This window comes from Mercenaria mercenaria, chromosome 12, assembly GCF_021730395.1.
Source record: "Mercenaria mercenaria strain notata chromosome 12, MADL_Memer_1, whole genome shotgun sequence".
Taxonomy (NCBI): Eukaryota; Metazoa; Mollusca; class Bivalvia; order Venerida; family Veneridae; genus Mercenaria; species Mercenaria mercenaria.
The window spans coordinates 39367508-39511686 of NC_069372.1; the positions used below are offsets into that span (position 1 = coordinate 39367508).

The 144179-nt window shown below is 34.4% G+C and overlaps 1 protein-coding gene across 1 annotated transcript; it reads left to right on the top strand.

Moving 5' to 3' along the window:
• The first annotated feature begins 34634 nt into the window (after window positions 1-34634).
• Window positions 34635-112796, top strand: LOC123533726 (nitric oxide synthase, brain-like). Its single transcript, XM_045315531.2, has 27 exons — window positions 34635-35275; window positions 70603-71977; window positions 80861-80997; window positions 84861-85023; window positions 86176-86267; window positions 87083-87224; window positions 87742-87881; window positions 88262-88436; window positions 89953-90054; window positions 92442-92636; window positions 93184-93284; window positions 93513-93657; window positions 93913-94017; window positions 94529-94578; window positions 94826-94978; window positions 101404-101578; window positions 102225-102369; window positions 102977-103055; window positions 103584-103780; window positions 103956-104125; window positions 105475-105685; window positions 105865-105952; window positions 106790-106923; window positions 107323-107480; window positions 109106-109297; window positions 109717-109881; window positions 110199-112796. Exons 2-27 carry the CDS (start codon window positions 70727-70729, stop codon window positions 110268-110270), a joined length of 4737 nt encoding a protein of 1578 aa, XP_045171466.2. The 5' UTR covers window positions 34635-35275; window positions 70603-70726; the 3' UTR covers window positions 110271-112796.
• Window positions 112797-144179: the final 31383 nt, after the last annotated feature.

Here is a 144179-nt window from a genome sequence, read left to right on the forward strand (position 1 = left end):
TCAATTCGAATAAAAATCCCAAGATAAACATGCATTTAACTCTGTCTGTCTTCAGCTAGTTATTAACAAATAAGAAAAATCAACAACAACACGTGTAGCGTTTGTTCATAGATAATTATTAACTTCCAACGTTTCGGCGTTAAGCCTTCCTCAGCTAGGTCACAAGAAACTTATACAACGTCAACATATACAACATTGACAATGTTTAACTCGAATAATATACTTCGTATATTAATTAAAGCTTAGTTTATTTATTTTTTTTCGATTATTCAAAAGCAAAGCAAGGAAATAATGACCCGAATGAAATGGTATAAAAAGTAATTCTTAGTACCCAAATTACGTATTTTCGTCTTCACTTTCATCTGGTTAGCCATATCGCTTTCAACAAAATGGTCTGAAGGGTTTCAAAACTTTAATCCAATCAAGCCACTACGCAGTAATGCGAAATATCTAGGCTATAAGCGCTAAAGTGAGTACAAAATAGGCATTACATGCAATTTCGAGAAACTACGTGTTTGTTCACAGGAGATAATTCCTGAAGCTATTCAAATTTTGTATAATTATGTCCCTTTACTTCTCAAAACATAGATAATCAGAGCCAAGAAAGGTCGGTCAGAGTATAAAAGTGAAATAATTTTAAAAAAAGATTATCTAGTCGGTAGCCATACAACGTTACAACCAAATTGCTGAAAATTTGTTACTTCAATTTATATGCATACATCTGCAAAGTATCATTTAAGCCATATAGTACATGTACTTTGGTATGATTTCAAACGGACAGAACGACGAGAAAGTAGAAAGGAGGATCACACATTCTGTTATATACAATAGTAATTAGTACACGTTGTAAAATGCTTTGTACAAATTTAGACCAATCAGAAATCATTTCTATAATTAGCACCAATCAGGGCGCAATTCTGATAGGGTATAAATAGGTAGATGGATGACAGTGCCGAGGGAGAGAGCGGATCTACGGATCGCGGTGTCGTGAGTTCGAGCCCTTGGCGAGGCGTATGTTCTCCGTGACGGTTTGATGAAAGACATTGTGTCTAAAATCATTTGTCTTCCACCTCTGATTTACGTAGGGAAATTGACATTTACTTGCGGAGAACAGGTTTGTACTATACAGAATCCGTGACCACTGGTTAGGTTAACTGCCCGCAGTTACATAACTGAAATACTGAACGGCGTTAACCACCCCCTTCCCCCACAGAGCGATTGATGTAAACACATCGACGATTCATCTAATAATATCCCAGTACCTTGATGAGAAAGTTATTGCAACTACGCTGTCAGGGCGGATAAATTCACCTTCAAAGGCTAAAGAAGAGTTGCAAAATTGTTGCAGAGCTATAGGGCCAGCGCGTAGGAATTTTAGCTTAATGGTAGTTGAATGTCATAGAGGGTAGCAAATATAGACTGAACATCGGAAAGCACAGACTGGTAATCTACTGAGACTTATTGGAGAGTTCCAGCTTATAGGAGAGGTCCAGGACAGCCAATGCATCGGAGGTATACCTGTATGATAGTTGAATGCTATATGTGATAGCATCCAGGAGTCAGGACAATCATATTGAGTTGCAGCTTCAATACAAGGCTGGACATCTATGCGATAGGACTCGTATGTTGTTGATTCAAATACATCGTCTGACGGGAACTTCCATCAAAGTACTAATCAAGTATAGTATCTCCAGCCTATAAGAGTTTGAGGTGATCATTAGCTGAAGTCATTGAGCGAGTCGCCTGATCCCCGAAATTATCTAACTCATAATTGAAATCATTTACGAATCATTGGTACACGGATCATTTAGGCGAGATAGCCATAGAAAATTTTTATATATGAGATTATGGTCTCATCAGTTGTACATTTTAACAAAGGACATTCTGCATAGTTTGTCATCTGGTCGGAGACATAGTCACCTTTGCGATTGGACCCATTTCATTGCTCAAGATACTAAAGGCGTAGGCACTTCCCTGGGTCATATAACTCGTATCCTGACACCAGTACGGGCTTACAGACATCAGAAATATGGTTCAAGTTTATTTACAAGCAACACGCAAAATTATCCGGCTGTATGCCAGACTTTGTACTGTTGTGTGAAGAGAGACCATTGACGTCGGCTGACATTGCTTAAACATTGAAAGGTGACACTAACGATGATTTTAAAAGATAACTTTTACTACTTTGAGTTCCCGAAGTCTGTCATAACGGAACAATTATAGGTTTCTACAAAAAAGAACTAATATAATTTGTTTTTATTTACGCGCTGGACGAAAAATGTTGCTTTGTCTGGAGCTATAACTTGCACTCTATCTGGCCGAAGATGTTTGCGCACTTGGGTTAAATGTTTGTTCAGAATTTATAGCTTTTCCCGCAGGCTATTGTATTTGCAGCGCGTTCTTAAACCATCTGTTACTTGCTTTTATGTTATGTCGTTTGATTGTTCTAGCAATTTTTTATGACTTTATTATATTTTTCCGTAATTGGTTTTATTTCATCTGTCCCGTTATCTATATTCTGCTGTGAAATTTAACCCGTATGCTGCTTTTCTGTATAGATTTTTTAATGAAACCTTTCTTGTTGCACCTTTCACACGCTGTCATTCAAACTGTACCATCTTGACAAAAATTGCAAGGCGGTCGAATTTTTATTGTTATTTTCGATAGCAAAACAGTTGCGTAAAACGATACTGAAGACAGAATGTATACAGTCTGTAATTTTTTTCTATGATTTGCATTCCGCATGACATTCCAAAACATCGACTTACAATGTGTTGCTCGGAATTCGCATCGAGTGCAATTATTTCATACTGGATCGACGAGGTATATCAGGACATATTAAAAGTATCAAAATGATCAAAAGAATAATTGTATGCAGGATTTCATTAATTGTGAGAAGATGTACAAAGTCAAAGCTAGTGATTTCTTGAATCCACCATTCTAGAGACTCCGATGTTAACTTGAGCTTTACAGAATGTTTCATTCATTTATTATAATCTTCGTGCTGGAAGCATAAAGTAAGGTATGTTAAAATCGTTTAAAATAGTGCTTTACAGAATGTTTCACTCATTTATTATAGTCTTCGTGCTGGAAGTATAAAGTAAGGTATGTTAAAATCGTTTAAAATAGTTAATTAAATCAGTAAAAAGGCATACATTTTCCAAGAATTATCTGTGAATTCACGCTCAGTTTTGTCGATAGTAAATGTATCAAAAACATGACGTTTTGTGAAATAAGCTGTTACAATCATTACATCTTTTACATCATGATTTTAAGTAACAAAACCAAAAAAAAAAAAAAAAAAAAAAGAAAGTAAAAGGGTTTTTTTTTTTTTTTTTTTTTTGGAAGCCCGTGAAAGTGTATATTGTTGCTTTTAAATGCCGTCCTTGGTCTGATATAGCAATTGTTAGTTGAATTTCCAGTTGACATAATTCATTTTACGGGCATTTCGAATACTAGAAATTTCCTATGATTGACATTCATGGTTTATAATTGGAAATGTCTGTCAATGACCTTAAAATCAAATTGAGGGTCTAAATCGGCCCAACTATCGTATGACATGTACCAGGTACACATCATGATGATGACTCGACCCATAGTTTATTACCTGTACGAAATTTTACAGCTGTATAAGACCTGTATTTTTGTTCAAAATAACAGTCATGCTTATTCCAAATTTACACCTGTAGACTTTATATAATAACATTGATTTTACAGCTGTAGATTTCAATTTACAGCTGTCAAACGACTGTAAAACAGTTCGAAATATGCAAATGAGCTACACCTGTAAAAAAGTTACAGCGGTAAAAATGAAAAAAGTTACAGCTGTAAAAATGCCCAAAAGTTACAGCTGTAGAAATATTATAGGTGTTGAAAAAGAGGGCATTATTTTAAGGGACGGAAGTAGAGGTGCAAAATGTTTTAGGATGAATTGCAATTCTCTAGATAAGGTAGCAATTACTATGAAAATGGCAAAATAAATGATCTAGTACGTAAAGTATATATGGTATGATTACAGTATAGCAACAGCAGAATTCAGTATCAGGATACAAAGTAGAACATGTGCAGATCTTGTTTATAAAACTTTCTTTGTCAGTCATGAAAACATATGACAATCTTGTAATTATTTCTTTTAAACTTATCGGCTTCCAGTATAGAGTAAATAGTTAATGTATGTACTAATACATGTCCTTTTACAACTATAATACATAATTTAATATCTGTACTTACTCTATACCGCTTTAAATTCCAGAATTTTACAATATGTTATGTATGTGTGAATTTCAATTATATCCCGCCAAAATGCATTAAAGATGGCTGACAATACTCATGTTTCCCCCAAAAAAATGTTACAGCTGTAATTTTGAGACATGGCCATTTTACAGCTGTAACTTTCAACAGTATAATTTTTACAGCTGTAAATTGAGACCTTCATATTTTACACCTGAAAATTGTAACTGTATTTCTGATCAGTTTTCAACTTACAAGTCTTTTACACCTGTACGAAAAAAGGACCTGTTTTACAGCTGTAAAACGTCTGTAAAAGACCTGTATTTTGAAATTACAACTGTAAAAGACTTGTAAGTTGAAAACTGATCAGAAATACAGTTACAATTTTCAGGTGTAAAATATGAAGGTCTCAATTTACAGCTGTAAAAATGATACTGTTGAAAGTTACAGCTGTAAAATGGTCATGTCTCAAAATTACAGCTGTAACATTTTTTTGGGGGAAACATGAGTATTGTCAGCCATCTTTAATGCATTTTGGCGGGATATAATTGAAATTCACACATAATAAATAGACAATACTAAAATTAATACAAAACCATTCTAAAATTTGAATTACAGGAGACTACATGCAAGTTTTCTAGTTTAATTCAAAATTACCTTTAAATGAAACTATAATAGCTAAAGATTCTTAGATGCAATGTGAAAATAGTATGAAAAATGACATAGCCTAAGCGCGCTTAGATGAATGCCCTCTCGATGCTAAAGCGCGTGCTAAAAGTGCCCCTTTCCTAGGAAGCACCATACCCCTTTCAGAGTCTGCAGGAAACACTACATGTATGACCGTTTATCTGCAAAATATAACACTGTTTGTAACCACACAACGACTGCCTTAGAAATATCTATGATAATTAACGAAAAATAGTATCTATGTAACAGAAGTTATACGTTAAATGTCATGTCAATGTTACTTATATCGGACGACTGGGATAATTAGAAGTACCTAATATCTTTCTTAACCTGTCTTTGCGACCAGTGCAGATCATGATCAGCCTGCATATTCACGCAGTCTGATCATGATCTGCACTGTTCGCCATTCAGTCAGTAACCTTTTGGTAAGCACCCCAGTTTAACAGTTAATGGTACTGTTCAAATTGAAAGATGGACAAGTTCATTATAGAAATTTAGCAGGGTAAGGGTTAAAACGCCACTGAGGAACAGAATTCTACACAAATCGGTAGTCATCACATCTGAATTTGACAAAACACTTCAGCACAGTTACAGTTTCCTCATTTCAATAGTTTTGTAAATTGAAATATGAAGTATTTTTGACATAGCTCGCGGTAAACCAGATATATGATACTTTACACCTGACATGCTAAACAACCAAGCAAACATCTGGTATTGGAACGTTTTCTGTTTGTTATACTATCTTTCCACTAACGTTACTATAAAAGTCTTTTGGAGAAATCGGCCATATGGGTTACCATAAGCTTATCAACAAAACAAATGAATTTCATTTTAACATTGTCACGGTATTTGAGAAGGAACTTGGATCTACAGACATATGAGTGCATTGGAATGACTTCGATAAATGCACAACTATCAGACATATGTTCTCCGTGACTATTTGATAAACGACATTGTGTCTGAAATCATTAGTCCTCCACCTCTGATTCATGTGGGGAAGTTGGCAGTTACTTGCGGAGAACAGGTTTGTACTGGTACAGAATCCAGGAACACTGGTTAGGTTAACTGCCCGCCGTTACATGACTGAAATACTGTTGAAAAACGGCGTTAAACCCAAAACAAACAAACAAACAAAATCAACATTTAGAGAGAAGCATAGTTCAATCATATCTCGATAGTTTGCCAAGTGGCGTTTAATAAATGATACCTCTTATCAGAGTTTACAGTCGATGATACAAACATAACAGAATAACCTATGTCATGATACTTGTCTCATTTGTAAATGTCTCTTTCAAAATCTGTTAGAATATCAGCGAATAACTGATCTGGGTGATATCACTATTATATCAAACATTTTTTCCATTAATTTAAAGAAGATCAAAGTAAACATTGATCCACGATGACCCCGTAGTCAACACACCTTCAGCGATTAATTGAAATTCTTGCTATCTTGTCACAAAAATAAGACAGTTGTTGAAGGATTAGGTTTAATAGTTCCATTTTCTATACCCTATTTACAGAACATTAAAGCCTGTAAAGCCTCCTTTCCATACACGTACATTTCTCCTTTCCCTTTTGTTTTGAATATTTTTATGCAAGTGATTATGAATGAAAAAAAAATATGTTTATATATAATTTCATCGAGTTTGCGAGCAAAATCGCTGATAATTAAAAAGTAAACACTACAGTACATAGTAAAGACATTCTAATGTTCCGTGCTCTATTTATTTTTGAGCAGCCTACCCATTATCATAGGTGACAGCTCGATTTTACCCTCCTCTACCGACCTGGACATTGTTTATAGCAAAGAATAGCCGGTGCCGACACAAAGAAACCGCCGATATAGCAGACTTCGCAGAGTCCGCCGATATGGATATTCATCGTTGTCAGTATACTGGTTATATGACCCAGGGAAGTGCCTACGCCTTTAGTATCTTAAACAATGGCTTGGCTCCAATCGCTAAGGTGACTATGTCTTAGACTAGCTGACACACGATGTAGAATGTCTTTTGTTAAAACGTAGAGCTTGTGAGACCAAATATCTCATATATAGAATTTTCCTCTGGCTACCTTGCCTAAATGATTCGTGTACCAATGATTCGTAAATGATTTGTTATTATGAGCTAGACAATTTCAGGGATCAGGCAAATCACTAAATGTTTCAAACTAACAATCTTTAATTAAAAATGATTAGCTCAAACTCCTATTGGCTGGAGACTCTATACTTGACTTGTCATTTTGTTGAAGTTCCCGTCAGACAATGTCTTTGAATCAACAACATACGAGTCCTATCGCATAGATGCTCGGCCTCTGTCCTCTCAAACTCTATATGATTGCCCTGACTCCTGGATGCTCAGCGCCTATATGCTATCATATGTAGCATTCAACTGCAGCATTACACATATAGGTATATCCCCGATGCCTTGGCTGTACTTCGCCAGTAATGCTGAACCGTCTATAAGCTGGAACTCTCTTACTATCTCAGTAGATTACCAAACTCTGGGTCTCTGTCTCAGCTTCCCGATGCTCAGCCTATATATGTTATCGTATATAGCATTCAACTACCCTTAAGGTAAAACTTCTATGCGCTGGCCCTATAGCTCGAAACCTGGTTGAAATTCTGCAACTCTTCTTTAGTCTACGAACTTCCAAATTCTTCTTTTCAATAATTTATCCGCCCTGACAGAGTAACTGCAATAGTCTCCTTTACTGGGATAAATTATTAGTTGAATCCTCGATGTGTCTTCTTCGACCGCTGGATACCGAATAAGCTCTCTGTCATCCATCTACCTATTTATACCCCAGCAGACGTGCTATTTTTAGAACTTGTTTCTGATTGGTCCAAATATAAACATAACGTTTTACAACAAGTAAATCTGGTTCCCTTTAACTTTTGTATATGACATAATGCGCGAAGCTGGGACCCAGCCATCCACATAATGAACCCAAATCAGCCACAAATGACCCAAATTCTATTATTAACAGCAATTCAAGAATAATTATAGCAATGACAAGCTGAAAAGGGAGTCAAGCACTATCTGTGCTTATGTGTTACGTTATCAATATATCAAACATACAAATTATTTTGACAATCGTGACCCTGATATGTGCATGATCATGGATATTTGTAAATAAGCATACTTTGTGATCAAATAACAGACATTAGATATTTCACCAGTGAAATATAAGCCCTCTTGAAACGTTTTGTCAGATATGAAGCATTCAAAGATGTTTACCCTATTAAATTGACAGTTACTGTAACAACCTGCACCAGAATTCAAACAAAAGATTACTAAATACAAATGTTGTGCATGATATTACGGAAAATGAATGATCCTATTAAACTGTTGTCAAAGTATATTACGGTAAATAATTGCGCTTTTCTTTCTGGATCTAGGGTCATACGAGCCTACGTTGCCGTGTCATTTGAAAGGATTTATAAATGTGTCCTAATTATAAAAAAGAGATAATCATATTCAGTTTTAGATTATCTTTCATATAATTCAAAAAGTTTGAATTCAAAAGTTTGAAAGACCGACACCAATGGTAGAATATTCTTATAACTTAAATGATAATTTTTCGACATATATTGACATATTGGCAATGTAAGTTTGGCTGCTGTTTTTAGAATGGTAGCTCAATAATAGTCTTATACTCTCTATATTGTACATAATTTTACCACTATTTTATACGAAATCACACAAGATTCGCTATTATGTTTCTATGATACAATTTATCTCCTAGATAACAAATTCACAGAAACTGCCCCTTTAAGGTATTAGGCCCATAATAGGGTACCTTCTTTTTGAAGAGTATTCAATTCCTACCATAAACCTACTTTGACTGCAATTTTTAGGGGTGGGGGGGGGGGGGCGTAGGTTCAAACCCCACTGGGACCAAACTTTTTCCCCCTTATTTTCCATTTTTCTTGTAAGTATTCACTTCTTTCAAGACTTGTTAATGACTTATTGCATAAAAATGAGAAAAAAAAATCATTTGATAAGCGATTTCTTGCTGTTCAAAGTGAATTTACCTCTGCAACAGAAGGGGTAGAGTTAGACATCTTTAAAAATACTGCGTTACATACGGTAAAAGTTCTTTATTTTGCCTTCAATCTTTAGATTACATATTGTGGAAGAAATGTAGGTAGGTTTTACTTCTGCCCCAAGGTTATTTTTGAATGAAGCGAGCAAAATTCAAAACAGACTCACAGCATTCGACCTTAATTTTTCAATGTTGGAGTTAGAGTTCTGTCACATTAAACCTGTTTACTTGAGGCACCCTAAAAAGATGATATTGACAGTTTTATTTTAAGTTTTATATATGTTTACCAATAGTTTGATGTTTCTTTCATAAAAAATAATGGTAAAATGAATTCTCTGTAAACGTTTTAGATAAAGGCCATCAGTTTGAAATTTGTCCCCACTTGAGTTGGAGGAAATACCATTAATTATACAAAATTTATAAAAAGACGGCACGGTAAAAGTTTTTAAAAATTTGCAACGCAGTGCGAAGCACGGTCAACTGTAAGAATATACCAAGCAAATGCCATTTCTTGAACATTACTATTAGAGGTCTAATACCTCATCCATTCGATTTATAAGCAAGTTAAGTCGAACAAGATGCACTGTACGTTTTACTATTTTCCGTTTCTGTGTTCAAAATATTGCATTCTTTAAAACCATCTCACCATTCACATTTTATCCTAGATTTTGGTTTTAATTCGAAAACTGATGACACACCAGTGCGTACATTCGTATGCCTAATTACGACCATGATCTAAACGAACAATTTTAAGGTGATATTTTTTTTCACTGTCCACCTTGGTCAAAAAAGAATTACAGGGAAGATTTACTGAGAGCTTGCTCTGATTCTAATTGACAGTCTTGGAAAAAAACAGTACTTATTTGTTTTCACTGTCCGCCTTGGTCAAAAAAGAATTACAGGGAAGATTTACTGAGAGCTTGCTTTGATTCTAATTGACAGTCTTGAAAAAAAAAACAGTACTTGTGTCATATGAGAAATCAGTAAGGAACACTTGTGTATGCTCACTACTTCCCATTGATGTTCTCAAATGACTTTTTCCTGGTTATATTTCCAGTGAACGATTATCTCATCAATTATCTACTTATGTTGTGATATTAGGTATTTATCATTGCAATTAATAAACAAATAGGTCACGTAATCAAAAGCAATTATGCATACACTAATTTTCAGCCGTTTGGGCGTAGTGTAGCAATTACGCGTGCAGTTTACTGAATAATGCAGCTACAAGTACGTCGCCAGTATGATGCACATTCTTTTATTTTTTACTGAAATTGACTTCGTTTAGGTGATAAAGCAGAGAAAACAAATATGAAAATAAAGAACTAAATTTCTATATACTGATTTTTATACCATTACATTTATTGACATTAGACAAGTAATTTTGAAATATAAACTAAGCCACATTTTACTGCAAAAGTTGAAAATTGATCCTTGATACTCACTATATCTTGATTGCGAAACCAAAAATGAAAAATAAAAAATAAAAAAATAAAGAAAAAAAGTTAATTATCTTCGCTGCAACAAAATGTCTTTGTTCAGATTATTGAACTACACGTCAAAAAGGAATGTTTCTTAAACACAAATGTCTACATGGTTTTACATATGCATTTGAAGAAGCATATTTTTCTAGTTTTTCTAGATTCATGTCATCTGTAACTAAAATGAATACCTAGGTGTTAAGTGAGGTCCATTTATTTATGATAAATCATTAATGTCTCCTAAATGCTATCTGTTGTGTTAGTACTGATGCAGAAACATTATTAGCTGCATTAGTATCACGACAGAAACGCTATATTCTGCATTAGACCAGCTATTGAAACTTTTCTTGATGCATTAGCCCTGCAGTAGCGCTATTTGCTGTTTTTGTTCCACGGCAGAAACGTTATTTGCTGCATTTTCCCGCTAGAGAAACGTTATCAGCTGCATTAGTACCGCTGCAGAAACGTAATTTGCTGCATCTGTCCCCGGCAAGAGAAACGCCATCAGCTGCATTAGTACCGCAACAGAAACGCAAATTGCTGCACTGTCCCTCTACAGAGACGCTATTTGTTGCATTGTCCCTCTACAAAGACGCTATATGTTGCATGAGCGCTCCCAGTTGCTTCACTAGTCTAGCATTGAAAACTTAAAGTGTTTTGCTGTAAGCTAAATATTCCCAGAACATACAATAAATTTTAAAATAAAACTAGATACATAAGTCACACATTAGTGAAGCTTAGTGTTTTCTCGTGATCAATCAACTCAATAAGATGACGTTTCTATTTGTTACTGTTGATTTTGCGACCTATCTTTTGGACAAAATAATTTCCTTTGACTGACTACATTTCATTGTTAATACTATTACATTTAACCATTTATTAGATGCTCGAGATTTTAACAAAACTTTATGAATCAGCTGAAGTCAATAATAAATTACTGTCCAGTCATAATATTCCAGTTCACTGCCTGATCTAGATATTAACTTACTGTCACAACTATTTCATTCTAAAAATAACAATTTCAAAGTAACAACTTGTTATTTATAGGCTTTTTTTTTTTGCCATTTAGCCATACTAAATATTCACTTAAATTGCAGTTTATTACCAATCTATTTTCATTTGAATGAACAAATTGTATATCTGGGTGATGATAGTTAAATATCAAAACAAATTTTGGGAGGCCTTGGCTTATTTAGAAGCTTTACGTGAATTTTATTATCTCTACATAGTGACTCTGTGTTTACTCGGTACTTAAATAATTCACCAGTATCTGGGCTTACATGCATATTTATGGATTTACGACAGTTATGAGTGGTTAATTATTTATAGAATAATTTATTCCTTTGTTATCTGTATAGCTGAAGTTTGGATTTGATTGTTCAAGTCTATGTAAGTATGCTCGAATTATTACGTAATAGATATATAGATCTATACTCATTTTGTTTGCTTGCAATAAGAATATGCTCCTCTACTAGTGTTCTAAACGTTTATATTCTTCCGTTTTAAATATCACTCATTTGAAGACGTAACAGAAACAATGTCCCTTTTTAGCTCACCTAAACTTTGTTCATAGTGAGCTGTTAGTAATGGCGGATGGTCCGACAACCTGCATCCACATTTCTGCTAGACCATTTTATCTGAAAGCATTGATGGGAATTTGGCTTGAATGTTCCATGGATGGTCCTGTGCCACAGTTGTTCTTTGAATTATGTTCCATGCAGAATATATGCAATCATAAGGACAAAATAAAAAATCTTCTTCTCTAAAGCCACAAGGCACATGTCTTAGATATTTGGTGCATGTCCTTGACAATTTTTTTTTTTAAATTTACCATTAGGTCATAATTGGCTTCGCCCAGAGATTCACATAATTTACATAGACTTAAGGAACAAAATAAAAATAAATAGTCTTGTCTTAATTAAACATCAAGGCCTTAAGCATAGTTATTTGGCATGTAGCATTGTGTAGTGAGCCTCCATCAAATTTGTTTAAATCCTACAACTTGAGTCAAAATTGACCCCACGATAGGGTTCACTTATTTTTCATGGACACATAAAAAGACATATTTTTGTCTAAAACTTTAATCCCTTGAGGTAAGCTACTAAGCGTGTATCATTGTGTATTTGTCCTCTGTCAATTTGTCCAAATCGTGCCTTATTGACTCGAAACTTGAATTTTCAACTTAATCGAAAGTTTGACCTATTAATATATTATTTTCAAACTTTATATGATTCTAAATCATTGAAGTTGTTAACTTGCTTTTTGTAAGATTACAAAGTGTTTTATTGAAAGAGAAGATGACCCGGCTATTTTTAGACACACTGCATATTTGATCTCCATCCTTTTTACAGTTGGACGTTGCGCTTTTCCATTTGTTTTTGTCTAATGGCAAAAGCTGGTTGGCAGTTCTAAAATCTCAAACGGATTGAGCTGCTTTGATATTTGTATTCTGGTCTGTTTGTCGGCTATTAATGGTGTTTCTTTTGTTGCCATGTTGTCTACAAAGGCATTGAGTACATGCATGCTTGGTTCTTTGAGTTTTCTTTTTAAAAATATTTTTCACGAACATTTTTGTATTTTACATCTGGAATATTGTTCAGATTAATACTGAGGATTTGCGCTCAATTAACTGGCGGTGTTCTTGCAACTAATTGGTCCAAGGGTGTACCCAACTGTATATATTTCTCGACGTCGTCACAATGTTATACGATATCAATATAAAAAATATTAGATAGGTGTTCCAATGACAAAAAAAAATGAGTTGATTTTTACGTTGCAAATGATATTGACTAAAAATAGTTCACGTGGTCTCGTCAAACATTGATTCCTAGATCGCATCCCGTCAGGTGTACTTTCGGTGTCATTCTAAATGACGTATTACGAAATTACTGGATGGCGTTTGGTTTTGTCGCATTAAAGCATTTGATAAACACCTGATTTTACTCAGTAGACGGTTAATTAAAAAAAGTCTGGACGAAACTGTTGTTCATAAATTTCTTGAACATGTATTAACATTGATTTTTTTGCAAATGTATATGCATATCTAAAATTTCGTGTGATATGAATTACAACACGAATTTCACGATTCGCAAAATAAACAACCATATTTGACCAGACTAAATGATTATAAACATATCAAAGTATTTGGACACAAGTAGCAAGAATGAAATAATTTTGTTATATGTATGTATCGTTTTTAAAGTTATCATGTGTACTCCATAAATGTAATAAACTATGATACTTCAAAATGCCTGAAATCGTTTGGTCAAAACATAATTATTTATTTTGCACTTATATTTGACAATCTTTATCTTTAAATGACCGCTAATTTTAATTTGCCACGGACAATATTCGACAAAAACGCCTAGTACTTCTACAAAGTCTTTGAACTTACACATGATACTGAATGATAGCCCATACCTACCACATACCAACCAACAACTTTCACTATTCTAGTCTTATTATTTTAGTAGATATTGCTATTCTGATATTAGGGGAACGGAGTTTTCCCATGGAAAACATTTGGGAATCTTTTCACATGGGAATTTCCCATCAGAAATACTTAATATTCTATTTTCATTTAAAATATCAGAAAACATCATAGCAGTCTTATGAAAAATACTTTCATGGTATAATTTGGATTATTTAGTTCTCCCATGGGAAAGAATTCGTTTGGGAATCCCATTGGAAATTGTTCCTTAGGGAAAAGTTTCCCATGGGTATACGTCCCTGTAGGAAAGATTTCCTGTAGGAAATTGTTCCCTAGGGAAAAGTTTCCCATGGGAATGCATTCCTATAAGAAAGGTTTCTTGTAGGATATTTTACCTAGGAAAGAATTGTCCTGTACAATTTTATGTTAAAAGTTTAAGGACAACATGAAAAATGCTGAATGTCGTTTTTTAGCAGCCCGCCTGCTTAGCTCAAAAGGGAGAGCGCAGATCTACGGATCGCGGGGTTGTGAGTTCGATCCTCGGGCGAGTCGCAATCTGAACTATGTTCTCCATGACGATTTCATTAAAGACATTGTGTCTGAAATCATTTTCTCTCCACCTCTGATTCATACATGTGGGGAAGTTGACAGACTTGCGGAGAACAGGTTTGTACTGGACACTTGTTACGTTAACTACGCGCCGTTAATAACTAAATAACTGTTAAGATAGACATGCTACTATATGACACAATCATTGTGAAAACCAGGGTAGCGCGTTCATATTGACGTCGTTACAATGTTAAAAGGTAATAAATTAAATATAAATTGTATTAGCAAGTTGTTCCAATGACAAAAAAATGAGTTGATTTTTACGTTGCAAATGATGTTGACTAAAAAATCGTTCACGTGGTATCGTCAAACATTGAACCCTAGATCGCAGCCTGCCAGGTGTTTTAAAAATAATTATGTGTACTTCATAAATATATGATACTTCAAAATGCCTAAAATCGTTTGGTCAAAACATAATTGAGCCGTGCCATGGGAAAACCAACATAGTGGGTGTGCGACCAGAATGGATCCAGACCAGCCTGCGCATCCGCGCAGTCTGGTCAGGTTCCATGCTGTTCGCTTTTAAAGCCTATTGGAATTGGAGAAACTGTTAACGAACAGCATGGAGCCTGGCCAGACTGCGCGGATGCGCAGGCTGGTCTGGATCCATGCTGGTCGCAAACCCACTATGTTGGTTTTCTCATGGCGCGGCTCAATTATTTATTTTGCACTTATGTTTGACAATCTTTATCTTTGTTGGGCAACCAGGTTAGAAAATTCAGAATATAAAACTACTTCCTCTTGATATCAATTCGGGAATTTCATATAAAACAAATCCGTGACACTTAAATTCACAACTGTGTAAAATTAATAAACAGAGCCTTGATATTACCTTGCTAAATTTCTAAAACATTCAATTTGGTCAAAACCATTTATCATTCGAAGGGGAGTTCGCTGAAAAGTTACTGAATAGGGCATGCTGATCTTGGTCTGGCAGAATCACTTGCCGCCAACAGGCTAGAGGTTAATGTTTTTCTAGCAACATCTTTAACATGGCTAACACGTATTTTTACTTTGAATAAAAGATCAGTTAAATACTTTTTAATGTCCCCCTAAACTTGTATCTTGTGTGCAACTGTTCATCGGGACAGACAAGAAATGCATATTTACATCAGTATCTTATATCGATTTTTTAACACCCAAGCTCATATTTTAATTAGTATATTTGCCCGGCCTTACCGCAAAATAAGTGCCAACAACTATTCAGTTTAATTTATTTTGTAATGACAGGTTAAACAAACACTACATATATTTTGCCAGCAGTCTACAGTGTATGAACATCGGTAAAACCTTTTTTTATGGACACTTTGATAATTGTACAAAAAATTCAAGTGACAAACATTTAAGCAGTCAAACAAACCGACATTGTAAATATGTACCATTACACCATATTTCAATCATATCTCATCTTTGATAAAAAAAATACATACTTCTTAAAACTTTTATTAACTAGTGACGCGTGCTTTACAGAATCATTTATGTTACTATGTCAAATTGTCTAATCATTAATGTCTCCAAAGCGATCATTAAGAAATACCGACAGAAATCATCTGGGCGATATCTCTATTAAATTAACAATTGATCATCAAAGTAAACACTGATCCGTTGATAAGCCCGCTTTTACAAATTAATGTAATTTGTGTCATACAAATAGGATACCGTTACATTCCTTAAACAGTTAAGATTTTAGTTTTATATGGTTTTCATACCTCACTTTAAAGATAAAATCACTTTCTTTCCCTAAACTTACAGTTTGAGTTTTTCCCTTAATTTTCAAGTATTCACCACAGCACTATTACTATTGGTGTAATGTAATTTGTGTCATACAAATAGGATGCCGTTACATTCCTTAAAAAGTTAAGATTTTAGTTTATATGGTTTTCATTCCTCACTTTAAAGATAAAATCTCTTTCTTTCCCTAAACTTACAGTTTGAGTTTTTCCCTTAATTTTCAAGTATTCACAACATCACTATTACTATTGGTGGTTTTCACATAATACTGATTATCTAGCCTGGTCAGCATTTTCAGGATTGATAATTCCTGATACAATAAAAACAAGGATTTTTCGCAATGCTTCGAAATTCTTTTTCCTGATAAAATTTTATTTTTGTTTTAGCTTCATAATTATGTTATCTAAACATGAGTGAAGGAATATATGACATTGTCTTTATACCTTTACTTTTGATTTTTGCGGATTTTTCTAAAAGATATTAGATTTCTAGAATTTTGACCCCAAATTGCTGCTTCGTTTTCTTAAAGGAGATATATATTGTTAAAAGTAGTAGGAATTGCCTATTGTAATAGATACTATGACACTGTTACATTCTTTAAAAAGAGTTAAGATTTTAGTTTTTCAGGTTTTTCATACCCAAACCACTTTCTTTATCTATACGTAAAGTTCTAGTATCTAAATTCTGAATACTTTCAATTACTTGATTTTACTATATTTAGAAGTATTGTCTACTTCCGATAGCGCCACAACACTATTGCTATAGATGTTTTTTCACATAGTACATATTATCTGCCCTGGTCAATATTTTTAAGATTGATCATTCATGATACAAATAAGAAAATAAAACCTGTGACCATGCTGAGAAATTTCGTTTATTGATAAAAATCTGTTCTTTTTTACTTCATATGAGTGAAGGAGTATGGCATGCGTCCTTATACCTCCACTATTATTTTTGTTGATATTTTCTTTAATAGATTTCTATGAATTTGACTCCAAAATCGCAACCAGTTTTTTTTTCTTCTAGGGATCCGATATATACATTGCAAATATAAGGAACTATTATTAGTCAGAGAAACTAGTTGTTTATTTCAGTTGGATTATCGCCATATTTCACATTTTTCATGCAGCACAAATTATCGCTCCCACCCCGCTCCCACTTTATCACCATTTTCAGGCTCATTCGTGACATAAAGTCTGCTTCAAATGAAAATTGCTTCGGTTGAATCATCGCATAAGAATATACTACAAGCTGTACAAAATTGTGCTGACTTTGTAAATATTGTGCAAGAAAATACTATTGCATTCATAATGATTGTAAATAATAGTCTTAAATGCTTGGAGTTTATCCCTTTAGATGTTTCTTAATTTAGAAATTCATGTTTTTATAACTAATTTTATTTTGAAATATTTGTTTATGCGCATATTGTGTTCTTACATACTTAGTATTTAAGCCGGTGACCGGGGGCGTGAGTGGTATTGCACATTTCATTACCTCTGTGAACAGACTCGGTCAAACCATGCCTGCTGTTATTTTGCTTGGTGGTGATTTATCTTCTGTTAGAGTTTATTACTTTTTTTTGCAATATTCATTATAGCAAACCAAACAAATATATTATATTTATTTCAAACATAGATCAAACGGCTTCATTCCTTTAAACTTTATACGTTTGTTCCTTTGTCGTGTGAGATTATTTACGAGTATATTTGAACCAATATTGCACTGCATTTCACTGTTCGTATTTCATTTTAGGTATCATTTTGATGTGTACATATATCGTATTTGGCAATTGACAACAGGTTGCATTAGCTTATGTAACTAATCATTTTGAGTATTTCAAGGTTTTACATATCGATATTGTTGTCATTTTGATACACATTTTTATTTGCAGATTTTTAGAAAATAGAAAATCAGTATTTTGAACATGTGCGTATTTTTGCAACTAGTTAATTTCCATTCATTTTGTTTGCAGCAGGATTACAATATACAATAATAGTTCGCGTTAAATGTTATGTAATATTTTCTCATCGTCTCGTGCACATGACAACCTACTGAATCAGTTGATATTATATTTATTTGAAGTTTCATTATCTTTATAATGCTGTCATTTAAATTAAGTTTGAATGTTTGTTTGCTTTAATATTAATTGATATTTATTGAATTGAGTATAGTTGAGTCATGTTTGTTATTCTTAAATATTTTATGTTTTTGTTATTTTATAATCGTTTCTATTGAAAGTGAAGTTATATTGAGTCTTTTCTGTCTTAATGTGAAAGCAAAAATAGGATTCATTTTGTCAAGACTTTAATGCTGTAAGACTGGAACAACGTTTTATTAATATATCATAATTATTTCCACATGGAACTGTGAGCTAAGCGGGCGGGATCATTGAAACTCTTTCTTCTTTCTTATATTTGTTCATGACTGTTAGTAAAATGGATTCCAAAATGAAGCAGTAACTGATATGCCAAACAGTTGCGTCACCTGATATAGAAAGATTTTAGTTGTACTTCATATTATACTCATAAAATATCAGCCTATTACTAGAAAACATGAATGATAGCAACCAGTACCAGTACAGTATTCCTTATGAAAATAAGGATATAGGTAAGAGTACTTGCACGCCGACTTAGCTCCGGTGCCCGCATACATAAATGCAGTAACAGACAGCCGTGCATTAGGGAACGGTCAGTTGCAAAACAAGCACTGGGGAGATTAAAACCTTCTCCAGTCACCACAATGAAATTATACTAGGCAGTGTGAATGAATTACTCAAAGTCAATAGCAATAACCACAGGAACACATTGTAAAACCCGAAGGTACTAATGTGTCCGTGTGTACATAATGACTTTCCAGAAGCCAGATCACCAAAAGAAATGTCATTAATGACACTAGGAAGCAGGACAAGAGACATTTGTCCAACCAGTCCGCCCCATGTGGGATTTTAAAGCTCAGTGCGTCCTCATCCTGTTCCGTTATTGCTCAAGCAAAACATTGCGGTCGTTAGACTTTAGAGCTAATTGTCTTTAGGTTAAGAGGTAATTGCGCCCTCCGTTGGTTCTATTATATTGGACATGCAAAGATATTAAGGTCGTAGTATTTTAGAGCTAATTGTGTCCTTTACCTGTTCCGTTATTGCATGAGCAACTTAAGATATTACGATCGTAAAATTTTAGAGCTAATTGCCTAGGGTTAAGTGCTAATTGTGTCCTCCATTGGTTCTGTTATTGCACACGCAAAAACATCAAGATCGTAGGAATTTAGAGCTAATTGCGTCCTTTACTTGCCCCTCACACATGTAGGTTCGAGTCTCACTCGGGGCGTTGAGGAAGTACGGGGGATCGGTGATTCTACCTTGGTGTCCGCCCGTGATGAAATAATCACGTCTTCCCCCCACCATCAAAGCTGGAATGTCGCCGTATGACCTATATTGTGTCTGTGCAACGAAAACAAAATTCACATATTCCGTTATTGCAAAGGGAATATGGTCGTGACCTTTTGATAGTATAGACAAATTTACGATCATAAGTATCTAGGCTGTATGGCCGAGAAACTTACAAAGTTTTAAATTACAGTTTACTGATTTATGTTATCATATGGACGTTTCTCAATGCTAATGTACTCTAGAAGTATGCCATTTGAAAGCATATTCCCTTTCAGAAATACGTTTCCTTGACCAACACTATATTTAGTATATGAACACTGTTGGATTATCTAATGTTTTAATTTAATTTCTATGAAGCTTTTCTTAACAGTAAGGTTGAAATATTTAAAAGACGTGTATTTTAGATGTGTTTAAATCGTTATCTTTGGTCAATTTCAGTCTCGTCAAAATGTTTCGTTTTGCTGTCTGATCAAGTTGTTAATTTACTTCACAACTGTTTCCTATGGTATTCGATATTTTCATATGGAGATATAGCTATATACTTTCGTATGTTCATATTTTCTTTGCCATTTTGTGATACTAAATTTTACAATTTATTACCAATTTATTTACATTCCAATGAGTAAAAAATGCATTTAGATGGTGGATCAATTCCATAATAAAACTATGGGAGTTTTTATTTAGAAGCTTGACATAAACTATATTATCTCTAAATTGTGAGTTTGTGTTTATTTGTGAACAAAATAATTTCAAAGGTACCAGTATATGGATTTACATGTTTTCGGCACGTATGAGACACCTTTGTTATCTCGATTGCCAAAGATCTGGATGTGATTTTGCTAGCAGAGTATGTAAGTATTTTACTTAACCCTAAGCCTGCTGGCGGCAAGTGATTCTGCCTTTGCGACCAGTGCAGACCAAGATCAGCCTGCACATCAGTTAATGGTACTGTCCAAATTGAAAGATGGACAAGTCCATTGAAGAAATTTAGCAGGGTAAGGGTTAAAACTAGACTGGATTATCCAGGAATCCTGCCATGCCTGAAACCATACGCATTTGGCGGTTTTCCTCTACCATGGAAAGCCGGAAAAGTTGCTGTTCGCCTTAAATAGTATTGGTAAGAATATGATCCTACCAAAAACAAACCTAATTGTTTTGTGGGTTTGACATTTAAGTAGACTATTCTTGCGTCGAAAACATATGTGTCATATGTAACATATGTTTTCGTTTCCAACAGTTCTTGTTTGATGACTGACGGGAACAAAAATGTCTCATATAATTTTAGTTACTTTCATTTATTTTTTCGTATTGTTAATTTTATGTCTGAATGCATACATTTAAGCTATGTAAACATAAGTTTTTTCAGGGGGAAGGGGAGGGGGTCAGGGGCGTGCCAAAATTGAGAACAATTAACATATAAATCGTAAATATTACAATAAGAGAAAAACATTTGACCTCTCGCTTTTTGAAGGGTAATTTTCATGTTTCTGTATATATGCACACAGCCATGTAGTGTTAAATTTATCTTTGTAAACTTGTACACAGTATTATTGTGTAAGTGTTGTTAAAATAATATTGAGCGAACGCCGGAACACTAAGTTGTACAATTTACGTGGGATTAATTCTACCATGCTATGTAAATAGGGGAAGTTCATAACTTAACTTTGGAATGTTCATAAGTCATCATGTCACTGACAATGAATGAATGTGGTCGCGTAGTGAATAAACCACTTTGTAATTTACAGGCTTTGAAAGCAATTTCTATTTGTCCAGCTACATTTTTCGGTAATATTAATTTTTAGACAGCTCATATAATGGACGTTTCATGTCATTAAATTATGTTTGAAGTTGGGTATGGCGGACAATGACCTTTATATCGAAATAAGGATGTGGTTGAAGTTATCTTGTCTATGAGTCAGTGCATTGCTCCAATAATACCTTTTGATAACAAATCACAATTGTTTGTTATTAGGACAGTTATGAAAGGGTAGCAGCTACCATTTATTTTATAAGATATTGCTTATATCAATGAACCATAATGATTAAAGATCGGTTATTGAAAGTTTGTCTTTAAAACAGAAGCGCTCATGTATCAAAGGAGTATGATATGTAAGAAAAAGGTATATCCTTTCTAAAACATCATTCAGGAAAACAGTTTTATATAAATCAGTAGCTTATCACTTTTTAAAATTGACAAACACTAGAGAAGAGTTATGGTTTCCGCATTTGAATGGTTTTGTCATGTGACATGTGAAGTATTTTGACATAGCTTGAGGTAGGTCAGACAGCTGATAAACCCTAAATAGTAGGGGTATTCTATTCTGTTCTGTTATCAGATAAAATATTGAATTTTCGTTTATAACAGGTTTATTTTTTTAACACTTTTTCCTAATATTAATAACTTATCACAAATGCAATAGAGTTTTAAGTGTTTAGTAGATTTTGATAATAGATTGTGTGTTTTTACAGACCTCTTATATGTTATATGTGTAGATTTCTTTACATTTTACCATGTTCATCCAACCACCCACATTTTATGTTGTCTTTTGAATTAAGTTTGTTTATTTAGTTCAGGATTCCTCCGATCTCATTTGAAATAACAAACTCGTCAGTTAATGGCAAGTGTTGGAATAATAAACGTTTTAACGTCGCGTCACAACATGTGGCTCTGTTTACATGTAAATGTTTTCTACCACGTTTCTTATGTCAAAATTCATACTTACTTGAGCGTTTTGACTTAGCTAAATATACGTTAAACTTTTGATAACATAATTATTCATGTCTTGTCTCTTGTGTCATGTGTTAATCTCTCTTTACCCATCATTTAAAATCGTAAGCAAATATTGAACTGGGCTATATCACCATTATACTGAACGTTTTAACATTATTGATACGAAGATCAAGAAAACCTTAATCCATGATAAACCCGCTTGATAAATCAAGATTGAGGAAAATCGCAATATAGATAGGACAAGATAGCAATATTTAAAAAGGGTTAAGAACATGCTTAATAGTTTGTTTTCAAATACAAGTTTAATAAAAAAAGTTGAAAACCCCTATCTATTTCTTCGAAATACGGTTCATTTTGAGTATTTACATTCTTCTGATATGTCACAATGATATAACGCCTCTTGGCGAAGATCTTAAAAACGTCGGAGATATTTGAATAGATACTGTCAAGTCTCAATGAACACTTTCAGTGATCAGCATTCCTAACAATGTATACTTTTCACACAGCAGTATGCACACATGCCATGGTTGGCGTTCGCTACAGTTTCTGTATATGAGATGGGCGAAATATTACCAATAACAGAATTTCTTCAAACTTTTGATATTGAAGGACAATTATTTAAGATACAAAGATATACAATCAAAGTCATAGATCACCAGTATTGAAAAAGAGTCATCTGCCCTTGAAAACAGCATTTCCCCCAATACTGGTGACCTATGACTTTGATTGCATATCTTTGTTTCTTAGATGTAAATATTTCGCCCATGTCATATACAGAATCTGTAGCGAACGCCTTTAATACCGACAAAGCCATAATTTCTATGCACCCAAAGGACAAAACATACACTGAATTCAAATAGAATTCTTTTTACAGCTACCTCACGGGGCTTCAAGACTGATGTTGTGACTGTTACATTTGGTAACCAATGTTTATGCACTATTATAACCTTTACATCAATGAATTATTAGGAATAAATTTATCTCCCGAACCTTTCCACTTGTATCGTCTTGTTTAGTTGGTCACATATATATTTTTCTGACATCAAATCTCACCAGAAGGTAACGATACAACCTGCTTGGAAGGATATCCCACGTGGCGTATAATTCTTGAAAAATACACTAAATAATTTCTGTCTATGAATAGGACGTATAGAATCTTTTTTCTGGATTCAATAGGCCTACTGATTTAGTAACGCGAGCGTGTCTTTCTGTTAGATTTTCTTGGGCATGTCTATCTATGAAAAAAATACAAGTCTCGATTATTTCCTTTTACCTTTTGCCTATTGATCTAATAAATGGCTCGTAACTTTCAGTCCCTCAAAATCTTAAACAAAAGTTTCTAAACAAATCTCATACCACCCTGAAGTGTTGTTGCTTCATTATTTCAACTGTTCCATTGGTACAGTTTCTTAGAAGGCTGTCCTGACTCTATAAAAGTAAAAGAATAAACATAATGGGAAAATGTCAGGTTAGATTACACCGAAAATATCTCCAAATAATGTTATTATCATTAATCGAGTATACTAATGTTTCGTGCAAGAAACATAAAACTAGAAAGGGAAGACAGGGAATAGTCATAGATACAGTTTTCATGATATTTACAGAATACTTCGTAAGAGAATGTAAAACCATCTATAGACTAATTTTATATTAACGTCAACAAATGTCACCATTTGGTGACAGCCTTTCTGGTAGGTACAGTTTACACAATATCATTGATTTCTTAACATTGCACATGAGAACATTACTTAACTTTATCATTCTTACCAGCAGCCTTAGGTACGTCTAGATTTACAATAACACCAACAACTCTATATGCATTTCATGTTAAATTTTATACCTTGCATTGGCCTGAATGTTTCTTAGGCATTGTTAAGAAAGTGGTAAATATTTCATGCTAGACTTGCTCCAGAAGTAGAATTAACATTTTCATAGTTTTGTTACGCACCTTTTAATAAGAACTGCCTATTGTTTCTTAACACTTGCTTTGCTCTCTCATTTGTGTATATGGAATTGAAAACTTAAATGGTAACTGTTATCATCTTGATGTCTTGATGATCATATGTAAACGTTGATGGATTGATCACTTAATGAAATGTACTGTAGATAAGTTTTAAGCAGACTGATCCGCATCTGTGAATACTGCACATCTGGCCAAGTTAATTAGCAATTTTGCAGATTAAATCTTTGTAAGAAAAAAGATCGTTCATACAACATCAAGGCGACAAAGTAAAATAACACAACAATACAGACAAAGATGTAAGGTTTCCCTAATATGGAATAAAAATATGTTGATTATAGTTTACAATCGTTTTGGTTTACGTTGTTTGAATGTTATATAGAAAAAACATTAATTGTGAGTTCTGCACATTTTTAGATATAATAAGAACAAGGATGAATATCCAACAGGGAAAGCCACGTTCTGAAAACACACACACACAGGCGCACACGCACACGCACACACACACACAAACAAACACTCAAGGACAAAACAAACAGGACAGTGTAAATAACAGTTATCTCCGCCAGGTGAAACCCTAACATGAATATCACATGTCTTTGAGTCTCTTCGGTTTATCTTACCTTTCTCGGGCTGACCATGTTTGCTATCAGACTTAAATTCATGTGATATTCATACAATGCTTCTTTTGTTTTACTAAAAGTTTATCTTTGATATCTCAAAAGGCGTCATCTGTTTTCAATGAGTTGAAATTGTTATCTGTGGTCAAGTACTGTCTGTTTATAATCTTCCAGTTAGCTATCGGCCACATATAAACAAGTTTTTCATACGATCTTCTTATAGAATTAACTATCACAAAATCAGTGCGGCTTTAAAAAGTCTTCCCGCACTTTGATTCATTGTTGTTATATTTTCTGGTCCTTTGGGGAGTTCATTTAATAGTCATGTTACACAGTTTCGCTTAAGGGCCTGTGCTAGGTGGGGGTGTGGGGTGGGGGCGGTAAGGGTGAGCGATTTTGCACTTTCCGTAATCTCTCGCGAACAGACTTAGTCAAGCCAAGTCAGCCATTACTTTGCTTGGTAACATTCTATGCTTCTAAAAGATCTTTTTATTTATAAGCAGTATATTTTCATTTGAACAGAGAGACCTTATTGAGAAGGCTTACATGAATTTAATTATCTCTAAACAGTGATTGGTTGTTTACTCTGTACTTAAATGATTTGCTAGTACCTGGGTTTGTATGCATATTTATGGATTTATGATACTTACGAGTAATCAAATGATTAATATAAACAATTTTATTCCTTGGTTACCTGGGTAACCGAAGTTTTGTATGTGATTATGTTAGCAGACTATGAAAGTATGGAAAAAATATTCTATAAAACTCTTACTCGTTTATTGGCTCACATATTTTATTAACTGTCTAAACAGCAGTCTTCGAGTGTCGTGTAACAGCCGTTTAATTCTCTCCGTAATGTTATATTTCTGGTCCTTTGGCATCATTTTCTGCGCTCAAGCTGGTGTGGCGGTGGTGTAAGGGTCATTATTTCTCAAAATGGACTTAATCTATTCGAGAGAGCTATCATTTTACCTGCTAGAATTTTTATGCTCCCGAAAGGTCTTCTGAGAGATTTCATCACTTATTCATTTTATGCACACTTTATTATACATAAATAGGCAGCTAAGCTATGTAAACAGGTATTGCTTTTTACTTGAAACATTTTGGATTTAATAATGCTATAATGGTATTTTTCTGAAAACACTGAAAAAAAAGCAAATTGGTTATCAGTATGATATAATGAGGTGATAATAAGGTGATACCAGTTTTTGACTGCTCGGTGGACACAGTTCCGAACTTCTTCATTATAAATCATGAACTACGTGTGGGTTTTATTTAATGGTTTCAAGTTTATTAGCAATCGGCAAAACATTTGCCTTTGGCCATTTACAATAGTGATAACTTATGGCAAAGACAACAAATATATACACAAGACAATTTACAAACAGCAAAAGCACATAAACGCACAAATACAATTAACGATCAGTAGACATATCAAAATCAGTTTTCAAGGGTATTTTTACGTAAGCATAGCGCTTCTATCACAAATCTTGCAATATTTAGCAACCGTGTTCTATTTTGTGTTGACATTAATGCATTGAATTTTTTGTATGCTAGCCAGGAACATCGACCTAGATACTTTAATCTGACACAATGATACAGAGGCAGCATAAGATAAAGTGGTATTCAGATTCTATCATATTTTGTGAACATAATTTGCACAATCTGTTTTGTCTGTCAACATTATGTATCTACCTATTTCAATTTCTAAAGAGTGTGAAGATATCGTATACATGTTAATTGTTTTCTTAATTTATCGTTTGCTATAACACGAGATATTTTCGAAACAAAAATCATTCTATATTTACAATAATAATCTAATTTTGGCATAGAATTAATACATTCCCTCCAGTCTTGGACAAATTGATCTCTTATCCTTAATTTAAACAAGTTGTCATAGTTCATACTTCTGTCAAAATTGAGTCTAACATTTGCAAAACCAGGTGATCAACAATTGAATTTAATCTACTTGCCCAGCAAACAGTAGTAACGTTATTACAAAATCATTATACATTGAATACACAGGTGTGTTATTATTTTTCATCATCTTTATCCAAATTTAATAGCCCTTTCCTTACAAATAACAGACAAAGGAAATCTACCAAGTTCGCCTAACACAGCATAGTTTTGGAGTTTGTATTTTACACCAAGAATGTATTTACAAAAACGTATATGTAATTTATCAACATCTTTGTAATTATAAATACCCCATACTTCACAGCCATATGTAAAATAGGAACGATCATTGAATCAAAAAGTGATAGCTTAGTTTTAATATCAAGTTGTAATTTATTAAATACACACAACAGATTATTGTACGCCCTAAGGGCTTGATCGTGTAATGCTCTAACCGCATTTGCCATTTTTCCAGTGTACGTAAATTTAACACCAAGATATACAAAATTATCAACAATATCAACTTTTTCATTATTTATGTAAAATTCTGGATAAACATTTTGTTTTCGTTTTTCAAAAACACAAATCTTAGTTTTATTCACATTGATTTTAAGTCCCCATTTATTTAATAATGTTGTGTATAGCTCACTGAATTGCCCTTTTTCCAATTTTGTATTTACTCTGTGACTGATGAAAACTATTCTTTTTAAAATTTCCATATACATCACGTCACTATTACTCTTTAAGCATATCTTCTGTAAATATGTGTATAAACATTTGCAAAACAGGTCTGGTGGATGTTACATTTTTTAAATATGCTACTTAAGAATGTCTTTTTCTCTCGTTTTAAGTAAAGTCTTTTCAAATATTTGTTAATTATGTTTACTAAAACATTATAGTTTAAAACATTATAGTTTCAGTGATGCTGACACTGCAGCAAAGAAATCCCTTTTATTATCACAATCTAATTTGAAATTACCATATACCGATTTTAGGCCAAAATTAAACAATTATCTAAATGGCAGTCGTCATTGAACAATGCTTCATTCAATAAACTTCATGATATTAAACCTACTCTAGGGAACACATCTGTTCGCAGGGAGGAAGATGTTCTTTCTCGTTGTCGAATAGGTCATACCCGTTTGACTCATTCTTATCTTTTGAATAAAGAAGATCAACCTGACTGAGTACCATGTCAAACACCGCTAACTATTAAACATATTTTAATCGACTGTGTGGACTTTGCTCCACAACGCAATATTTTATCTTTTTTAAAGCAGATAGGAATTTATCAAAAAATCTGAACATTTCATGTAATTATTCACATCTCTTGCAATATTATTATGTTTGCAGCTGATATTTTAACACTTACGTATATACAATTTTGCATAAATGATCTTAGATATGCTTTACATTTTTACATAAATTATTTAAGGTATGGTTTACAATTGGCGTTTTCAATAAAACTTCTTCTCTGCGATATATGACCATTTTGTGTCGATTCGCCGTAAAACCCAACTAACTCACTCACTCACACAATTTCTAACAACACGAAACAGCCAGTCAAAAATATGGTAAGAGAGAAACATGATTTTGTCAAAACTGTATGCAAGGCTGTCTATGTCTTTTATGTGCAATTACGTTTATAGTCCTTGGTATGCATATTATGCATATATTATGACGTCATTTTAACATCATCTCGAGCCGGTGTGCTGTAAGAAATGTTCCATTATATGGTACCAAAATTTCAAAAAACTTTTTAAAGCAAAGACTAACACGACAGGGGTCTTGAGCTTTTTGTGGATACTTATTAAAGTCGAACATATATAGACTTTCATTAAACAAGTTCAGCTCATGAATTTCAGAATTTGCATCGTATGAAAAACAAAAATCATTGTCGAATAAAAGGCTCATTCTTACAACTTCAACAAATAATAGATAAGTTTATAATGTCTTGATATCACTTGAATATTTAAAAGCTTTAGCTGATTTTATGTTTCTCCAGGTAATTTCGTTGCCATGTTTTTGCATTACTAAAAGGACTACAATAACAGTTTGACTTTCAGAACATGCATTATCAAGAGGACAAGAGGAAAAGACAGGTTATTTTGATCGGCTGATTATCGTAGGTTAACTTTCCAAACTCATCCCATCAAGTGTTAGATTCTACATAGTGTCAAAGAAGCTGTATTCAATAGTTCATTAACTCATGCTTTTGTGTTCGATAAATTAACACGTTAATGACTTGATTATCTACATATAAATATCAACCTTTCCTATTAAGTTTTACAATGTAATCTAGGGGATTCTCGTCTTTAAAACAATTTATTCATATTCAATTTCCATTTGATTTTAGAATATGATCAAGATAACAACCTTCTATTATAGAAGTTTTGCTTGCTCTCTAATATGTTTAAGTAGCAAGCTTGGTGCTTACTTGGTATTTAAGTATTGTAACAACATCAAGGCTTACGTAAATATTTATGGATTTATTGTCATAATACCAGTAAGTATTTAAATATTTGTATGATATATATGGATATATCTGGATAACAGAGTTTGTGTACTAGTAAGTTTGTAAACTCATTTTGGTTTGACGTACACGCAATGATAAATATCTACACTTGTGTCTTATTAAATATTGTCTTCTGTCAAGTGAAAGGTTATTTTCTTAAACAAATGCATTTTAATGGTAGCGGCCTATCATATATACAATATCATGTCCACTATACTGTTATGTTTACAGATATCATTGAACAACAAAAACAAGTTGCATACGAAAGACTAAGCAATGAAAAAATTTCTAAAAAAATATTCTGATATTTGTAAATTTAAATCATTTTCCAGCTACAGTTTATTCAGACCAAATCATGTTGAACTACATCAGCAGAATCGTATATGTATTTAATTTGTAAAATATAAGTTTACATAATGTTCCAATAATACGTAGGGTGTTTGAAATGAAATACACTTTGTTGGAGTCCTCAAGTAAACATCAAAACGACTGTTCCATTCCCTTTGTGAGTAATGCATATTTTAGCCTTCTAAATGCATTTAACTTCTCGAACTAGTCTGTGTTCTTCTAGACTGGTAATCATTTAAAGGAATTACTTTGAGGTTTAAAACTTAAAACAAATAGGCCCAAGGTCACCTTGGGTACGGGCAAAATTGTAATATTGTCAGGTCTAAAATACTCATTTACAGTGTCGTATGTGTGTTCTTGGGCATTGCTACATTTTTGAAACCGTTCATTGCTCTATGACGTCTTGCAATATAGTAAATATTCACAACAGTACTTCCTGGTGGCGCTTTCACACTTTTGACTGGTGTCTAAATAGAAATTTGTATCAGTCAACATAGTTCATAGTCCAATAATCGGAATCAAGGCCAAAATACATCTTATCAATAATGAAAGAAAAGATGTAGTTGAAAAATATTTGGTCGAAAAAGGTCTTCAAATTGTATCAGATTATGTCAATTACACCTTCTCTTAAGGATGCCTAAATATAGACACCATTCGCCGCTTTTCATTTCTGCCTGTGCCTCACTCAGGGTGGTTGCCCAGATATTTTTGTACAAGCGGGCAATGAAAGGTATTTGCAGTAAACAAATTGTATCAGATAATGGTAATTTTGTTTTACATACACTCAAAGTGAAATTTTTATCATACTGTAAATATGCAAATTGATAAGTAATCAGAAAATTACAACTGGTGTTAACATAAAGATATAATATACACACTTTAACAGCAGTGTTATAGATTATGTTTATAAAGGCTTAACTTCGAGCAGTAAGTTTTATTAATCAGAATTACTGAATTGCCCCCGCAATCATGTGGCGGGGTGAGTGGGGATCATATTAAGTTTGTGCAAGCAGTTCTGCTTTTTAATATCCTGAAATAATTCGCTTATTCATTTAATCAAATATAAATAATTTGATCGGTTTCAAATTTAACCAAACATGGCATTGTTATACATACACCACGGCCAATCAGACATTACATCTTTGTATTCCGCAGAAATAACAGAGAAATTTTACACTCGTTTCAAAATGCTTCCATTTTTCAAAGGGATAATTGATCTTTAATTAATATTCTAAATTCATAGAACTCCGGTAATGAATAGAACTATTTAAGGGCATTACATGCACACTTGTATAGTAATAAAAAGATGATCAGAGCTATGGTTTGCCTTACCGAACTTCTTTGGGTTCCGGTACTCCTTTTAATTTACGTTTGTCATCAGTTTTAGAATTAAAACAATGATCAAGAACTATTACAGGATTTTGTGCTAAAATACGCAAACAAAATATGGCAAAGAAATGTTGCTTGAAAAGTCATATTCTCAAACTGAACATGGAAATAGAATGCACTTTGTTATTATAATCATCTTTGTCGTCTTTCTTCTTCTTCTTTTTCTTCTAATTATTGTTATTATTGTACCGTCTTCTTTTTACCGCTGAATTGATATCTTTGCAAACGTGTATTGTATAAACTTAATTCGTAACATAAATCAGGTTTTTAGAAAGAACTTTCGCATCTTAGCAACGTACGTGCGTGTTTGGTAGGGGTATGATGGTTAAATATTGACATGCTTTTTAAACCACTAACATCATATGTTTCTTATAAATGTATGAACAGTTTCCGTAAAACCAACATTTTATCACGTTCATACGAATGCCTGAGGTCGATAAATTGCATGTTTGTCTACAATTAATTGCTTAATCCCGGTGTGGCAATTATGCAAAGAAGTAATTGATTGGGACAGCTTTGGCTAATGCCAGGACAACAAAGCGCATCATTAAGAAACAAAATATGTCAAAATACAACAATTGCAATACGAGTATGCGGCAGACTTTAGCACTAATTCTGTCTCTATAATGAGACGGTAATAGAAACGCATGCTCAATGAATAGTGCTTAAGCAAACTTGCTCGTTTGTCAGTGTCTAAAACAGCATTGTCCAAAGTCCTACAATCGGATTTGTGTTGCTTTGGCCAATAATTCGGAGCTGGCGATTAGTTTTATTGTGTCAAGTTGTAGCACTAGAGACACTGGTTTCCAAAACAGGAAAATAGGAGTTACCTCATTACCCTATGATGACCTAGACTTCTCGTATTTTCGATTTGATTTTATAAGACCGACAAAACGGAAGTATCACAAAAATTAATTTTAAAATCATGACATATTGCATAGAATTATAACAAATTTAAACACGGAATAAGCATAACATTCAGATACACGATAAGTAAGGGATTCATGATGACAGAAGTTGATAATGCTGTATATAATAGTATTTATAAAAGCGAAACATGTGATAATAACGATAAACAATTAATGATATTGCAATAATACCAACTGAAAATCATGATATTGATCGATACCATTGTTGAAGTTTTTCAGTGACGACTTTGTAGTCTTAAACATGAATTAGTCTTCTACCGCTGACTCGTCCAGAAACGAGTTAATAGAGATACGAAATCGAGGAAAAGTGTAGTTATCGTGGAAATTAGTTTGACTTCAGTATTATAGATAATATCATTTAGCAGAGTAATCCGATCAATTCAGCAGGTAGATCATAGACTTCAAATTCCCAGATGCACCGTATGTTCTGCGTATGTGACTGATTGACAAAGGACATAACTAAGAACTTATAAAATGCCGGCAGCAAAACATAAATCAAACAAGCCTTGTAACATTAATCAGGCTGATAACTACCAAATTGAATGTAAGCCTCTGCTGGTCTAGTAGTCCAAATATAAATAGTGCTAAACTTTTTTCCTTTCCTAGTGCCTTTTCTCAACAGCAAGGTGTTTACTTTTACCCTACCGCATTTCAATATGTATCACTTTGCATTCTGTCGAAATCGGCATGTTCCTATCGCATGCTAGGTAAAAATGGCGGCGTAAGAAATTAATGTCTCGAAAAGAGAAATTGAAAGAAGCGAAAAGTAGTAAATTCAGCGGGTTGTATTTAACGAACTGTAGTTTCCTTATATAAAGATGACACCCCCTTTTCTTTTCGTTTTTCTATAGTAGCGATCTAGTTCTTTCAGGGAATATAAGTAACTGAAAATCGATATGCTAGAAACTGTTTCTGTTTCTGGGAAATAATCAAGTATTGTTATTGTTTTGAAGTATAATATTCAAAATAATTTATTATATATGCCGGGACTGGCTATTCAAGGAAAATTCAATTCTTCATTGTTTTGCAAAAAGAATTTTAAAATGAAACATTTGAGTTAGCTATTGAGAAGGAACATGTAGAATTGGTAAGTCACACTTGACTGAGCAATGATCGCGAAAACTGTTGTCATTACTAGCTGGCCAATTAAACTCCGTGACCTTAGAAATAACCCCTGACATTTAAATTATTCCTTCAAAATTGAGACGACTCTCTGGCTAAACGCGCTCCGCGGATTACATATAATAAACTAAACCCGAGAATGGAAAAATGGCGTTGTTGAAACATGCCAAATATCTTATTTGTCACAAAGGTTAACAAACGTCGTTACCTTCAAATGCATGGTCAATATGTGAAAACAAATCCAATTGCGACCCTCTCATTGTGCGCAACAAATTCACGCACCGAATGCCCGGATCTCACACTCACGAGATTTGGGACATATATTACTAAATTACAGCCATGAATTACTTGATCAGTGACCGCTAAGTTTGTTGTGTGCGAAGACGTAGACTGTTAGCGCATCAAGTCACTACATTTGGACGTTAAACAGAAAAAAAATGAAGCGAATACATGTCAGTAAGGTAGTGGCAATGGTTCCTGTAACCGGATATCTAGAGTACCACGTCACCAAAAAAGGCTAGCTGATAGGCAAAGGAGTAGAAGTGTCGTATTATACCTCTGCTTGTTATCTACAGTACATTGGAATTAGAGGAAAACTTGTTTTGCCTTACAGAAATATCTGCAGTCATTAAAATGTCTTCATACTTTGTGTCATGCATATCCTGGACTACTTTTTGTGCCCCAACCACTCGGTATTAAATTTGGTCTAATCCTTGCTTTCCAAACACTGATGACCAATATTTAAAACAGACATTGCAACCGAAATTTTACAAGTCTTTAGATGATTATTATAAATTTATATAGATGTGCCCTAGAAGGAACGAGTTTATACATGAAACTTCATAATGACAAGGAATGCATTTTTATAACAATATTAAACAGGTAACGTATTACTGTTCATTTATTCTGTAATACCTGAGATAATTTGTGTAAGGATTCAGGGAGACATTTGAACATAGCTGACCCTCGCCTAAGTCGCATTGAAAATCGTGACCCAAAACTTTGTCCTGGATGTTTATTGGTCTTTAACAGGGATTTAGGTGAAAAATCCGCAGCTATCTGTCCACATTGACAGACAGGTCGTCGAAGTTAAATATTTTATAGTGCGATACTCTAAATGCACCATGTAGTGATTAGAGATAAATATGTCAAAATCTCGGGAGATAAGAAGAACGCCCTGAATAAATGGGATCTTCACACGTTTGATCAAAATTTTGTACAGAAGTGACCATTTTCATGTCTATAAAATGTTCCATAGATAACAATTAAGTCAGTTTGGTCTCTAAGTAACCGGGCGAGTTGACCAGTGACGAAAAACCGAATGGTATTCTGATCTCATTTTTTTTTAGAACATTTTCACATTTGTGAAAGATTAGAAATAGTTTCGAGTCCGCAAAGCTAAACTTACTCGGGCTTTTATTTTATCAAACAGCTTTGTCAATCTATTCCACATTAATGCAGTATTAACACAATCGAGTTACCTAAGCTTATCGCTAACTACACAAAAATAGGACTCCACAAGGGACGTAACATCATAACGAAAATACGTCTAATTGGCGAGTATTCTTATCGGATGTGGATGTTTTATTGGGAATATTGGTGGTTTATTTAATATTACAGTTGTAAGCGTCGGATACTTTAGTTTTCGATATATTTACTTTTCAATCTGATACTGAAACTTGTCACGTAAGTTGCGTGGTTATATTAATAACCGTGTTTTCGACTAATTGCATGAATAAATTACACATCGTCACATGTCGTCAAAGTGGCTAATTTTCCATCCCTTCGCCAATGATCCGTTAATAAGGCGGTAAAATATAATTGATTTATCCGAACTATTTTACAGCGGCACATCGCCCATTTCGTACCATAAAACTCGCGGAGAACTTCACAAATTGATGGTAATGATCATAGCTAAGACATATTAGTTTTACTCGTGTAATATTTTAACTCGTTTAAAACAGATACACAGTCGGGTTTTATTAATATTGTGAATTATTGAACACGTTTCAAAATAAGTTATGTTTCGTTAGCAGCATGAGTTAGTAATAAGAAGTCAGCTGCTTTATAAAGTGCTTAACTTTGCCTTTTTTGGAAACTTCGCATCAGTAGACGGAGAAAGTATAAGTAAACAAAAGTAAGCGGAATTCAGAGTTGTTTCATTTCTGGTAAGTGTTTTACGTAAATTTTAAATTTATTTTTTTCAGTAAATTTCAAATACTATTTTGCTTCCAAAACTTGGATAATTCAATGAAAGGTATAACCTTTCACTTGTTTAAAATTATATGTAGACCAACATTTACAATATAACCTTCTTTTTGCATTTTTTGTTGAATCTTTTGAAAGTCTATTTTTTTTAAATTATTACTGTTTATGCAATTTGTTAAATTCAAAGAAAGGTTCGGGGCCTGTCTGAAGCAAGTATACGATCGCCCTTCGTTGCGATCATACCGGACTATTGTATAGATATTATAATCTGCTATATTTTATCTTTTATTTTCTATTTCAATATTTATTAGTTCAGTGCGAAATAAGATCGTCTTTGCTATTTTATTAAAACCCTTCTATTTACATAGCCCTTATCTTGTGAAACAAAAATCACTTGACACCGATTTGAAGTATTATTATTAGACGAATAGGTCATAGTTATACCGCTTTTATTGAAATTTAATAGAAAATATGCGATATATGACAAAATTTGAAGTTTGCTATAAATGTTTGCATGAAAGTATGATTTTATCTACATGAACTGTTGTTCAATGTTCCCAGTTTCTCTAAAAATGGTGGTTATGAGACAGTGATTTAAAAGCAAATTTAATGTCTTTTTCTTTTAATTTTCTAAGTTTGCGTTAAACATTATAACTACAATCATATTGATTCAATGTGTCTGTTTTTGTTATAGTTCCCTTTTTTTCTGTTTATTGATGATCCAGAGAGCCGATGAATTCTAACCAAGCTATATGCATGAAGCCATTTCATTATAGGAGTTAAATGCGTTTTTTTTTGTTCGTTAAGACGGGTAAAAAAATAAGGATACATATCAAACAGGCAATGCCATGCTCGAAAAAAGCAGCCTCCCGAAAACGAAACTCGCAACACGCAGATGTGTACACTACCTGCACAAACACTCAAATACATTTAGCATACGCACGAGGACAAAACGAACAAATAAAGGAACACAGTGGGGCACCGCCTTGGAACGGTCAGTGGCAAAAGCACCACTGGGAACCACATTGCAAATCCATGAATCGCGATTGGATCATATGAGAAGCTCAATCAAGGCTAATTAACCTTTACCCTGATATTTTAAAATGGTCCAGTCCATCATTCAATTCGGGCAGTACCACTTATTATTCAAGGGGATGTTCACTTAAAATTTACTGACTGAATAGCGAACAGTGCAGACCATGACGTGGGACGTGCAGGCTGATCTTGGTCTGCACTGGTCTTAAAGGCAAAGTCACTTGCTGCCAGCAGGCTAAAGGTTAAGACAACGAATTAGCTAAATGCAAGCTATCGGCGGCTTCTCTAACTATTTACCTTGTTCTGATGTTTATATTAGTGATTCCACCTCGATGCCTCTATTTTGTCGAGATTTTGGATTCACTGGGTATGTTTAAGAGGCCGCGAATTTTTATTCGTTGGGATGTTTGATAGAGAGCCCAACACGTTTAATCTGCATTTTAGTTAAACTCACCGTATTCCTTTTAATCCAGGACTGTATAGCGGGTTGTCTCATCATAAAGCAAATGGGACGTTTACGCAAATGATTGTGTTAATTTAATCATCAGCTAGGTATCAGAAAAGTATGATTAAACCATGTGACAGATTTAGTAAGAACTAACCACTTTCAAAGAACACAGTCCCAACAACAGGGTATGTATGAATATCCACATATTTGATATGTTAAAGTAACACAGGAAGACAAAGCAGGGGAAAACGAATAAATAAAGGGACACAGTAGTGTTCCCGCCTGAAAACGACAAGTGGCAAAAATAACGCTATACCCGTATTCTAATGTCCACATGTCCACACTATTCCAAAGGTACGGGACAGATAAAATAGCCGAGAATCTCTATACACCAGATATATAGATAAAGAAAATTTAAGATAAATAACATACACGCTTTTACTCAATTCATCGAAGAAGGATAAAGTACAGGAGGTCCTACAAAAGTGATCGGGTAAAAATATATCAAAACGGACACATCATGTAGACATATGATTCTCGTAGAAATAATAATGTGGTAAATAAAGAAATACAATGTACCTGGAAGTTGTGACTTCTAACATAGAATAATTTTGGAACCACTTTCAGACATTGCAAAGCGTTTTGTGAAGTAAATTGTGTACTTGACAGCTTGACAACAAACGGGCACGTGTAACAAAAGCTGAAATATCTATGTTACTTCTCAACTTCTTATAAAAAGAACAAATACTTTTGGTATAATTAAGGTTATTCTATAGCTTTTTGCACAAAGTTCATGGTAGTGCATGTACTTTATCCATGAACCAAATTGTTCTCAATACACGACCGTCATCTTCTAACTTGTGTCTTGCAGACAATGGTACGACCGTCATTTTCTAGCTTATTTCTTGCAGACAATGATTATACAAGAGACTGTTTGTCTAAAGTCATTTGTCCGCTGTCAAGGGATTGTTGTGAAAGCATAGAGTATTCGAAGGTTAACTGAGTGCCAAGAATAGAGTCCAAATTACGCTGCAATCGACGCGGTATATGTTTCTTATTGTTCTTTAGTGACATATTGCTCCAAAGTACATGCAACTAGCTATTAAAGTCACTAATTAATTGTTCTCAAGCAATTAAGACAGGAAATCAATGCAGAATAGTTGCATTACAAGTTTGTCATTGATGAGGAATTCGTGATATTTGCATGTATGACTTGTAAATTGTTTTTAAAAATTATTGGCCTTACATCATACGATCTCGACAATGCATTTACAAAAATTATTGCTAATGTCAGCTGATTATGCAACGCTATTGGAAAATGGCCAGTCCTCTGCACCACACAAAATGTTCACTATCTTTAGGGATGATTGTGTGAATATATCTTCTTCTTTTCTGCTTCATCAGTTTTCAATATTTAAAGCAAACACCACATTTGTGATATCTCTAAAATAGTTCATCGCTTTCAAGTCCGTCGATGTTATCCGTATTTTATATTGCCGGCAACCTGTGGTGCTGTAATTTGTCAATATCAAAGTGCTTTTAATACTGCCCTTTATGTACCCGAAGAATATAATCGAACCGCGTCTGCTATTAATTTGCTTGGTTGTCTTCTATGCTTTCAAGGGACCATCTTATAGATTATGTACTCGGTAATTATATTGAAATTTCAGTTGCACTTACAAGAGGGACTTTTATTATGGCATACATCATTTATTGGCTTGTTTTACTTGCACAGTTACAGTCAGCCTAGATATTCTTTTTGTATAATTAATATATATTCTCTCCGTTTTCTTTCTTTTTCAACAAGCAAAAAATATCAGAAGAAGAAAGGAGTTTTTTTCATATTTCATATTTATTATACGCGATAGTCCCTATTGCGTTCAGCAAATTTTCTTATATTACTTAAAGGTCATTTCAACCCTACATTGCATTCAATTTTTATTTATAAAGTGTCCCCCGTCAGATCAAACTTATTCTTAACATAAATGAGTAAGTTAATGACCACCTATCGAATTTTTAAAAAACCGCCCGAATTATAATTATTGCCAATTTGTAAGCAATTTATGACTTAAAAGGGTTAATGAAAAAGACGCGTTTGTAATAGACTTTAGCCTAAAAATTTTAATAATTACTATTGACAGGTACCACTTTTCGCCCGTTTGTTTCTGTTTGTTATCATTAATGTTGCTTTGATTGTCCAACTCTGTATTAAAATGTTTCCGTCAGAAATGGCAGTGTATTATCATTTTGTATTGTTCTGTTAATGTGGGTATCAAAATTATATATCCTTAAGCAAACCAGATTTACAATAAAATGAAATGACTTTGCCATTTTTATCTCGGGATAAACAATATCTAACCGCATGTCATTTTTGCATCGATCTTAAAGTGTAATCTTTCGATAAATAGAAAGTTAAGACATGAGGGTTTTCAGTTCAATAGTTTTATTTGAATAAGAATGGACATAATTCATTTTGAATATTGATAAGAGTTCAGATGACCACAGCTATGGCAACTACTCGATATGTACAAAACACTCACAACTTTCGAACTCATGAAATGACAAATCAAGTCAAACAATAGTCAAATTCATTTTTTCCCTAGTTTTTCAAACACAAAGACTTATTTGGCATTGTGAATTTCTATTATCAAAGTAAAAGATCGTTCAAAGCGGATAAGTGTACTTGCTCAGACATTTACATGCAATAAAAATATTCAGAGGTACATGTTTAGAAGAAAATAATGCGCTTTTTTTGTATTCCGACAAACTCAAAGGGGTTCAGATAAATAATAATTCTAACACGACCCGATTTATTTCCCTATCGTACAAAAAAAAGAAAGAATGAAACGGTACACATTCACTGTATTAACGTCACAACTGTTACCTCATAGCAGAACGAGAAAAAAAGGAAACCAAACAGGCAAATATATAGATAATAAACAAGAGAATTGAACTAAAAATATCTCGCGTAGTGATATGCTCTTGAATAGAACCACTGTTTGTCGTCCAGGTGCGTATTATTAAACTCGTGCTGTGCCTCTGGGATATGATTCATAATGACTTTGTTCAAAGACAATTCACTGTTTGGGATACACCATTTCTTAAATAGATATCTAATCCGATTTTAGTAACTCAGATATAGGAACAAAATACGAGATCTAATTATGAATATTAATTTTGTATTCTTAACCATGAATTAATATAAAAATGGATCAGCTTTATCAAATTGTTTTGAATCATCATCTGAACTGTTTGAACAATGGTTTAGAAAAACTGAAGTCGTTAAAATAGATGTATGATGATAATAATAAAGGTATTTGCAAGAAATTCTGGTGCTAATCGATGGTAAATAAAATATTAGTATTTTCGTATTTTCTAGTTTTGTTTGATTTACAGAAATTTAAAGTTCTTAAGGATGCCATTAACTTTCAGCACTTCACAGTGATGCTATAGATCTAGTAGAATCATTTATAAGTACGTCTGTTTTACATTATATATTTAACAATATATTCTAATATCTAATAACTCCAATATTATAAATATTTCTCTGAAGTAATTACTCATATTGTTCAGTTCCGCTTGAGAAGGCTTACTTACTATTGGTTGATTACATCTAAGATTACACGCGAATATCTAGCATATTTTTTTTGTCATTATACCCCCACCAAACATGTTTATCACTCGCATCATGCGACACAAGGTGGATAACTCTGATACCATTTTTTGTGAGTTATGCCCCCTTTTACTTAGAATTTAAGGTTAATTTTGAAGCATTTTCACTATACTCAGTTATTACTAAATGGAACTGATTCAAACTTAAAATAGATGTTCCATCTCATTACCCACATCATTTGACACAAGGTGCATAACTCTGACACCAATTATTCACGAATTATGCCCCCTTTTACTTAGAATTTAAGGTTAATTTTGATTAATTTTCATTATATATCATTCTGATTGGCTTAGAGCCGAAGGGAAGTAACCTGTTTTTAAACGTTTGTACTGAGTTACTTCCCCTTAAATTCCAAAAATTAGTCTATTTTTAGAAATTCTATTTTTAGATTTTCAATATCATAGGTATTTTCTAACATTTTTATTATAAGTTCTTTGTAAAAAGAAAAGATATTTTTCTGTGGTAACATGTGTTGGTAAGACTTTTTTTTTGTATTCATTTTTAGTGTGTCTCTAATATTAGATATTTTTTTATATTTACCTCATCCATATCCTGGGCACATATACTAGTATTATTTATATGTGCCGCCGAAGCCCAGGATGAAGTACTCCAAAGACGAGTAAATTTATTTTTTAAGTATTAAAGTTTTTTTACGTTTTATATTATTCTAAGTATTTTTAAAATTTCTTATGGTTGCCATTCTTCTGTGACAAGACCGTATGTTGGGCGTATAAATCACTCCTGTGACAGTTCTAGTTTCTTCTATTGCTAAATCTCGTCTTAAAAGACGTGGTTGCAATTCATATCATAGGTTAAACGTATAACAATTTAAACTTTGGACGAAAATAATAACACCTACGACAAATCTTATATGATAATGGAAAAACAAATATTTGCCAAATCAAAATTGCTTCTCTTTCTATTTTTATCCTATTATAGCTTATGGAAGTGTGGCGATTATTACTGCAAAAGGTCATTTGGAATCACGCCCATCGTAAACAAAACCACTACCATATTTATAATGTGGTTATAAATATTTATCATTTAGAAATTTATACCAGATTGTTTGACTTTTGTTGACTTTTTAAGTACAAATATTTGTAGAGGATATGTGCGAAAATTTACAATATTTATACAACCGGTTCATATCTATTTATCAGTGGCAAATATATTATTGAACATTGCCAAACATGTATATTTGCATTATTGTAAAATAGATCACCAAAGAAACAAATTACTTTAGCACTCGCGAAAAATATGTAATTTTATAACACCTATGCCAGAGTTACAAGGGAATTTATTTAATGCTTTCGGGTGAATAACTGAGATATGGTGAAAATATATTTGATACATTTAAATTTTTCTCTTTAATGTGCCTCAAACACTGTTATTCATTTCGACATGTAGAGTATTTAATTCATATAAAACCCAAGGCTTTTTCCGCCTCGCTATGCGTGAGAGTACAATTTTCGAAGCTCGCTCGTTGACATAAAATTACGTGTTAAGCAAAAACATATAAATACCCTCTACATGTATATCATATTAAATGGTTATACTTTCGTTTAGCTTTGAATGAAAATATTGTGTTACACAGCGTGGAAGTTATTTTTATTGATAGAATCGTTATATTTTTATAAGAAACTGGGGTATGGCCACTTTTACTAACAAAGATTATGTCGTCAGAACAAATGTATCTTACAACAGAAGATAATAGGTAAAGGTAGATTTCTCGGAAGCACAGAGCACCACAAACACAGCCTCAGAGCCACGCATTTGCAAAGTAGGCCCATAATTTTATGGAAACAAAAAGAAAGGACGGAGAGGAAGGGGTAAGGAGTAGAAATGGGGGTGGGGGTTGAAGGGGAATGTGGAACAAGGAAGAATATTCAAAAGGGAGTCATTGCTACGTTCCTTAATCACAGTTACCTTACAACGCAAACCACAGCAGCTCAGACACTCATGTACTAAAGGCAAACATTCACACACAAACATACACACACATACACACACACATAACTAACTTATATAGATAAACAGACTAGTAAGGTATAACAACACTGTAGGGCACCGCCCAATGCACAAGCATACAAACGCACACATAAGCAGAAAAAAGCAACAACAATCGGGCACCGCCTTAGAAATTGTTCGCTCTTATCTAGCCAATGAACCGTCTTGCATTGTCAGCATTGAATGAAACGTATAGGTCTATATATTTGTAGATTATAAATTCTTATAACGGTAAGAACAGCAGTCTTCATGTGCTTTGTAACGGCTGTGAAAAGTCTCCCTATACTTTGTATCGATGTTGCTATATTTTCTGGACCTTTTTGGATCATGAAGTCCATTCAGTTTTACAACAATAGAATTCCACTTAAGCTAGTGCTAGTGGTGTTTCACATGCCATTGCTTCACACGAACAGACTGATTTCAACCGAGTCTGCTATTACTTTGTTTTGTTTGGTTACGTTCAAGGCTTCCAAAGGAAATTCTTATAGATTATAGGTCCAAGAGCAAATTCAAATTTCAGACTTATTTTGAGAATCAAATTATATTTACGTTGAAAGGTGTTCCTATTTTCACATTTTTTTTGTCTGTACCTTTTTTATACATTGTTTTGTATCATAATGGTGATACATTCCTCGCTATTTTATAGACCTATCGACATTTAGTTTTACACCTTTCCTATAATTTAAAATTTACTTTGTGGGTGTTTGAAGAAGATCTCCGTCTGTTATATCTTTCCAAACAGTTTCTTCTATATTTGGGTGGCCTGCTTTGCGCTGTATAACTCTGGCTGTGTTATCTACATCCTGAGAGTCTACTTTAACTTGACACTAGGATGAATACGTGCAAATGAGTGCTGCGCAAATGGCATATTCGAGTCATACCAATGTAGTGAAAGACACTTTAGATATGTGAACGAAAAATGAACATAATAGTCCATTTTACTTATAAATAAAAAAAATCAGCAGGGCCGCATAACAAATAAAGGAGAACCTAGTATGTAAACAAGTCATAGTACCACAAAACACACCCTTAACCCTTTCTTTAATATCAACAGAAAGGAAAAACACCTGACTCATTCTCTTAAATCCCTCTTCAATCCTGAGAGAGGATTCGTAAAACCAATAGTTAGTTTCACAAAAACACACACATTGCCCATTCACTGATACTATTAACCTCAGACCAGAACTTAGTACAGCAAAATAACACCTGATGTCTTCAGAAAGGAGAGGTCTAGACACAAAGTAGTAGCACAAAACTAAATATACATGTATAACCTTTTGATAGTGTTTAAAATTAATAGTCGAAGCAAGAGTTAGTATCATAAACCCTTGTCTGGTGTTCTTAGAAGAAATAGCTCTAGATATGAGACTGCATTCAGTTATACTGTAGCAGTCATGCTCATTCTGTAAACATTCCGCATGCTCTTGAATAAAATCATTGTCGTTCATATGCGTATTATTATATCATTCGGGCTGCACCCTCGTGATATAATTCATTCGCATCTGAACTCCAGACAATGATTTTATTCAGCGACAAATCACAAAATGAGATATATTATTTCTTAAATAAAGTTTGCCATATTTCAAGAGTCGTAACTATAATTTTGAGAATTGTCCGCACTATTGGCTATACATGTATATATATTATTGCTCAAGAAAAGATATACCCGCTGTTTAAAGTGTTAACAAGTTATGGAACGGGTATAAGAACGAAGACGGGCGAAGTCTGACCACAATAGTCCATGTTAAAGTACTTCGTACAAAGACCTAAAATAGTAATATTGCTAACTAGAGAGAAAAAAAAAAGAAATGTGTAAAATGATTTAACGTCATACTGAAAATATGATTTCCTGAAATAAATAATCATAAGATTTTTTACGTGGTTTGACATACAATAAAACAAGTTTATTTAACATCTGGTAATTGTAAAAGGCTAAAAGGCGAAAAAGTGCGAGAATTTATGAACCGACATTTTAGGAATGGAGAATGCAAATGATAAAAAAATTAAAATTCAAAAAAAAAAAAAAAAAAAAAAAAAAAAAAGAGGAAAGAATAAAAATACCAGCACTAATGGAGATGACAAAAGCCATACTCTGTATTTCTCCCGTTTATTGAGATTCTTGTATTCGTCTACCGTGTTCTCTTAAAATAAATGTGTTTCCAAATTTCATTAAAAATTAGTTAAAAATAAAAAAGATGTGTCTACGAAATCATTAAGAATGCAAAATTGTTCCAAGGAACATCAGATAAATTAAATCGAATTGTTTCAGAAAATACGTTCGTTGAATCATTAATGAACACGTGGTTGCGAGACTCTGTGATACAAGCGAGTCTGCAAATATTTGCAATTAATTAGGACCTAAAGATTTTGTATTCGATCTCTGATTCAACTGCTGATTAAAGAGCAAGTACAATTGCTAAAGTAGTTCATTTTGTCCGTGTACATTTGTCATCATATATTTGTCGAGCCACGCACACATCGAGTTGAACTTTTTATTGTTGCATAAAATGGATAGAAGCACGTACAGTTTTAAAAAATCAATAATTATCAGACCATATTGCAGGATTCCATACTCGCAGCAAACATATTCTAGCTTCCTATAAGTATCTGCAGTTAAAGTTTTTTTTCACACGGTTGTCTAAATCATAATGAATACTAAAGTGTCCTGGTCATAAGCAATAGTGTTTTTAGACTTAGTGTGACACAATCAAAATCAACTTTGAACTAATCTATTGCTGAAAGTTCGCTCTAAAAGGCCAACTCAACACCAGCCGTTGATGAAATATGCCTTAGCGTTTCACTATTTCTTGGTAATGAATAATGCATGTAGTTTAACGGCACTTTTGCATGGACACATAAACTCCAATTTTCTTTGGAAACTGAATTTTGAACGTCTTATATGTGTCAAATTGTGTTAATGGATTTGCATAAATGCATCTAATTTTTATATTAGAAACTGTTTTTCACGGCACCAGAGGAGTGTTCACCATGCAAAAATGTAATCAAACATGAATGAATTAAAAATTATCTAAAATTATTTTCTTCCAAATAAATTACATACGATGTATTGTACTTATCTACGCCCAATTATATTAAAATATTTTTGCAGACCTTTCCATCATAATCCAGGCCCCCTTCGTGGTCATTAATTAAATGCTTAGATTTATTATATGCCTTTATAGATTTTGTCAAAAGTGCTTGTATTTCACAACGAAATACGAACATGCAGAAAAAAAAACTGTATTGTACTTTTTGTACGGTATGTTTCCGGAATACTTTCATTTAATATGCATGACCTGACCCAACTACAGTCAGTTTTTTTTTAACATTGATAAATATTGAAGATTTCAATCGATAACAAAACAGTAAACAAAAATATGGAGAAATATAATAAAAGGATCATTATAATGTAGCTTGATCTAGGATGCTGTATTTGGCTCGGGTGAATTTGCCAGGTCGTGTGATCCGACCAGGCAACATCCACTCGAGCCGAATACGGCATCCTAGATCAAGCTATTATTATAATAACACTACTATATTTTGAACTAAACAAAATGAACAACTTCAGTATTGTGCACAATAAAGTATTTGGGGAAAATGTTTCAGTGGCTGTAATCCGTTCCATGGAGTTAGTTTCTCGTGATTCTAGTTGCGTAAATAATTATGTCATGATTCCAATAATGACAGTCCCTCCCACACCAGTGTCTGAAAAACTTCACCGCATCTGTGGCTCTCTACACTTATTTTTGCCTAATTTGGCACCAAGTTTAGATATCAGTCCTGATTTAACTGATGTGAGATTCGTTTATAATATTATCTTGAGTGTAGAAACATTTATTGGACCATAGTTCCCGGCGAAAGTTTAAACAGAAGTACCAATCAACAGAACAATTTTATATAATTATTGCAAAATGAAATCCTACTTGTCAGGCGTGTCGTATGAAAGCAAATGAAATAAAAGTGATTCATATAACTGCCATATATTACGGCTTCTTTTGAAGTAGTTGGCACATAACAATATTACTTCTATAAACATTTTATTAAGCATAGCCATATGGTTTTATTTGTATCAACCGTTTCCCTTATTTATATAGTGAAAACAAATTACACGGCTATGGTAATAACACGATTATTGCATTCGTAGGCGGAAGTTGAAATGAAAACAGCGGATCATTCACAAATAAATACCTTGACGCAAACACAGACGTTACTTATACCATATACACTTTTAATATACACAACTATGGTCTCTTTTACGCAAACAAGGTTCAGATAACGTTGATTTAAGTGTTTTTTTTTTACTTAAGATGTGTCCTACTGAAAAAATATGAGCATGTTCTATGAAACAGTTCTGGATATATTTAAATATGGTTACAGTTTCGGCTTCTAGTATCCGACTTGATTTACAAGATTTTCGCCATCTGGAATGAATATTTTCTTTTTGAAAATATCAATTAATTTTTGCTGAAGTATACTGTGATTAAAATGTGCTTAGCATTCGTTACAGAAGCATATTTTTGCCCAGTCCAATAAAATCCACGACTAAACTCATTTCTTCCCCCCTCCCCTCCATCCTTCAAATTAAAGAATATCTTCTATCGCACCACATATCTAGCCTAAGAAGTCATCTATAATTTATACTTTGTCCGTACAAAACATTAAAAACACCGCTAATTAGTGTTAACGGGCGCTAATGGAATTTCTGATGCTATCGAAAGAAAACAAACTGTCACAATGGATTCCCATGCTAGCATAAGATATTTTTCAAATATTACAGTATACTTTAGTTTCTCTTAATATCTGATCGGTCTTTCAATACTATTTTAACTTATCGTTAAACTTAACGTAAACACTACTCAATATGTCAATTTACTAATAAACTTTGATAATGTGGCAGTTGACCTCAATACAGTCGACACTGTTTATTTTCCAAAACAGGTAAATCCAATATTTGCTTCACAATAGATCAATAAAGGATTATCTTTGAACAACCCTAGACTTATTGGACTCACCTGCCACATTATTAAAGTTTATTAGTACAAATGTTCAAGGAATAGTGAAAATTTGTTTTGATGAAATTGACCTGTTGTTATAAATAATACTAGATGTTAAACATCTGTTAGTTTAGAAGATATTTTGAATAATGTGAGAATTTTACTCAATTTCGGATGGATTAAACTTGAACTTGTGAATATGTTGAACACAGTGTTCAGACTACCTTGGCCCTTCCAATTTTATTCGTTTTCCTTAATAATTTATTAGGCAATGATACGTGATGCATGATTTTAGTTGTAGTTGTGTGTGAACGTGCTACTTCGTGCCAAAAGCTATTTTCATAACAAAACTGCAAGAAACATAATGGTCAACCGCATTTGTTGCTCTTTGACTGTCATTCTTTCTACGTCTAGGAAATCTCATATGTTAATAAAGATATCTAGTAATTTTAGCGTATATTCATTGGACTGAACCCATTCCACGTACACGATTTATTAGCATTTTACATGTTTTGTAAGACTATTGCTCGCCCAATAACCATTTACGATATTTGTAAAGCCAAAAGATTGGAGCAATTCCATTTCTCCTTGAATAAATAGAAAACAGGAAGCTTTGAATTCTAACAATGTGAAGTCAGAATCATTACTATTTTCAGTTAAATATCAATATCTTTAGTTATTGGCTTATATACTTGTATTAGATTAGCAGCTTATATTGCCAACAGGTAAGCAATACTCAGTCCCCAGAGTGGTTAAAATCTGTAAACAATGTACTGTTTCACAACGCTTAACTTGAGAACATGCTTTGTGACCTAGAAATGAGCCGACATCAAAATAATCTACGCCAACGGGTCTCTTCAGATATCTTCAGAACAAACCAATTGTCACGTATAAATTGGCATTTTCTATAACAGATACAAAATCGCCAAAATGTTTTAAACATCATTTCAACGTCTTACAGAACACGGTCTGCTGTGTATAAATGTTAAACAAAACGTTGATAAGAAGGGAGACGAAACCATATGAAGGTTTTGTAGTTTGATTTATTTCCCGAAGTCCTATTCCAATTGTTATTCAATGCCTTTAACAGGACAACGTTTGTAACACGAGTGATGATTGGTCGCTTAAGTTGGTATAGGATAAAAGTTCACAAATAGAAGTCCGAAAGGGTTTGCAACTAAGTCTAGTGCTCGTCTGTTTGTAAAATATCCAAAGAAGGTGGTAGCTCAAGAAGCGGGTATCTAGATATTGTTTGTACGCGGAATATCGGTCAATACAATATAACAACTAACTTCTTAAATCATCTACGTGACATGTTCATTCTATTTAACTGACTACATATTTCATGTAAGTAAAAGTAGTGCTTGGGGCCTCCGTAACAAAGCATGTCAGTATAATGTAAGAAACATTAGATCCACATTTACTAAAAAGGATTTTAATTCTTCATCCAGTATTTCGCCATATTTCGCTATAAAATAAGGTTTCTGTAACTGCAATATGTGTAACATTGCTATTGATTTGTGTTTCTCCCTTTTCCCTCAACTGGTTCATTGTCCGGTCTTCATCAAATTCAAGGAAAAATAAATTACTTTAAATTGACCTATAGATTACGATATAAATCGAAGTGCGTATATGACTCATTTTCTCACAGCTGTTTTTTTTCTTCTCGAAACAAAGGCATTAGATTTCATTAAAATGAACTGAATTTCAATTACTGGAAATCTTTCTGAATTTTACTTTGATTGGTATTGACAACATTTAAGGCGTATCGCGTAACGTAGATCCAAAGTCGCATTAGCCCAATCTATTCTGAGTGAGTCATGAAATGTTTAGAAGTTATCACTATATGTGTTTTATTGAAACATGAATGAACTGTTTAACCCTCCCTTAGCCTGCTAAATTTCTAAAATGGACTCGTCCATCATTCAGTTTGGACAATATCATGTATTATTCGAAGGGTGTTCACTGAAATTTTACTGACTAAATAGCGAACAGTGCAGATCATGATCTTGGTCTGCACTGGTCGCAAAGGCAGAATGACTTGCCGCCAGCAGGCTAAAGGTTAATACGCTGTTGAAACATATTAACTAGCTTTTTGTAGTCAAATTTATCCTGACATGGAGGTGGGTATTACAATTCTAACGAAACAGTCATCACCTACATCAACCAAACAAACGATTGTGCGTGTTTTATACAAATATGTATGTGGTAGTGTTAGAGACATGCCATGTTTTACTAGAAATCATGTATAAAATATTATTTAAAATCTACGATTAAAGTTACGTAGTTGAACCTCTTTTTGGACAGTAAAGATCAAGTAAATCGTCATGTTTAAGAGATTTGAAAATGTCAAAGAATGTTTGAAGTAAAAGTCGGGAACTGCATTGTAGGCGAATTGCAATTTAACGTTGGAGAACATGGCTTGCTGATCTGTCTACAATGTGTAAAGTTCGATAATCTTACTTTAACTACTCATGGAAAGAATGTGGTTCATACCCGTCTAAACGCATAAAAGATAATATTAAATCCTTAATTGTACTTTAAAAGTCCATCAACAAGGTACATCTTAAAGAATATGCAGTTATAATAACTAAACGAATACAATATGAATCACACACGTTTCACAGTGCGGATACGTATTACAGTTTGAACAGCCTGATCCGTAAAAGGGTTTAACGAGCATTTATTTTACCAGATCCAGATATGAACTAGGCCACCAGGCTGGTAGTATGCTTTTATATAAACATCTGAAATAACTTTGTTTATATCAGTTTAAAGGCCAAAGATGTATTGTTACAGTCAGGCAAAATCAGGATTTCGAGAAATATTTTTTTTAGAAATTTTACAAGATTGTTTGCACGTAAGTACTAATATTGCATTTTGCTTTTTTGCTGAAAGTTATAAACAATCTATCAACAAGCGAAATTAAATTATTGTTTTTAAACTGTTGGCAAAATAGCAGATATTTACAGGGGAAAATATGCCATGAAAACCGTCTTATGGCGATTAATTAAAAAAACTAATCAAGATTTTTTTTAAAGTTTAAAAAGTTATAATGATGTTATATATTATACCTGATATAATAATAAATGATAAAATGCGGTTTTTAATATGAGGGAGTAAACCGGAATAACCAAAAGTAGGACATTTTGCGAAACGTGTTATAATCGACAAGACAATACACGGTAAAATCCTTCTTTGTTTATATAAAAGAAAATCTTAAAAGCGTTAGAATGTATAATATGAATGATAGTCTTTTATTTAAAAAGAAATCAAGGAGATCAAATAGTAGTTACAAACCAGCATCTATATTACTTGGTCTGCAACATACAGTCAAACTGTTAATTAATTTACGGGTCCCCGGAGTACATTCCCAACATTTACGGCCTAAAATAAAAGTTGATTGCTGTCCACCGATTCGTCTATTTATTATTCTCGATTAAACCCAGAGTTTGCGACAAGTGTTTGTGTGGACATTAATCTCTATTGCCGAAGAAAGGAAATTCTGTAGACCGCCATATGCCTATAATTGTGCTGGTAATTGATCTAATAATATATCACAATACTGAGTAGAAAATAGCTGTCTTTGAAACTGAATGAAATAAATGTTGTGGAACATGGAAATTTTCTCTTTTCTGTGAATGGATTTGTCGGAAGACTGTGAAATCTCAGGAATACTGGGGTAAAATTAATGTGTTGTACTGCCAACATACTTATGAATAGGTACTTAATAACGTTTCTTGTCACACTTAACGGAAGGATAGAAATGTTTAAATGTGAAGCATGCGTGTGTATTATGTCTTAGTTATATGAATGTATTTCTCTCATGTTTTTGTATGTGTACAAACTGAGAGCTGAATGAAATAAACTTTGAAACTTTGAACCATGCGTGTGCCAGTAGAGGCCCGTCTCAGTTTTAGTTGTTTGTTGTTTTTTTTTACTTAACAAACTGGAACGATATATATGAAAATAACTAATTTTTATTCATAAGTGTTCTTAATCACGTTACTTTATTTTCTAAATAGTTTTCAATTGCTGTGCATACAAGTTAAATGTTATGTAGAATACTATAGGTTAGCGGCGGTTATGTTATGAATAGATACGTCCCAGTAATGACCGATTATAATCTATTTCACTGCTAGCAGATGCTTACATAGTTTCTCAGTTTCAAAAACAAACTAATATAATATTATATTACATGTTTTTCAGTGAATAATCGAAATATTAGAGAGAAATCTGGTATTTTCACAGCGAAAAATGTTGAATATATTTTTCACTGGTAAGAAACTATAAAATGGGTCAACTTAATTAAAACATGAAATAATCTTTCACTCATGAACACCATATCTTACAATTTCACTCGTAGGTATGCCACTCGTGAAAATATTGCGTATGGTGTTCACTCGTGAAACATATTTCAGCCTTACACTGAAACAAACAAATATCTTCTATATATATGTACGTTGGAGCGACTACTGTACAATGCACCTATGCTGTAGTCATTTAACACGCAGAGTTCGAGGCGGAAACAATAAATATTTGTTTTTCTCTCTTGTTCTGTAATGATTACTATACACAATAAATATCTCCCTTTATGATAATTACTATACACAATATCTCCTTTTGCGGTTAAGGTCACTGACTCAGAATCACTTGCCCCTCACCGATGTGGGTTCGAGCCTCACTTGGGGCGCTGAATTATTTATGTAAGAAAGCCATCAAGCTGGCTTACGAGAGGTCGGTTGTTCTACACAGGCGCCCATCTGTGATGGGCACATGGGGTCTTCCTTCACCATCAAAGCTCACCTATAGATATGTATGTGCGACTTTTAACCCAACAAAACAAACAAAATGTACACAATATCTCCCTTTATAATAATTACTGTACACAAAAACTCCCTTTTAGATATCATACACTTGGTTTTTCTCCCTTGTTTTGTAATATTGATTATACACAATATTTCCCTTTATAACAAACACTTGATATAGCTTATATATATATTTTAGCGAATATTCACTGAACTTGCACAATTCATTTAAGTCATTTAAATAGTACTTAATTCACATAGATATCAAAGCCGAAGTGTAGACGTTGAACTTATTTTAACATGTATTTTGGATAAATATTGAAAGGACCTCTTGTATTTACTTACCAAACATCAGTGGCATCCAGTTTGTATATGGTAATTTATTAGAAATATTGAATGCTTATTATGCGAATATATTTCCGGTCACGTGACTTCCTATCAAAGAACAATACTGTATTTACATTTAAAAAATGAAGATATGCCAATATAATATATACGATAACATATAAATTGGCAACGTATTGTCATTATATTTTATTTGAAACAACACAGTTATTTAACGAAAACGTGTCTATGACGCAACGTTCAGTGGTTACAGCTTTAACTTGTATAATCTCTATCATATCATAATCTTATCAAAATGGGACTATAAAAATAACATTTTGTGCTATGTAGCAATATTAAAAATTGCTTATAAAATGTGTGTCAGTGTATACATAAAGCTCTAAATGGCAGCAGATATTAGTCATTATAAAAATGTATAAACTGTTGGCATGTGATAGGTTTAACTATGTATACAAGTGAAATTGGTGAGTACTGATTTTTTTCGTTTTTAAAGTTTTATAGTGACACACAAGGCTTTCATTTGTGATTTCAGCTTTTCATAATGATGATAGAATTAAAATGAGCAATATGTTTCAATGAAAATTGTGCTTAGTAAACTGTTTTTACATCCATACTCTTAACTGCGAAAAAAAAAGATTTGTCACTAAGTCGATGTATATGTTTTGGCAAATAAACTTTGACTTTGATTTTGACTATAAGGGGTTAATTGTTTATTTACTCAGTATGTACTTCTTTGACAAATTTTGGGCTGGCATACTTAATTGACTACCATTCGGGCTTGTATTTAAGTTCGTGCCTAATTGACTATCATTCCGGCTGGTATTTAAGTGCGTGCCTAATTGACTATCATTCGGGCTGATATTTAAATGCGTGCCTAATTGACTATCATTCGGGCTGGTATTTAAGTGCGTGCCTAATTGACTATCATTCGGGCTGATATTTAAATGCGTGCCTAATTGACTATCATTCGGGTTGGTTTTTAAGTGCGTGCCTAATTGACTATCATTCGGGCTGGTATTTAAGTGCGTGCCTAATTGACTATCATTCGGGCTGGTATTTAAGTGCGAGCCTAATTGACTATCATTCGGGCTGGTATTTAAGTGCGTGCCTAATTGACTATCATTCGGGCTGATATTTAAATATGTACCTCTTTGACATTTTCGTTAATATCTTGGGGTTAAATATTAACAGGTCATGTAGTAAAACCTTTTCTTAGAGATTAGTTTGCGCATTCTATTTTTTTTTTTGTTTTTGTGTGTGTGTGTGTGTGTTGGGGTGGGGGAGGGGAGAAGGGAAGGAGCAAGCAGGAGTATCCTAACTCAATTAAGGTAATATAACTACTTCGTATGTTCGTTTAGTTTTACTTTACTGACATGTATTATATTTTAGAGAAATGAAACTAAGAGCATGCATTAACTGGCATTTTCTGATGAAGGTCGTCATGCATGAAATAAGATGTACAACAATGTGTGTTAAATTACTGATAAATCCATAAAATTCTTACATTTTTTAAGAATTTGATCACCTGGCAAGGTTTTACTTTTTACCGATTTCACACGGGCATTAAATTTTTTAGTGATCAGTATTATTATCTAAGAGTTTGGCACTTTCCTTGCTTATGCATTCAGTGAATACTTATATTGTAATTAGTTTGTAGACGATAAGTTATTATATACATGTATATTTCAGGGCTGGTATTCATAAAGCTCCTAAGAGAACATTTTCCCTAAGGAACTAACTAAGGGAAAAGTTACAAATCATTTTGTGGACAATCGTCGAGATAGTTGGAATGTCTAACAATATTGTCACATACAGTCCGACATAATAATGAAGATTATCAATAAACTTATAAAGTCTACACTTTTCTTTTGTGCTATGTTGTTCAGGAAATTTTACAAAGTTAAGGATTTTCATAAGTTTTATCCTTAGGAGCTTTAAGAATATTGGCCCTGAATGTTTATTGAAATCATAAACTTTTTTTTAAGTTTTGAAAAAATGAATCACTTTTTATTTACAGTTAACATTTTGTGAAGGCGTTGTCTGTAATTTGACAAAGAAGCAAATAAACTTACAAGTATCAAAACAGTATCAATTATTACACATTCCTGCAGTCATTTATTTATAAACATGTGGCGTATATATTATGACTTGCACATACACACACACACACACACACACACAAAACATTCCGCTCCAACATTTTTTTTTAAATTTCTGTGGTTTGATTAAATGTTGCGCAAAGTGATAGTTATACAAGATTAGGCTGTCAGCGGCCCGTTCATGATGCTACTGTTCAACATACAGAGACTGGAAGGTCTGTCTGTGCCTATTCATCTGATTTTGAACAGTTTGCACAAGGATAATTACACATGTAGACGGTCACAAGGTAGATAAACATCTTCGCTAAACTAATAATATTAATAAAAAAATAACTATATCAATTTATGGGAGAAATATTGTTTGCTTTTCTTCTACAAACGCTTTCCCTGTTTTTTTTTGTTGTTGTTTTTTTGTTTTTGTTTTTTGCGTTTTTTACAGATTAAATTTAAATAACGTGTTCAGTGACACAGTGATATAAATGTAACAAATGTCAACGCATATACCGCGACATTCCACCGATAGCAAACAACTTTCATTTAGAATGAGTCTCTTTGGGTCAATAATTGCAATCCTTCGGTCTTTTTCAAACAAAAATCCTATCGTAATACCGTTCAGTCGAGACAGGTCTGAATGATATTAAAATACCTATATAATATTACTTATTAATAATCAAAGCTGTTGTGTAACAGTTATAAGAGTTTTTAATTTTTTTAATCTGTGTTAAACAACTTTTGTATTCTGCTCTAATGATTTCGATCAGAGAATGTCTATAACAATCTACAAGGGACTTTATTTATCATTATAATTATGTAAGCCATTGCTCTCCTTCACTTGACTTATAAATTTTCTCAGCCGTTTGACATCGAATGTTCGTATGTCTCATATGCTTGACTTAAAGTGCAAACGTTATATCTCGGCATACGTACACGTATGACTCTAAACACGTACTAGTTTATTGTGACCTTAACCCTCGCACTTTTTTTCTGCGTAAGTCCCGTTTGAATGTTACAGTTTTAGTTGATTCACACAGTTTTACAAGCGTCAATTCGTCGGAAGAGTTGTCATTTTGGCCTAAATGCCCTATAAAATTCTGTTAACCAAATAAATTAACTATTAGAATCCTATTAACATATCATAGATCTGTGGCAGAAAAAGTGCATCCCTTTCTACTTTATAAAGCTCCATATAAGTTCGTAATTGAATAAAACTCATAAATTCCTGTTTGACACAAAAGAAAAATATTTCAGTAATGAATTTTTTTCTATAAAGATTATTGTCCAAATGAAAAATATACGAGATTCAAAAGATACCTTTTTCATTAATTCGCTTACTTCGGGATGGTTTATGTACCTGCCTAGGTAAAATAACCCGCATGAATTAATTTATATTTTTCTAAAGTACTGTTACCATGTGTAACTTTATCCGACTAAAATATGTCAGTGTATATGACAGTGTCAAAATAATGAAAAAAAAATCCAAAAACATATATTATGATTACTTAATGTTATTACAAATGACAGTTAAGGTTTAGCAGTATATCACAAAACAACAGATTTTTTTAACGAATGAACAGCATCTTGACACACAACTTATCTGTCCAATACATGTTTTACTGTTCTGTCCCACACAGTTGGATACTTAAAATATTCTTAATGAGTTGTCCCCCTTTAAATAAGAATGGCATTTGTAAAGAAATAAATGTAAACAATTGTCAAAAACGATGTTTTACCTAGTTATGTAAAGTTTAAACACTCGCACGATGTTGCAAATGCATCAAAACGAAGACCTGTAACAGCTTTTAAAAATGGTGAGTTTTTAAAGGCGCTGAACTGTCCAGAAGTGTGGCTCCTTCATGCAGTCCCTTTCCGGAATTCAATACATATATCAGTAAATTGACAATGGTTTTGTAGAATAATATAAATGTTTTATACGCTGTTAAATTTTCAAGTAAAACAATGCTTTCTTTCTATGATTTGATGACGTTCGAACTTTTTTCTCCGAAACATGGACCTATACCTTAAAATAGTGCATATAAACGTTTTTTGTTTTTTTCAAAATGCTAACACAAATAGTTTGCTCTTTCTTTACCGTCATAATTAAAAAAAAATAGCTACTTTGCATAGTAAGATAGGGTTATTATAACAGTAGCTCGATCTGGAATGCTGTATTCGGCTACAGTGGATTTTGCCAGATCGGATCTCACGAGGTGCGAATGCGCCGAGGGTGATCCGTCCTTGCAAAATCCACAAGAGCCGAATACAAAATCCCAGATCTTGCTATTGTTGTTATGACCCTTTTATTATATACCTCCATCTTTTTGTTTGTTTATTTGTAATCGAACAAAATATTAAATGTTTGCTGATGTTAAAATGAAATGAGTGATGTTTTTGTGTGCGCTATTTATATAACTGTGTCAGCTCATGCATATTAACGAAAGTAGTCCGGCAACATACAATACGGAAGGAACAATACGGGATTTTAGATGGTATAATATGGGATTTTTTCAGCCCGTTCGTATTTCCTTGTGAAATGCAAGCTGTATTTTTGACAGAATTTATATAGGTATATAGTAAAGGTAAATATTTCTCGTAAGTCATACAGGATATTTAAGTCTGGAAAATGATCCCTATAGTTCTATGACTTTGAAAACTCGAACTCGCTTATCTCAAAACTCCGAAGACATTTTCAAATCCTGTCCCCGAAACACGTGCACAAAATATGAGCCGCACCACGAAAAAACCAACATAGTGCGTTTGCGACCAACATGGATCCATTGCTGTTCGTTAACACTAGTAACAGTTTCTCCAATTGCAATAGGATTTAAAAGCGAATAGTATGGATCCTGTCCGCGCAGACTGGTCTGGATCCATGCTGGTCGCAAACGTACAATGTTGGGTTTCCCATGGTGCGGCTCATATCATTTCAAGGTAATGCACCCGCAATGGCATCCGGCTATATCCTTGAGATTACGATTCTTCTGTACGCTATTTCGGCATCATTCGGACAAAACAGGAAATTACTTTTCAAATTAACCGGAGAATGCCGAAATCGCATACGGAGAGTACGTAAACGTACGGAAATTGCCGATTATAACTACGGGTCCGTAGACTTAAGGATGACTACCCGTAATAGGCCTCAATTTCACCAAAAGTGTACATACAACTTGATAATGTAAACTTTGAAAATGCCAAACTATAGAAATAAGGTGCATATTGACAAGTTATATAGTGACAGAAGTTCTCAAAAATTTCCTTAAGATTATCTCCCCTGATAATTTTGTTTTTTCAAGAGTTATCTTCCCTGAAAACTAGAAAAAATAATTTTCTCCTTTTCCCTACGGTGAATTTTAGATTTCTTTTTAATATTTGTATCAGAATCATATAATGCAGCTTTCTACCGCAAAATTTTCTCGAAACTCCAGCTCAGATTCTCATAATCAAAGAAATTATATATTTCCCATAGGCATCAATGTTAACTTCAATACCGATTATCTCCCCCCAATATGATAAAATTCGAAAAATCTCTCGGTGAAAAGTTTTTAATTTTGAATATCTTTAAAGTGACCAAATTTCATTAATATATTACCATCCAGTTACAAGATATGAAATATGGCTATTACACCATGTTATCCTTAAGCCGAATTTCCGTTATTTCGAATTTCCGTTTTCTCGAAGTAAAACGCTCGATCCCTTGGAATTCGAGATACCGGGTTTCAACTGTAACTTTTGTAGAAAGAATACTAATAGCGTGGAGTGAATGTAAAAGAAGTTTCATTGCTACTTTATTTATATCAATTAGATCACTTAGAATGTCACCACTGGAAACGAAAACAAACGATCTGAGGTCAAAACCTCGCAGCTGGTATAGGAAGGTTGGTAGTTCTACACCAGTGCCAACCAACGCGCGACTCGTAAATTAAATGCGCTTTATTCTATGCCGGGGATAGCTACACAGAATGTAGAATATGTTACTTTTTTCTCTTAAATTGCTAGCAGTTCACGACTATAAGAGGTATCTATGAATTAATTAAATGGATCGTGACTTTTGTTGAAATCATTTTTTTTGCCATAATTCTGATCAAGTTTATTATATTGTTTTGCGTTTCTTTTTGTACTAAGTGTACAATTAAAATATGCGGATATAACTATGCGCGCGTACCTTGCTCCCTATGAAAAACGAGTTAATTTAATTTAAATTGAGAATTGAAATGATATGTATCAATATACGTAGGTTGTAATTTTAGATGAAGTCATATGATACTACGAGTTGCGAAAGGGCTGTGTTGTTATCATAAAAAGCCTGGTTAAACTTGTACTTTTGTATGTTAATCAGTCGTGTAAGTCACTCATGTGAATAAAAAGAAGTTATCAAAATATCAATATTATTTTTGTTATTTGTGTACTTTATGATTTATTCATGAAACTTTGATCGTAATAAAGATATCAGATAAAGTACATATTGAAATCAACAGCCAGGGATCATTTTGCGTATAAATGTTATTGACTAATGGTCCGTTGAAAGTTTGTTACAAAAAACTATGTCTACAACACAAACTATGTCTACATTGATGAAGAGATTCAGCTGAAACTTCATACATACTAATATGATCACCATGATGTCCAGATGTGCGTAATATTTTAGGGATGGTGTAATTATTGCAGAACTAAGTTATGTGCCCTTGGACAAAATGATTTTGTACATTAGCATGTCTGATTGGTACATTGTAGTTTGTGGCGCTAACGGCTTCTATTTTTTGAAAATGTCATACACATTATCGCTATGAAATGGAAATGTTCATGGTAGAGTTTTCCAAGCTTGCCCCCGTTTGGCTTTGATAAAATATGTGCACTTGCATTTTTTTAGATTTTTTTAGTTCGAACCTTTTCCACAGTTTAAAGGGATTCGATTAAACTTTACCTGCATGATCATGAAAAAGTTTAAATATAAAGACATTTTTTTTTTCTCTGATTGACGAAGGGATTGGGGCATCAAGTCTGCCGCCAAGTTTGTGGAACAAACTACTACCACAGTTTTAAAGGGACTGAAACATACGGTCACCTTTGAGTGTTCACATCCGTGACTTTTTTATCTTGTTGGGTAGAAGAGGCACCCATACCCCGTTCCCACCAGCCCCTCCCAACCTTCCCACACCCCTAGCCTCAAGCAAATGGAGCAAACAATATCCAGTTGTAACGAGATTCCAGAAAACTTGTTTATGTATAATCACTATGAAGTTTTCATATGCGTGGCATATTTGTCTTGGATTGGCTCTTGTGGTCTGCACTCTTTTACCATCTGTCCATTCCTGTCAACAACAAAAAAGATCTGCTGAGGTTTTGCCGAGTTATGTACCAATACTTTTAACGAGATGATTTTATTTTATCTGAAGTAAAATTTTGGGTTGTGTGTTCGAATCCTCTGTTTTACCATATCATTTTGTTTACTTCATTTATAAACTTAACAGACGGGAGTTTGTCGCACTTATGACCCGGGTCTCTCAGATCAAGGCCAAGGACACAAAATGATTCATACCTAAATTATTCTGCCATATTTTGTGCAGACAACTGTAGCACTCTTGGGCACGTTTCGGGGGGTATTTGTCACTAATAGTGACAGCTCTTGTTTGGTAATATCACGCGTATATATTTTACAATGCAGACAAATTGAAACTGTTACATATTTTAATACCAAGATCAATTACAAACTCCATGTTCGGCGGCGGACTGTTGATATTTTGTTTGTACCCAATGCCACCGTGACTACAAAAGGCGTGTGCCTACCGCCATATCTATACCTGTCTTGTAGAGATCAATTTACAATAGAGATTTATGGCAGGCGCGTTTCATTTTAATTAAATTACAAACATTGTCCCAAACCGGCAGGAAAAGTTAATTATTCACTTTTATATTTGGCTGTAACCTAAAATAAACAACCTTTTCCCCACCCTCTATAGACATTATATTTAAGATATATAGAATTAAATCCCTCGTACTTCTGTCTGGATTTTAGCTCAATGGTGACAAGTGTATCCTTTATATGAATACAATTCAATGAAAAAAGACCATATATTTGAATATGAGGTATCAGATTCAGTAAGTGAAATATAGTTATTTGCTATGACAAGTAGATTCTATATTTTTTAAGGTTTGGAAAATTAAAGATACCAGATCTGTGTATTTTAAATGTCTATATTGTCGCGGCGGTCCGGTGTTCGATTCCCGACGCGGTTATCGTTTTTTCTTGATTTGGAATTTTTAAAATATTTTAGAAACAAAAATTCATATTCTAATGTTCATAATATGACCAAAACTTCAATTTGAAAGAAAGATTATTTTTAGCCAAATCTGGAGGCATGCTGCTATAAGTAAAGTTTCATTTCAGATTCAATTTAAAAGGTGCATATTTCTAGATTTACATCAAAGTCAGGGGGCGTAGCGTGACCAATTAAGATGTTACTCAAGGGAAGAGTGTGGGGAGAAGAATCCCCTGCTCCGGCGGGGTCTGGTGACTTTTCGTACCAAAATAATGCTTCTTCGGGTTAGATCCAAATATTCACAAACGGCTCGGAATGTAAAGAAAGGTCTGTATAAGTTAATGCAAGTTACAAATCTGGGTCGGGGAGAGAGGTGGATGATGGCATTTTGGAAGGACTTGGACTAGGCTGTCTATTTATTCAGGACGAAATGTGTTATTTACAAATTAAGCAACATGAGTTCTTTTTCCAAACTTATTTGTTGTATACAAAATTTGCATTCACTATACATTTTATATGGAAAGACAAAAGCGTTAATTTTCGTATTAACAATATTGGAGTAATAATATCAATGACGGCACTTTCCGCGAGATTGCACGCGGCGTAATCTGACGTCCTTCACTTAAAACATGAACACATTGGCCTGGTTCCAAAAAATTCTTTCAAAATTGGACGCCAACAATTTCAAAAGAGCATTTAATTATAGCTTTAACTAATTTTTCTGATGTCATAGATCACAACTGAAACTACATAACTGAATAAATTTTCACTAGAGTTAAAAGTATTTTTTATAAAAACCAGGAACTGTATTTTTATCGGAAGGCGAATTATAGTTGAACGTGGGCGGGTCTTTTTGACTGTTCTGTTATAAGCTGACGAAAAGATAGATATCTTGACATTTATTTGGATTTTCTGATACTCCTGGAAAGCAAATCAGTTATTTTAAAGCAAGCCATCGTAAAATATAAATATAAGAATTGAATGCTACTTTTTGTGTATATGGGTATGAACCACACTGTAAGGCTTCTTGCTAATCATCCAAGAATGCGATTCATGAATTTGCGAGAAGTCCCAATGTGGTTTATAGCCGTATAAACGCACAGAAAATAGCATTCAATTTTTTAAATAAAGTATACATGTGTGCATACGTGTTACAACGGAATATATACAAATCACCTTGCAGTAAATACTCTAAAATGCCTAGGAACTGATCAGACTACTGAAGACAAATTTTGACTTATGCACAATTCTAAAACCGACAAACTGATAAAGCTATTTCAACAGATTCTTATTTCATTCTTCAAGTAAATTTACGGTAATTTCTCTTTTAAATATTGCAGTTATAGGAAAATGTTGTAAGCATTATATTGATAAGCATTATATTGATTTCTAGGCCAAGATACTTACTAATAGTTATTGTTTGCCATCTGTTGCATGTTTGTTATATCACAATCTTCCTTGCCATGCACAATGCTGTTCGAAACTTGCAATATCCGCGCAATGCATCTCTACATTCTTGGAAACAATCAAGTAAATAATGATACAGAGACAAAAGTCTTGTGACAGATGTTTAGGCTGAAATATAAAATCTAAATTCACGAAACGGTAATAAAGGAAATGTGTAGACGACATTAGTAATAAAATATTTGCTGGCTGATATGGTGGCTGATTTCTGCCATCTCGTTCTGGCGTGTTGGCGTGTTTGCAGGGCGCCAGAACGCCAGGACGACAACTTTACGCGCCAAGACGACAAACAAGGCATCTGTCCTTCTGGCGGGGGCGCCAACACGCTAAATTGGGAAGTTGTCGTCCTGGCGTTCTGGCGTCTTACCGCGTTTGCTGGGCGCCAAGACGCCAACACGCCAGGACGACAATTATACGCGCCAAGACGATAAAATCCATATTTGTCGTTTTGGCGCGTTCATTTGTCGTCTTGGCGTGTTGGCGCGTCGGCGTTTGCAGGGCGCCAACACGCCAGGACGACAATAATATGCGCCAAGACGACAAAATCCGTATTTGTGTCGGCGTTTTGGCGGCGGCGCGTTCATTTGTCGTCTTGGCGTGTTGGCGCGTTGGCGGGGGCGGGGGCGCCAAGACGCCAACACGCCAAGACGACAAATGAACGCGCCAAGACGACAAAATCCATATTTGTCGTTTTGGCGCGTTCATTTGTCGTCTTGGCGTGTTGGCGCGTTGGCGGAGGTAGGGGCGCCAACACGCCAACACGCCAAGACGACAAATGAACGCGCCAAACGCCAACGCGCCAACACGACAAATGAACGCGCCAAAACAACAAATATGGATTTTGTCGTTTTGGCGCGTATAATTGTCGTCCTGGCGTTTTGGCGCTCTGCAAACGCGCCAACACGCCAGAACGAGATGGCAGAAATCAGCCACCATAGGCTGACGAGGATTTATTACATATGTGTATCCTAGGTTTAAAGAAATCGTGGAATTTCCATATTTCAAAGGTATTGAGGTGTAAGATGTATAATCATTTCGTGCGTTTAATCATTTTGATTTATGTACTTCTTCGGCAATAAATTTTGGGAAATGGGTGTCAGGGCATAAGAAGAAGGTGACTGGTGTTGAAACTTGGTTTCTTTATACTACCCCCTCCCACGACGGAGTGAAGTAGGATTGGATATGCGCTTCGCAGCATAATGACCCGAAAAGTATATTCATAACCGTATGTTTTCCATGTAGAAATTTATGAATTGATAGTTTATATGACTGAAGTTGAGTGTTATACTATGGCAATGAGGATAACAAAGCCTAAATGTTAATTTATGAATCTGTTCTTTTTGCTCCCGTTTATTCTCTTTGATTATGGGATAGATAATTTATTTTTGTTTGAGCGTAGCGAATTAGGAAATAATGCTTTGGAATTCATAGTTGTTACAGACACAGTTGTTTATCCTTCCAAATTTTACTAGTGATGAACAATTGCCATTTAGCAAATTGTTCTTATGGTCAATAGCAGCTATAGTATATATGCATTTGAAATCATATGTGTATTTAGAATTTTAAATGTATTCAGATTTAAATGTGTATTTACAACAACAAGTGCAAGTGAAGCAAGAAAAAAAATAAACATTTAGAAATTTTGATCGAAATTTTGATAAAAGTCTGCCGTCACAAAAATTATAACAAAGTCAAGGACCAAGACAACAGCATACTCATATGCTATGACATTGTTCCTACCCCCATACCCACTCCTGATCATTTTTTGTTTTGTTGCTTCTATTTAGCCTTTTTCATTTTTTATTTTTGGATTTTAAATGTTACTCAGCCGTGTAACTGAGTATGCCAAGCTACGCGCATGAAAGTATTTGCCGTTTGTTTTAAATAGGTTACATTGTAAGTGCACAATAAAAAAACGAGTCTCCTCTGGTGCTATGGGTCATGCTGTGTATGACATCATTTGTGACATCATTTTAATGCCATTTGTAAACGTGTAAATTCATATGCTCGTAAAAGAAAAATTAGGCTGCATAAAAATAAGCCATGTTTCTTCTTGTAGAATACGGTGTGAAAATAATGCTTCGCTGGTAGTTTTTGCAAAAGGGAAGGGCCTTGTTACTGACTATTATAAACAGTTGGATTATTCAGATCCCCACCTGTAATCTGTGAAATATTCTCAAGTTCATCAAATATTTGCTGTTTGTCTAAGACTGTTTTGACGTCACGAAATATATTGGGAATTTAGATGTAACGTCAGCCCTTGATAAATTGACTCCAAAACTTCGAAATGTGATTCTTATAGCCTCACATGAAAATACCCGAATGAAAGTAAGTAGCAGTACAACATATAAATGACCACAACATCATCCACAAAAACTAAGGTAATACTTGTGACATCAAGTTGTCTCTATCACGACAAAATGGCTGCCGTTTTTACTATCACGACAAAATGGCTGCCGTTTTTACACAAAACCTTTTCCCAGTAAGACATTTTTTTACGTGAAAACTGTTGTATTCGTATAGTTATAGATTCTAGAATTGTTCGGATACTATTAAAGAACATCAAAAATGAAAACTTTCTATCAAACAATTTTAAGTGTAGGAATCACCAATGACGTCATTAGTGATGTCATTATTTTTATCGATATTTTGGGGTTTTGCCTGTGAAATCGATCCCCGGGCGAGGCGAATGTTCTTCGCGATTTGATAAAAGACATTGACTCTGAATCATGTTGTCCTCCGCCTCTGATTCATAATTCATGTGAAGAAGTTGGAAGTTACTTTTGGAGAACTAGTTAGTACTGGTACAGAATCCAGCAATGCTAGTTGGGTCTATTGCCCGCCCTATAACATAACTGAAATACTGTTGTTAAGCAGCGCTAAACACAAAACAAACAAACAAAGAAAAAATGTTTACACAATGACTCAAATCATTTCATAAAATCAACATCTTTTCCCCATTACAATATTCCGCAAAGTAGAAACACTCGGAGGAAGATCTATCTTTAAAAGCCATTGGATTTATAAATTGTATATTAGTACATAAGAAATAATAATAGTGAGACTTCACAGATCATTTATGAGTAAATCGATGTGATTAAGCCTAGAGCTAAATTATTTTGTTTTGAAGGAAATTCCCTGGTGGAAAAATAGTCAAAGAGTTTATTAAAATGTTATATTGTCATATATAATGATTTTAATATCTTTCTTTTTCATGTGTGTACAATCAAACGGTATTATCATATTTCAGCCATTCATTTTCTTATCTTTAATGGTTCTGACATTATAATCAAATTAGCTTATTAGACCCTTAACGATATATATCAATTGATATGGCACTAGAATTTTAAATCCAAAATTCAGCAAAATATATTTAGTATTGATTTTATCTTGTGAAAGGGGTCATACAACGTGTTTATTGCCGTTGCGTTTCTATGTTTAAAATGAAATTCATTCGCACTTTGTAAATTGGAGCGATTAAACTGTCAAAATAACGACATAATAGATTTTTTTATAAAATAGATCTGACGGACTGCGGTAAATTACCAACTAGAAGTCTTGACATTAAAGTACAATTTTTCTGTCAAAGTTTTATTCAAAATGAATGATTTAAAGAAAAGGATATATTTATTGTGGTTTGAGTGATGGAGGTAAGTACCCCTTGTTAACCGAATTTCAGTTTTTACACTACTTTATCTTCATGCAGTTAGTTTTGATAACGTTAAGTTTAGAGTTATATACAAGTTTAATTCGTTTTCATTGTAAGAAATGCAATCGGTTAATCTTTATATCAAATGCTACTTTAAAAAAAAAAAAAAAAAAAAAAAAAAAAAGAACTAACGCGGACGTTTACACTGAGCATTTTGCTGTAACTTATATGTATATCTTTGTCCACATACAAGAAGAAATCAGCGTTTACAATTAATTACAAATACACATTATGTACAGCACTAACTTTTTCTAACTGAAAGGCAAAAATGCTCTATTAAGTAAAGGCGCAATCAACAAAGTGGTTAAATACAGACACGGCATTAGTACTGCTGAGAAACAAAGAAGATAAACTGTACCCAGGGATGATGTCGTCCAAATAAAAGGAAAAACGACTGTTTAAACAGAACCGATTTCTTTTAAACATATTTTTTTTTTATATTTCTGTTACCTCTCAAAATTATTGTTTATATGAGCCGCGCCATGAGAAAACCAACATAAGCATCCGCGCAGTCTGGTCAGGATCCATGCTGTTCGCTTTCAAAGCCTATTGGAATAAGAGAAACTGTTAGCGAACAGCATGGATCTTGACATGCGCAGGCTGGTCTGGATCCATGCTGGTCGCAAACCCACTATGTTGGTTTTCCCATGGCACGGCTCATATATCTAGCGGACCTATTGTAATTAATAAATCAGATAAACTCGAAAGTAGTATTTTTTTATCTAAAAAGACGCACTTTTGCGTGATCCGTGGAATTAAACCTGTCAATTAATTAGTTAAATCCATTAGACAATTTGTAAAACTGAACATATATGGATATTTGTCAAGTTCGCTAACACATTGATAATTAATTTACTTACATATGATATGGAGGTATGTACTATCAAACTAGCTTATAGGACACAGGTCAGAGGGCACATCTCTTTATATATGAAAAAAAGTTCTTTTTGTGGACAACTATTTAGTTTGTACATGAAGACGATATCTCTGTTATGATCAAAGTTTATACATATAGCAGATAAATGGCGAAGAAAATCTTTTTTATTATCAAACGTGACGCGCGCAAACGTTCAGTTTCTGTTTCTTGGCAAAGTTCGTACTATATTTATTTTGCCGTTCCAACTCATAAAATGCACGCGTATACTTTTTAAAGACTAATTAACTGCAAAGAAATTTGTTTTGCTTTAACGATGATTGTACATATATTGAATGTTGCAAAATTGTATTTCGGGGAAGAGTATTAAACAGGCTCCAAGCTTTCTATTCATTTCTGTTTGTAATTTAAATGTATTGAAATTATGTTTTTGCAAATAGGAAATGAATACATAGAGGATATTTGTTTGTTTTGAGTGAATATGGAATATTCTCACTGAGAAGATAGAAAATTTCAAATATTTTCTCGAGCGCGTAGCGCGAGTGAAAATGTGAACATTTTCTCAATTCGAGGTGAGATATATTCAATATTCACGAAAAACAAACAAATTTTCTTTTTATTTTATGCTTAATTACGTTGAAATGTGCATTTTGCAACAATCTTTAATCTCAGCGCGGGAAACAGACGCGCGTAAAAAGACATGACGTAAGACGTGCTGTGACGTTAGAAAGACGCACACAACATAAAGTTCCATTTTATTTTATTTTTTGCTGCATAGCGTTATGAAATTCTCATTAAGTGAAATAATTTGAATCGAAAAATACACTGTAAAGAACAAAGTGCGACTACAATTTTCTTCCTGTATTAAGCACATAATTTAAAATTCATAATGAATGTATGAGGGGGCGGAGCTATATCTCTCACAGTGTGAAAATATAGATTTCATGTTTTCACAGTGTGAGTGATGAGATATAAAAATATTTAACTGATAGAATACAGCTATATTTCATTAGTTAGCATAAAATAAATAGGCCTAGTGTTTAAAAGTCCAAGAGACCAACAGCATCGACAAGTTATCAAACAATTGTTATGTCAATAGTATCATGAACGTATTGGGTATTAATGTTTAATGGGGATTACTGTCATAATCAATGTATATTTAGATGTTTATTATTATCTATTTAATATCCTCCACAATGTGAAGACTGCATACAGAATAAGTATATAACAAGACAAAGAAACAGTACAAAATACAAACTTCAAGTCATATCAACACACATAAATCAAATACATTATTACATACCTAAAATTATTTTCCATTGAGTTTCAGTGGACCGCGATCGTGCAATATTTTTCCATATCATGACGTGGAACGCTTTCATATCGGACGTGGAACGTTTTCTTAACGTTGTAATGGAAAGAATCGCGTGACGTCCATGGCGTCCACGCGCACGTTGCGACAACAAGTTGACGTCATTTTCACCGAAAATATTAATGCGCGTCAGTTTGGTTAGTTTATTACATTTTCGGAGAAATTCTTTTCGTATTTTTTCCTGTCTTTCGTTACAGAACGATGATTTAGGCATACATTAGTTATTTGATAGCGGGTGTGTAATAAAAAGGTTATCAACTTTGTATGTGGATATATGCACTCGTTCTTTCGCGGATAATATTGCGCTCCTAAAGTCGCGCAATATTACCGCTGCAGAACTCGTGCATATATCCACATACAAAGTTAATAACCTATAATTATTAAGCGATCATTCTGCAAACAAATGTAGATATAAATATACATAATATAAGAATGATTCCGTATAAGAGGATCAAAAATGACTTATACTGACATAAACCTATACTAAATAAACCTAAAACTAAACATAAAGATGAATGCGATTTAGGATGCGAGTTTTCCAATAAAAGAGGTTAGAAGCCAACAAAATACTTTCAGTTATGCCCGCACAACAAATTTTAACACCATTATGTCTAAACAATTGTTATTTCAATAGTATCATGAACGTATAGGGTATTATTGTTTAATGGGGATTACTGTCATAATCAATGTATGTTTAGATGTTAAGAGCCTGACAAATAAAAATTAAATCCACACCTTTGAAAGCGTTTAATAGGACTGATAAAATGATAGCGACATTTTAATCTGGCGTGCCAAAATAATTACAAACTTTACAAATGATGTGATATCACATTTCAGAACATCAGGTAGAGATCGTTTATTTGCTATGACAGGCTACTGCAGAAATATGATCGTAGCTTTTATCTACGCCTTGGTGATTATGAAGCCATTTAACCTTCTGTCAACACCCAGTACCCAACCCACAGAAATATACACCTTTACAATACAGAAATAATTCCAATATCTATTAAGTCAAGTAATTTAACAGATTTAGCCGAGACGTTCTTTCATCGATGACCCCCAATGTTAATTATTTTTTGAATTGATATGCGTATATCAGTGTCGAATTAATGCCGAAAATTCGAAAAATGGCTTTAACTTCATTATTTCTGAATGAAATATACAAGTGTGAGCACTCATTTTCCTAGTTAGATAATTTCCTATCCGATGAAAGTTAGGATTCAAAATAATATGATAAAAATTAGTTTTTGATTGTGTGTTTTTTATCTCTTTTTTTCGGAGTGGTTAGCGAAAAAAAGTTCAAGTATCAAATTATTCTTTTGTATTATTCAGGAAGGTTTTACATGTGTATGGCACCAGAAAGAAATTAAATAGTGTGTTACATTCTTTTTTTTAATAAACGGTGATATGTGTTGTTTGCCGCAGTGATTTATTTACTGTCTTTTTCGACGCCGTCGTTTATTTTCAATGAGTACGAAAATGAGTATTATTAATGATAATTCTTAAGGGCTTATATGAGTTTGTAAATGGCAACATTTTTTTTTATACAAAAGCTTTTGTATGTACATCCATGCAAGTATCTTGACGTCATGGCACTGACGTCTGTTTGACGTTGAGTGAGTAAAATATTGTCAAGACTATTTAAGAGGGCGTAATATTAATTAAGGAAAGTTTTTTTTTTTTGTTTTAGTACGAGTTCAATATATATTACACTCATGAACACCATAATCACGTTTTCGCTTGTGGCTGCCACTCGCGAACATACTGGATATGGTGTTCACTCGGTTTAATATGTTTCAATCCTGCACTAAAACAAAGACATTTCATCCTCAAAGTCACCAATGTATGTACATTTTCTCTTGAAGAATGTGTAAAGAAGCAGGAACATTACCTAGAGTGTTGACGGATATCACCCGGACTTGATTATACCACCAATTCTATTTCTTACATGCCCAGATTTAATTCTAAACTGAGACTTCAAAATGTCATTTCTAAAGCTAGTTTCAAGCCCGTCTTTAAAAGTACCATATGAGGATTCCATTGACTTTTGTTTGACTGAACTTTTTGTTTTCAGTATATTTATCAACCGACTTTTTTCACTATAAATATTGACAACACATTACACGCGGTATGTAGGTATGGTAATCGGACCATAATATTAAAAGGTATTATCTGATATATCAAACTTTCTTTTAGTAATTTCAGATGTGTAACACCATGTTAAAATCAACCGACTAGAGATTATCATATGAAATTCCGTCGAATTTGTCCAGCGAAACGACAAAAGTATATTTACCTCAACTAGGCTGTGAACTTCCAGAAGTTCACGATGGAAACTGATGGCGATAAATCAAAGAATTCAAATATTATAAGAGTGAAATTGTTGAAACAAAAGAAATATGGTCTTGGGTTTCTTGTCCGCAAAAGGTCAAAGACGCCACATGTCGTAGTGTCAGAACTCGTGTCAAACGGTACAGCGGCTGAAAGTGGTCTGGTTCAAATTGGTGACGTCATCCTTAAAGTCAATGACGTTAGTTTGAATGATCTTAGTTATGAAAGATCGGTGGAAATGTTAAAAGCACTTCCGATCGGGGTTGCAGTTTGTCTGATATTAAAAGGGCCGGAAGGGTACAGTTCACATTTAGAAACACGCTTTAACCAGGATGGTACTCCGAAAACTGTGCGAATTACAAAACCTATTTTACACTCCGAGGGATTCATCGGACGAATCAGAAAATCTCTTTCCGCAAGCGCCACCGGTCGTTCTTGCAGAACAAAACAAACCCAGGCGAATTGTGAATGTCATAAAACTGTCACATGGCACGGTGATGATACAAGAATCTCCCAGCAGAATGGAGAAGCGCATAAAGAAAATCAGTGCCTCGATAAATCTCATTTGTCAGATGGGTCAAATGAGCACACAACAGAGCGCACTACAACTAATGAACCAAGCAATTCAAAAACAAACTTAATTCTTACAACAAATTATTCTGAATCTAACGAGGCTGCTAATAGTAAAGGTACGGTCTCGCATAATAACGAAAGCGGAACAAATAATAATTCGCCTAAACTTTTATCGCAAGATTTACTAAAGGAGAAAATTCATCAGGATGATAACATAGGTAAAACAGTTGCAGTGAATGTGTCGGGTTGCAGAGTGAATACTATGGATATATTAAACAAAGAAGAACGGAAGCAATATGGTGACGACCGTGACGCTAAATATAGAAATAATGTGACAAACAATAATATATGCGACACTTCAAAGGGATCGCCATTAAATGATCCAAATAAGTCGGAGAGAAAAGTTCTGAAAGAGATCGAGAATGGCACCGAAAATGGACATGGTGTTTCAGTGTCTAAATTAGCAAACGGGACATCAAGTGAAAATGGATCTGAAACCTTCCAAAAACCACAGGATGAACCGGCAAATACATCAAAGGCACTTCTAGATGGCAAAGTTGAAAAATTAGGTACTGCTTCATCAAAAACTTCTCCTGCAAAGAAATTTGTGAAGCTCCGGCATGTAGGAGAAGAGAGACCAGTATGTACAGATACATTGCACCAAAAAGCAATCGAGGTAAGATCATATTATACAAAATTTACAATGAAGAATAAAATATAAACACCAGTGCACTTTTCCCAGGTCAGTTTTGATAGTTTCTGGAAAGTAAATAGGATATGTGCCCTGAGCAGATGTGGGCGTGAAGGTAGCGAGTCTGTTATTATGCTGATCTTTTTAACAGACTAATGATACGGACTGTTTAACCGTGTAAAATAGATTGATGAAGTTTTTTTGGTAGTTTTCGAAAATCGAAAAAAAAAATATGAATTTCCATTAATTATGAGCATCTACCCCTCATCTTAGTTCCGAAATACGTTTGAACATGCACACAATTAATCGCTGATTATATAAATCATCATTAAAATAAAGGGGAGTTAAACTTTCAGTAGCATAAAATAAAAGCAGGTGTAGGATTATACATGAAAGGCAATGTCAGATTTTAAACAAATCACGCAGAAACGAGTCGGATAGTGGTAAAAACTGGTATCAAGTTTTTGATAAAGTTCTTTTATTTTTTTCATGATATAAAAGTTATAACATTGGTAACAAGCATGCACGTTCTCGTAAGTTCATGTACATGTACAAACGTAATATTACTAACAAAGTTTAAAACATAAGACTTGTTTATGTAACGTTGTTTTGAAATCTAACCGTGATATATCAAAGAACTTCACTGTGCCGCTCAGGTTCCATATACATTGAAAGTATTGCACCATGTATAAATCTTACAGTGAATGACTTGATAGAACATCTTATATTGTTAACTTTTCATGGTCTAAACACGAGTTTGAGGACACATATTTATAAATTAAAAGCCATGGTATTTTCTATATATCACTTTCATTTATGAAATTGTCATTCTCCAATAAGTGTCTTACAAGCCAATTTGCATATTTAAATGCGATTTTAGATAGATTTGAAGTGATATTTTCAAAATGATGATACATGTACTATGATAAACGACAAAATTATTATTTAGTAGGTTTCACATAACTTTTCCCTCTATTACGTTTGCGCATTTATTGAAACCGCTACCACTGAGAAAATTCATACATCGTATTCTTGCATATAATACTTGTTGTTTTTTATATTCTCATCGGCAGTTGTATTGTGTTTTTCATCCGTTACAAGACATGCACGTTAGTTTTATATTATTTCACTGGGTATAAGGGCAATATACCGAATAAATTTTAATCGTCAGTGCACAAATCGGGGTATCTTATGTCCTAACACCTGCCGAAAAATAGATGTGGTATATCTTTTTCGTCTAAAATTATTAAATTAGATGTCAGTTGCACTAAACATATTTTGAATGTTTTTATTAGATGTGTCTCAGTTGCATAAAATGTCGTTTACTGTTTACTGTGATACCTATTAAAATCTTGACTTGCGCTTGATTTTCCCCATTGTAGTGTGACTTTTCAATCTGTATACTTAGCATAAAAGGGCAAAATATCCATGTTTTACCTTTATGAGATATGTGTGAATTTTAAACGTTCTTTATAAACATTCGACGATTCGTTTAATATGAACGTTTCGAAATTTAAAGTCAGATATGCTACATAATTATGTATGTAATATCAGATTGAAAGATATATTTGTAATAAAAGCGTACACTTTTTCAAAATATTATCACTTACATTTTTTGTAAATGGAAAGTTAAATAAGTTGTTAACGCCCGAATTGAAGTGAAAGGTTTTAGCGACGGAGCGAGCTATCGCATCAACAAGATAAAATTTATATTTTATAGATGTATTTGTTTTAGAATTTATTATATACATGTACCTACGAGTTTTTGGTCTAAAACACAGCCTGTATTTCTCTAATGAGTATAAGAGCTTGTATTCAACTCTCGTCGGATACGGAAAAATATTCAATGGTTTGACTACTTGTTTCCATGCGTCAAAAAGTTGTTTTTTTTCCGTTTGAGGTCCCAATAGGTAGCCCCGATTATTCTCCCCGTCACATGGTTAGACATGGCCGGGGAACTATGTTAACCTTACAGATACACACATACAAAATTAATGAACTATATGCGTCAAAAAGTTCACCGTTACAAACGTATTTTCATCCTTAGTTTTCTATAATTGTAGTCCATTTTGAATAGGAGTATAAATATAACCAATCATCCGGGACGGTTTGCATTCTGTGATGCATTTCAGAGTCACCATACTTATTAATTTTGTCCGCTCAAAATGTAAGATATTTTTCTTTTATTCTGTTCTGTACTGTAATCTTAATAGACCATTATAGTTATAGGTTATTGTATAGCTGTTCATACTACAGACTGTCTTGCGGAGTTGTCCTTTATTAAATATATGAGCCGCGCCATGAGAAAACCAACATAGTGGGTTTGCGACCAGCATGGATCCAGACCAGCCTGCGCATCCGCGCAGTCTGATCAGGATCCATGCTGTTCGCTTTCAAAGCCTATTGCAATTATAGAAACTGTTAGCGAACAGCATGGATCCTGACCAGGCTGCGCGGATGCGCAGGCTGGTCTGGATCCATGCTGGTCGCAAACCCACTATGTTGGTTTTCTCATGGCACGGCTCATATATTATGTTTAATAAAGGACAAATCCTGTCGTGGCGCGTCTCATATTATATCAAATGTCTGCCATGTGATTGTGTTGATGTGTATTGTTATAATTGTCACTAAATATACAATTTTTCTAATCTTACCTGTTGCATTAGTTATGAAACATTAGCGTCTTACATTCGTTTAAACGATTTTTCGTACATTGTTTCATACGTAAGACTGTGATTCTCTGAGATTCGACGTCATTGCACATCTAAGTCTTCTTAATGTTTCGTTTCAATTAAGGCTATCTCACTCGGTGTGCTCCTATCAATGTTCTAGGAAAACAACACAATTGCTTTCTTTCATATATATATAATATTGATATCTATGTTGTTATTTATGACAAATAATTATGCTTGTACATATTGTAACTATAATACCAAATAATGCGTTACATTTACTATTATGTATGTTTATTTGCGTTTATAATTCGTTCGTTTCCTGTATTTATATTTTATGTTATTTGTCATGTAAATGCTCTTCCGCTATGGAGGAAATAAAGATAATAATAATGATATAAAAATCCACTCGAGCAGAATAAAACATTGCAGATACAGCTCCTGTTATAATAACACAATCATATCATATTTGATGAACATTTTAAATTCGTTTAATTTCTGGGGGTAGAGATGATTACGCAATATGTATTTCTTTCAAAGTAGGATAATTCTTATCATTACACTGTACTTGATCACATTTGAACAACTAAAGTTGCCATGTGTAAAAAGACGTATTCGGCGAATAGTTACTAAAACAATTATCATTTTGTACTCATCGTCGAAATGAATAACAAAGTGTTTCAATGTTATAACATACTTATTTTTGATACCCCGAGCTGATGTCTGTTGCACTTTGAAATGTCATTAGTTAAATACTAGTACGGCATACTTTATAATTGTAATGCAGCTCGATCTTACTGTGATCTCCTACAGCTGCTTGCCATGGTAATATTATAAAAGAGCATTTATATTATACCACCACTGTATATGAGACTGTATATGAGCCATAGTTCAAGATATATCGCCTGCACACAAATCTACTTATGCTCGTACGTTCCTGTTTCTAACCTGATCCCGCGTAAAAAAAAAGAAATTGTTGAGAATTCAAACCGGGATTCGAACCCGCGACAGTTGACTAGGAGCCAACAGGTCTACACTTTATAAAATAAACTCCTTTAGATATATAACATTAAAACACATCAAGTGTCGGACAATTTGATATGCACGCCAAAGCATTTAATCTTGATTAAGTGCAACCGTGACTTTCATACGAGATTAAACGCCGTCCAAATTCTAGCCCTGAATCCAACAGATTATAGAGCTTATAGTTCAAAGTAACCATTTAAATGTCTGAAATCAAACGCCTTAAAAGTTGTTTAGAAATAGCGTATTTCGTGATTAGATCAGACGTTAATTTGAGTCGCGCCATGCGAAAACCAACATAATGCGTTTGCGACCAGCATGGACCGAGACCAGCCTGCGCATCCCCGCAGTCTTGTCAGGATCCATGCTGTTCGCTTTCAACGCCTATTGCAGTCAGAGAAACCGTTAGCGAACATCATGGATACTGACCAGACTGTGTTGATGCGCAGGCTGGTCTGGATACATGCTAGTCGCAAACTTACTATTTTGGTTTTTTCATGGCGCGGCTCATTTTTTTATGGTAAAATAATAAGTTGCTAAAATATACCAGGTGTTATTTTCATGTTGTACAGTGAATTATTCGAAATACTAGTGCGAAATATATTTGAGCCGTGCCATGAGAAAACCAACATAGTGGGTGTGCGACCAGAATGGATCCAGACCAGCCTGCGCATCCGCGCAGTCTGGTCAGGATCCATGCTGTTCGCTTTTAAAGCCTACTGCAATTAGAGAAACCATTAGCGAACAGCATGGATCCTGACCAGACTGCGCGGATGCGCAGGCTGGTCTGGATCCATGCTGGTCGCAAAGCCACTATGTTGGTTTTCTCATGGCACGGCTCGTCTGGTTTTTTGGTGGTTTTTTTTTCTTCATAAAATGGGTAAATTTTGTCAAAACATGAAATAAAAAGGAAAATTGTTTGTTTTGCATGAAAGATCTGAATTAAAAAGGAAATTTGTTTGTTTTGCATGAAAGATTTAATTATATTTCACTCTTTAACATCGTAGTTATTTCATCTGGTGTTCGTTCGTGTCTTACACTGAAACAAACAAATATCCTCTTTGTCCTCTAAACGGTTCATTTCTTACGCACTTAATAACCCAAATATTTATACGAATGATATCCAAACTTTATCATTTCTCAAAGCAAATTCTTAAAAAGTCACTACCTTTGTTTTAACAATTTCAGTCAACTCTCCAAATGATAGTTTCCAGTCGAATGTTACAATACAAAGAATCGTGCTATGGAGCCATTTTACTAGTTAGGTTAACCGCCCGTCGTTACATAACTGAAATAATGTTGAAAAATGGCGTTAAACCCAAAACAAGAGATCACAGAGTGATCTTGGCGCCCACCAATGTGCCATTTTTGAGTGTTCCAAATTTCAAGACTTACTGACTAGCTCAAGGTCAAATTTCATTGCCGTACACAACACTGTGCAATGGTCCAAATTCGAAAGCTGTAGCCGGAGTAATGTGAAAGTAGGTCACTAGATCAATTTCAAGGACAAAGTTCTTTGTACACAAAACTTTGCATGTGCAACAAGTTTGAAGGCTGTAGTTTGAGAAATTTGGAAGTAGGTCACTAGGTCAATCTTAAGGTCAAAATTTATTTCGGTACACAAAACTATGCAAGTGGTCCATTTGAAGGCTGTAGCTTGAGAAATGTGAAAGTTGGTCACTAGGTCAAAATCAAGGTCAAATTACACTTCAGAACACAAATCTATGCATGTGGTCCAAATTTAAAGCCTGTACCTTCAAAAATGTGAAAGTAGGTCAATGTCAAGGTCAAAGTTTGTTTCGTTACACAATCCTATGCATGTGGTCTAAATTTGAAGCCTGTAGCTACAGAAATGTGAAAGTAGGTCACAAGGTCAATCTTAAGGTCAAAGTTCATTTCGGTACACAAAACTATGCAAGTTGTCCAAATTTGAAGGCTGTAGCTTGAGAAATGTGAAAGTAGGTCACTAGGTCAAAATCAAGGTCAAATTTTATTTCGGAACACAGAACTATGCATGTGGTCCAAATTTGAAGCCTGTACCTTCAAAAATGTGAAAGTAGGTCACTAGGTCAATGTAAAGGTCAATGTTTGTTTCGGTATACAAAACTATGCATGTGGTCCAAATTTGAAGGCTGTAGCTTGAGAAATGTGAAAGTAGGTCACTAGGTCAAAATCAAGGTCAAATTTCATTTCAGAACATGAAACTATGCATGTGGTCCAAATTTGAAGCCTGTACCTTCAAAAATGTGAAAGTAGGTCACTAGGTCAATGTCAAGGTCAAAGTTTTTTCAGTGCACAAAACTATGCATGTGGTCCAAATTTGAAGGCTGTAGCTACAGAAATGTGAAAGTAGGTCACTAGGTCAAAATCAAGGTCAAATTTTATTTCGGAACACAGAACTATGCATGTGGTCCAAATTTGAAGCCTGTACCTTCAAAAATGTGAAAGTAGGTCACTAGGTCAATGTAAAGGTCAATGTTTGTTTCGGTATACAAAACTATGCATGTGGTCCAAATTTGAAGGCTGTAGCTTGAGAAATGTGAAAGTAGGTCACTAGGTCAAAATCAAGGTCAAATTTCATTTCAGAACATGAAACTATGCATGTGGTCCAAATTTGAAGCCTGTACCTTCAAAAATGTGAAAGTAGGTCACTAGGTCAATGTCAAGGTCAAAGTTTTTTCAGTGCACAAAACTATGCATGTGGTCCAAATTTGAAGGCTGTAGCTACAGAAATGTGAAAGTAGGTCACTAGGTCAAAATCAAGGTCAACTCATGTCAAGGTTCATCTTGCCACTCAAAACCATACATGTGGTCCAAATCTGAATGTTGTCGGTTATTGACAAGAAGATTTTAAAAGCTTTTCCCTATACAAGTCTATATGAACCATGTGACCCCCAGGGCGGGGCCATATTTGACCCTAAGGGGATAATTTGAACAAACTTGGTAGAGAACCACTACATTAAAAATGCCAAAGCCCTAGTCTTTGTGGTTTGGACCAGAAAATTTTCAAAGTTTTTCCCTATATAAGTCTATGTAAACCATGTGACCCCCGGGGCAGGGTCATATTTGACCCTAGGGGGATAATTTGAATAATCATAGCAGAAGACCACTAAATGATGTCACAAACAAAATATCAAAGCCCTAGGCCCTGTGGTTTTGAACAAGAGGTTTTTCAAAGTTTTTCCCTATACAAGTCTATATAAACCATGTGACCCCCGGGGCGGAGCCGTATTAGACCCAAGGGAAAAAATTTGAATCATCTTGGTAGAGGACCACTAGATGATGCTTCATACCAAATATCAAAGCCCTAGGCTCTGTGGTTTTGGACAAGAATATTTTCAAAGTTTTTCCCTATATAAATCTATGTAAATTATAGAAATAAACAAAGGGCCATAACTCATTAAAAAATTGTTGAACCAGTCTGATTTTCAGGGGGACACAACTAGGGTACCAATACATCATTCTGACAAAGTTTGGTCAAAATCCCCCTGGTAGTTTCTGAGGAGATGCGATAACGAGAAATTGTTAACGGAAGGACGGACGGAATGACGGACGGACGGACGGACGGAAGGACGACGGACCACGGACGCAGAGTGATTTGAATAGCCCACCATCTGATGATGGTGGGCTAACAAACAAACAAACAAAAATACTTTCATAAAACAGTAAACAAATGTAGTCTAATGGACGCACCTTTGAAGAGAATTTTGAAGTTATGCTTGCAACTGAATGATATTTATTTCATTTTCACTGTAATCAAGCCGCCGCTTGTTTCCGGTTGTCCTCTCTCAGGTCCAGACAATTCGAACTTCTGCGACAATTACTAAATTAAAATCACATTGGTAGGACTAATTCAGGCATGACATTCAGCACTGCGTGCGGTTGATCATTCTCATCCACCAGGTTCGTCAAAATCCCGGGATGAACAACTGGGAAACCATGGTAAACTTATGGTATGCGAAAATGACAAACCACTAGGTAACCATGGTAAAACTATGGTATGCCAAAATGACAAACTACTATGGAACCATGGTAAGCCTATGGTATGCCAGAATGACGAACCACTAGGGAACCATGGTAAACCTCTGGTATGCGAGAATGCCGTTAGGTGCACGAACAGCAGTTTCTACCAGACTATTTCTACGTCTAATTTATCTGTAAAAGTTATACGTTAACATTGAAGTTTACACTCTTTTTTGGCGATACGCCTAAGTTTTCATTCCATAACTGAATTTATTTATGTCAGAACATTCTTGTCGCGTAGCCGTGGTAATTACTTGGCTTAGACAAAATCCACCCAAAAACAGATGTTTAGCTAACAGAAATAAACTAATTAGAAGAAAGAAAAAACACAAAAAGAAAATTCAGGCATTCTTTTAGCATCCTCGCTTAAGTTTGTTAGTAATCACTAGTTTCTCTTTAATTCAATTGTTCGTCTTGAAGGATAATAAAAGTTTTCTCAGAATTTAGCTTATTTATACGAAAGTGAGAAAATTGTATCTCGCCAAGTTTATGATCGCTAGTTAGTCTAACATCAGGTTAGAAATTAACTAGAAATTAGCATACTGGCTAATTAGTCTCTTCCTTTTGTTAAAGAACACTTAAAATGTAGCCTATTAGTTAATAATGAGATAGTTCATGTGGCTTGTAGAGACACGTGTTTATGTACTCAAAACGAGCAAATTATTTTGTATTATACCATGGGACATTTCTAGACCAAATGGATTACAGCGAATGCATTATCGCACGTGTGTTTATAGTTACGCCTCCTTGTCACGTGATCATCACCGCGTTCCACTGCCATACCCTAACAGGCCGATTTTCGGCTACACGTTAGAAAAGACTATTAGAAATTACATATCGCAGTGGCATTCATATTACAGTTTATAAGTACAGAATATACTTTTATAAAATAGATATAATTGTATCGACGAATGCAACTGACAGTTTTCTAAAGCAGTGCTCCTATTTTTGATGAAATCAAGAGACCGAAATAGTCGCCGCTACTGAGATCGAATGAATAAATTTACAATGTGAAGCTTTTTTTTGCAGTCCTAACTACAATATCTGTCGAATTTTCTATATTTACAGTATGTGCCTTTCAGCTTTTAAGGGATGCCAAGGACTCTGCACTTCATCCAGATTTGAACTTTTAATCTTCATTTTTTTTCAGCCTCAGCCATGCACTGCAAAGTTCTGTATGGGATCTGTGATGGACGTTGGTCTAGTAGGCAGCGAGCCAAGACCCAAGCAGGAGGTTCTAATTCACGCCAAGGACTTTATCAACCAGTATTATCAATCCATTAAAAGGTATGTCAGGGTTGCCTGTACATTAATTTTGTTGCTTCAGTATTCTTTATACATTTCTGCCTGTCTTTGAATGCTTAATGTACATATGAAGTATATAGCAACCTTCCGGTGTGGTCCATGATTTCTTTTTAATATAAGATATACCAGTATTTATTTTTTTGGGAAGGGGACTAGGAAAGAAGTGTTTCTGCACATGCGCATGATCGAATGTATTTTAGTTTCTACCAAGGTAGAGAGCACTGTGCTCTATTGCCGGAAGCGAAGAAGCAGCGATACAAATATGGCGGCGCCCTTAAAACTTTTAGTGCCATCCACCTTTCGGGGCTATTTATAGTAATTGCTGTGTGTCCGTCTATCCGTTAGTTCGTTCGTTCGTCTAGAATTCTTGTTCCGTGTCTTACTTTGACATCTGTCTAGAGATTTTAATATCACTTAGTAAAACATTATCCATAATGAGACAATGTGTCAAGCGCAAGACCCGGACCCCTAGCTTGAAAGTCAAGGTCACACTTGGAGGTCAAAAGTCAGTTCTGTTTTTTCCTGTCCGGTCCATATAATACTGTCATCCTGGAAGGGATATTAATATTTCTTGGAACACCCAAAACCCTAGCCGAGGGGTCAAGGTCAGATGTCAAAGTTCATAGCTCTGTCATCCATCAAGGGATTTCAATATTTTTGGCTCAAATGCTTCCCAGAATGATAAGCTCGTCATGCACAACACCAAACCCCGAGCTCAAATATCAAGGTCACACTCTGAGGTCAAAGGTCATTAGAGTTTTCCCTGAAAGGTCCATATCATATCGGTTACAAAATGATTAATCAAACATTTACCTAGATACTAAAGTATTACGTATCAGTTACAAGTTCCATTTAACTGTGGAGGCATAATAATGAAAAATATGGGGGCATGCACTCTTTTAAACGAAGTTTCTTGTATGTAAATACTTTTGACAATTGAACATGTCGCATTACCATCCGTGGTCCGTTCGTTCCATCTGTCTTTTGGTAGCAGTGAAAACGAATTAAACTAAAACACCGAAAATGCCGTAATTACCTTTATCCGCCGTTTTCAAACTATTGGAATAGGTATACTAATGTTTAATAAATACGGCAGTTCGATGTCACAATAGTAACACTAAAGATTAAACTATGCATATATTTCTACGGAGTCATACGATCCTGAGGGATTTCGGTCTATTATCATCAATAAGCTTGCTTTGTATTAAAATATCTTTAAGATAACTGTCGGAAAATGGTTTTGTAAAATTTAACACTTGCTTCATGATTTTTCAAGTATCTCGAATTATATTTTTTTTAAATGAATTTATTGACCCTCAAACACACCTTTCTAAAAGGCTTTAACTACCTGGTTTATTATACAGATAATCGCGAGGCATATATATCATCAAATCTATGTAATCATCCGGTTCATTAATAAAGTCTGCGAAAAGTCAGTTTTTCCAACCGCGTTTGATAATTGTTTTTCATATTTGGTATGAGAATATGAAAGCACTCAGGCGCCCGGGCTACATCACCCCTAAAAAAAGAACAATACATTTATACCTAATGAAGATCAGAGAGCTATAGGTGAAACCTTACGCTAAAATGTTGTTCAAATTGGGTGGTATTCTCTTTGATGTATCGAAATAAATTCGAGTGGCATTTATGTTGTAGGTGGATGAAATATTTCGGTCTAATTCATGGATGAGATATTTCGGTTAGTAATTCACGAATTATCCGGATTATCTCCGTAAGATTGACCTTTAAGCTTTTAAATATACGTTTGTTTCAGGAATTATTAGATCAAAAAATAAATTCCTGAACAAGCCGTTTAATTCTTTCTGTGGAATGAACGTAATTCTCGTAACGAAACTGTATACTAGTAAAGGCCAGTGCTAATGTAAGTTGAGTAAAAGTTTGTTTTTCAAAGCCGTCACATACATTCTATATATAAACAAAGGGTGTCAGAATTGTTCAGAAGATTTTCATTGTCAATAATAATAATAATAAATTAACATCTTACATAATCTTTGCGGCTTAACTCAGCGCACCTGTTAACCTTAGAAACTGGTCTAAAATAGATTGCACTCGAAAAATACTGAGCTGTTAGACTATTACCTGGCCAACAAATATATATGGAATGCATGTTGTTATGATATTTATTTTCATACCTGGATACTTTTGTAAAAGGAGATTGCTTTGTTTGTTTGTTTGGGATTTAACAGTATTTCAGTGATGTAACGGTGGGCAATTAACCTTACCAGTGTTCCTCGATTGTGTACCAGTACTTACATGTTCTCCGCAAGTAACTGCCAACTTCCCCAAATGATTTCAGACTGAAAGTCTTTAATCAAATCGTCCTGGAGAGTATATGCCCTCAAAATAATATCCCCATTTTTAATCTTTTTTCATCGATGTGATTTTAAATCATTTTTTTTGGAAAGTCACCTGTGTGATTATACGCAATAAAATTAAAAAAAAAAAGAAGGCTCTTTATAATTATTCTCCTAAAACAAATTTAGCTTTTACGTTTTAAAATCGTTGTACCCTGTGATGTTTATATTGTGATGTAAATGTTAAATGTTTAATCATTTTCACATGATAGAGAAAAACACAAGATCTCCCCTGTTTCGGGGTGTGGGGTATTAGGCAAAATAAATAACTTGACGATGTAAAGAAGAACAAAAAGTGCCATAACGGTAACGAGAACTAGCTGCTATGTCATTATTATTTTTTTGCACCGTCTCCTTTCATTTCAAGTACGTTTCATGCACGGGAAATATGATCAGATCAATTAATTGCAGAAAAAGACCAATTAATTATATAATATGACAATTTTAAAAAAACACACCCTTCTTTAAAATTCAATTTTTTTTACTTTCATACGAGTGTCAGCCATTCATTTAATGAGTTATTATACGTGTAAAGTTATATATGATACCTAAGATCATTTTTGTTTTCATTCATGATATTAATTTTAAATGATAAATGAAGTTATCATGACATAGCTATGTATGTGTAATCATGGACAAGGTTATTACGTTCGTTTTAAAGTTTCAAGTGAATCCCAAAAGCGCAAAATTATTTGTGTCATTTAAAAAGTACCTTTAGACGTTATAGAGTACGTTTAATGATACGTTAGGTTGAAATTTACCCACAACCTTTATTTAGAACGATTATAAGACCTTCCTGGCAATTCATAGGTTGAACACATGCATCAAAACAGGTTGTTTTTATTTCAAATAGAAATAGATAGATAGACAGATATTTTTGAAAGGTCACCCAATTTTTTTTTAAATGTCTAGCGAAAAACGCTGTAAGGGAAGACAAAATAACCTAGTAATGAGCATTTAAGTATTTGTACGATACTTAAGTATTTGTAAGTAAAAAAAATATCAAAATCTACACCTCTTTTTAACAACATGTTGTATAAAAAGTTCCTTAACTACAACCTCCTAAATTAACTCATTTTCTCTTCTGCCAGGGAACTAAAATTCTTACGCTGCGATTAATATTTAGTACAAATATTTACTAAAACGCAGTAGAGCAACACATGTATACTATTGAGACAGGGCACGAAGAAAGGAAGAAAGATTGGGACTTTTTTTATTTCGGGACTACTTGTGACAAACGCAGGCTTACGTTTGATTTGGAATATGACAATTTTGCAAAGACAAGATTAAATATTGGTCCGATATGTTGAGTTCTAACATCACTAAGTTTTATATATACATGTACAATTTAATGTTTGATGTAAACTTGTTTTTTTTTTTTTTGTTTTTTTTTTTTCAGTTGAATTTTGTGCTATTAATTACTGTGCGTTTATCAACTGTTTAAAATTAATATGATTTGTCCTTTTACAGGCATAATTCCCCAGCACATTTGAACAGATGGAGTGAGGTAGAAAAGTCTATCATTGATAAGGGAACATATGAACTGACCACGCCAGAACTGACCTTCGGTGCCAAAACCGCATGGAGAAATGCACCAAGATGTATTGGCCGTATTCAGTGGTCAAAATTACAGGTAAAGCTAAGGATAAAAACACATATGAGCCGTGCCATGAGAAAATCAACATAATGGCTTTGCGACCAGCATGGGTCCAGACCAGCCTGCGCATCCGCGCAGTCTGGTCAGGATCCATGCTGTTCGCTTTCAAAGCCTATTGCAATGACAGAAACCAATAGCGAACAGCATGGATCCTGACCAGACTGCGCGGATGCGCAGGCTGGTCTGGATCCATGCTGGTCGCAAACGCACTATGTTGGTTTTCTCATGGCGCGGCTCATATGTATCTATGTATGGTAGTGATATAATAAGTCGTACAGACATTCAGTTTTCGTATAATGAGACAGGGCCTGCAATAACCGTAATCTCGCTAAAGAACTTAATGACGTTACGACGACGGCGCGTAACGACGGCGCGTTTCCATTCCATATCGTGTTGTCATGATGGCGCACCCCCAAGAGCAATAGAATCTTTTTTTTTGCGTTGGTGCCTCCATCAGCACGACAACATAACAAATAATAATATTCAAGTTATGTTGTGTCCCCCCTCCAGCAAGATAGCACTACAACACGACAAAAAATCGAATTGTGTTGGCGCCAACACGACAGCACGGCATCAGGTCAAAACAAGTCAGAATCAAATAAAATCAAAATTTATTTACTGTCGCAAAGGTTTTAAGAAAGTGACATTAACAGTGTATAGCAGTTTATTGACTTGTCGGCATGGTAGATGTGAAACCCAATACTTTGTACCAGTCAACTGCTTATTGTCAGTGACTGACGAAAAGAAAATATTGTTCAAATGTTATTTTTGATTTTGTTTAGGTCTTGTTTTTTTTTTTTTTTGAAGAGCTATCCGACATCATATGTGACCTGAACATGTCAATACTGAATGTCTTAGTTTTGAATCACCAACTAGTAAACCAACATGATGCATTTTTAAATTAGCACATAAAACAGTACAAATAAAGACGTCCGCGTTTATCTTTATTTATTCCTAATGACTCAAAACTGCAACATTGTTGTTCTTGTTTGAAAGCCACTCGACAAAGTCATCGCATAAAGCACTATTATATTGATTTTCGCGTGCAGAGGAGGGTAAATTTAATTTTGAATAAGTACTTACACAATAATGAATTTCAATAAATTTTAGTATCTTATCCCTTTGTAGGTGTTTGATGCAAGACATATCACCACCGCAAGAGGGATGTTTGAAGCAATATGTAACCACATCAAATACGGAACAAATAAAGGCAATATCAGGTTTGGTGTATGCTCATTATAAAAAACCGTCAATAGACTGAATATGGCGGCTGTTTCAAGTAAATTGCTATAAAATCATTGCAGTTTTTAGCAGATTTCAATTAAACTTTTATCAAGATTGGTATTCTTGATTAAAGATTACAACTAAAATGATATCGATCTCTTGGTTTTCTGAAATTTTGATACTGTAAGGTTGACTGAAAAATCATGTTAAACTGTGACACATGAAATGACGTATATATTGGAACAGGGGACTCCATGGTCGAGTGGTTTCAAATCACTTGCCCATCACCGATGTGGGTTCGCACGGGGCGTTGACGTCTTCATGTAAAAAAGCCATCCAGCTGGCTTACGGAAGGTCGGTGAGTGGTTCTACCCTTGTGCCCGCCCGTGTTAAAACAATGCGCGGAAAGGCATCTCTACCATCAAAGCTGGAAAGTCGCCATTTGACCTATAATTATGTTGGTGTGGCATTTAAACCCAGCAAGAATATATTGGAACAAGATATAGCCAGGTGTAAATTATGAGAAAATGTAGTAATGTTGCTTAGTGATGATTGTACAGCTTGTTAAATTGCAATTCTTAACTACTAATGTGCATGTAACAGAATGTATTATTAGAAAGAATTGAAAGTTCAATGTCATTGCAGTCACATTTACTGAATTTATGTTACTGACTCAGTTTTATGCCTGTTCGTCGCTTTGACCAGAAGTGATACATCTGCTTTCGATGATTATTAAACAACGAATATGCATTTATCAAAGGCGAAGAAATTCTGACTGGTTCCCAATACTATTGTTCTGTTTGTTGTCTAGGTCGGCTATCACTGTGTTCCCACCACGTACAGATGGAAAACATGATTTCCGGGTTTGGAACCCGCAATTTATAAGATATGCCGGATACAAGCAAGAAGATGGATCCGTCGTCGGCGATCCTGCAAACGTAGAACTTACAGAGGTACGATATTTATCGATATATCAAAAAAACAATTGTCGTTACGTTAGTCAATACTTAACTACAACATGTCTAAACTGTTACTTTGTTAAGGTAGTGGACCCTAATAAGAATCGGCAATTTCCGTATCATTCATTTGCGATTTTCGGCAACTTTCGGCCATAACAAAATATCATTTTTCTTTTCAACCGGAAAATGCCGAAATCACATACGGAGAATACGTGAATGAACGGAAATGGCCGAGTGTCATTACGAGTCCACTCGTTTAACTTATACCATTGATGCTTTGAAAGGCAAATTGTTTTGTACTGTAAACATTTTAGTTATTTCTATGTCTTCTGAGACTTTCGCAGATTAGGAGACTGAAAAGTGGAACATTGATGATCATACAGTTTCATGTAAAACTCCTGTAACGTCTGGAACTATCTAATAACCATAAGATAGTCATTCTGGAAACATTTGAAAAATTATTGAAGTTTTAATATTCTTACGCCTGATAAAATCAAATATATATCAATAGATATGTCAAAAACTTGGCTGGAAAGGTAAAGGTACAAGGTTCGACGTATTGCCCTTAATACTACAAGCCAATGGACATGATCCGGAAATGTTTGAGATACCCTCGGATCTAGTTTTAGAAGTAAATATAAAACATCCCAAGTAAGTGTTCTCTATAATATTTTGTTTAGTTTTTTAAACATTTATTATATTTTTTTGTCTTTATATTTTAGAAAAAAACTTTTATTTCAGTTTTATAATTATTGATGTAAATAATCTACAATTGCTTTCTAAGAGTGTCAGTTTAAGAGTGATAATGTTCTGAAAAAATGTTTGACGGTAATGTTATAATAAGATGTGTATGTGTCGGAGCGATAAAGTGTCATGGGGACGTTGTTACGGTTAATTTTTGTGCAGATGTTATACTAAGTGTACTTATGACCTGCTTTTTAAAGTTTAGTATACACAGCTGTTCCATGAAAGAAATATTCATCTAACAAAAAAGTTTATCGTTATTTGCGCGCTTTCTAACTTTTCGTTAGGTTTCCTTGGTTTGCGGAGATGGGTTTAAAATGGTATGCCCTGCCGGCTGTCTCGAGTATGGTGTTTGACTGCGGCGGTCTACTCTTCGTAGCCGCGCCTTTCAATGGATGGTTCATGGGGACGGAGATAGGTGCCAGAGACTTGTGTGATCCATTTAGATACAATCTATTAGAGGTACGTTGATTACGTTTTTTCTGAAATGATTACCGTGCGGCAACATATTATCGTATTGTAAAAGAACAAATGTAGGAAAGAGAAATATAGACATTTATTTCATGATTTTTTTTTCAGTGGGTTAATAAAATACTAGCCTAAGAGTAGAATATGTCTGAAGATCGCACTGTGACAACTACCAAATATTTTTTTCACTTGTACAAAACCATTGAAAAAAAAACATGAAATAAAAAGTAAATGAGCCGCGCCATAAGGAACCAACATAGTGCATTTGCGACCAGCATCGATCCAGACCAGCCTGCGCATTCAACGTCAGGATCCATGCTGTTCGCCCTCAAAGCCTATCGCAATTAGAGAAACCGTTTATGAACAGCATGGATCCTGACGGGACTGCGCGGATGCGCAGGTTGGTCTGGATCCATGCTGGTCGCAAATGCACTATGTTGGTTTTCTCATGGTGCGGTTCAAATCTCTTTGCCCTACATGAAAATTTAAAATATTTATTGGTCATGATGATCAGATCTTTAATGTTCATTTAGTCTTTGAAAGATATTTCGATCTTACATTGACACAAACAGATATTCTCAGTGTGTTTCCAGATATCAACAGTAATATATATTTGTAACCGAGTGCAAAAGAACAGTGCCATTGCAGCCTGTTAATTCTAGGTGGCAACCTGGATGAAAGTGGCCACTTTAAAATATATTGAAGAAGTTTATTCAATTTAAGGCTTTGGTTTGTCAATTATACATCATTTCGTTTGTGAGAAGATGACATATCAAATATTCTCATTAAAATATTAAACAGTGTTTAATGTGAAAATTAAAGATATAAACAAGATTGAAGTAGTTTTGTAAAGTTTATAGATAAAAATTAAAGTGAAGTGGTTTTGTGAAAATTGATATATATAAAATAGTGATTGCAACAGCGCCGTTGATAAAATTTAATGAAATCACGTACATGTACATGCTTCTTCTCCCAGTAACAAAATTATTTTGTCCGGAGTTATTACATTCAGATAATTATTTCTAAAAGCAGTTCTTTTTGTTTAGCATCACTCAAACCAGCTGTCAATTTTTTTCTAAAAAAATCGAACATGCATGTATGCGTTGTTTATGCTTGTTTTATTGCAACACAAAAAATCCCATTGAAACTTGTTTGTTTCCAATGTGTTTATTTACAGAAATAAATTGTTAGTTAAGAGGATATTCAAGTATTTTAAGGTTACCTAACACAACTATATTCACATATACAACAAGTTTTAATTTATAGAGTTTGATGAAACTGTGTAGTTAGTGAAAATAACAAAATATCAGCTTCTTTTATTTTGTTTCAGATGAACATTTACGTTTTTGAAACTCTACAGGATTTATAAAGTTGAATTTCCATAAATATCTCAAGAAGTTATGTATGTGCAGTAAAAAAGATAACTAAATGTAGATTTATTTGATATGTACAGATGCATGTTTAAGTCAGTAACTTGTATTTAACGACATGTTAAACATTTTAATTACAGGACATAGCGAAACGCATGGGGTTTGATACCCGGAAGAGTTCGTCGCTCTGGAAGGATCGCACCCTTGTGGAAATCAACGTAGCAGTCCTGTACAGTTATCAGGTTCGAAGCCCTGCCGACTCATCAAAACGCACATTTAATAAATACACACGTAACAGTGTTTAACATAAATCTAGGCCCCGAAAGCCCAACATATATTAGAACTAAAATAAATTCATAGTATTACATGGGTTCATATTTCAGATTCGTATATATATTATATGTTTAAAATCAGTTTTACGATATAATTCGCATCAGCTAGAAAGCTTATAGCCATAAAACATTAACACACTTGTAATCATTAAAGCTGCTTGCGCGCAGTTAGTGTGTAATTTTTAAGCATGTCCATTTTCACTAAGTTTACCATAAAATGTATTTACGACGGTGAAAAAATGATAAGTTGACTGTAAATAAGTGTTAAACATTTGTTTATTAACAAGAATGTTGATTTTCTCCATTATTTCATAGCGTCACCACAGTTATCTCCATTCAGCACAATAGTGTCGGTAATTTATCAGTATGCACAGTCCAATAATTGCTCTTTGTTTCATATAAAATTCAGCTACTTCAGAACAATTTTGATACAGTTTCTAGATTTTCACTCCGTCGTAGACTTATTTTACACAAGATATCCATACATTTGCTTCAAGAAAACGAAAAGAAAAATGGGTGTTGAATAGTATGCAGTGAAATGCAAGTCAACTGAAGTCAGGTTCCCTCATATTGCCGCATTTCAGAAAGCGGTCCGCACAATAAACACCCTAATTTCGTTTTAAAGTGAACAACTTGAAAATATGCGAATATTAGCATGAAAAGTGTCTTATTTTATGTAAAATTCATTCCACGAGTGACCCATTTGGTCCCAGGTTTATGTGCAAATGCGCGAAAAATGGAAAAAATAGGATCTATTTATTAGAGACTTCTTTCGACCCATGGAAGCACATTTTTGACCGAATTAATGCTATATAACCTCATATGTCAATAAGTTTTTTACCAGTGGTCACTTCCACCGGAACCATATTTTAGCGATTTTAGAATGTTCGTCTAAAGTACTAATTCTGTATATAAATAAAACTTACCATACGATTTGACGGAAAATGTATATAGTACTCGAAACAATGTATTTGATGTTCAAAAGTATAAACACAATGCACAGCGAGATTGCGCTATGACAAATGTATAATAGATATTTGAGAGACATCAAAAATATTTCAATTTTAAATAAATTGTGACAGGCGAATATTAATAGTGAAATCCATTAGTAAATTAATGTCGCGTGAAATTGTAGATTTAATGATTTGGAAGCCCGTTTAAAGTGCATTACGCATACTTTTTTATTGACTGACATACCACATAGAGTTTATTGAAACCTTATGTGATACCATCAGATTTTATTACATACACCGCCCTGTGCGAAATTGACGAAAATATAAATTTGAGTGTATAAAAAGACTCAAAAAATATTTACCCGATAAAACCTTGATCTTATGCTTTAAAACTAAGTTGCTAGAGATCGTGTTAGTTTCCACGGGAAAGATTTAAGCGACTGCGAAAAACGCATGTCTTAAAAAATGAGCATCAGGTTTTGTTTGTTCTATGATCATGTTTATTCAAATATTTCTCTAATTATGTGCGTTTAATATGCATCACTTGCTTCATTTATTTTGACACATGTATAGTTGGAATATGTTGGAGTTACACATGTCAGTCAGTCGTTGTTTGCCCAGTGTCTTTTGAACCGCTTGGAAGATTTTTTAAAACTATCATTATTTTTGAAGAGCGCACAATTCAGATCACAACTCGCACTTCAAATAGGTCAAATATTAAATAACTTCGTGTGCGCTCCATTTGTGCCTAAACGTTTGAAAGGTTTTCGTAAAATAATTGTTAAGCTCATCAAGAGACGTGCAAAGCACATGACCCAAATCACTACTTAGTAGGTCAAGGTCACATTTAGAGGTCAAATATCAAAAAAAACAAAACATGTCAGTTCTATATCTTGCAGACTACTAGAATGATTTTCATAAAAAAGAATCAATTGTTAATATTGCGTGTTCAAACAAAATGCAGAGTGCGCAGCCCGGCCCACTTAATACAAGGTCAAGGTGACACTTAGGTATCACAGCATTTTACTCTCCCTTTGAAAGCGACGTCACCTTTAATGATACACTCCGGTCGTTCCTAATGAACATTATTTTGCTATCATTTTTATTATTCGGTTAATGCACCTATGAAAGCTATTTACCGATGTAAAAACAGGCAATTTTTATATTCTTTGCTGTTTGGAATCATGATTCTACTTAATACTTAAGGAAACTGCAGTATTAATAGACCTGTAAAACTCTTTAAATGAATACCATCGTATGACATACGTTTTGTGGCGTATAACAAAGTAATCTAATAAGATTTTATGTAATGTAGATGAATCAAATTTAACTAATGTGTTACAGTCCCAGGGAGTAACAATAACAGACCACCATGCCGCATCCGAATCGTTCATGAAACATTTGGACAATGAACAGAAGTTGAGGGGAGGATGCCCGGCTGATTGGGTATGGGTTGTCCCACCTATGAGTGGTAGCATATTGCCGGTGTTCCATCAGGAAATGTTGTCATATAAACTAAAACCGTCTTTGGAATATCAGGTACGAGACTTTGGTATTTGTTTATATCTTTTTATCTTCCCTGACGATTGCCAGACATACTAAATTTTGTAGACAGTTTCATATTTTAGAAAATATTATTCAGTAACACTTCTTAATTAGATATTCACCAAATTAACAATAAACCTTTGCAAGAAGTGACATTTCTGCATAAACAAATTATTTTAAAGTGACGTTTATATTTATCTCATATTTCAAAACATAGACAGTGACAAGATAATTTACATATTAAGTAATTAGGCTAGCAGACTCATGTAGGTGTAGTCGGTTCTATAAATGGAATAATTTTACTCTTGTTTAACTGGAACTATCAAACCTTTACCCTGCTAAATTTCTAAAATGAACTGGTTCATCATTCAGTTATGCCAATACCATATAATGTTCACTGAAAATTTACTGACTGAATAGCAAACAGTGCAGACCATGATTAGCGTGCATGGATGTGCAGGCTGATCTTGGTCTGCACTGCTCGCAAAGGCAGAATCACTTGTCCCCAGCAGGCTAAAGGTAATACACTTTCGTTTAACAGGCAGATGCCTGGAAAACTCATGTCTGGAAGAAGGACAAAGAGCGAACTCGTTCAACGTCTGATAGGCCGAGACGCAAGATAGGTTTTAGGGAGCTTGCAAGGTATGGTACATTTCCTAACTCGAAATGTGTGGAGAATTATTTTCGAAATACACATAGCAGAATCAATGCAAAGGCATGGCGAGTTATTCTTTTAATATTCTAAATTGATTTCAATTATCTTTTTCACTATTTTAATATTTTCATATTTCCGTTATCTGAAATAGCTTGAAGATGTAAATGGAATATTTTCATTATCCGATTTTTACTTTTTCCCTATTTATCATTCAGGGCGGTCAAGTTTTCTGCAAAATTAATGGGCAAAGCCTTGGCAAGAAGAGTAAAATGTGTTATCCTTTATGCCACAGAAACTGGCAAATCCGAGGGTTTTGCAAAGACACTATGCCAGCTCTTTAGACATGCGTTTGATGCAAAGGTAACGTAAACGGAGAAAACAGTGAATTTAAGTATTAATTTCTTGACCTTTAATCAAAAGAGCCAAAATCCTAGACCGAATTAAAGTTCAGAGATTATTAGAGAGATGTTAAAACAGTTTGCTACTTTAAAATAAAAATAAAAAAAACTTTCGTATTTGATTAAAACGTTTCAAAACATATAAATCGTTACAAAAATGTCAAGAATGAAAAAGTATATGCTATGATTAAATGATCTTCATTCTTTCAAACGGTAGGTTATGTGTATGAATGACTATGACGTGAGTGAGCTGGAACACGAAGCTCTGGTACTGATTGTAACAAGTACATTCGGTAACGGCGATCCACCTGAAAACGGAGAGGTAAAATCTTCTTGTAATACTTACTCAGCGAGACACTAATTCGTATGTGTTTGGCCTAGTCATGAAACTTTGAAATAATGTTATTCAGCATTTGCATTTGTGCAATTTTTTTTTATTTCCTACTCCACCTCGCCCCTTAACGAACCCCATCCGTTTTGTTTTAAGTTTCCTGACGATTTTTTTAAGTTTCTTGATGATGCTTTGTAATATCTTTAAGGTAATATGAAAGTTTGGTTCGAGGGATGAGTGCGAAAGAAGTCTAAGTGCATATATATCTAAACATATGACTTTACAGTGACAGAAAGTGGGATCACCATTGTGCCTCTGGGCAAATATTAAGTTTCTTAGGACATATTATTTAATATAAGAATCGTTCATAAACTGAAGATAAAGACTTAGGAATTGCACAAACTATTTAATTGTTTTTCTAACTGATTGTATCAGATCTGCGAGTTTATTTATAGTTTTTGTAATGTGTTAGGTGAAACAATTTCTATGTTGATATTTACAGTCGTTTGCGAAGCATCTTTACGAAGCAAAACACCCTGACGTAAAAGATAAGTAAGTACTATTTGTAAACATTTTGAAATATAACTTGAATGTTCTTTAAGTTTAATTGCAGTATCTATATATTTGCACGTTTCTAAAGATTAAAAATCTTTGTCAGAAAACGATATAGAATTCATAAAAAGATTTGAATAAGAAAGTTGTTTTTAAAAAGTTGTAATACAATATTGTGATCTATTCTTACAAAGGGAAAATGTAACTCTTGTCTTACTATTCTTGTAACGGACACTGCCTTTTTAAGATTGAACAAGCAGACATCTTACTTACGAATGAGTGGTGTGTCTCATGACGAAGATGATGTCATGTCGGATGATAAAGCTAGTAACATCTCTGAATCCTCTGTATCAGTTGAAGACAATCTAACAATGGAAACTGGTCCACTGAGTAATGTAAGGTATGGAATTTATAAACACACTCTTACAATGGAAACTGGTCCACTGAGTAACGTAACGTAAGGAGTTTATAAACACACTCAAACAATGGAAACTGGCCCACTGAGTAATGTAAGGTATGGAGTTTATAAACACACTCTTACAATGGAAACTGGCCCACTGAGTACGTAAGGTATGGAGTTTATAAACACAGTCTTACAATGGAAACTGGTCCACTGAGTAATGTAAGGTATGGAGTTTATAAACACACTCTTACAATGGAAACTGACCCACTGAGTAACGTAAGGTATGGAGTTTATAAACACAGTCTAACAATGGAAACTGGTCCACTGAGTAATGTAAGGTATGGAGTTTATAAACACACTTTTACAATGGAAACTGGTCCACTGAGTAACGTAACGTAAGGAGTTTATAAACACACTTTTACAATGGAAACTGGTCCACTGAGTAATGTAAGGTATGGAGTTTATAAACACCATTTTGCAAAGGAAACTGGTCCACTGAGTAACGTAACGTAAGGGGTTTATAAACACACTCTTAAAATGGAAACTGGTCCATTTAGTAATGTAAGGTATGGTGTTTATAAACACACTCTTGCAATGGAAACTGGTTCACTGAGTAATGTAACGTAAGGAGTTTATAAACACACTTATACAATGGAAACTTGTCCACTGAGTAATGTAAGGTACGGAGTTTATAAACACACTCTTACAATGGAAACTGGTTCACTGAGTAATGTAACGTAAGGAGATTATAAACACACTTATACAATGGAAACTTGTCCACTGAGTAACGTAAGGTATGGAGTTTACAACACACTTTTGCAATGGAAATTGGTCCAATGAGTAACGTAAAGTAAGGGGTTTATAAACACACTTTTACAATGGAAAGAGGTCCAATGAGTAATATAAGGTATGGAGTTTATAAAAACCCCTTTACAATGGAAACTGGTCCACTGAGTAACGTAACGTAAGGAGTTTATAAACACACTTACACAATGGAAACTGGTCCACTGAGTAATTTAAGGTACGGAGTTTATAAACAAGCTGTTACAATGGAAACTGGTCCAGTGAGAAATGTAAGGTGCGGAGTTTTAAAACAATTTTTACAATGAAAACTGGTCCACTGAGTAACGTAACGTAAGGAGTTTATAAACACACTCTTACAATGGAAATTGGTCAACTGAGTAACGTAAGGTACGAAGTTTATAAACACACTTTTAAAATGGAAACTGGTCCACTGAGTAACGTAAGGTACGGAGTTTATAAGCAGACTCCTACAATGGAAACTGGTCCACTGAGTAATATAAGGTACGGAGTTTATAAACACACTCTTACAATGGAAGCTGGTCCACTCAGTAATGTAAGGTACGGAGTTTATAAACACACTCTTACAATGGAAACTGGTCCACGGAGTAACGCAACGTAAGCAGTCTATAAACACACTCTTACAGTGAAAACTGGTCCACTGAGTAACGTAAGGTACGGAGTTTATAAACACACCCTTACAATGGAAACTGGTCCACTGAGTTATGTAAGGTACGGAGTTTATAAACACACTCTTACAATGGAAACTGGTCCACTGAGTAACGTAACGTAAGGAGTTTATGAACACACTCTTACAATGGAAACTGGTCCACGGAGTAACGTAACGTAAGCAGTTTATAAACACACTCTTACAGTGAAAACTGGTCCACTGAGTAACGTAAGGTACGGAGTTTATAAGCAGACTCCTACAATGGAAACTGGTCCACTGAGTAATATAAGGTACGGAGTTTATAAACACACTCTTACAATGGAAGCTGGTCCACTCAGTAATGTAAGGTACGGAGTTTATAAACACACTCTTACAATGGAAACTGGTCCACGGAGTAACGCAACGTAAGCAGTCTATAAACACACTCTTACAGTGAAAACTGGTCCACTGAGTAACGTAAGGTACGGAGTTTATAAACACACCCTTACAATGGAAACTGGTCCACTGAGTTATGTAAGGTACGGAGTTTATAAACACACTCTTACAATGGAAACTGGTCCACTGAGTAACGTAACGTAAGGAGTTTATGAACACACTCTTACAATGGAAACTGGTACAGTGAAAACTGGTCCACTGTTTATAAACACAGTAACGTAAGGTACGGAGTTTATAAACACACTCTTACAATGGAAACTGGTCCACTGAGTAATGCAAGGTACGGAGTTTATAAACACCCTTTTACAATGGAAACTGGTCCACTGAGTAACGTAACGTAAGCAGTCTATAAACACACTCTTACAGTGAAAACTGGTCCACTGAGTAACATAAGGTACGGAGTTTTTAAACACACTCTTACAATGGGAACTAGTCCACTGAGTTATGTAAGGTACGGAGTTTATAAACACACTCTTACAGTGAAAACTGGTCCACTGAGTAACATAAGGTACGGAGTTTTTAAACACACTCTTACAATGGGAACTAGTCCACTGAGTTATGTAAGGTACGGAGTTTATAAACACACCTTACAATGGAAAACTGGTCCACTGAGTAACGTAACGAAGGAGTTTATGAAACACTCTTACAATGGAAACTGGTCCACGGAGTAACGTAACGTAAGAAGTTTATAAACACACTCTTACAGTGAAAACTGGTCCACTGAGTAACGTAAGGTACGGAGTTTATAAACACACTCTTACAATGGAAACTGGTCCACTGAGTAATGCAAGGTACGGAGTTTATAAACACCCTTTTACAATGGAAACTGGTCCACGGAGTAACGTAACGTAAGCAGTTTATAAACACACTCTTACAGTGAAACTGGTTCACTGAGTAACGTAAGGTACGGAGTTTATAAACACACTCTTACAATGGAAACTGGTCACTGAGTAATGCAAGGTACGGAGTTTATAAACACACTCTTACAATGGAAACTGGCCCACTGATAATGTAAGGTATGGAGTTTATAAAACACACCTTACAATGGAAACTGGTCCACTGAGTTATGTAAGGTACGGAGTTTATAAACACACTCTTACAGTGAAAACTGGTCCACTGAGTAACGTAAGGTATGGAGTTTACAAAACACTTTTGGCAATGGAAATTGGTCCAATGAGTAACGTAAAGTAAGGGGTTTATAAACACACTTTTACAATGAAAAGGTCCAATGAGTAATGTAAGGTATGGAGTTTATAAACACCATTTGCAAAGAAACTGGTCCACTGAGTAACGTTACGTAAGGGGTTTATAAACACACTCTTAAAATGGAAACTGTCCATTTAGTAATGTAAGGTATGGTGTTTATAAAACACACTTTGCAATGAAAACTGGTTCACTGAGTAATGTAACGTAGGGTTTATAAACACTTATACAATGGAAACTGTCCACTGGTAATGTAAGGTACGGAGTTTATAAACACACTCTTACAATGGAAACTGGTCACTGAGTAATGTAACGTAAGGAGATTATAACACACTTATACAATGGAAAACTTGTCCACTGAGTAACGTAAGGTATGGAGTTACAACACACTTTGCAATGGAAATTGGTCCAATGAGTAACGTAAAGTAAGGGTTTTAAACACACTTTTACAATGGAAAGAGGTCCAATGAGTAATATAAGGTATGGAGTTTATAAAAACCCTTTACAATGAAACTGGTCCATGAGTAACGTAACGTAAGGAGTTTATAAACACACTTACACAATGGAAACTGGTCACTGAGTAATTTAAGGTACGGAGTTTATAAACAAGCTGTTACAATGGAAACTGGTCCATGTAGAGAAATGTAAGGTGCGGAGTTTTAAAACAATTTTTACAATGAAAATGGTCCACTGAGTAACGTAACGTAAGGAGTTTATAAACACACATCTTACAATGAAATTGTCATGAGTAACGTAAGGTACGAAGTTATAAACACACTTTTAAAATGGAAAACTGGTCCCACTGAGTAACGTAAGGTACGGAGTTTATAAGCAGACTCCTACAATGGAAACTGGTCACTGAGTAATATAAGTACGGAGTTTAAAACACACTTTACAATGGAAGCTGGTCCACTCAGTAATGTAAGGTACCGAGTTTATAAACACACTCTTACAATGGAAACTGGTCCACGGAGTAACGTAACGTAAGCAGTCTATAAACACACTCTTACAGTGAAAACTGGTCCACTGAGTAACGTAAGATACGGAGTTTATAAACACACTCTTACAATGGAAACTGGTCCACTGAGTTATGTAAGGTACGGAGTTTATAAACACACTCTTACAATGGAAACTGGTCCACTGAGTAACGTAACGTAAGGAGTTTATGAACACACTCTTACAATGGAAACTGGTCCACGGAGTAACGTAACGTAAGCAGTTTATAAACACACTCTTACAGTGAAAACTGGTCCACTGAGTAACGTAAGGTACGGAGTTTATAAACACACTCTTACAATGGAAACTGGTCCACTGAGTAATGCAAGGTACGGAGTTTATAAACACCCTTTTACAATGGAAACTGGTCCACGGAGTAACGTAACGTAAGCAGTCTATAAACACACTCTTACAGTGAAAACTGGTCCACTGAGTAACATAAGGTACGGAGTTTATAAACACACTCTTACAATGGAAACTAGTCCACTGAGTTATGTAAGGTACGGAGTTTATAAACACACTCTTACAATGGAAACTGGTCCACTGAGTAACGTAACGTAAGGAGTTTATGAACACACTCTTACAATGGAAACTGGTCCACGGAGTAACGTAACGTGAGAAGTTTATAAACACACTCTTACAGTGAAAACTGTTCCACTGAGTAACGTAAGGTACGGAGTTTATAAACACACTCTTACAATGGAAACTGGTCCACTGAGTAATGCAAGGTACGGAGTTTATAAACACCCTTTTACAATGGAAACTTGTCCACGGAGTAACGTAACGTAAGAAGTTTATAAACACACTCTTACAGTGAAAACTGGTCCACTGAGTAACCTAAGGTACGGAGTTTATAAACACACTCTTACAATGGAAACTGGTCCACTGAGTAATGCAAGGTACGGAGTTTATAAACACACTCTTACAATGGAAACTGGCCCACTGAGTAATGTAAGGTATGGAGTTTATAAACACACTCTTACAATGGAAACTGGTCCACTGAGTTATGTAAGGTACGGAGTTTATAAACACACTCTTACAGTGAAAACTGGTCCACTGAGTAACGTAAGGTACGGAGTTTATAAACACACTCTTACAATGGAAACCGGTCCGCTGAGTAACGTAAGGTACGGAGTTTATAAACACACTCTTACAGTGAAAACTGGTCCACTGAGTTATGTAAGGTACGGAGTTTATAAACACACTCTTACAATGGAAACTGGTCCACTGAGTAACGTAACGTAAGGAGTTTATGAACACACTCTTACAATGGAAACTGGTTCGCTGAGTAATGTAAGGTACGGAGTTTATAAACACACTTTTACAATGGAAGCTAATCCAAGGAGTAACGTAACATAAGGGGTTTATAAACACACTATTGCAGTGGAAATTGGTCCACTATGTAACGTAAGGTACGGAGTTTATAAACACCCTTTTACAATGGAAACTGGTCAACTGAGTAATGTAAGGTATGGAGTTTATAAACACACTTTTTACAATGGAAGCTTATCCACGGAGTGACGTAACGTAAGGAGTTTATAAACACACTCTTACAATGGAAACTGGTCCACTGAGTAATGTAAGGTATGGAGTTTATAAACACACTTTTTACAATGGAAGCTTATTGAGTTATGTAAGATACGGAAATTATAAACGCACTTTTACAATGGAAGCTTATCCAAGGATTAACGTAACGTAAGGAGTTCATAAGCACACTCTTACAATGGAAACTGGTCCACTGAGTAATGTAAGGTACGGAGTTTATAAACACACTTTTACAATGGAAGCTTATCCACTAAGTAACGTAACGTAACGTAAGGAGTTTATAAACACACTCTTACAATGGAAACTGGTCCACTGAGTTCGGTAAGGTACGTAGTGTATAACCACACTTTTACCATGATAACTATTTTAATAAGTAACGAAGGCTACGTGGTGTTTAAACACACTTTTTTGCTATAAAAGACTTGTTCACAGAGTAACGTAAGTTACGGAGTCTGTAGGTAAACACTTGCATTGGAAACTGGTCCACTAAGTAACCTGAAAGAAGGGACATTCATGTACACAGTCTGACAGATAGGAAATATATAGGAAATATATAGGCACACTGAAAAATAGGTACCCTAAGATATGTGGAATTCAAAGCACAATCTGTCTGACATAGCAACAGGTCCACTAAAATGTTTGATGGGCAATATATGTTATAACTAAAATGACGCAATTTGACGCAATTTGATTACCAAATTGGTCCATAGGGTAAAGCAACTTCTGTACAATTCATTATTTCTTAAAGTCATAGCTGTTATTGTTGTTACAGATACTCTGTGTTCGGCCTAGGTTCTAGCGCCTATCCAAACTTCTGTGCCTTTGCACATTACGTAGACAACATGTTCAATGATCTTGGAGCGGAAAAGATATACAAAACATCGGAGGGAGATGAACTTTGCGGACAAGAAGAATCTTTTAAAAATTGGGCAAAAGATATATTCAAGGTATAAATATCTATAGATTGTTTTAAACATGCTAAAAGATATATACAACTGAGTTATGATATCTTTTCTGTGATTCATAAGCAGAGATTAAAGGTAAGACTATCGTGGTGTTCCTAAATTGATCTAAAGTCACAACTGTCCCTGCTCAAAGTTAATGAAGTTTGTTGACATGGCAAGAACTTGCACCGGTCACAAAACGAACACTAAGAGGAAGTGAAACTGACAATTGAACCGCACAATGAGATACCAACATGGTGCATTTGCGACCATCATAGATCCAGACCAGCCTGGTCAGGATCCATGCTGACCAAACCGCGCGAATGCGCAAGCTGGTCTGGATCCATGCTGGTCGCAAATGCACTATGTTGGTTTTCTCATGGTGCGGCTCAATTATAGACTTATATTTTATCCATTCTTGTTACTCTAAAACATTTAAAACAAACTTTGGGAGAACGTCTCTTAAGTCCATGTTGCTTTTGTTCGTCTGCCAAGAACTACAAAACGGTCATTTAACACAACTTTTGCTTTTCCTGTTCCTGAGCTATCTATAATCTGTAATTTGACTCGTGACGATTCCACGTTTTGCTTTCCCTGAATGGAGGTCGAACTCTGTTTTTATAGATGTCTGTGTTCACTTGTTTTCCAGGCCGCCTGTGAAACGTTTTGCACAGGAGATGATAGAGCAATGCAAGATGCCACAGGAACATTGACTACCACTGACCACTCCTGGAAACCTGAAACATTCCGTGTGACACCAGCAAGCGTTGAAAAGAAAGTTGACATCATTGCAGGTATTTGCTTATTTGCTGTAATTACCTAAAGATTGAATAAAATCTTACATTTTGCAAGGTAAATACTTGAAAGATGAACACATCGTCACCTCAACGCAAGAAGTGGATAACTGCATTGACTTAAAGAAGGACTTATTACTTTTTTGCGCTAAGGTGACGACATGCAGCTAAATGAAAACAAATGTGTCAGTTTAAATACAAATACATACATTCTTTTATATACAAATTAAATATTTTTATTAAAAGACAAATTTGAAAAAGGTATACAAAGTTACATTTAAATGCAGTAATGTAACTTAATATTTCTACATAATATGTTTACGTTTATGTTAAAGTACCTTTAAAGGTATTGAGAGAAAACAAACCTTAAGAAATTTTGTCTAGTACTGTGAATGCATCTAAATCAGTGAGCTTGAAATTTCGTGGTTATCTTTCGTTATGATTATAAATTCGTTGATTTTAACTTTTGAACGTACTTGTTCGTTTGGATTAAGTTTCGTGCATTGACTCAACCACGAAATCAACGAAAATTGGACTCCTAAGAAAATGAATGTTTTCTCAATTAATTGTAACCAGTAACTGCAAAAAGATATATATAATATTACAGCGTTATCGACAGTGCATAACAAGAGCGTGATACCATGTCGATTTATGGAAAGGACACAGTTACAGTCTGCCGAATCAGAGTAAGTCTTGATGATCTATTTAAAGAAAACATTGATGATCTGTTCATAGTATGGCTTGGACTTAAAGTTACATAAGCAGTTATATTCATATCTTAAGCTTGGAGAAAGACCCTAGAGACCCAACCCGCCTTTTTCCAAGGAAGGTTGTCAAGCAGCTCAGGTAATATATATCCATTTAACTTGGCAAACCACCTTGTTGGATTTCGCATACTAAACAATCAGCCCTTACAGAGCCATTGCAGAGCCTCAAACCGTTTCCCGCTTGAACCGATAGGTCATGAGGCCCATATAGATTTGCATATTGTAATTATTGTGCTACACCTAAAGAGTTTATTGTGAAGATCTAAAAATAGACACAGACTCATTTTGCTTTATGTCCCAAGGGCTTGCCTAAAATATCACGAACCGTTTTGAGAATAATATTTACAGAATATTATTTAATTTGAATTTCTTCTGACTTTGATTTCAAGTTTCCTTATTTTAAAATACATTTTGAGTTATATAGTCTCAATTTCTATTCATTTGCAGTCGACAAACAATGCTGATAAAAATTGACACGACATACGGTTCATCTGAAATGCTTTACCAACCAGGAGACCACGTTGCAATATATGCACAAAACTCGGAAAAGCTGGTAGATGCCATTTTGATACGGCTACATAATGCGCCCCCTCCAGACCAATTTATTAAAATAGAAGTTTTGAATGAACGATCAACACCGTTGGGTAAGGACTAGATCTATATGCATACTTGTAGTTTATCCTAAAGGTCCTTAATTTTGATACATCCTAAATGATGAAATCTAGAAATCACTTCATAATATTATTTTACACTCGGAAGCCAAGAATCAATAGAGCATCTGTACGTTTATTTACGCCTTACGTTTGAAATACTTCACAGGAACAATGAAGTCATGGGACCCTTACACAAAGTTTCCAGCATGTACATTGAGAACGGCATTTTCCAGGTTCCTTGATATTACAACACCACCAACCCAGACACTGTTGAAGATATTTGCCACACAGGCAGGCAAAGACTGCGATAGAGAAAGTCTAGAGAACCTAGCAAATGTAAGACTCCACGAAAAGATTTAGTCAGTCTTAATTTTAAGACTAAATTTGCATATGTTTTAATAATTTATTTTATATGAGACAGAAACATATATTATATTATAAAACAATATATAGTTTTCAGGTAGGTATTGTACCATTATATTATATCTGAAATACCTAGTTTTACTTAATTCCATGTATTTTATGCTGATTTCTTTTCGGTGACTGATATAACATATCTGTAGAACAAATGAGTTCTCGTATCACTGAATGACCATTTTACCCTTTTGAATAATGATTAACTAGTAAAACACTCTGAATTCTTGACAAACACTTGCCGCCTGTCTGGGCAGAATGTTCGGGATTTAGAAAATACTTCTATATGACAACGAGTAGTGTTGAAGTGATGCGGCATTGTACCGACAACACGAGTTGTTCCATTTAATAATGAACAACTCGTGTAGTCGGCACTATATATTGAAATATGTAGAAAGTGTCTGTTTGTAAAGTATTTTTTTTTTTAAAATGCTCTGAAATATGCCGCTCGCAAGACATATAAGCTTAAATAACTATGGATTTGTGACGTTTAATATTGTATAGTGGTTGTCATCTGTTTCAAAATGATGTGATATGCTGCCAGTGAAATATGTTGGATGCAACAGATTGCCAGAAACATATAGAATTTTTGTAAAATCAGTTAAGATAAAATGTTACAGAAGGACATTAATTAAAAAATAACCTTCATTCCACGCATGCTTACTGTTATTTAAAATCCAACAATTAAGAAGTTTTGTCATACATATCTTGTTTTAATACAGATACTTATAAGACTGTTGACAGTAAATGTAAGTTATAAATTCAAACGAAAGATCACAGAATATCTACTATGTTGTTAGTTCAAACTCGTAATCTAGGAAAGTTAATAAACGCTTATCCTGTTTCAGTCAATTAGAGTGCTGTACTTTGGTTTTATGTAATTTGTACTATTTGTATTGTGATGAAATTTTGTAAACTTGTCTGTTGGCGCAAAATATCATATGGAATATGTATGACCCGATCTGAAAGTAATAAATCGGACCATGGCCTCATATGTTATAGTCTGAATCTGTAAAGAGCTGGGCTAAGTAAGTTGGACATGTCTGTATCTAATACAAATTCTCTTTCTCTCTGTTCTTAGGGCCTTCTCTCGCTCTGTCCCTATGGTAAGATTGCTCATCGTCCGTTTTGATAGAGGATGAATTGGCACTTTGAGTAGTCGCCTTTATATGCAAATCACCTTTAAAAGTGTTTATCATGAAAAGGGCGCTATATAAATCTTTAATTTTATATATAAATGTAGTGGTTGGTTAATATTTCAATTTTTTTAGGATTCGCGAATGTACGAGGAATGGAAATACGAGTCATATCCAAACATCGTACAAGTACTAGACCAGTTTCCTTCACTGCGCATTCCGCCATCACTCCTTCTAACCCAACTGCCATTGCTTACCGCAAGATTCTATAGCATTAGTTCATCATTGCAACTTTATCCTGGGGAAATACACGCTACAATTGCTGTCGTCAAATACAGAACACAAGGTATGTGAGAGTGAAATATCTTTTTTTTTCTATATTTGGTAATAATATTTGAATTTACACTAGAAGTATTGAACACATGGTATTTGAAATTAATCTGATTAATCTGATCTTTTGCTTGTTTCTAAATGTTGTGTCCATCAAAGCCTGCTTGGTACGGCATGTTTTCATTATATACTTAGGTAACAATGGACCACTGCATGAAGGTGTGTGTTCAAACTGGCTCAATAGATTAGAAGATGGTGAAACAATACCATGCATTGTTCGTCAGTAAGTAATTTTTTAATGAAAAATATTTTAGTCAGATTTTTGTTGACGATGAAATTCAGTTATTGCAACAGAAAGTCAAAATTACACACAAATGAATAAAAGGTGATGGGATGAAGTTCAGCTGGACAGATTATGGGTTTTTACACTCGTCATGTACAGATTCTACATTTAAATAGATAGCGTTTTAATAATTCAGAATAAAGTTCTGTAAAATGTTGTTTTCTGTGTTTCATGTTCAGTTGATTACAGTCAAACTATGTTCTCTCGAACTCGGATAACTCGTTCACCGCCTAACGCTCCGACTCGTCGTCATGTCCCGGCAAAAACCCTGTATAACATTTTTTGTTCGATGGCTCGAAAAACCGATAACTCGAACAAATTGTGCTGGGCCTGGCAAGTTCGAGTGAACGAAGTTACATGATTTTGATTAAGTCGGATTTGTAACGAATTATTTGAAAATGTTAGACCTTACCATTGCCGAAAATACCGTTGATCATTATTACAGTAACAACAGTAATTTTAGTTAAGATGATACAATTAAACCTGACTTAGCGGCCATCTGTATTAACGAGCCGCTTGCCTTAAGTAGCTAACTTTCCAACTTTGTTTTTATTCTAATTTGAACTGGTCTTAAGCAGTCACCTGCTTTAAGTAGCCAGAGTGTATTGCTCCCTCCTTTAGCTGGTTGTTTCTGCCTTTAACCCTCTATACTCTATAATTGCAGAGTTTATGCTTTCGTAATTTACTTGAATCCCATTTATTTATTTAAGATATGTTCCCGTTTTGAACTTTTCTGTAGTAAGGTGTCTATAATGACAAATGTATGTTTACCTACAGCGCTCCAGCATTCCATATGCCCGAGGATCCTACTGTACCAATCATCCTTGTGGGACCTGGGACAGGGATAGCCCCGTTCAGAAGTTTCTGGCAACAAAGGAAAATTGACATGGAAATGCTTCGAGAACCACAGCGTAAATTGTCTTTTTATCTATTCCCAAGTCATAATTTTGGTCAGAAAAAGCCTTTATTTTACAATTTTCAATTTCACAGCATTATATCAAATCCCAGATGTTGCAAGAATACTTTCTAATCTTCCTTTTTGCACACAGTAATGCATGTACGAAAAGTTCAGCTTCCAGATCAATCTGTACAAAAGATTTGTGTTGGTTTTGTCTACTGTTGAAATGCGCCCTTGTCTGCGGACATTGACAAAACGTAAATGGAAATGAAACCATTGTATAAATCTGTCGTTCGTAAGGTATGAAAAACTGTCTCCTCTATTTATACATACTGTGACCTCTTTTGTTTTCACCAATTGAATAGTCCTGTTAAATGTTAATTTTTTAATATGAGTTTTGCTTTTTCAAAAGGTGGTACAAGAAAAGGCTGGGGTAAAATATACCAATATTTTGGGTGTCGGAATTCTAAACTTGATGATATCTACAAAGAAGAGCTAAAACAGATGAAAAATGAAGGCGTCTTAACGGAGGTTCATACAGCTTTATCAAGAGAGCCAGATACACCAAAGGTAGAGTACTCAGTTTAGTCCTTAAAATGAAATTATTGCAGTTTCTTTCGTGTACATGCTCCGGTACTTTTAGAAATGTTTTATTTACTTCGTACTCACCTGGAATGGCATACTTTAGACTGTCAGTCATCAACAATACATAAACCAATACTGCATCAAGATGCTAAAAGTCTTCTATATATATCACGTATAAGGGTACTATAATATGGCTTATTATATCTGATGATCATTGCGGAAAGTTACTTCTGCGTGCGAATAATTTCCACAGGTACCGCATACTTAAGTATGAAGTAATATCATTTTGTTGTTATATAAATTGCAAATGTCTGTGGGTGCGATCAGTGCTTTCAAAGAATCTTGTTACAAATCTTATTAACTGTCATAGCAGCAGTTTTCAGTGTTTTTATATTGTCCGTTCATTCGGGATCTCCGGCGTCGTGCGATGAGCGTCGTCCGTCGTGCGTCGTGCATCGTGCGTCATGTGGGGTCAAAAACTAGGTCACCCGGTAAAATCAAAGGAAAAGCTTGTTAACACTCTAGAGGTCACAATTATGATCCTATTTTCATGAAACTTGATCAGAATGTTTGTCTTGATGACCCCTGGTCAAGTTTGAAACTGGGTCATGTGGGGTCAAAAAGTAGGTCACTTGGCCAGATAAAAGGAAAATCTTGTTAACACTCTGGAGTCCACAGTTTAAGTTTGAAACTCATGAGAATTAGTCAGAATGTTTGCCTTGATGACCTCTAGGTCAAGTTTGAATCTGGGTCATGTGAGGTGAAAAACTAGGTCACCGGCCAAATCAAAGGAAAAGCTTGTTAACACTCGCGAGGCCACATTTATGTCCCTATTTTCATGAAATTTGATCAGAATGTTTGCCTTGATGGTCTCTAAATCATGTTTGGAAACTGGGTCATATGGGGTCAAAAGTAGGTTACTAGGTCAGATCAAAGGAAAATTTTGTTAATACTCTAGAAACCACATTTTAAGTTTGGAACTCATGAGAATTTGTCAGATCGTTTGTCTTGAATATTTTAAGGTCAAGCTCGAATCTGGGTCATGTGGGGTCAAAAACTAGGTCACCTGATCAAATCAAAGGCTTTATAATACTCTAGAGGCCATATTTATTATCTTTATGAAACTTGGTCAGAATGTTTATCTTAATAATTCCTAGTTATAGTTGAAACTGGGTCATGTCGGGTCAAAAATTAGGTCACGCGCTGAAATGAAAGGGAAAGCTTGTTAACATTGTAGAGGCCACATTTATGGTCCTCATGAAACTTGGTCAGAATGTTTATCGTGATGATTCCTAGGCCAAGTTTGAATCTAGAATGTGTGGGACCAAAAACTAGGTCACGTGCTCAAATCACATGAAGAACTTGTTAACGCTCTTGAGGCCAGATTTATGATCGTGTCTTCATGAAACTTTGTCAGAATGTTTGTCTTGATGATCGCTTGTTAAATTTTGAAACTGGGTTATGTGGGGTCAAAAACTAGGTAAGTAGGCCAGATCAACTCTGGTGAGCGATGTAGAGCCACCATGGCCCTTTTGTTTTCTATCTAAAGTCGCTGATATGCACTGAAGCTGGTATGAATTCAAGACACACGTATATTTTGTTTCTTTCAGACATACGTCCAGACAATCCTTAAACAGAATGCTGCTGTCGTTTTTAATTGTATAGTGAAAGAAGGGGGACATTTTTATGTGTGTGGTGATGTAAAAATGGCATCTGATGTTACTGCTACTCTAGAAAAGATATTATCTACACAGGGAGACATGACAATGCAAGATGCGAAGAATTTCATAATGAAATTAAGGGTATTACACTTAAATTTAATCTATTTCATAGTGCTATCAAATTGTAACGTCTCAGTTCTTTTCTTATTTCGGTGTTAGACCATAACATATAGACATAAAGTGTTCATAAAAATATCAACTTGATTATTTCTTTACTTAAAAACTTGACTGTTGTGTTCGTTTGATAAAGGTTAAAACCCCTTTCGATCAGCATACCAGCATTTTGATTATGTAATGGTGGCCAATTAATCATTGTTTCTATGGATATTTGTTAAATTCCAAACAAATAACAAACATAAACACAAAAAGTAGATGTGAAAGACAAATGACTTGAAACTTTTATCATGACCTTTAGGTTGGTTGACCTGTTTTCGTTTTACTAAGGAGATAACAGAACGGATTCAACGTTTTATACAGTAAGACAATTTTCTGTTATACAGGACAGTAACCGGTTTCACGAGGACATCTTTGGTGTAACATTACGAAGTTCAGAGGTCACAGACAGGGCTCGTGATCAAGCCAAAAAGGCATGGAATTACATAAATTCTGCAAGCAAAACAAAATCTCAAATTGATAAGGAAACTGTGGCACCAATACCACCCGGAGTAAGTTACTCGGTTTACACGTTAACTTGTTACTATTTTATTTGATAATGTCAATATTCCTTGCAGAAAAAAGTTTTGTAAGTTCCAGTTTAGTTTATTTAATAATACGCGTTTACTTAATTTTTTCTGATTTCTAAGGCAGGAATACAATGGTTTTTATCAGTACAGTTGATGTATTTTAGTTTAGTTGCGTTCTTTCAATAAAGATAAGGCAATTCATTTCTTTTTTCTCTGTTTATGATATATTTGGGGCAGAATGTAATGGTTGTTTGACATGATGAAATTAAACCTTATCTTGTCTCTTTTCTTTTCCAAAGGAAACCAAAGCACCTAAAGGAAAACCAAAGGCTCCAAGAAAAGCTATGTACACACAAGATTCTGTTGCTTGACCCATTTAAACCGAAGTTAGGTTGTCGTGTGACTTACTACAGTTGAAAAAGAAAGATCATGCTATTAAACAAGCTAATTCGACGCACCAATGCAAGTTATAATCAGACTGATAGAAATAAATTATGATTTTTATTTGCAGCTTGTGATGTGTAGCGATATACCTATGTACAAATGTGTTTTGAAAATTAAGCAAATTCTTTTGTTTTTTGTTTCCTATTTACAATTTTTGCATATTTTTGAAATACTGTACACAGATACAAACTGAATGATCAAAGAAACATTTTGTCTACATTTTGTTGTGATATTATATTTTCAGTCAAAGTCTTCTATTGTTTACACATTAATGATAAATTCTTATGTGTTTTATTTGAGATGATTTCTTCGCTGAAAAACCATGGGAGGAATAGCTAAAATATGCTTAATTTGTGGAACATACAAGTTTTGCATTTGAAGTCGTAGTCAGATGAAAAAAAAAAGAAATCAATATAACTGGTACTAGTATCTACATTTCGTTAAACAGTTGCAATATGTTATTTTTGTACATTGTTTTTGTTGGTAGGTTCAAATGTGTCGGAGGTAAAATCGTTCATCAAAGCTTTGTAAAATACCTTTTTCAAGTCACGTCCCAATAAAACGTGTAAAATATCTTTTTAAATCGAATTTCGATTATCTGGAAGTAAAACACTCGATCCTTTAGAATTCAAGACACCGAGTTTCAACATGGTGTACTTTTACTACTGATGTTTAGCCTGGTCCTCTGTGACATTTGTCATTTACTACTTTTTAGAGATTGTGTGAGGTGTTTGTCAAATATGCCTCATGTGGTTCTGGGACGATCTACAATAGGCGATTAATAGGGTGTTAACACTTGGTTTTGCTGTAACACTGTGATTCCAGCAGGTATGCAAATTTTGATTTCATACCTCATGTTTTTATTTCGATGTAAATGAGATGTGAAACCAAACTTTGTAGTCCTGATTGGCGCCATATAACCTATACTGTGTTGGTGCGCCGTAAAACCCAAATAAATAAATAAATAAATAAATAAATGAATTGTCAAATATAATGTAAAATTACTGCCCCAGCAGAACTGCTGTACACGGCAGACCGCAGTAGTGGTTTCTATGTCAGCAATAATGTTAGTTTATATTTATAATGTATTGTAACGAGACGGATTTTATTTATCATGTACTAGTTATGTTCTAGACGTTTACCGTTTTGTGTAAGAACTTTGTAAAGTATTTCACCAATCTGACTAAAGTACATCTCCTATTAAGCTACGCATATGATCTGAGAACGACCTATTGATAGCCTCGTTCTGACGACCCTTTCGCTAGCCATCAGAGCTTAACTTAAAACATTTCGCAAACCTTCATTTAGCCTTGGTGTTTGAAATTTACAAATCTTATTTCATAATATGACAGATAGCCGGTTAGCTCAGTCGGTAGGCCACTTGCTCTGTAAGCGAGGGTCCCGGGTTCGAGCCCTGGAATGACTACACATTTTTCTTACTCTTTGACATTCGAACAAGTCGTCTGATTGGTTCAAATAAAAATAAATTTGCAAAAATAAAAATAGCAATACTGGAAATCCAAAATATACAGAAGACGTATGTGAATGGGTCGTTCTCAGATCTTCGTTTAGAAGATCAAGTACTTTAGTCAGATTGAGTATTTCACCAGCATTCATTTTTGCATGACTGACATTGTGTATTTCTGCTTGTTTAGTTTAGAGGGGTACCATTCATTTCAGTTTCACTAGGTATGTATATGTACTTTAAAAAGGTTACGAGGATACCCTGTACTACAGTTTCATTTGATATGTTTCACTTTCTTTGTATATTATGTTCATTGAGTATGTCTATTTCTATCACACCGAATCAAGGTGTACTCTACTCTCATTCTAGGTAGGCCTGATCATCATCTGATTAAGCATGCAGTTAATTTTTTTCATGTACATTTACTACATTAATATACAGAAAATATCAGTGTTTTCTAAGCTCGGGTAGTGTTCAGTTGTATGAATCGATTTTTTTGGGGGGTAAGATATAGGCTTCTTCGTCATAGCATCATATTATTAGTGTTTGGACGTTCTAAAATTCAAGTGGTTGGATGTTTAATACATCTGCAACCTCTAAAACAGCCATAATGATTTAAAACTTGGAAAGTAATGCGCTAACATCTCCAAAACTGTCAAGCAGAGCAGGTTCATGCTATTCGCACACCTCTTCGTTTCATAATGTCAAACTGCGTATAAGCAACAAATTTTCATGCAAACATTACCATGCAATGAACTATATATCGTGCATATTAATGTTTAAACTTAAAACAAATCAAATACAGACACCAATTTAGATTTTGTATAATATACATTGATGGTGTAAACTTGAAAATTCATTGTATTGTAGGAAATAAGAAAAACTTACCTCACCCTCTTGAAAATTCATTCATTGTATAGTACGAAATAAGAAAAACTTAAATCGCGTTATTGATGGTGTAATCTTGAAAATTCATTGTATTGTAGGATACTAGTATGAGAAAAACTTAACTCGCCCTATTGATGGTGTAAACTTGAAAATTCATTGTATTTTAAGAAATAGAAAAAACACAATTATCTGGCCATAAATGTCAAGTAAAAATATTAAAAAATGATACATCTTTTGTAGTGTAAGACTATTGCATAGATAATCTTATTTATGAAATTTACTTTTTCCCAAAGAAAAGTTATTGCGCTTAGAAGCTTAAAGAAATTTTCACTTTTTACAATTTCGAAAAAAATTCGGGGCGGGGTATATTTGTAATAAACGAAGCTCTCTGATCATATTCCCCATTGACATTGAGTGTGTTTCTACGTGTCCTGTACATATACATCACAACAATTAGGAATTGTTTTCTACTTATAAGCATTTACTTCGTTGCCATAAAGTACACATTTCTACTTCATTCACATTGACTATTTATTACGTCTTTATATGTACAAAATTTTATTTTCGACGAGTGTATATTTCTACTCATTTAACACATATTCTATTGCTCTTGAGTACTTAGAAACATATATGATTACAATTGGATATATATCGCCATGTCCAACCATTCTCATCCATCAGATGTTCGTCAAAATCCCGAGACGAACCTCTGATTTATTTCTGTCGTTTATTTGGTGAGCATGCGCACTCGTAATAACTACCGGGAGAAGTTTCAGCCAAACAATGCTCGCCACTATTTGGCACGCCGAATTGAAATTTCAAACAATATGTAAGCAAGGTAGTTGCTAACGACGGATCAAGACGATATTCCGTTATTTCGATTAATAAAGATTTATTTCTGTTATTTGATGTTAAGAAATTTACCTGAAGAAATAATAATATTCCTCGTAAGTCGGCATCGATATGAAAGGACGCGGTCACGCTTTTCACGGACGATTTTGATTGGTTCGCTACATTTTGTCGCGAAACGACGCTGATTGGCTGAAACGTTTTACCTGTAATGTAACCAAACCACAAATATCGGCGAAATGTGCCAGAGGTTCATCCGGGGAACCACGGTAGACCTCTGGTATGCGAGAATGTGTCCAACTTATGAGAGTACACTTTAAAGTATGTTTTCTTCAAAATGTATATCTACTTTATTGCTATGACTTTATTACCAGTGAGTGTATATTTCAGCTTAAGTGCTAACTAAGGTCACTCTGTTTACCTGATTTCAATTCGTTTTTGTACATAAGTTTATGTACATCTTCTTGCAAACTTTATATATATTATTTCTTTATATAGATCTTCGTTGCTATCATTAACGTTGTACATGTATTTACATTTGTAATTTTATTTCTCATGAGAGTCTATTCCATTAAGTTCTATTGAACTGGTAGTTACCCATAAGTGCCATTTAAAATGATAATTGGATTCAATTGGATGTTTATAGTAACTGTTATGTTTTCAGCCCATTGCTAAGTACTGTTTGCTTATCGAAAATGTATTTCTACTTCTAAGCTGATGAATTTATTTTAAGTACTTTAAAATTTTAAGTCAAGTTATTGTATTGTGATATCGTTACCTGAAATATTGTTTAGATTCACTTCCTATGTCGTCAACTGTTCATTTAGTGTTTACTTTAGAGCCAGCCCATTATTTCAACCATACGCCTTTCAACCTTTTCATGGAGTTGCACTCGTATGTATCATTTGAGGTTCCGTGTATACCGCCGTATGAACACATCTGAGGATGTCTCTAAATGGTACTTTTGTTGTGTACTTATAACATGTGCAAATGTTGAGTTCTACTCAACCCGGGGATAGGGGGCGTGGGCGGTAGCTTGCATTACCACTACTGTTCATGAACAAGCTCATTCAAATCGAACCTGCAACATTTTAATTTTCGCCATGTTGAGCGACATGTGGAATTTTCACCTTTTTATTTCACTGCCCGCCCGCTTAGCTCGCTTAGCTCAATAGGGAGAGCGTCGATCAACGGATCAGGGGCTTCTGAGTTCGATCCCCGGGCAGGGCGTATGTTTTCCGCGACGATTTGATAAAAGACATTGTGTCTGAAATCATTCGTCCTCCACCTCTGATTCATGTCTGGCAGTTGGCAATTACTTGCGGAGAACAGGTTTCTACTGGTACAGAATCAAGGATCATTGGTTAGGTTAACTGCCCGCCATTACATGACTGAAATACTGTTGGAAAACGGCGTTAAACCCAAAACAAACAAACAAACAAAGATATGAAGTATAGCGCACACAGCACCACCTACCAACATTGATAGCATAAAATGGCGCTATAGACGTTGAATTCCTCATGTGAGGGAGGTGGATGGTTATACCCAGGTACCCGCCTGTGGTGAAATAATGCACGGAGGGGCACATCGGGCCTTCCTTTACCATCAAAGCTGCAAAGTCGCCATTTTGTGTCGCAGCGACGTTAAACCCGACAAAAACACAAACAAACAAGTGAAACTATTGCAAACGATAGACATTTCATAGAGTGCGCTACAATGATTGGGTATATGCAAATATTTCAGAAGTCTTTGTCGCTTTTGTAATGGATTTAAACGTTATTTTTGTGTCCTCTATTTGAAGCAAAAACGAAAACCTTGATATCAATGTTGGCAAACAGTTTTGCAGATATTTACGTATCTGCACAATTATTGAAGCGCACTTATACAGCTGATATACAAATCAACATGGCTGTATGTAAAAGCCTTTGTCACAATGAACAAGAATTACATTCAGCATGTAGCATTACAGTAAACACATGTTAGGCGATTTTACTCTTTACCAGTATTAAAGATAATTTTATTTTGTAAAAATAATTACATCACTTTCTTGCAATAGTGCTGCCAAAGAAACGCCGATGGCACTGTTTCATGTTAACACTGGTTTTTTTGTTGGTGATATGATTAAACTGCAGTGCCGTAAAGCTTCGTGTATAACTCTGAGTGAAATATACCGATTTTCAATTTTTAATTATTGTAAATATATTGTCTGTGACTATTATATCCATTCTCATCCATCAGATGTTCGTCAAAATCCCGAGACGAACCTCTGATTTATTTCTGTCGTTTATTTGGTGAGCATGCGCACTCGTAATAACTACCGGGAGAAGTTTCAGCCAAACAATGCTCGCCACTATTTGGCACGCCGAATTGAAATTTCAAACAATATGTAAGCAAGGTAGTTGCTAACGACGGATCAAGACGATATTCCGTTATTTCGATTAATAAAGATTTATTTCTGTTATTTGATGTTAAGAAATTTACCTGAAGAAATAATAATATTCCTCGTAAGTCGGCAGCGAAACGACGCTGATTGGCTGAAACGTTTTACCTGTAATGTAACCAAACCACAAATATCGGCGAAATGTGCCAGAGGTTCATCCGGGGAACCACGGTAGACCTCTGGTATGCGAGAATGATTATATCAAAATCATTAAAGTATTATACTAACTATAGTCACGCAACATAATAATTGAGCCGTGCCATGAGAAAACCAACATAATGGGGTTTGCGACCAGCATGGATCCAGACCAACTTGCGCATCCGCGCAGTCTGGTCAGGCTCCATGCTGTTCGCTTTTAAAGCCTATTGGAATTGGAGAAACTTTTAGCGAACAGCATGGATCCTGACCGGACTGCGCGGATGCGCAGGCTGGTCTGGATCCATGCTGGTCGCAAACCCACTATGTTGGTTTTCTCATGGCATGGCTCATATAACACGGAGTTAAATACTCCCAAGGTCACGACCGCTTACGACAATCATGGCCATAATACATGATTTAGGACAAAAATATGTGTTAATTTTCATCCATCTTTTGTTTATTTTAATGACATTGTTATTATATCATGCTACATTATATATTTATATGATTTTCTGTTTTGTGTTCGCTTTTCTACTGCCTCATTCAAAAGTGTAATGAATTATTAATTTTTATTTTACAATATTTATTCCATTCACATCTTTCATTTTTGCCAGATCCGTTAGTATAGAACAACAACATTGTAGGGCAAAATTTAGCTCGACTATCTGAGAACTTTTAAACTCACCCATTCGTCGGCGTGGTTAAGTTTTTGTATGTAAACTAGTATCTCAGTAACCACTTGTGGGAATGGATTTAAACTTCACACTCTTATTCACTGTGATAAACTGACTTACATTGTACAGGTTCCGTAACTCTATTTTGCTTTTTTATTAAAGCATTCCCCTTTTTCGAAATAGCAATATTCGGTTAAGTTTTTGTACGTAAATTGGTATCTCAGTACCCACTGATGGGAATGGATTGAAACTTCACTCACCTGTTCACTGTGGCAATCTGACGTGCAGCGCACATGTTTCAAAAATCTGTTTTGCTTTTTTTTGTACAAAATAATGCCCCCTTTTCGACTTTTATATTCATTCATTTGACAAGGCTATTGAAAAGTCAAGCGTTGCTGTCCTCCGACAGCTCTTGTTTTTCCATATTTTATATCTTGGACGAGCTGGTTGTATTTGCAGCGTAAAGTATATCCTATCAACTGTAGTAAAACATTTCTGAATTTAGTTTTGTTCACTGCCTAGTTGTATTATCAGATCAAATTTTTTTTTTTTTTTTTGCTTTGTTGTTGCCATCAAAATGTTTGATTATATATAGCTGTAAAATAACTTCTATTTGCTTTGTATGTGTCTCTGGAATTATATGTATTTCAGCAATAAACAGACGCTTTGATACTGTTGTTGTCGTTTATTATAGTTAGTCAGCAATGCTTTAATTGGACTTACTAACAATTTGTTAAATCTCATGACATATTCATCATCGCTGAAATTTAGATTTTAAAAGGCAAATAATTTATTATAAGTTTCCTTATAGGATATTAATACTAATAAAAAATTTCTGGATGTCTAGCTGCCGCCGCATTCATATTTGTGCAGTGTATCATTACAGTGTCGATGATAATTTAGCAATGACACTGCAAAATGAGTACTTAGCATTTTTAGCTCACCTGTCACAAAGTGACAAGGTGAGCTTTTGTGATCGCGCGGTGTCCGTCGTCCGTGCGTCCGTGCGTGCGTCCGTAAACTTTTCCTTGTGACATCTCTAGAGGTCACATTTTTCATGGGATCTTTATGAAAATGGGTCAGAATGTTCATCTTGGTAAATTCTAGGTCACGTTTGAAACTGGGTCACGTGGCGTCAAAAACTAGGTCAGTAGATTTAAAAATAGAAAAACCTTGTGACCTCTCTAGAGGCCATAATTTTCAATGGATCTTCATGAAAATTGGTCAGAATATTCATCTTGATGATGTCTAGTTGAAGTTTGAAACTGGGTCATGTGGCATCAAAAACTAGGTCAGTAGGTCTAAAAATAGAAAAACCTTGTGACCTCTCTAGATGCCATATATTTCATAAAATCTTCATGAAAATTGGTCAGAATGTTTATCTTGATGATATCTAGGTCAAGTTCGAAACTGGGTTACGTGCGGTTAAAAACTAGGTCAGTAGGTCTAAAAATAGAAAAACCTTGTGACCTCTCTAGAGGCCATATATTTCGTGAGATCTTCATGAAAATTGGTCAGAATGTTCACCTTGATGATATCTAAACCAAGTTCAAAAGTGGGTCACGTGCCGTCAAAAACTAGGTCAGTAGGTCAAATAATAGAAAAACCTTGTGACCTCTCTAGAGGCCATATTTTCCATGGGATCTGTATGAAAGTTGGTCTGAATGTTCATCTTGATGATAACTAGGTCAAGTTCGAAAGTGGGTCACGTGCCATCAAAAACTAGGTCAGTAGGTCAAATAATAGAAAAACCTTGTGACCTCTCTAAAGGCCATATTTTTCAATGGATCTTCATGAAATTTGGTCTGAATGTTCATCTTGATGATATCTAGGTCAAGTTCGAAACAGGGTCATGTGCGGTCAAAAACAAGGTCAGTAGGTCTAAAAATAGAAAAACCTTGTGACCTCTCTAGAGGTCATACTTGTGAATGGATCTCCATAAAAATTGGTCAGAATGTTCATCTTAATGATATCTAGGTCAGGTTTGTCAAGTGGGTCACGTGCCATCAAAAAGTAGGTCAGTAGGTCAAATAATGAAAAACGTGACCTCTCTAGAGGCCATATTTTTCATGGGATCTGTATGAAAGTTGGTCTGAATGTTTATCTTGATGATATCTAGGTCAAGTTTGAAACTGGGTCAACTGCGATCAAAAACTATGTCAGTAGGTCTTGAAATAGAAAAACCTTGTGACCTCTCTAGAGGCCATACCCTTGAATGGATCTTCATGAAAATTGGTCAGAATGTTCATCTTGATGATATCTAGGTCAAGTTTGAAACTGGGTCACATGACTTAAAAAAACTAGGTCAATAGGTCAAATAATAGAAAAACCTTGTGACCTCTCTAGAGAACATATTTTTCAATGGATCTTCATGAAAATTGGTCAGAATTTTTATCTTGATAATGTTTAGGTCAAGTTCAAAACTGGGTCACATGAGCTCAAAAACTAGGTCACTATGTCAGATAATAGAAAAAACGACGTCATACTCAAAACTGGATCATGTGGGAAGAGGTGAGCGATTCAGGACCATCATGGTCCTCTTGTTAAATTATCAATTAATTCAATCTTCTCCATGACAGCTCAGCGTAGTCCAGTCATATTAAGCTTGACACATTCACCTGTGTTAGTTCAAAATTTTACAAATTATGACCTATTTTGACCCAAAGATGTATAAAGATAGTTCCTTCTAATGATTTCTTCCATGGAATCCAGCCATATTGTGCTTGAGTACACTGTGGATTCTTAGTCCAACAAACGATACCCAGTAATTAAGGAGGTAGGTTACCTTTATATTTGTATGTGCGCATGTCCAACCGGAAGCTAGCGTGACGATTTACGACGACGTTTACGACAAACTAAATGTCTTTGTATATTAATTCTTCTGAAAACAAATCATAGACCTGTCTTCGATCTGACGCTTTATGGTTTAATAATGCAGAAATAATGAATAAATTGCCGCAGAAACTCTTCAAAACAATGTTGCCTTAAAATGACGTCATTGACGTCATGACGTTACGTGTCAGTTACCGCGCAAAATTAACAGCTTTTATCTTGAAAGTACGTAAGTCTGTGCATTTTCTTTATTCAAACTATTTTCAAATAACCATTATTTGCTGAAATATTTTTTATGAGTCTTTTGCTCTGAATAATAATCAATATTTTGCTTCTTTTATGTAGTTATATTGAAATTTTATGCGGAATGTAAGAAAATGGATGATGGTAACCAATGTTATTTGGAATATAGTTGGGTGAGAGGTTACTTGTTACAGCCATTTTCAAATAAAAAATCTAGCAGTTTGATTTGTAATACCTATTTTACAAGTTCCGTTGATAATTTGTTACTTATATACTAAAACTAAACTCTAAAATTGTTCAAATTTCAGTAGAAAATTGTGGTTTCTTGAATTGAATTGATGTTACCATGGAAACGAAGCCCGTGACCTATGTATCTAAATGTAAAATTCAAAAGCGTTGACACTAGTCTATTTAAGAAACACAGCTTCGGCTTTTTATTTTCATTTCAACAATATCCATGAGAATAACAGTAGCATGCTGAACGATTTTTCCATGAAAAATGCCAGACGAGGGGTACTGCTGTAAGTATTCTAAGCTTAGAAATTTGTTTGAATAAATGCAGATAACACGAAAATATAACTTACGTTAGAAATAATATGTTTTAAAGCTACATCAACTAGAAAGATAATCTAATTCAATATTATTTTATAAGAAATTACTACAAAAAGCAAGATATAAGCCATTTTAAACATCTCTGTTGCCATGGTTACTTTAAACTTTAAGAAAAATAGGGTACCATGTATAGTGCTTGGTATTTTGCTAATAATATTACCCAAATATTCCATGTTGGTCATTAACAGAATGGCACTGAAGCCGTCGAAAACCCCTATTTTTATACATAGTTGTTTAAAACTGAGAGAAAATGCGTTACCATGGAAACACGAGCCCCGCGACATATACATTTTAAGCTTATCTTAGAAAGCTAACGTGCATACTAGTAAAATTAAAGATTATGTTGACTTCTACGGATATCAATGAAACTAAAATACACCGAAAAGTGTTAAATATCCGTATTTTCCTTCTTCTTTCAATATGAAATACCTTTGGATGGTCATGTTCTTCAAACCTGGCTAAAAATTGAACTTGAAGGGACAGAGACAAACGAAACTGAGATTTTAGCAGTTAAAACTTCATATTACACGAAACACAAAAAGATGCTGCGGTTCAACTAATTTGAATTTACCCTTGTAACAAGGTAACCTACCTCCTTAAGTTGTTATGGGGAATTAACTTCAAACGGTTTCGTCCACGGAACAGCTTTATAGAGTTTAACCAAATAAGTACATTGTATTACAATGTATTAGGGATTTTATGTTCATTATGACCTAATATTGTTAAGGATTTCTGTTTTATGAACGAGAAGGGGTGCTAAAGTGCAAAAACTGAACATATTCTAGAATCTTACACTAAACACTCTATACTCAAGGGAAACAACTTGAATATAGAATGTAAAAAAATAAGTGAACAACGTTTGTCAACCTTAGTTCTGTCCGAAGCATCTCAGTGGAATGTAAAATTAATCTATCTCTCTAACAGTTCTCGAATGTTTTCCTTGATTTTCTAATTTTCTTGACATTTGTCCCATACTTTGTGACGCGTATGTATAGGCAGAAGAGACTTTTCTCTTCCGATCAAGTTATATCAACATATTTCACCGAATAAAATTCTGTTGGTTTTAACTTTTTTAAAACATCGTCTGTTTGTTGACAAATTACACTACAGAAACTGTCATAATTTCCCAAGGGCATTTTTTGATTTGATCTTAACGTATTTTCCTTTTCAAACCACTGATTAAATTTTACCATTACTAGTGGATAGTTCGAAGCTTTGGTTAAACTCTATAAAGCTGTTCCGTGGACGAAGCCGTTTTCATCTTCTTCAAACTATGCAGATTTTTACTTCTGGGCATGGAAAAAGCATGCATAATTACTTCAGATGGATATGGGTAAATTTACAGTGGTTTGAAAAGACAAATACGTTAATTTCAAATCAAGAAATGCCCTTGGGGAAATTATGACATTTTCTGTAGTACAATTTGTCAACAAACAGACGATTTTTTTAAAGTTAAATCCAATAGAAATATGTTGATAAACTTGATGGGTAGAGAAAAGTTTCTTCTGCCTATACATAGGCCTCAAAGTATGGGACAAATGTCAAGAAAATTAGAAAATCAAGGAAAACATTCGAGAACTGTTAGAGAGATAGATTAATTTTACATTCCATTGAGATGCTTCGGACAGAACTAAGGTTGACAAACGTTGTTCACTTATCAAGTTACATTCTATATTCAAGAACTGTTAGATGCATGACTGTGTAATCTGGATATGCAGGTAAATGAGATAGATTAATTTTACACTCCACGGAAATGCCTCGGATATGACTAAAGTTGACAAACGTTGTTCACTTATCAGTTTACTTTCTATAAGCAGGTTGTTTCCCTTGGGTAAAGAGGTGGTGGGGTATTTTGGAATTAAGCACCGCTCCTAGTTCATAACACAGATCTTCAACAATACCAAGTGATAATGAACATTAAATTCTTAATACATACTAAGGCAAATTACATTTTTATCTTGAGAGTGAATATGTAATATAACAAAAGCTGAAAATCAGTATGATGTCTTTTAAAAGGTTTACAGAATATAATAGTTCCGGATAATTATTAACCTATATATAACTAAATATAATTATTTATTAAAACAGATATAATGTTAAGCTGATCTTGATTTATAGTTGGTGTTATTAAGCTAAATACAGACATCTTTGTAGAAAAAAGGGTATGATTGTGACATAGTCAATATTATTCATTATTTTAGTAAGAAAAAGAGTTTAGCTTTTATCTCTACATGGCAGTTTAATTCTTTGGAAACATCAAAGTGTCTAATGTTCGTGGCTATTGAGAATAAGATTGAACCAAAACAGTTCCAGTGCATAAAGCGAAATATAAAAGCAAAATATGTGCGCAAAACTAGCCCTTAAAATGATCGTGCATATAAAAGATGTCAAAATTCATGCTTCGATCTGGCTTTCGTGATGGCTAGATTATTGATATCCGGGCTACTGGGCATCGAGTTTTAAGTTAGCCCGGCGGTCAAGCTCCGAAAAAAAGGTAGCCACGGGATTTATGAAACCCTGCAAGAAATGAATATTTACATGTAGTCCGTTCTAAAAATTATAAGGGTAGATCAAAAAATCCACCCGAACAACTTGTGCGACAGCCTTTTTGCAAAAAAAAATCTTAGTGAAATAGCTATGGCAACATGAATGATAATACTATGCACGAGTTGCTGTATCCTAAACGAAAATCCGAAAATTAGGATTTTGGGACCAGGTAATAGTAGAGTGGAAAAATACATTCATATTATTTCTAAAGCAAGACAGACAGATATGTCGTCGTGTGAAATCGGCAATGCAATCAAGAGAAACATCTTCTAAAATAGAAGGCTTTTACCTAATTCTTTTTCATATATAACCAAGATACAGTGTTAGAATCGGCATATCTAAGAGTTTTCCGGACAACAACAGGAATTATTAAGTAAAACAAAAAATATTTCCTTATGAAAACTGCTAACGAATCATCTTGAATTTAACAAGTAACGCCTTAAAGGTGTGGTTTCAATATGAATTTGCCATAACATGCCAAATCTTTTTTGTCAAATAGTCTTTTATATACATTGTAAATCAGAATATTTCATGTCATAAACTAAAGTCATGACAAAAATAGCAAAATATTACTACCTTTAGGTTTCCCAAGGGTGATTTTAAATTGACAGAAACCCGAGAACTTGAAAATGAGCCAGGTTCAAGTGATTGATAGCAATTACTGAAATTACTCTGTACCCAACTACGTGTATCATATTGCAGTCCTATAATGCTTCAGGTCTAACTTTATTGTCTCTAAATGAGAGCAAGTCATACAAATAAGCGGATTGCTTTGAAAAATTATTCATGGATCGGATCGGCACCTCATTTATTTGTCAAAACGTGACCTCTTTGATGAAGATTGCCGCCTGAGGACTGTCGAAAGATCGTAAAAAAGTTTATACTATAACATAGGTAATAAGGAAAATATATACCCATAAAAATACACTTAATTAATAATTATGTAGGTAATTAGCTCCCGAATCAATTTAGGTTTCAAGCCCGATTATAGTGTAAATGAAGAGAAGAAAAGTTAACCAAAATATTTTTCTGTCTGACTATTTATTACAATAACCAGAATGATGTACTAATTTTGAGGTTTCAAATCGTATCAAAATGTGATCAGATAGCCCTTACATAGAAACAAGACAAATACACAAATCACATATAACAGACTCACTAATGAGAAATGTACGTAACAAAATACATCTCGAATTCAAAGGGATCGAGCGTTTAATTTTGAGATAACCGAAGTTCGACTTAGAATGATACTTTGTGCGCGTATTTTTGGGACGGGATTTGAAAATGTCTTCCGGAATTTTGGGACGGGATTTGAAAATGTCTTCCGGAATTTTGGGATAAGCGAGTTCGAGATATCAAGTTTCAACTGTATATAAAGAGGTGTTCCTCTTATAATCGAACCATATGAAATTAAGCTCTTTGAGAGGCATGTACGAGAGTTTTGAGATTTGGGAATAGCACTATTTTCTTCATTACGTCTTTAGAGATAAATACACTTTGATTCGGAAAATTCGAACTTGTGAAAATCTGTGACAAGTGTTGGTTTTTTAAAAACTAATAATTCATATAAGAGTATGAATAAAGTGGTAAATGAGATATGAAATATTTATTTAGGCTGATTATCAAATATTCGTCATATAATTTAATTACTGTAGAAGTGGTGTTGTCGGAATTCAAGAAACACTTCAAAGACAACACATTTGGTTCTTATGAACATCGCTCCTGTTAAATCAAACGTCTGTCTAACGACACAAAGACAGCCGAGTAAGGAAATTGTCTTCGAACTTTTTTACCATGTCTTATTCTAAAATTAGGGAGTAAAGTTACAAAAAATCTAATATTCATCAGCTCAACTGCAGTTCATAAAAACTGTACCGACGATCGTGATAAACTGAAGATCGTTGACCGTGAACTAAAGCGAACTCTACACTAACATTTTGGGGTTTTTTTTGGACAATGGTGACTATCTGCTTCGAGAAGAGTTAGTGTTTTCGTTTTTGGGGTTTCATCAAGTCACTGCATCAAGCTTACCATCAAATTAGACATGGGACTTTCTTAGAAATACATGCAGGAAAATCTTATTTCATTACTCCCTAGGGACGGATACTGAGGTCACTGTACGCTTCCAAAATGACTAATGGTATATGGAAATTTGCGAAGAGACGGCTGCAAAAGACTAAAATGACAAAATTGATGTTACGGGCACATCTAAGGAACGGGAGCATTATTATTAATTTTTAATACAAGACTAAGTATGGTAGAATATAAGGAGTTTACATGCATGTAAGTGCAGGACGGGGTTACCACATCAGTAACGTATAATCTGTATAATCTGGGATGTTGACTTTTATATATTAAACTGAATCAACAACTGTATTATAAATTGTAATTCTTTTAAAGAGTGTTGATAAATAGATAGAAGTTTTCTTCTTTAAAAACAATTTAGATAGTATTTCTGAAGTACCAACCTCAAGCATATTTTTTTCTAAACATGTCCATGGTTGTAAACCAATCTCCATGTGAAAATTTCAGATTTCACTGCTAAAGTTGGAATTACGCTTTCCAGTGTATACGTGACTACAATGTTCCCAGGAGTGAATTTGAACAATACGTGATTTTGACACGAATAAAAGTAAAATTAACCAATTTGCTAATGGTTAATATTGATTTTATTCATGTCAGTTTCAACGTTATGACACTATAATATAACTGCTGGGCCCATAAATGCGGATGGCCTTCCTTATGTCCACATTTTATATTTTCAAATCATGTTTCCAAAGCAAAAAAGTACGAAGTACATGTATCAGTCTAAAGATCATCCGTTAACCCTTACCCTGCTGTATTTATAAAATGATCTGGTCCATCATTCAATTTGGACAATACCATTTATTATTCGAAGGGGTGTTCACTGAAAATTTACTGGCTGAATAGCGAACAGTGCAGACCATGATAAGACTGCACGGATGTGCAGGCTGATCTTGGTCTGCACTGGTCGCAAAGGCAGAATCACTTGCCGCCAGCAGGCTAAAGGTTAAATTAGTGTTGCCACTTGTAAAGTTAATTTTAGCATACTGCAGCATCTAACTAATCATTTGTGTCATTTAGAACCTGGACATGATCAACCGTACGTACATCCAGCTTATAAAGACCTAGACCTACAAGTAGTCTATGTCTTTTGGAAGCATTTTCATTTTTGAGAAATGGAAAAACGGGTTATTCGGTAAGATCTAGACCACTACATATAGTCTGTATAATAAATATAGAAGAACTTCCCATTGCATTAGTCACGTGATAAGGCCGTATTAAGCTTTATAAACATTTTTGTTGAAGTTGATCTTGTTATGTACCTTGAAGGAATTTTCTTTGTCCCGATTTATGTATAGTCCTTGATAATGCCGAGATAGCCCAGGTTATAACAAAATATAGTAAGTGGATCAACAAGAGTTCGAGATATTTTATTATGGAACGCCATGGCTGTCTTATGTTATCAAATTTTATTTTATCTTGTCCAAGAATCATGTGAACTTGTCAGTATTCCATGTTATTATCTTAAATGTCTGTGTTGTTTTGTCAATATATGGTGTTGACTTGTCTAAATGCAGTCTTATTATGTTAATATGCTATTTCTTATGTTACAATGTGCAGTTATTTTGTCTAAATGCATGTGGACATGCCTATACTGTGTGTTATTATGTTGAGCAAATGGGTTGTTTTGTTAGAATGCTATGTTGATTTGGCTGTAAAGAGTCTTATCATGCTAAAATGCTATTTTATTATGTTACAAAATTGTGCCATCTTGTCCATAAATACAGTGGGTTTAAACTGATGTCATTATGTTAAAAACATAAGTTGTTTTGTCAGTATGTGGTGTTGACTTGTCCAAACAATATCTTATTATGATCAACGGCTTTTTTATTATGTTACTAAGTATTTTTATCTTGCCAAAATTTAATGCGAACTTGCCTATACCCTATGCTATCATGTTAAGTGCATGCTTTGTTTTGTCGATATATGATGTTGTTTTGTCCATTCGATACGTCATTATGTTACAAGTGTATGTTATTATGTTAAATGAACGTGTTGTTTTGTCACAATATGATGTTGTTTTGTCCATTCAGTATTTCATTATGTTAAAATTGTGTGTTATTATGTTAAAACGTAGAGTTAACTTGTCAAATATGCATGTAATCCTGTCTATACAGTGTGTTATTATGTTAAATGAACGTGTTGTTTTGTCAAACTATGATGTTGTTTTGTCCATTCAGTATGTCATTATGTTAGAACTGTGTGTTATTATGTCAAAACGTAGAGTTATCTTGTCAAATATGCATGTGATCTTGTCTATACAGTGTGTTATTATGTTAAATGAACGTGTTGTTTTGTCAAACTATGATGTTGTTTTGTCCATTCAGTATGTCATTATGTTCAAACTTTTAGCTGCTAAGTACGCATGCGCACAACTTCTTGAACAACACCACGCAAAATAACATGGCTTTATAACATAATAAAACTGTGTGTGGACATATCAACACCACATGTTGATAAAACAACAAAGACAGTTAACATAATAACTCATTATGTAGACAAAATAACTCTGCGTTGTAACATAACAACACGACCGATTAACATAATAAAACAGTGTGTGGACATGTCAACACCTCATATAGACAAAACAACAAAGACAGTAAACATGATAACTCATTATGTCGACAAAATAACTCTGCATTGTAACATAACAACACGACCGATTAGCATAATAAAACAGTGGGTGGACATGTCAACACCACATATAGACAAAACAAAAAGACAGTAAACATGATAACTCATTATGTCGACAAAATAACTCTGCATTGTAACATAACAACACGACCGATTAACATAATAAAACAGTGGGTGGACATGTCAACACCACATATAGACAAAACAACAAAGACAGTAAACATGATAACTCATTATGTCGACAAAATAACTCTGCATTGTAACATAACAACACGACCGATTAACATAATAAAACAGTGGGTGGACATGTCAACACCACATATAGACAAAACAACACAGACATTTAAGATAATAACATGGGGTACTGACAAGTTCACATGATTCTTGGAAAAGATAAAATAAAATTTGATAACATAAGACAGCCATGGCGTTCCATATTTTATCATCCCTCGTTCAATATCCTCATTGGTTGATCATTTCTATACTGAGTATAAGCGGACAAACATTATAACAGTAAGGAAACGACTCACAGGAGAATATTGTTTTCTTCGAATACTTTCAGTTTGCAAAAGCATTATTACAATTATTCCCAAGAACGCTACAAAGACGCCGTATTTGTTTCCTGATATTCAAAATAATACTACCTTTGGGATATTTTTTCTTATTTGTTAAAAGATTGTTTTTGTTAAAATACTTAATTTTCCTCATGAGTTCATAAAACGGTGTAAGCAAAATCCAGAGAAACAAAAACAATTGCAAATTTTAAGGAGAAAATATCTTGTTCGTAATTTTCCCAAAAAGATTGTATTTAATCAGTTTATACTGCAATTATATAGTCAATAGAAACCAAAAACAAAAACGAATTCCTGTGGAATATGGCTGATTAGTGAATTATACTAGCAGAAATCACTTTGCAGAAGGAAATTTAATTTAATTTTGTTCTGTTTTTGTTGGGTTTTACGTCGCACCGACACAATTATAGGTCATATGGCGACTTTCAAGCTTTGACGGTGGAGGAAGATCTCAGGTGCCCCTCCGTGCATTATTTCATAACGGGTGGGCAATTGGATAGAGCCAACGACTTTCCGTAAGCCAGCTGGATGGCTTCCACACATGAAAAATTGACGCCCCGAGTGAGGCTCGAACCCATAATTGGGACAGGCAAGTGATTTGTTTGAAGTCAGTGACCTTAACCACTCGGCCGGGGAGGCCCATTATGTAATATTTAAATCAACGGTTGTATAATGCAGCTTTTCCTTTACATCATTCAGTCCAGAAGCTACTGTGTTATTCTATTGTGTATTTGAGTGCACATATATATTAAAGAATGGTTTTCACGTACAGTGTATATTTTCGGAAAAATAGTCACCCTCATATAAATGTATTTCATACATTCATCTCATAATTATATTTAACCATTGGTATGGAACGCCGCAGCTGTTATTATGTCAAAGTATGGTGTTAACTTGTCCAAATAGTGTCTTATTATGTCAAACAGATATGTTAATATGTCAAAGTACAGTGCGATCTTGTCTATAGAGCGTATTATTAAATTAAAAAAGCTAGACAAGATTAAATGATACTTTAAGAAGATAACATAGCTTTGTGACATAATAAAACACTGTTTTGACAAGTTAACACCACATTTTGAGATAATAACATGACTAATAACATAATACGATACTATTTGGACAAGTTAACATCACTCTTTGACATGATAACATAGCATATTAACATAATAAGACACAGTTTTGACAAGTTAACACAACACTTTGACAAGATAACATGACTAGTTAACATGATAAGATACTATTTGGACAAGTTAACATCACTCTTCGACATGATAACATAGCATATTAACATAATAAGACACAGTTTTGACAAGTTAACACAACACTTTGACAAGATAACATAGCTTTTTAACATAATAGCACGCTGGTTAGACAAGATTACATGGTATTTTGACATAATAACATAGCATTTAACAAAAAAAGACACTGTTTTGACAAGTTAACACAACACAAGATAACATGCCTAGTTAACATAATAAGACACTATCTGGACAAGTTAACATCACACTTTGACATAATAATATAACGTATTAACATAATAAAACACTGTTTTGACAAGTTAACACCACACTTGGACAAGATAACATAGCTTTTTAACATAATAGCACGCTCGGTAGACAAGATCACACGGTACTTTGACGTGATATCATAACGTTTTAACATAATAACACGCTCTGTAGACAAGATCACATGGTACTTTGACATAATAACATAGCACTTAACATAATAAGACACCATTTCGACAAGTTAACACCACATTTTGACATGCTAACATCGCACTTTGACATGATAACATAACATTTTAACATAATAAGACACTGTTTTGACAAGTTAACACAATACTTTGACAAGAAAGCATAGCTTTTTTACATAAGACAAGATAACATAGCTAGTTAACATAATAAGACTCTGTTTCGACAAGTTAACACCGCACTTCGGCATAATAACATAGCTTTTTGACATAATAAGACACTGTTTCGACAAGTTAACACCGCACTTCGACATCATAACATAGCTTTTTGACATAATAAGACACTGTTTCGACCAGTTAACACCACACTTTGACAAGATAACATAGCTAGTTAACATAATAAGACACTGTTTCGACAAGTTAACACCACACTTTGACATAATAACATAGCTTTTTGACATAATAAGACACTGTTTCGACAAGTTAACACCACACTTTGACATAATAACATAGCGTTTTGACATAATAAGACACTGTTTCGACAAGTTAACACCACACTTTGACATATCAATATAGCTTTATGACATAATAAGACACTGTTTTGACAAGTTAACACCACATTTGACATAATAACATAGCTTTTAAACATAATAGCACGCTCAGTAGACAAGGTAACACGACACTATAACAAGATAACATAGCGTTTTAACATAATAAGACACTGTTTAGACAAGTTAACACCACAATTTGACAAGATAACATAGCAATTTAACATAATAGCAAGCTCAGTAGACAAGGTAACACGACACTATAACATGATAACATAGCGTTTTAACATAATAAGACACTGTTTTGACAAGTTAACATCACGCTATGACATGATAACATCAAATGTCCCGACATAAGACAGCTGCGGCGTTCCATACAGTGGCCCGCTGGCAGCAATTGATTTGCAGGTCTGCACTGTTTGCCATTCAGTCAGCACCCCTTTTAACAGTTAATGATACTGTCCAAATTGAAAGATGGACCAGTTCATTATAGAAATTTAGCAGGGTAAGGGTTAATGATTTTTGATGTTTTGTCCACATCCAATTCTTTCGGCACTATTGGAGAAATACTTCTTAAACACAGTGTTTTATAACAGTATTTTTCGATGAAAATATATTACATATTTCATGTTTCCAATATTTTGCAAGAACAGCACTCCTCCGAAACTATGAAAGATTCCAATAGCCACTGCTTGTTGAGGGCAATGTCTGAGTGCGTCGTCTGATTATAATGAGGATATGAATATTCATTAGATTGCGGTCATTGTAATGGGTTTGTAGTATATATAAGACAGTAAAATGCCAGTAGATTAGCAGTCAATCCTAGGAAAGTAAAGCTATCTTACTGATTTTCAAATTTGAGACTTAGCACGGGATCCAATGGCGAAACCATTTCTTCTTTTGTGTTTGATGATTATGATAATTTGCTCAAATGAAGCACCTGTTGGATCAAACACAGAATATGAGCGAGACGCATGGAACTCGAGTGCAAATTTTTCATCTCTTGATAACATCTACGAGTATGTAAACAATTTTAACACGTCACCAGATGGATACGACACCGTGGAAGATTTAATGAATAAAATAGTATTGCCGGCAGTAGTGATTTTGGCGGTATTCGGGAACACAGTAATTATTATCATTTTAACCAGAAAGAGGAACCGATCGTTTCCAACATCTATGTACTTGACATCTTTAGCAGTCGCTGAACTTATATTAGTGTTTGTATCCCCTTTTGTAGAGTGGCTGGAGAACGTGACCGGTAAAGTTATAATTCCAATTGAAATACACTGTAAATTGTTCCTGCCTTTATTGTACACACCTGCGATGAATTCTTCATGGACGCTGGCTATCATTGCGAGTTGTGAGTGTCACTGTGCCTCACAAGGTCAAGGTCATTTGCTCAATGGATATTGCAAAACGTGTTCTGATCGGGATATGGATGGCGTCCGTTGCTTTCACAGTGTTCCTAGCTTTTGCCTTCAAACCTTATGGAAAAAGCGACTGTATGGTTATAAACATGTATATTAGTTTCTACGTGTTTGATTTAAGCATAATTATTTTGGTTTTTTTGATACCATTTGCCATAATTCTTGTCGCAACAGTTATAATCATTGTTCAGCTTTATAAAAGAAAAAGGCAAAGTATATCATCTAAACGCTTTGATGTCTGGCCAATCACCGTAACTTTGATATTTACCAATATTGCCTTCATTGCTACCGTAATGCCTATCAACTTAATATTTATGACATATAAGATTCAGGGATTCCTAGGCGTAAAACAGATAGACAACATATTTTTTTTGATGAACACTTTCAGACTTCTTCTTTACTCCAATGCATGCTTAAACTTTTTCATTTACTTTCTGAGCGGAACACGATTTAGGACTGAAGTGAAGGAACTGTTTACCTGCGGTAACAAAAAACCTACATCATCGGTTAAATAGGATATCTCACACAAAAAAATGGCCGCGTATGTATCTGTAAAATGATTTTCAAGAGTGATTGTAGGCAGGCGAACAAGCATTCCTTATATATATATATATTCTGTATCCTGTCCAAACAAAATGCTAGAAATATAGTTCGCTTTTCCTAAATATCATACTAACAAATTAAAGGGCTTTTAAATGAAAACAAACCTTAATTCAACTCAGTCGTAAAAGAAACTTTATCAGGATACTTGGTAAAAACTTACTGGCTTACAAATTCCGAGGTACATGCCAATTACGGTTGTAAATTAATACAAAACGTGCAAAGAAAGAAGAATTATAAGCATGCCAAACATTGTTTCTCTTTTTTTTTTTTTTTTTTTGCCTATTTATTTACTTTTATTTATTTGTTTATATATCAATTAATGTTGAACTGTACAATGAACTTATCCGAGCAATTTGTTCGTTGTAATTTATATTTTACTATACAATATAGCCTGGCTCCCTGGCTGCACGGTTATTTTTTTATATAAATACTGCAAGCAAAATAAGAAAATCTTAAGCCTCTAAAATAGCACATTTTATCTGATGGCTGAACCATACCTATGTTCGGAGCCAGGGGCAATAAAAAATGTCAATGTAGAAACAACCTGCTGGAGTTACTTCCCTCTTAATGATTAAACATTATATATGTAAATAAGAACAAACATAGGGACGGGAGCCAGTGTATATACAATATTGTTATCATATTTAGCGTTTTTTTTTGTGATAAATGTAATTAATATTGTATTTCTTTTTCATCATATCAATTTATTCTAATTCAATGAAATAGTGAATTTTTAGACAGCACGCTGCATGTTTATTACATTTGTATATGTTTACAATGTTGAAAGTTAGTCTTTGTAATAAGAAGTAAGAAAGTATATAACAGTCGTGTACATGTTTGTAGAAAATTTGTCACAGTAAAATGTGATGTCATAATAAGGAATTTAAATGAATTTCGCATCCTATTCATAAAATATCAACTTGAATAATACTGAGTTAAGTGATTTCTATGGTACTGACTTCTGTGATTATAGAGTATAATTGAAACTCGGTATCTCGAATTCTAAATAATCGTATTCCAAGTAATCGAATTCTAAGTAATCGAGCATTTCACATAGAGATGACCGAAATTCGACCTAAAATGATATTTTGTGCACGCTTTTTTAGAATGTGATTTGAAAATGTATTCGAGTTAGCCGGGGTTTTTTTTAGATAAGAGAATTTGAGATATTACGTTTCAACTGTATTAACATGAACTTCAGCGAATTGTAACGTACCGACTTCAGTGATTGTACAGTGCAGTCTTTAGTTATTTATGTAGTACTGACTTAAGTGTTTTATATAGAAACGACTTTAGTGACTTATTATAGTACTGATCTTTGTGATTTATGACTTCTGATAATATATAGCCTTGTTATTTTGATATCTTGAGGCAAGTCCCTTTAATCACAGGAATTCAACATTTATAATCTCTGTTCATGTCTCATTAATCAGTAGTGGCTTTAACAAGCCTTTTCAACTGACCCGGACTAGAGATACTTCACACGCAGGGTGAATTCATAAAGCACTGTAAGGTTAGTGTCCAATTACGTCAAGGCGCCTAGCTATAGATACAGACGCACCGGCATATTACACTACCAATGTCACATTCACAAAAATGAATGCTTCATTGATAGCTTATATACCGGCACATACATGAACATAGATTATAAATGTTGACATGACAATATTATACCTGTTCCAATGTGGTGTACTGTATGTGCCAGTATATAAGCTATCAATGAAGCATTCATTTTTGTGAATGTGACATTGGTAGTGTAACATGACGGTGCGTCTGTATAGCTAGGCACCTTGCCGTAATTGGACACTAACCTTACAGCACAAGGAATTTATTAAACTGTGATATTTATAGATAACCTTTTCTTCATTTCTGTTCGTAGCGGTAGGTACATACAAAATCAAATTACTTATTATATTGAATATATAGACATTTGCATTTTTCGATTGCTACGGGTTTATAATTCAGATTGAAAGCTGAAAACCAGCTATTGCAATATATAGACCCAAGGAGACTAGTCGATGATATTCCAGTACATGTATATGTATTCCACAATCTTTCAGTTTCAGCTATCGCCATGTTTAACATATTTTAGTATGTTTAAATGAACAACTTCTGACAATGTTTCACATACCTTAGTATGTTCACTAGTTAACACGTTGACTATGTTTCAGTTCTGACCATGTTTATCATACTTTAGTATGTGCATTAGTTAACGCTTCTAACCATGTTAAACATATTTAGTATTCTCATTATTTCACTCTTATGACCATGTTTAACATATTTTAGTATGCTCATTAGTTAACGCTTATTAACATATTTTAGTATGCTCGTTAGTTAACGCTTCTGACCACGTTTTTAGAAATATTTTAGCAAATCCATTATTTAACGCTTCTAACAGTGTTAAACATATTTTAGTATGTCCATTATTTAACGCTTCTATCCATGTTTAATATATTTTAGTATGTTCGTTTGTTAACGCTTCTGACCATGTTTAACATATTTTAGTATGCGCATTAGTTAACGCTTCTGACCACGTTTTTAGAAATGTTTTAGCAAATCCATTATTTAACGCTTCTAACAGTGTTAAACATATTTAAGTATGTCCATTATTTAACGCCTCTAACCATGTTTAATATATTTTAGTATGTCCATTAGTTAACGCTTCTGACCATGTTTAACATATTTTAGTATGCTCATTAGTTAACGCTTCTGACCACGTTTTTAGAAATATTTTAGCAAATCCATTATTTAACGCTTCTAACAGTGTTAAACATATTTTAGTATGTCCATTATTTAACGCCTCTAACCATGTTTAATATATTTTAGTATGTCCATTAGTTAACGCTTCAGACCATGTTTAACATATTTTAGCATATCCATTATTTAACGCTTTTGACCATGTTTAACATATTTTAGTATATTCATTTGTTAACGCTTCTGACCATGTTTAATATATTTTAGTATGTCCATTATTTAACGCTTCTGACCATGTTTAATATATTTTAGTATGTCCATTATTTAACGCTTCTGACCATGTTTAACATATTTTAGTATGTCCATTATTTAACGCTTCTGACCATGTTTAACATATTTTAGTATATTCATTTGTTAACGCTTCTTACTATGTTTAACATATTTTAGTATGCTCGTTAGTTAACGCTTCTGACCATGTTTAACGTACTTGTTGATACTATTTCTGTCAAATGCTGTTTTACGTAATTGACCTTTTCAAAGTATCTGACAAAATGTGATCTTGAGAAAGGAATAAATGTTGTCCTTCATCTTTGCTTTTCTAAGATTAAAGTCGTTTATACTAATACATATTGTGTGACATTGTCATTTGATATATCCCTATTCTATGACCACGCGCACCTGCAACAACTATGCGTTAAAAGGCATTCACACTTTGTCTTAATTCAGTATAGAACACTTATAGCTAAATGTGAAGATAGATACTTATTGTCCCATAATATGTGAAAAAAATTGTGTGGCCTTTTTAGGAGTGCTTTAGCAACTGGCTATAGCTTTAAATCATCTACCAAGTTTCAACCTCGCGTCGTTTGAGTTTTTCTTCTGTTTCTATGTGACCGCATCACACAAATACTCTGGACGTGTAAAAAAAAGTACCATATTTTTTTTTTTTATATAATCTGGACATTGTGTGAGTGTGTGAGCAACTACTGATTTAAACAACAAAAACAAGCAGCAACATATTCTAGAATAATTTTGAACTTTATACACACATTCGAAATATTCGGAATCTCTCCGCTCTAGGGTTAGGGTTAGGGTAAGGGTTTAGGGTTAGGGTTGAAATTGGCCCCGCCCTGGGGCAAGCTTAATTTTACATAGAGTTGTATAGGGAAAACCTTTAAAATTTTCTTGTCTTGAACCACACTGCACAGAGCTTAGATATTTGGCATGTAGCATTGTCTATTGGACCTCTACCAACATTGTTCAAATCATGACCGGTCTACGCACAATGAAATGTTGATTCTTCAGGTGTATCGGTTGAAATATTACTCAGTAAGCACTGGCTATCAGTCCTTTCGGGGCTTTGATTTACATATAGCATGTTAGCATAGATAATAACTTTAAATAAAGTTTTAGTTAAAAGTGCATACATCTAACTTAAAATATCGAATATATTCAACATTTAAAACATATGACTTTCGAAGGAAATTCTAACGGAATTAATTAACTATCACAACAGAAGTCTTAAAGTGTCGTGTGGTGGTTGTTAAAAGTCTACCCTTTATTGAACTCAGTGTTGTTATATTTTCTGGTTGTTTGGAATCATGAAGTACATTCAGTTTTTGCTATGATAGATTTTCGCTAAAGCCGCTTCTAGGGAGCGTGAGCCATTAACTTTGAGACTCATGAACAGACTCGATCAAGGCAAGCCTGTTAAAATGTTGCATGGTAGCGTTTTATGCTTTCTTAAAAATTTTATTCACGATATTGTGACTTTCGTTGCCGTTTCTCTCGTTATGTCCTCGTGTACTTTTCATGCCACTGGAAACAAATAAGCAAAAGTTACTCTATTTTAAACAAAAAGTTTTTAACTTGACTGCCATCTCCGACGTATGTTTGTAGACTTTGTCTTTCAAATGATACCAAAAGAGTGGGAAGTCTTGAGGTGTAAACGTCGTACTTAGTGAAAATGACGCTCATATTGGGGTATATTCAGTCAAACATCATCTTTCGAAAGTATTGAATATCTTCAGTAAAATAGCCTGCAACAAATTAAAACGTGCGTATTTAATATCTTACATTGCGGGTATCTTAGCAAATGAAAGGTCTAGAATAAAATTTATTAATTTATACCGATACATGTGCTCTGGATAGTACGGGAGCTTATCGTACCCCTCAAATCGATTTCTAAATGATTTCCAGCCATGCTTAACGAAAAAGTGCATTCGGGCTGAACAACTGCTACCTCTTACCTGGGGTGAAAGTCAACACTGGTCAACATTTTCCTTCATATCCGAGATGGAAAACAAAGAACGGAAAGCTTATGGGAAAAAAAACGCGAATTACTGTTTGATTAATCTGTCCCGCAATATGATTTTTCGCCAATTCTGGTTCTATTTTTTCAAGATCCAGAGGGTGGTAGTAAAACTTAAGTAAACACAAATTGTAAATTACATCAGAAAACGAAAACGCGTTCCTAATGTTACCAAAAACACAAGTACGGAAATGTTTCTGTTCAGGTTGACGTTGAAGATGATGAAAATGCAAATGAAATGATTCACGATCCTTATTTCTGACCAAGCGATGTGTCATTTCGACAAGGTATGTAATCATAATCTTCCTTTCTTTAACAAGATTACAAACAACCCAGAACCTTTTGGTCCTTTTGTTCTGATTCTGGATATGGTCTCCTTAAAAGTAAAGTTTGTTCAAACTGCATTTCCTACTTTTCTGGTCAGATTTCTCAAAAACTTCGTACTTAGTCAGGGGCCTCTATGGCCGAGTCGTTAGGACCACTGACTTCAAATCACTTACCTATTACCGCTGGGGGTTCGAAACCTTGCTTTAGGCTGTAGAAATCTGTCATGTGTTTAAGCGATTCAGCTGGCATATGGAAGATCAGCGGTTCTAACCAAGTGACCATCCATGCCTGAAATAATGCACTGCTGGGCACCTTAGGTTTTTCTCCAACATAAAAAGCTGGAAAGTCGTGTTGTCGTGACGTCAAACCCAACAAAAACAAAATATCATATTGAGCCTTACAGCGCATAGTCAAGAAAAAATAAACAATCTGAACAAATTTTAGAAAGATATTGAACTTTTTTTGCTGAAAATCTGCAAAGCAGTTCAGTACAAGGATATAAAGTAAAGTTTTTAGCGCCTGGATACAAAAGTTCATCAAGTGGCACCTAAACTACTTGGCCGACATTTTGTTTCTTGAAGTCGTCATGTAATTTTTTTCTAGGAAATCTATTTCATGCAGAACTCAACTTGTCATGGCAAAGGAAAGGAATACTTAAAACAAGCTTTGATCGAAAGACGTTTGCCAGATTTCAAAATAACTTTTCACAGCAATAGGTGACCCTGTACCAAGGCTGTTGAAAATATTAGGTTTCTTCAAAAAAAGGATCCACATAGGGCACTTTGTCACTTTTGCCTGTAATGTATAGAGTAGGAAATTCTGAAAGACAGAAATTCTTGCCCAACTTTTAAATAACTTCACATGCATACCTTGATTGATCACGCACAAAGATTGTTCAAATTATTAACACCTGCCTTCAGAACTATAGAAAAAAAAAGCAAGAAAAAAAAAAAACAATGTCAGTCTAAACAATTGTGCATAACTTTGTAATATCTTTAATTGGACTTATAGATTTCAGTCTTTCATACACAATGGTTTCATTGTATGATTTTATAGGCCCGTGAAATGTGACGTATTATATGATCACTTATGTCGGGCGGGCGGCGACCAATAAAGTTTTCCGCTCTCTAACTACAGAAGTTTTTATCCAATATCAGCTAAAATTGGCAACAATGTTTTGAGTGGCTGATGGTCCCAGAAGCTTTTGAGTCTCGGCCAGCTTTGAAAACCAGTCAGATAATCCTAGAGTCTCTGGAGTTATGACCCATGAATTATTAAAATTGCCGGAATTGGCAGTGTTTTGTCCCTTACTTCAGTAGTTTTCATCCGATGTGCACCACCATTCTTATTACCAGATACTTCAAGTCAATCTTTATCTGATCTATTTTGTTGAGTTAAACGTCGCACCGACGCGATTATAGGTCATGTGTCGACTTTCCAGCTTTGATGATGGAGGTAGAACTACCGAGCTTCCGTAAGCCAGCTGCATGGCTTCCTCACATGAAGAATTCAACGCTCCGAGTTAGGCTCGAACCCACATTGATTAGGGGCAGGTGATTTTGAAATCAGCGACATTAATCACTCGGCCAAGGAGGCCTCAGTCACTCTTTAGTTATGACCCTTAAATGAGTTGAAATTTAAAGAACTAACAGTGTCCACTAAATAACTTGAGAAGTTGGAGAGTCTTCATTGCTCTGGAGGTGCAGCACTTTGTTAAGTCAAAACTGAGAAAATTGACAACTAGTCTGCTCAATAAGTAGTTTATTTTAAGTCGAAAGTAGTATTTTGCTGTGGAGGGCTTATGTTGCGACTGCTTATCACTCATGTTAATTATTCATTGATATCATTAAATCAGTTTATTTTTAATGATTTAATGAACTTATTTATCTTCAATTTTAATATATCTGATATTTAGGATGTCAAAAAGTTGGGGCATAGCTCGTTTTCCCTATGTGTCTCTACAGAAACTCGTACAGCCTTGAAAGTTAAATTACATGCAAGGAATGTGGAATTTTCCAATGACAGAATATTTTGTATTATAGAAGTTAGTGTGTTTTGCATAACATTATATTGAGAAATCAAATGTTTTGACTGATCTGGTCTGGATCCATGCTGGTCGCAAACCCACTATGTTGGTTTTCTCATGGCACGGCTCAAATATTTATAAATCACAAGTTTAAGAACTATGTAATTTATCAATCATATTATTTGGCAACAGACTGCATCGTCTCACAGTAGCGCATGTCTTGACTTTATCTAAGTCATTCTCTAGAACATTTCATTTACCTTCATAGTGTGTTGCATTGCGAGTTTTCATTTTTCTCTTGTTTTGTGGTATCAGGATGCTTATCAAATGACAAGGTTAAATAAATATGAATTTACAAGGTCTGCAATTCGAAAGTTTTCACTTGCATTTTACTGTAAAGCAACACAAAAAATCAAACGGGGGTTATTTTTTTATTTAAGGAAACGCAGTTTACAATCAGTTAAATAAATAAACCACAAATCACAGTTGAGCTTTGTCACAACCTAAAATTTAAATATGGAAAAAATTACCGAAATGTGAGGACTGTATCTGCCTTGTGAATAAAAGAAGATATTTCGATAAAAGAAATAAGATGCACTGTATGCTAAATTAAATTTTGAATCGTTAAATCCAACACGATACATTTTGTGGTGTCTAAGTTAACTTTATAATCTTTTATACACATAGTTATACTGTGTAAAAAGGACGACTATATTGTTAATAATGTTAATATACAGCAGATATCACTTAAATATCATCCAATTAATTAGTATCTGAATGCCGATATATCTAACATTTTATAATTCACGTCAATTTCCTTGTCACATTCCTGTTTAATTATTCACACGGTCAATATCTAAACATTAGAAGACATAATTACGTATTTTGTATTAAATGCACATTATTAATAATTTACAAATGTTTATAAATCAACACTAGAACAGCGTTATTGTGTGAGCTTTCAGTGCTTAATTTGAGATTAAATTTATCTTGAACATTGCGAAAATCATTAAAAAGAGACTGACATACATTAAAACATATAAACGAACATGCACGCGCGTTTTCCAATATGGAAACACAATAAAAATCTGATAAAGATTACTCTATAACATTTCTTAATAATATGAGGTAATGAGATAAGGAATATCAAATCTGATTACATTCATTTACAACGACTGTTTATAAATTGCCGTTGCAACTCTATATTTCGAACTCGCTTATCTCAAAATACCGGCTATCTCGAAGACAGATTAAATCACGTGAACAAAATATAATTTTCAGTCGAATTTCGGTTTTCTCGGAGTAAAACACTTGATCCCGTGGAATTCGAGATACCGAGTTTCAAATATAGTTAAACTACTATATTTAAAGTTCATACAGATGTTTATTTTACAGCTAACCGAACTCTCCATTTATTAACAGGCAGTTTGCTTAAAATACTTGATACCTCGTTGTGATTTGAATTTGTTTATGTGGCTTTGAATACTTTTAATTGTTGACTTAGTTACACAGCTGGATTCTTCGAGAACATTACATTTGTTACGGCTTTGTTGTCCATAAAACACAGCTTCAAATGTTGTAGATGTCTATGCTTGGCGATTGTCACCTTAATAGCAATATTTCAATGTGTTCTAATAGCAATATTTCAATGTGTTCTACTGTCTCATCATTGACTTTTGTATTGCCTATTATTTCTAACTGTCCCAACATTGACCTTTGCACTACTTTATTATGTTTTACTGTCCTAACATCGAACTTTGCACTGGTTCATTATGTTTTACTGTCCATTTACCTTGCACGGCTTCATTATATTTAAACGTCCCGACATTGACATTTGCATTGCTTCGTAATGTTTTCTGTCCATCATTTACCTTGCAGTGCTTCATTATGTTTGAATGTCCCGACATTAACATTTGCACTGTTTCATGATGTTTTACTGTCCCATCATTTGCCTTGCACTGCTTTATTATGATTTACTGTCCCAGCATTTACCCTGCATTGCTTTATTATGATTTATTGTCCCATCATTTACCCTGCATTGCTTTATTATGTTTTACTGTCCCATCATTTACCTTGCATTGCTTTATTATGTTTTACTGTCCCATCAGTTGCCTTGCACTGTTTCATGATGTTTTACTGTCCCATCATTTGCCTTGCACTGCTTTATTATGATTTACTGTCCCAGCATTTACCTTGCATTGCTTTATTATGTTTTACTGTCCCATCATTTACCCTGCATTGCTTTATTTTGATTTACTGTCCCATCATTTACCCTGCATTGCTTTATTATGTTTTACTGTCCCAGCATTTACCCTGCATTGCTTTATTATGATTTACTGTCCCAGCATTTACCCTGCATTGCTTTATTTTGATTTACTGACTCATCATTTATCCTGCATTGCTTTATTATGATTTACTGTCTCATCATTTACCCTGCATTGCTTTATTATGTATTACTGTCCCAACATTTACCCTGCATTGCTTTATTATGTTTTACTGTCCCATCATTTACCCTGCGTTGCTTTATTATGTTTTACTGTCCCATCATTTACACTGCATTGCTTTATTATGTTTTACTGTCCCAGCATTTACCTTGCACTGCTTTATTATGATTTACTGTCTCATCATTTACCCTGCATTGCTTTATTATGTTTTACTGTCCCAGCATTTACCCTGCATTGCTTTATTATGATTTACTGTCCAATCATTTACCCTGCATTGCTTTATTATGATTTACTGTCCAATCATTTACCCTGCATTGCTTTATTATGTTTTACTGTCCCATCATTTACCCTGCATTGCTTTATTAAGTTTTACTGTCCCATCATTTACCCTGCATTGCTTTATTATGTTTTACTGTCCCAGCATTTACCTTGCATTGCTTTATTATGTTTTACTGTCCCATCATTTGCCTTCCACTGTTTCATGATGTTTTACTGTCCCATCATTTGCCTTGCATTGCTTTATTATGATTTACTGTCTCATCATTTACCCTGCATTGCTTTATTATGTTTTACTGTCTCATCATTTACCCTGCATTGCTTTATTATGATTTACTTTCCCAGCATTTACCCTGCGTTGCTTTATTATGTTTTACTGTCCCATCATTTGCCTTGCACTGTTTCATGATGTTTTACTGTCCCATTATTTGCCTTGCACTGCTTTATTATGATTTACTGTCTCATCATTTACCCTGCATTGCTTTATTATGTTTTACTGTCTCATCATTTACCCTGCATTGCTTTATTATGATTTACTGTCCCATCATTTACCCTGCATTGCTTTATTACGTTTTACTGTCCCATCATTTACCCTGCATTGCTTTATTATGATTTACTGTCTCATCATTTACCCTGCATTGCTTTTTTATATATTACTGTCCAATCATTTACCCTGCATTGCTTTATTATGTTTTACTGTCCCATCATTTACCCTGCATTGCTTTATTATGATTTACTGTCCCATCATTTACCCTGCATTGCTTTATTATGTATTACTGTCCCATCATTTACCCTGCATTGCTTTATTATGTTTTACTGTCTCATCATTTACCCTGCATTGCTTTATTATATTTTACTGTCCCAGCATTTACCCTGCATTGCTTTATTATGATTTACTGTCCCAGCATTTACCCTGCATTGCTTTATTATGATTTACTGTCCCAGCATTTACCCTGCATTACTTAATTATGTTTTACCGTCCCAGCATTTACCCTGCATTGCTTTATTTTGATTTACTGTCTCATCATTTACCCTGCATTGCTTTATTATGTATTACTGTCCCATCATTTACGCTGCATTGCTTTATTATGATATACTGCCTCATCATTTACCCTGCATTGCTTTATTATGTATTACTGTCCCAGCATTTACCCTGCATTGCTTTATTATGATTTACTGTCCCAGCATTTACCCTGCATTGCTTTATTATGATTTACTGTCCCAGCATTTACCTTGCATTGCTTTATTATGTATTACTGTCTCATCATTTACCCTGCATTGCTTTATTTTGATTTACTGTCTCATCATTTACCCTGCATTGCTTTATTATGTTTTACTGTCCTATCATTTACCCTGCATTGCTTTATTATGTTTTACTGTCCCATCATTTACCCTGCACTGCTTTATTATGTTTTACTGTCCCATCATTTACCCTGCATTGCTTTATTATGATTTACTGTCCCATCATTTGTCTTGCACTGCTTTATTATGTTTTACTGTCCCATCAT

What these genes read in the sequence shown, in the direction of transcription:
- LOC123533726 (XM_045315531.2), top strand. Translation starts at nt 70,727, where the DNA reads ATGGAAACTGATGGCGATAAATCAAAGAATTCAAATATTATAAGAGTG. An exon ending in GAAAGTTGACATCATTGCAG is followed by an intron (nt 102,370 to 102,976) that starts GTATTTGCTTAT and finishes ATAATATTACAG; the next exon opens with CGTTATCGACAGTGCATAAC. An exon ending in CGTCAAATACAGAACACAAG is followed by an intron (nt 105,686 to 105,864) that starts GTATGTGAGAGT and finishes TTATATACTTAG; the next exon opens with GTAACAATGGACCACTGCAT.